Source organism: Apteryx rowi, unplaced genomic scaffold, assembly GCF_003343035.1.
Source record: "Apteryx rowi isolate R43461 unplaced genomic scaffold, aptRow1 scaffold_105, whole genome shotgun sequence".
Lineage (NCBI taxonomy): Eukaryota > Metazoa > Chordata > Aves > Apterygiformes > Apterygidae > Apteryx > Apteryx rowi.
This window is the reverse complement of record NW_020447253.1, coordinates 994,278-1,101,557: the sequence shown is the minus strand read 5'-3', so window position 1 is coordinate 1,101,557 and position 107,280 is coordinate 994,278. Positions and strand designations below refer to the sequence as shown.

The 107,280-nt window shown below is 41.5% G+C and overlaps 4 protein-coding genes across 6 annotated transcripts; 2 read left to right on the top strand and 2 right to left on the bottom strand.

The window, feature by feature from the left end:
• Window positions 1–23,499: 23,499 nt before the first annotated feature.
• On the top strand, window positions 23,500–51,884 carry ABAT (4-aminobutyrate aminotransferase). Its single transcript, XM_026068507.1, has 15 exons — window positions 23,500–23,630; window positions 24,182–24,299; window positions 25,110–25,139; window positions 26,059–26,176; window positions 36,027–36,076; window positions 39,719–39,799; window positions 40,310–40,402; window positions 41,550–41,612; window positions 43,483–43,546; window positions 44,268–44,416; window positions 46,027–46,164; window positions 47,569–47,736; window positions 48,509–48,655; window positions 49,965–50,076; window positions 51,483–51,884. Exons 1-15 carry the CDS (start codon window positions 23,500–23,502, stop codon window positions 51,602–51,604), a joined length of 1,584 nt encoding a protein of 527 aa, XP_025924292.1. The 3' UTR covers window positions 51,605–51,884.
• A 1,534-nt stretch (window positions 51,885–53,418) lies between these two features.
• Window positions 53,419–57,116, bottom strand: TMEM186 (transmembrane protein 186). 3 transcript variants are annotated; one of them, XM_026068679.1, is made up of 2 exons: window positions 57,082–57,116; window positions 53,419–56,201 (listed from the first exon to the last, which is right to left on the bottom strand). In XM_026068679.1, the coding sequence occupies exons 1-2, from the start codon at window positions 57,088–57,090 to the stop codon at window positions 55,464–55,466; spliced, it is 747 nt and encodes a 248-aa protein (XP_025924464.1). In that variant the 5' UTR covers window positions 57,091–57,116; the 3' UTR covers window positions 53,419–55,463. The 3 variants fall into 3 exon arrangements, with proteins under 3 accessions (XP_025924464.1, XP_025924472.1, XP_025924480.1); XM_026068687.1 differs by having other exon boundaries at window positions 53,419–56,527; window positions 57,082–57,102; XM_026068695.1 differs by lacking the exon at window positions 57,082–57,116 and adding an exon at window positions 56,449–56,728.
• A 63-nt stretch (window positions 57,117–57,179) lies between these two features.
• On the top strand, window positions 57,180–66,312 carry PMM2 (phosphomannomutase 2). The gene is made up of 8 exons (XM_026068666.1): window positions 57,180–57,277; window positions 57,547–57,658; window positions 58,600–58,676; window positions 59,590–59,681; window positions 60,469–60,568; window positions 61,569–61,644; window positions 62,763–62,878; window positions 64,785–66,312. Exons 1-8 carry the CDS (start codon window positions 57,209–57,211, stop codon window positions 64,887–64,889), a joined length of 747 nt encoding a protein of 248 aa, XP_025924451.1. The 5' UTR covers window positions 57,180–57,208; the 3' UTR covers window positions 64,890–66,312.
• A 1,878-nt stretch (window positions 66,313–68,190) lies between these two features.
• Window positions 68,191–104,203, bottom strand: CARHSP1 (calcium regulated heat stable protein 1). Its single transcript, XM_026068539.1, has 4 exons — window positions 104,186–104,203; window positions 85,600–85,792; window positions 82,451–82,573; window positions 68,191–69,677 (listed from the first exon to the last, which is right to left on the bottom strand). Exons 2-4 carry the CDS (start codon window positions 85,770–85,772, stop codon window positions 69,515–69,517), a joined length of 459 nt encoding a protein of 152 aa, XP_025924324.1. The 5' UTR covers window positions 85,773–85,792; window positions 104,186–104,203; the 3' UTR covers window positions 68,191–69,514.
• Between the last annotated feature and the right edge of the window lie 3,077 nt (window positions 104,204–107,280).

Here is a 107,280-nt window from a genome sequence, read left to right as displayed (position 1 = left end):
TCGCAGCGAGCATGAGCCCCCCTCTTGTCTCGCGTCCCCGGCAGCGCTCCGTGCGAGGCGATGCCGCGGTGCGTGCTGCTTTTTGTGCTCCCTCTGTCTGCGCAGAAGGTGAAGGAAACGGAGAGAACCCTGATTGTCTTGTAATACCTGTGTGCCCCGGTGTTACCCTCGTGCTATTTGCAAAAATAGAATGAAGGGTTTTAAAGGCAAAACCTGTCTATTCAGTTTCCACAGTTCCTGAAAACTAAGCCATTCTGGCTCTGTATCTCAGCAGTTTATTTTTAGAAACCTGTTGAGAAGGCCTTCAGACGAACTCAGATGAGCACGAGTGAATGGGCCACGTCTGCGTGGTAGGAAGCAGAGAAGTGTTGACCGGTGTGAAGTGAGCTGGGCACGCTTCGCCTCCGGATTTGCGTGAGTGCAAGGCAGTTTGCTGGAGCTGGTTTCCTAAACGAGGTGGCATTCTTCCCTCCCTCCCTCCCTCCTCCCCTCCCTCCCCCGGCCGAACTGCGGGATACCGCTAGGATTTTCCTCCCGATGATCCCTGTTCTTGCTGCTAGCCATCACGAGCAGTCGCTGAAGGGAGCAGACGGCAGTGATGTTTCTGAGGAACGCGGCCGGCAGCAGCCCGCTCTGAAGCGAAGGGCAGAGTGGTGTTTTAGGCTGGCAGCGGAGCACCGGGAATTCCCGTCCAGCTAATGTGAGTGTCTTTGGCTTCTGCGCGTGTGTTTTAGGGGCTGACACGGCTGTCGCGACGAGTCTTTCGGGGGTGTCTTCTGATGCGTCCTGCATGACGACAAACAGTCTAATTCCTGGAGGGGGATGGTTTTCTTTGTCTGTTTAGGGATGAACGCGTGTCTCTGTGTATGTGTAGGCATGCGAACATAGCATACACATGTTTAGAAACGTCCCTGTCGCGAGTATGTGTGCGCAGCTGCTGGTTTGCCGGACCGCTTGCAGCAGAAATCCCCCTCGTGCGTCTGCGTTTCTGTGTCTTCAGATGAAAAGCGGGTCACCTTGAGAAGCCAGAGCACTCTCAGATTTACAATGTTTGCCTTGTTTTGATGGTTTGGTACAGCCTAACTCAGAGTGAGCTATTTTACATTTTGGGGAAAGAAAAGAATAAATTATGCTTTTAAAATACATTTTATTTAGTGCTATTTATCTAGCCATTTTCATGACCTCTTAGGAGGCTATGGTGGGATGCTGAAGGAGTAAAATTTTAGAAGGAATAAAATCGAATTTCCTTGGAGGAAGCTTCACTTAAAGGTATTTAGTAATACTTTAATTCTTACAAAACTACAGAATGTTTGTGGAGCAGCTAATCTAAAAAGCACATCTGTATCATGACTTCTGTTGTTTAACCCTTTGAAAGCTGGCCTGTTTGGATATGGGAAATATCAGGAAAGTAGCAGTCAGGTTTTGGATGTATTGTTGCCATCTTCATTTAGAAAAAAAATGAATTAAAAATACGCAGGCTTAGAGAGAGAGATTCTTATGCATAGCTCAGTAGCAAAAATGGTATACTGAAATATCATACAAATGTAATTTTACTATGTGAACTATTAAAGAATGAAAAGTTATTTTTTTAATTTCATATAGCAGATTAATTTAGTTGTGCTTGGGTTTTTTTTGTTTTTTTTTTTTTACAAACGCATTTATACACACACTTTTAACATACAGCTTATGCCAATAAGATAGGTATTTCTAGTTACGGCTCTGGAATTTGTCTAATTTCTAGCAGATGCTTTCAAGACCACATTTTTCTTAGCAGTCCCAGTAGTTCTTAAATGAAAGATGAGTTGCTGAAAAGTTTTGGTGTCATCTGAATCCTGGTGTGCCATAACTGCGTCATTCCCATCTATTTATGCTCATTGGAGTATGGACCAGGAGTCAGTTGTTTGTTGGAGGGATGGAAAACAGAGGGAGGAGGAGATGCATCCATATCCCACCGCCAAACCCACCTTACAAAACATCTAAGGAGGAGGACCTGGAACCATGATTGTAATGACACTTCTAACTACAGATGATTTTTTTTAAACTTGATGGAGGGTCTGAAGGCATTGGTACAAAGCAAAGGGGAAGACGTATGAAGTCATCTTTGCTGTTCTAGCTCTGCTGCTGATTCAGCTTTGACCTAATTGTTTGTCTGGTTAGTCAGGTAGGTGTTGCCACGCCATGGTGGGTAATGTACAGTACGGATTTCCAAAACGGGAAGAGCTGTATAGACGCGGGTATTGTCTTGTGCATTGTGTCTTGCTTTGGGCTTTTACTGCTGTTTTCAAAACTGAGACTGATTTGAATGCCAGATGAATGTAGAAGGATAGAAGGTAGCTTTGTAAAAAGCCAGTTTATTGGAGAAGACGTATACTATCCTGTAATATTCACTGTTCTGTTGAGACGTGAAAGACAAAACCAGTCTCCCCATTTCTGTCCTTCTGAACAGTAGTGGGAGTGTTTGATCCTATTGGTGTCAATAAATAAATAAGCAACCATGAATAACAGAAACTTGAGCTTTACTTGTAGCTATGACAACTGTGTCCTTGACAACTTCAGTACAATTATGGAGATTCCAGTTACATCCTGTTCCAGAAAGCTTGTAAGGTTATTAGATGCATAAATGGGCAAAACCAACTGCCAACTTTTGAAATGTCATTGTCTTCTAAAAATCCATTTTAGTGACAGATACCTGTTTCCATTTGCAGATAGCCATCACTTGCTACGTTCTCAGTGTTGCTTAGTGATAAATGCTTTGGTGAACTGTACTCTCCAAGGACAAACTTGCCATTCGCTGGTAATAGGCAATTTTTGCTCTTTTTTTTTTTTATTGTTTTCTGTGGAATTTCTAAATGTTTGAGGAGTCTCAAGGAGTCTCTTTTCTATATGTGGGTTGTCTTGTAGGAGTCCAGCAGGCCTCCTCTGCAGAGAATGTCTCAGTTGTAGCAATCCTGATATGTAGATTTGACTTTGTGGGCTGTTTGTGACCACCTTTGCTTTTGAAGTACAAGGCTGTGATCTTTGGTTGGCCAAGTTGGGTGAGGAACAGCTTCCTTCTCTTTTCTGGGTTGTCCCATGAGGGTGGTGCTAGATACTGTCCTTCTAGAAGTAAAGGATTTTGGCTCAGGTTTGTGCTGGGCATGTATAAGCACTGGATGGAAAGTCTAATGCTAGGCTTACGTGAATACTAGATGGAAGGTTTCATGCAGTTATCACTGAACAGGACTCTCCTACTCCCACTATGATTTCAGATAGCCTTATCTCTAGTTATCACTAGATGTTCTTGGTGATATTCTGAAAAACTTTTCCTGCAAATGCTGTCCTAAACTAATCCAAAATTTTTTCAGTGAAATGTGGTAGTAAAATATGTCCTTAAAAAAGCCTGTTGAAGTAGAAAGACCTATTGTATTTCATTGTGTGTACTCAGACTTTGATAACTACGTAGGCTTTACTGAACTCTTAACTCTTCTTCTGGGATCAAGTGAATTGCAGTTGAATATATCAATGTGCTGTTAGGGAGTTGGGGGTTTTGGTTACTTTTTTTTAAGTGGCTAAAGCAGTAAATTGAGATTTCTAGTGTCACCCCAAACTCTAACGCTGATATTTGGTTAAGTCATTCAACTTTTCCCTGATTTGAGATATAGGAAATGGATATTCCCTGCCTTTCCAAAGGAGGGAGGGATGGTACTTAATGATTGTGGTGCATTTTTCAAACAGCATGTGTTATATAATGAATCTTTTTATGTAAATATTGTTATAAAAAGAATCTTTTTATGTAGATACAGGGATGCTGTTAGGTTGGTCCATTCTTCCTCAGATGCAGACTAAGGAAGGACATGATTATGTTTAAAGTATGACAAGCTAGACTGTCTTCTCCCTCATCCATCCTCATAATTTTTTTGTGAAATTATAGGGCTTTTCCAGCCTCTGGGATGTCCTTGAGCTATTTTTCTGAGTAAAATACTTGTGGGGTTTTTTTTGTTTGTTTTAAGATGAGACCCTTCAACTCTGCCTTTGTGAGCCACAGCTACAGAGCAGTATCTGCCGGAAGATGGTGAAAATAATAGAAAATGAGTAACAAGGGTTTTTCAGGAGTTTATGGGGTGCAGCATGTAAATTAAGCTAGTTAAGATTTTTCATTTTAGCTTGTCACACTGTCACTGAGTAAGGGATGTTAGGGCTTTGACAACATGAATGAGGCTGGAAAACATGCATCTCTTCTGTTCAGAAGCTGCAGTCCCATCTACTCCTTTTTTGTCAGCCTTTCTACCTTTTTCCTCTCTTTCAGAACTACTTATCTGCATTGCCTTATAGCACGTGACTGCGTCTGAGGTAGTTGCTGCTCATGTGGCTTAATCTGTGAGTCCCTTTTACTAGTTCCTTTATTCTGGTCCCATTATCCAAATGCTCTCCAGGCTTCCTCTTATATATTCCCTAATATATTCTAGTCTGATCCCCTTTCAGAAAAGGGGCTGTTTGAAGAGACCTGATCTACAGTTCTGGGAGCATTGAGGCGGTTAGAAAAGGAGGAACAAGAGCTACCAGGAGATAAACAGAACACAAAAGATTGGACCACTAACGCTTTATCAAGTGGTCTGTCTTTGTAACAGTGATTTTTGCCTTAACATATGAATACAATTGGACTTACTATCCTAGGATATTCACTTTTGATGCGAAAGAAAATTGGCTCTGCAGTATTTGTCCACTTACAGCACAGCTACCTGAGCACTGCCGTGCTTGTCAGCATTGCTCTCCGGTTCAGTAACGGGAACCATAGCTGACTTGGTCTCTCAGTCTGCAGTTTCTTCCACTGTTTAAAAAAAAAAAAAAAAAAAAAAGTGGAAAATACACTATCAAAGTGTGATGAGCTGTGAACTGAAGAGCTTTCTCACCTTTATGATAAATGTCCTCCTTATAAGCCTACACCAGCTTGCTGCCAGGAGGCCAGTCGCTGGGCAGCCTGGGGTACGAGGTGGTTCTTTGGTTTCGGGAGTGTTTATTTCTGGTGCTGCCCTCCGGCTGGCTGCTGGAGAGGCGGAGGGGAAGCAGGCGGCCGCCCGCCGTGTGCGTAATGACAGACCTCCAGGCCCTCGCGCTGCCGCCCTGGCGCCTGCCCCCAGCCCCAGTGCAGCACAGGGAGCGAATAAGCCCCGGGCTGTTCTCCCACCATGATGAATCCAAGCAAACAGGATTAGCAGAGAGCTTGATGTTTTACATTTCGCAGCAATGAACGTACAGCCCGATGATACCATTTCTGCTCTACGTCCTAGCAAAGTCAAGCAGGTGGAAACAGCAGAGAGAATTCATTTGCCTTTACCTCTCCACCCCCTCACCCTAAATACATATTGTGAAGATTTGTGGAGTAATTGCAGCGTACAGCTTGTGCTGCTGTTTCTAAACCACTTAATTGTTCCTGGTTAAATGGATTTGGAGCAGCTGAGAGACAGATGAATGTGCCCCCATGAATTTAAAACAGGCTTCTGTGTCTTTGGCATAAGCGGGAAGAATGAGACAAATCTGCAGTGCTGACTTCTCGTCCCTGTCTTGCAATGTGCACGTTCTGCTTCCCAGCTTTGCCTGATCCTGGGGACGTTTGCAGAGGCAGGTTCGTGCAAACTCCAGCCTGAAGCATGGGCATCGTGCTGAATTAGCCTCTCTGCCAGCAAGCGAGAATGGATTATACGAGCTAACTAGTTTGTATGTTTTAGCTCTCAGGTGAAGTACCTGGATCAAGCCCCCCTGAATGTTGGGGTCCCTCACTAATTATTTGATTTTTCCAGGGGTTCCCCCTACATCTTGTTAGCTCAGAGAAACAGTGCCTCGTTCTATGTTTGCAATAGGCCACAGCTACTAGTACTGAATAACTGCTGTCAGCCCTAGAAACTAATACTGCCTGTCAGAAATAATCACTCAGAACATAATTTTAAGAGCTGCTGGTTTTTTTTTTAATCTGATTTTCTATTCTTTGTGCATTAAAAAATCCACATATCTTCACATTTCATATACTTTGTAAATTATTCTGAACTTCCTTCTTGAAAATAATTTTCCGTACCAAAGGAATGGCAAATACAGTTTAAGTCACAAAATAGCAATGTATGTGTGCTCGCAAAACAAACAATATCTGCAAAATTAATGTATTCAGCATTCACTTCAGACTAGCTGTTTTGTACAGTCATCCGTAGCGACGGCCCTGCGTGGCTCAGACAATTGCTGTTAGAGGAAAGATATTTAGAGAAGACTTTTGTGAATCTTTTTCTGCAGAAGTCTCACTTCTTTGAGGCCCAAGGTGGCTAGCATTTAATCCCAAATCAAAGAAGTGTATTTCAACACACATTTTACAGTCTGATATCTCAAACTGGTGGAGATATTTTGCTTAACAAATCTGAAACTGGAAGCAGTGGCAGCTAAGGAGCCGTGGTGAGAGCGTGTCGTTGTTTCCTGCGGTTTTGACACGTGCACTGGAAATGATTTCTGTTGGTTTCCAAGCTCTGCTGCTGCTGATGGCAACAAGAAGGCCAGTGGGAATTAGTCAAGAAATGGATACTGAAGTCAAAATTCAATTGGTTTATTATGATAACGAAATAACGAATATACCGATCATGCCAGCTGATCTTCTATGAGAAGTTATGTGCTCAATGGAGATAGAAATGAAGTTGAATTTAGTTATGCTCAAATGTGATACTACATGATTTATTCTGACTGCAGGCTAGAAACTTTTTATATAACAAATACGAAGGAAAATTAGGGCTAAGCTATTTTATTGTTTAAACCCCTTGCAATAATTTATTTTCTAGGAGTATTTCAGAAAGCCAGTGCCGTATCAAAATATAATGTTGAGCCTTTTATAAATATTATATTTTAACTCCTAAAGGACTTTAGATAAGCGTTAAATATCAGTAAGAGATAAAATAGCATTCTGGGAGCAAAAATGTAGGAGCTGATTCACCTAGGAAAGGATTAGTAAGTGCTGCTGAAAGAGACCTGGGTAATAAGGGGTTTGACCATGCAGCGTGACTTGAAAGCATGTTTGATGTGGTTGTGCAGAGGCATCTCATCATCGCGGGGAAGGCAGATTAGCCGATTTACAGCAAAATACCCAAGGGAAGTGACTGTGAAGGGCACTAGACCGATAAAGTGAATCATGGTGGGATAAGTTTAAGCCTTTTGTGGAGAGTACGTTTTCACTGCCCCTTCTGTTAGTTTCTACAAAGCTATGTTCAAATTAACTTTTAACAGGTTCCTAGAAACTTTTAAAAGGTAATATCTTGCAGAGCAAACTTAAGGAGGGAATTGCAGTCCAGCTAAATAGTTTTGAGCAGAGGACATGAAGGTGGTTAATCATTGTGAGAGGTGCTGGGTGGATTCACTGTGTAGCAGCTCGTTACCGCAGTGGTGGTCTCACTGACTTAGGCTCACGTTTATTTTTGCTAGAGAATGATCATGCGATAAGAATGTTTTGGGATGTTTCTTCACACACTGATTATGCAAAGGTTAGCACAACTCAAGAGAGGAGCTGAGAGTGAAAATATTAATAAATTAATTAACTGAATCTTGATTTATAAGTGAAGCTTCTATTTTCTACAAAGAGTAACTCTAGTTCCCTCTGTGCTTCTGACCCAAAACTTACAAAGCTAATATAACGTTCTCCAGAGTGCGCACGAATGTTGCGCAAGTGTTTGTTCACCTTGGCAGATTTCAAAATACATTGAATTTTAAACTGAACTCAGAGCAAACTAAGTGAAACCAAGTGTAGGTTGATTTGTCTGGGAAGGCACAGGGAGTATTTTTGTACCCAAGTAATGCAGTCAGAGAATTAATAGGTGTCCACTGTCAAAGAGTTTTTTATTTTGCCAATTCTGAAAAAACTCAAGCATGAAGAAAAGTAACTGCTATATTGGCTAAAGATAATACAGAAGTTAAATGTCTGAACTATTAATGTTGGGTAAGAAATACTTTCTATCATGGCAGTAATAGATCAGCTGCTTTCTAGCATCTAGTCATCAACATCTGTTTGCATATTTTATTGGTGGAATAAGAATGATGTAAGCAGTAAATGATCTTTTTATGGTAGAAGAGCAGCTATATTCTCAGGGCATATTTATGATATAGTGTTGTTTGCCAGGAGGTTTATGGGTAATAGCGATGTTTCATTTGAACTGCAGGCTGTTATTACTGAATAGCCGATACGCTCTGGGGGAAGGAAAATCAAATGAGGAGGAAAGTGCCAGCTTAGTCTATGTATAGACAAACAGAACCTCTAGTGTCCGAAGCAGAATGCAGGAGACCAGATTTTTAAGTATAAGATTTGAATTTAACCTGCATGCTCTATATTTCAGTGACCTGTTTTGTCTGTGCATGACTTCCAGCCAGGCTTTCTGTGCAGGTGACCCAGAGCAAAAAGAGTCGTATTATCATTCATGAGCCTGAACTTTACAAGGTTGTTTAGATTTAATTGGCTGAGGTAGAGTCGCAGCATCACGGAACAGTTGGCATTGGAAGGTGCCTCTGGAGACGGGTTAGGCTAGTCCAACCCCCTCCTCCAACAGAGCAGGCTGCCCAGCACTGTGTCCAGTCGGGTTTTGAATATATCCATGGATGGAGATTCTGCGACCTCTCTGGGCAACTCCTCCCATGTTCGGTCACCCTGGCACTAAAAAAGCTTTTGGTTATGTTTAAACAGAACTTCTTGCATTTCAGCTTGTGCCCATTCCCTCTTGTCCTGTCACTGGGTACCACTGAAAAGAGTCTGCCTCGGTGGTCTTTACTTCTCCCATCAAGTATTTATACGTACTAATTAGATCTGCCCCTCGAGCCCTCTCTTCTTCAGGCTAAACAATCCCAGCTCTTTCCGTCTCTATTCATAGAGTTGTGGATTACTTGGTAGAAAATGTTAAGTTTTTTTCAGAGCGTCTGTTTCCTCTTATTTCCTAATGTTTGCCCCACAGTCCTTTTACCTTGGATGAGATTTTTCATGTAAACTGTTTGAATCTAAAGGACACATTGATGCAAGAGATTGACTGGAAACAATTTTTAAATCTTAAATTTTTATTACAGTTACTCCAACACACAGAGAGCAAAGCAGAAAAGCAAGGGGAAGTGGAAGATGATCTTTACCTCTTGACCTCACTAGGGCTGGGAGATACAGATTTAGCCCAGAAGTCACTCACCTCAACAGGACTTAGCTTCAGACTGGTATCTTAATCCTGAGACTCCTTTGAACATCAGCAGTAATCCATCAGACCATCTTTTCAATTTCTTTGGATTTGAGTTGGTGAAAAGGGAAATTGGAATCAATAGCATAGTGATAGTAGCTGCATCCATAGGCACATTAAATGTTTTCTTTTGTTTGTTTTTTCCAGAACATCAGCTGGAAAGAAAACACTGAAGACTCAATATTGTTGAGTAAAGAAAGGACAAAATGGCATCAATGTTGCTTAGTCGGCAGCTGACCTGTTGTCTGCAGCAAAACTCCCGGCTGTTTGCAGTTGGTAAGTGTTCACTCTGTGGTAGTGGAGAAGATTTCAGTGTGATTATTGCTCAGTTTTGCCTGGTAGCACGGAGTCTTTCAAATTTTGAAGACTGCTGTGTTCTGCGTCTTGGGTAATGAGGCATTGATAGTCCAGAACTGACCCACAAGGACGGATTTTTCTTTTTCTTTTTCTCTTCAACTCTGCAAACTATGGAAAAATCCTCATTTAGGGGCTAATTTATGCTGTAAATGTTCTAAATGAAACAAAGCTCTTCAACCCTTGGAGCTTGGCTTTTACACGGCTATTTTCTGATGCTGCATGGTGCTGAGATCAAAAAATCATCCATCAAAATCAGCCTTATTATTCTTTGTGCTATATAGTGTGACCCTGCCCATCTCCATGTGGAAATCCTGAGAGGTTTTATATAACGCAGTGGAAGAGGTGGCCCTTATTGCGGGTGTCCGTTTCTGCCTGCAGGTTGCTCTAGTTTGAAATAAAAATAAAATACCACAGAATGTCAAGCTACTTTCTCCTAAGTGTATAATGACAAGTTCTTGCTTGGCCCCGGCTTGTAATTTTGCATGTATGTGTGTATATGTTAAACCTTCAGTCTCTGTGAAACAGATACTAAAAATTTTTGCTTGTGCTCTAAACGTGTAAATTTATGGCTTGCGTGTTTTTTTGTTTGTTTGTTTTGTTTTGTTTTCTTTGCCAAAGCAGTGTAAAACTTAAGCTCTAGCAGCTGTTTTATGTGGTGTTATACTGAATACAATATGGCTGAATGACTTTTTCTGTGACCTGGTAGATGGTAATGTTTCTTCTTTCCTCCAGCCGTCCTTCCGTTATGCCGCTGTGCTGCTCCTGCCACTGCCAGACAAACAAAGAACTCTTCCACTTGCTCAGAAACTTAAATATCATTGATTTCCTTTTAAAGTACTTCGGGGAGCAGCTGACCTTTTAGACTGAAGTACACCAAATCTAGTCTTGTAACTATTGGAAAAGTGTGAAGTCAATGTTTCAGTGCAGGATGCAGCTCTGTTTCTGGTAGTGACGCACTAATTTTCTGAGCTGTGCAAGTGCAGCGATCAGGCGGTCAGTAGTGGACAGTGGAAAGTGCTTGCAGCAACCAGGCCTTGATTAGTTGTCAGGCCTTTGAACTAATCTGGCATCTCGGTATCACTTGCGTGTTCCCACTCCCTCCCAGTGTCTTGCACGCCTCTATGCTGCTTCCCCACCAGAAAGGCAAATATACTAAAGTTGTGAAAGACGCTTGAGATGACTGGAGTGAAAGGCAGATCCTCTAACTACTCTAACCCACCCTTCTTTTCTCACCATTAAAATGAAGGGGTGTAAATCTTCAATGGGAGATGAAGGCAACTTGAGGCTCTGTTAATCCGTCCTTGCATCCAGGAATTTGTAAGTGGGAAAGCCTGCTAAAATACTGAAGAAGAGAATAGAGGGCCCTGGCTGCAGGTTATATAGCAGACCTGTGACCCTTGGGGCTGACTGGCTGCAGAGATTAGAGGAAGTGGGCGCAACTGGAACCCATCACTAGTAGGAACTGTCTCCTGGCAGATTTTTAGCCTGCAAAGTTCTCATCTGACAGAACAGGCAGCAGAATTTTTGACACTTGTAGCAAAGATCTGAACTTCACTTATTTTCCTGATGAGTCCCAGACAAAGTCGAAGTGTCACTAGTCTGTGCTCATTTTTAGGGAAATGCTGAGAGGAACATGCTGGCATTTTCTGCCCCAGAATGCACGCCACTAAGATAATTTTTTGAGCACTCAAACTCAGAGCTATACAGACTAAAAAATAGACTCATACCTTATTCCCGCAAAACTCCCGCAGTACTATTTCATCAGCTGATGTTTAAATATTGAAATGACAGGATTTGCTAAGGAGAGTCGGGGGTGGGAAGAGTAGACTGTTTTGTGAGAGAGGTCTCTACATTTACGGGCTGTCATGCTTCAGTCGTGTGTGTGCATTAAGCACAATAATTCTGTGCACCTTGAATCTATGATAAATTTATTCACAGAAATAGATTCTTCATCCTTATTTCTGAGTTCTTCTGATTTTTTTTTTTTCTGAAAGCAAATGTTTGGGAATTGGCATTGTGCTGGCTCTGGGCATGAAATAAACTGGTTTGCGACAAAGGGTTGCATGTGAAAAGGAAGGATGTTGACAAGTTCACATTCACTGCAGCAGACAGCTAGACCTACGCTCACTATTGTAAAACGTGGGAACAAATGTAACAAAACTTGATATTAATCAAAATATTTCTAGGAACTTTTTGTTTGGTTATGTGTCAGATGGTGTTTAATTAAGATGGATTTCAAGTCCTCAGAGCTTTTAAGGAACATGAGATGACCTGGAGAATCTTTTTTACTTGACCATTGCTTGTGGTATTCTTATTCCAAATATAATCTTAGTCTATGATAAACTAGCTAGAAAGGGAAAGTTGAAAATATTTTACTGTTCAAGTAGATTAAAATGCAAAAGCTAAGCAAAACATATCAATGTAAAATGCAAATTAAATCTTGCCAAAAAATGTGAAGTCTTGTAAGTATTTTGAGTCCTTATGCCTTACTTAAAGATAAGCCTTAATCAAGTGTCTGTTTGGGGTTTTTTTTCTGTATTTGATTAACTTCATAGTTCGGCCTCAAAGGTATAGTTAACTAGAATTTGAGCAATTGTAGAAGAACAATGATAGACTGAGTAGCCAGCCTAATTGGCATTATATCAAATATACGGAATCTTGCTTAGTGCTCTGAGCACGGTAACATACAGGCAAATCTCAGAGCTTGCTGATGTTAGAGAAATAATGGCAAATCTAGGGTTACTTTTCATCCAAACTGAGTTCTGCAGGCCCAGTTCTATTGCTATTATCAGTAGAGTGTGCTGCAAATTGATCACAATTGATAGTTCTAAATCTAAATATTTATTCCGCTTTGTGCTAACTCTGGTATTATCAGTTGTGTCACTACAGTAGGAAAGTTGTTCCATTTTCATACTTCTAAGGTAGACGTAGGACAAGCTGGACTCTAGAGATCTGGGTTCAGTTTCCTGTGGATTACCCGAGGGGCTTGAACTCGTCTTTGAATCTTGATCTGGAAAGAATGCCAAAAGGTCTGTCTTCTGCCTTTAGGTAGCATCCTTTCATGTAACTGCATACGCATGCCCTTCTAAGGTGCTGGCCTGTTCTTAAAGGCCTCCAGTGGAGCAGTCTCTAGAGCCCCCACAGGCAATTTGTTCTATTGCTGAACTGACCTTACCTTTAAAGCTTTTTCCTAATGCTTAATGCAAGTTTCTTAAGGGGGAAAAATCAAGTCCTTACTACTTGTCCTACCCTCCATGGTCCTGGACATTGGATTTCCCCCCCCCGCCCCCAGCAGCCTTTTACGTATTTGAAAACTATTACCTCTGCCAGGTCCTTGTACTCTTGTCTGAACTGGTCTAAATAACATTTCAGTCTTTCCTCTTAGGTCCAGTTGTTCTCTTCCAGATTCTCTGCCTTTTTATGTTCATATTAATTATTCGCTTGTCCTCATTACAATTATCTGAAAGAAGTTGGAAAGCCATCAAAATTGCATATTCTCAAGCCTACTTCTGTGTGTAGTATTGCCAAGACTTTTTACTTTTAATCAGTTTCTACGTTAGGAGCTTCCCTAGAAAATCAGGACAAAAGGCAGAGTGATCTGGGCTCTTGCCCTGCCTCATGCAGGCCTTATTCTCCTCTTGGATAATATTTCTTTGCTTTGATAGAGACAATGATGTGGATATGTGAGAGGGACATGTGGGAGAAGCAAGATTCATCTCCCTTCTCTGAATTGTAGATATCAAAGACTTAAAGTCAGCTTCAGCTGATGCCTTGGGAACTGGACCGTTGGTTATTCTGGAGGAGGCAACCCCACTCACGAGACCCAGAAACTTTTCCCTTTCAGTCTGACCGCAGAAAGTTTAGATATACAGAAATGCTCATCTAAAAACCTGTGTGGGAAGCCTACTGGCCCCGAAGCTGAGCTGTCTTACTCTTTTTTTATGGGAGCTTTTGCTTATGTACAGTCTGTATGGTATCAAATTTTTTCTTGATCATGGGGGAATCCTGCTCCTGTTCCCATAAAACCTCCAGTGTGTGTGTAGGAGTACTGCAATACGGACAATCTCATGTGGAACAGCTTCTAATCTTACAGTATAAGCACTCTGTAAATAGCAGTCTCAGTTTTCACAATATTATGCAATAGCAATGTTCGCTTTCCAAACAACTCTAGCTAGCCTGGCCTTTTGCCATTCCCCGTCAAGATCTGTTAGTAACAGATTCTACTTGCAGCACCTAAAAAGAGGATTTGGGGAAAATCACAGTCCTCCTCCTTTTGGCTGTCAGAGCCTCCACACTCCTAAACTTCTGTCTGGAAGGTTGTTTAATAGACTCCATGGAGTAGGGATGTTTATGTGAAGCTCTAGACGTGCACGGGAGATTGCCTTTCTGCACTTGCTCAAGTAGCGATACTATGGCACATGGGACTGGGCATCTTTCAGTTTGAGAGATCCAGTGTGCCAGCATTTATTTGTACCCTTCCTTTCTTCTCTTTTATCCTCTTGATTACACTGATCCTATTTCAGTGCCTCCATTGGAACTTCTCCCAAATAATATCCAATTGTACAGTCAGAAACCATCTTTATCTGAGTGTTATTTTTTGTCAAACTTATCGGGGGTTTAAGCACTTTCTTTCTAGGCCTGTACTGAACCTGGCTCTTGTTAGCATAGATCACTACTTGCCATAGAGACCTGCTAACAGTAGTGCTTTTTGTGACTACTAATAGGGCAAAATGTTAAGAGGATGCACTTATGTTAGCTGTGTTGCTATAGCAATGTGGAAATTTGTTTAAAAATTGCTGAGTGAGATATCTGATAAACGATGAGGGTAGCTTAGAAAACATAAGTTGGAAAATCTGCTTTTCTCCATACTAGGAAATGATGGCATCCTGTTATATGAAGCAGAAGGAAGCACTAATTTGCTAACATTAGTTAAGTGTTTAGAAAGATCATGTGTGTTGCGCAGAGCTTTGAAAAATCTGCAACAAGCAAGACAAGTAGAATTTAACTTAATAATGTACCCAACTCCGTTAGATAAGATGGCTAGAAAGGAGATGGCTTCTCTGCGGGTTGTTCAGCCAATGTGCTCTCTGATAATTAGGTTCGTCAATAGTTCAAGTGTTTGTTTTCTAACTTTTGATATGACATCGCAAGACAACTTTGTCTACCAGGGAAAAGAGGGTGTTGTTCTCAGTCGTATTAGCTAGATGTAATTTAAAAGCTTTCCTAATGCATTTTCAGAGACTGACATCCTGCTGTAGGCCATTACCTTCTCACACTTTTAAGATGAGAACTGAAGTTGCATCATCTGGTCCTGTAAGCTAATGCTGAGCTAATACAACCCAGGAGACCCTTTTTCCACTGCAGTTTGAGCATAGACCTCCACAGAAAGTCAGTGGTTTGGCTTGGTCCATTGTCTCAAGAGTTTAACTTTAGTTAAATGTCTTGGTACTGATTTTCATACAAGTCATAGTGTAATATGAATGTAAGAATATTAATAGTAAATTATATTGATTTTTTTAAAATGTCTGTGAAAATATTTAGGCTGATAATATATTTTTGTTGAGATTTCAATTTTCCTTTTGAAGGAATGTAAAATAAAAAAAACCTACCAAGCTATCAAGCTGTCTGGTCAGAGCAAGTTAGACAAGTATAAATACATCAGTATCAACAGTGAGAGGTTATTATGTCAATAAGCTGTCAGTCCGTTACTGACAGTCATAATAAACATACAAACTGTGAAGATTTGTTAGAGAGCTTCAGCTACTAAGTATTTTCCATTTGAGGAAATAAGTCTCTCATCAGACCCTTGCGGCATTTTTTGTTTTCTAGATCTTTTATTACAAAGGCAACGCTGTTAGTTCTCCAAAGGACCACACAGCATGCGTTCTTAATTCTAGAGAGTGCCTGTTGCTTCAAGTACTGATGGGGCAGGGGAAAAGAGCATTTGCTTGGTCATGATAACAATCTCAGTTTTTCAGCTGTCCCATCACTAGCATCTTTTACAGAGGCAAAGCACAGTGTTCAACACAGAGTACTGAAGTGCAGACTTCTAAATTCATAGTATCAAATTGGACTAGCCTGATTTTCAGGGTGACTTCAGGGTTTCCATTACAGGCTGCAGTAACCATGAGATGGTGGATTTCAGGATCCTGAGAGGAAGCAGCAGGGCAAATCCTAGACTTAAGGAGAACAGACTTTGGCCTCTTCAGGGACCTGCTTGGAAGAATCCTGTGAGATACAGCCCTAGAGGGAAGAGGAGTCCAAGAAAGCTGGTTGATATTCAAGGATCACCTCCTCTAAGCTCAGGAGTGGTCCATCCCAGTGGGCAGGAAGTTGAGCACAGGGGGCAGGAGGCCTGCATGGATGAACAAGGAGCTCCTGGCAGAACTCAAACAGAAGAAGGAAGTGTACAGAAGATGGAAGCAGGGACAAGTAATCTGGGAGGAAGATAAGGACATTGTCCAAGCACGCAGGGATGGGGCTGGGAAAGCCAAAGGCCGTCTGAAGTTTAATCTGGGGCAGGATGTCAAGGACAATGAGAAGGACTTCTATAAGTACATCAGTAGCAAAGACTAGGGGAAATGTGGGCCTGCTGCTGAATGAGGCAGGGATCCTGGTGACAAAGGACACAGAAAGAGGCTGAGGAACTGAATGCCTTCCGTGCTTCAGTCTTACCCGGTAAGACTTACCCTCAGGAATCCCAGGCCGTGGAGACCAGGGAGAAAGTCTGGAGAAAGGAAGACTTTCTCTTTGTGGAGGAGGATTGGGTTAGGGATCACTTAAACTGGACATACCTAAGTCCATCGGCCCCGATGGGATGCATCCACGAGTGCTGAGGGAGCTGGCCTCATTGTGAGGCCACACTCAATCATCTTTGGAAGGTCATGGTGATTGGTAGAGGTGCCTGGAAGAAAGCAAAGTCACCCAATCTTCAAGAAGGGCAAGAAGGAGGACCCAGGGAACTACAGGCTAGTCTGCCTCACCTTGATCCCTGGGAAGGTGATGGAGCAACTAATGCTGGATACCAGACTAGATGATCTCCAGAGGTCCCTCTCAACCTCAGCCATTCTGTGATTTTTGTGGGAGTCCTTGGCTAGTATAAACACCTGTGGTTCCTTTCATTTCGTTAGAGGTGCAACTGTTTTCTTGAGCATGTGACTAGGTTCCCGAACTTTGATGTAGGATTAGACTTCAAAAGTCTTGTTTTGAGCTATGTTGCAATAAGAAAATTTGTTTTCTGTTTGTCAAGGTGCTCCTAGATGAGGAGAGGTCTTTACCTGTGTGTTTGCCAATGACTTGCACAACTTGTGTGTGCCAATACATGTCAAACCAGCAACTGAGCTCTTCACAGGGACTAACCTTTTAATGTTTCTATCCAGAGTCCAAATTTACTTGAATGAGAGTTGGAGAAGAAAAAAAAGAATAAAAATGTGGGGGGGAAGGAAAACAGAAAAATAGAAAGAGAGGGGGCCTAGTTCTGTGTTCTTGAAGTTTGGGTTCTTTGGGTTTTTGGTTCTTTTGTTTGTTTGTCTTAGCCAGCCCTTTGAACAAGTATGTGTATCTGATGAGTAGAGTACTTGGAATAAATCTATCTTGACCTTGCTAGAAATTGTGTGAGTTTGTGCCCTTCATTTACGTTATACTTCCTCAAAGGGAAAAGGAGCTTTTCTTTAAAAAATAAAAAATAAAAATAAAAATAACTGCACTTTGATTTTTAGCTTCTGACTATCAAAGGCTTTGTTAGTATCTTGAGGTTTTGTTTTTTGAGGATTTTTTCCCTAGCCAGTCTTCTTTATCTTCTAGCTAGGGGGAAGAAAAAGTTGTGTCTCAAGATCCTTTGATGTGGTAACACAGGCCATTTTCATTTTGCTTATGGCAAGCAGTTTCAGAGAGGGTAAAAGGTAAATTCAAACCATAGCATTTTCCTGAGCTACAAGGTAGAACAACTCCTTGAGAAATGTAAGAACCAATAAATCTGTAAAACTGCCAATATTGTGGTGTTAATAAAATAAAATACTCTGTGGGCTTCTGAAAACAAGTATGAAATTAAATTTGTATCAGTGAATCAGCCTAGAAATCCCTTTCTGTAGGGAATAATGAAATGTAGCATGCTTTAGAAGATAACAAGCGAATGAGGGGGAGCATGACATTAGCATTGCTCATTTTTTAAATGGTTCTGGGTCACTGGCTTATTGAAAATGATTGTGGTTTGGATAAGCTGCTCCTGGAACTGTTGTTTAAAAGAATAATCTGTCTCACAAATTGACCAACATTACCATTTTGATTAAAAAAAAAAAGATCTTTAAAGCAACTCTTTTCTTCTGAGATATTTGCATGTTTAGTTTCACTTGACCAACCTTTGCTGTGTATGAAAACCTGTCTATTCAGATATCTATGAGCTGTGCCAGTGTGAACTGTTGCAGCACTGCACAGCAAAGTTCTGTTTGTTTTTAAATCACGCATATGTGCCCTTAGCAAATATCTAGTGCAAAGAGGCTTTTGCATAAACAGTAACAAGGTGATGATGATGGCGGCTTATATGGTCTTTGCTGCTCTACTGAGCATTTCTGTGAGGTTGATCTCCTCCCTCCTCCCTCACCTCCAGTGTTTCTTCTTTAAAATTCTCGAAAGTTTCCTGTTCTGAATCCCTCCAGTCGGAGGGAGAGTGTGGGTGGATGTGAATGTGCATACATGTTACTGATAGACTGTTGTTTTTAGGATGTAAGTGTTCTTGAAATGGATCCTTAATGCACACCTGGTCCTTAGCTGTTGCATTGAGATGAGTGTTTGTGCGTTCTTTAGTAATACACAAATGCATTACTTCAGTTAAAATGCAGGCTTTAGGAAAGCCTGATTTCTAGAGCTGTAGTTCCTTCTCCAAAGAAGGTGGCTGTTCAGTATTGATTTTGCTTTCTTATTTATTTATTTTTTATTACAAAGTCTGGTGACTGATAGAAGCAACCCCTTCTTGACTTGTGCTGTTAAAATAAAAAAGCTGGAGAGCAGTAAAATATTCTCCAGATGACTTCCCTACTGTGTGGCTCTGTGAATGTGTGCGCTTTCAGATGAGAAGCTGCTCCTTTTGCAGTATCCACAGCAGAATTTTCTCAGGAAAAAAACCCAGATATTTAAGATTTTGTTTATTTTAGAGTTCTCATCTGTTTAAAATATTTCACAGATTGCCATTTAAGGAAGAAGAAGAGGGAAAATGTTATACACGCTTCACAGGTGGCAGTCAGGAAACCTTCATCTGACCATTGGTCCAATAGTGTTACAGCCTAGCGGTCAGGCATCTAGATGTTTGCAGGTATGGTTTCACTGTTAACAGAACAGGAAATCCTTAATTACTATCCAAACAAGTGTATTTTTATGAGAACTTGGGTAAAAAGAATAGAGAGGGACCAAATCATTGTGTATGAGAAGGGCCAGCCTGCAGCACTTACGGCATTAGGTGTACTTCTCTTTGAGCAGTCATATTAAAATCAGTAGGAACACCCATGGCTCTGACTTTTTATTTTTTTTAAGGTGCTGGCCCTCTTCTCTCCAGCAGAAAGCCAATACTAAGCTTTTTCCGTTTCAAAAATATTGCCCACAGTCCAGCTCCTCAGATTAAAATTTCACCTAGGTGACTGCACGTATTGATGATAGTGTAGTCTTAGGAAAGCATTTTATTTATTTAAAAAATGGTGTTCTGTTGGTTTCAGCAGTGTGCCTTTGGCTTTGATAAGCTGCTGATTGGAGTCGGACAGACAGACCTGGGAGATGGATGGAAGGGAAGTACAGCAGCAGTCTCTTGGCAGGCAGAGCATGTGGTAGGGGTTAGGAAGGACCATGAATGTGGACCATAATTCACCAGTCTTAAATCTGCAACTGTGTCAACCTGTTCTAAGGATATTGCTGGTTTTCAGGAACTATGGAATTGCTTAGACATGAAAATCTTGTCAGAGTAAGTTCTGGAGGAGAAGGGAAGAACTGTAGCTTTGCAGAGCCAGTAATTAAGGTCCCCCCTGAGCAGCCCAGACATGTAGTGCCTGCTGACTTGTAAAAACTCCCTGCCGAGGCCCTGATACTGCAATGAGGGTCTAGAACTCTTAGAACAGAAACACCCTGAATTACATATTTCTATTAACTTTCTTTCCTCAGAGAAAAGAACTAGTCCACAGGGGAGCATAGCATAATATAGGCACATGGTTTCTTTTAAATGAATCATCAAAAAAACAAAGCTATGTGACCACAGAATTAGTAGCAATGAAATAAAGATTTTGGTTTATTAAAACAACAAAAAAGTTCACTTTTTTCACTTTGGGAAAGTAGTTCTTTACAAATATGCTTAAATCTAACTATTTTTCCTCATCATATCAAAAATAGTGATAGAGCTTTAAACCTGACAAAATTTAAAAGCTAAAATGAATTTCATTGTGTCTGTTGTGGGAGATGGCAGTTGGGATATGACTGGATAGGAGCAGGATTTCAATGTGTGGCTTTTTTGAGAGTCCAGGGTGGGTGCGTTGTATACACCCTGCATCTGTTTGGTTCAAAACCATGAAGTGCAAGACCATGTACGTGCTTCCACACCTGTGACATCAAATATCAGCAGAGGCCATATCAGACTACAGTAAATCAGTTGTGCCATTACTGTAAAGCTACTTCCCCTGCACCCCTCTGCTTTTTAGCATGTTACTGGGCAACACAATAAATCTTTGCTAAGTATTTGTTATGAAGTAATTTCAGAATATTTAGAGCACAAAAACCGAAAACATCTGCCCTGAACATCAACAGAAAGGTTATCTGTGTTATTTTATGAAAGCTCATTAGATTTTTATTATCTATTACTTAATAAGGTTTATAAAATAAGATACAACAGAAAATAGGTGTTTGTTTATTGAAGCAGATTAAAACTTAAATAATTGCTGTAGGTTAAAGACCTGAAGTAGTCCAGAAAAAGACTCAGAATAAATGCCTATACTATTAAACACGTTGCGTAGGCTTGGGTTTCTTCCATATCTTTTATGTTGCTGCTGACTCCCGATGCATTACGTGCTCTGTGTCCCTTTCTGCTTTACCATGTGGTAGTGTCCAGAGCCTGGCGGGGGGAGAGAGGAGAGGGCGAAGGAGCAGAGACCCGAGTGTCTTGCTGTGCGTCTCTGCCATACGGTGGAGCAGAGGTGCCCAGGTCAGCGCTGTGCAAGTGCTCTTGGCAACCAAAAGCGACGTAGCCGGCATAGCATGGTGTTGAGCCCAGTCCAGCAAGCTCTGCTGAGAGGCCAAACTTCTCCCGAGTGCAAGTCACTAATGTGGCTAAGCCGCTTCCAGGTCCTGAGCTGGGTTGTCTGCACAGCGCTGTGCTTTGTCAAGCAGATGTGACCTTTGGGATCTTGTACAGATGTACTAGAGCGTATCAAGTAAACTGCTATAAAAAGTGAATGGCCATATAATGAAGTATTTGTTGTACAGTATAGACTTTATATAAAATCACCAGCTTTTACAGCTTGCTGAATGCAGGCAATAAAAGGCAGTGCTGGAGTCCGTAGCATTTAGGAGATAGCTACAGTGATGAGGTGGTAGAAAGGAGCAAAAAGGAATTGAGAGGGGGATTGTAGTGCCCTGGAGCTTAAAGGAAGACAGTAAAATTTTCCACAGGGGGGAGAGCGAGCAGTAGGGGTTGAGGGAGGAAGATGAAGAGCACAGGCAAGTGTTTGGTTACTGAGGAGAAGCAGAAGTGTTTGCCATTGAAAACGGGAGGGCTGGAGAAGGCAAATAGGGCCTGTGTTATGGGGGTTGTTGTGATCTCCCTCCGGGGAAAAGAGGGGGGCACAAAAGGGTTAGTTTGGTCTCTTTTTCACCTTTTAATCTCTAGACTTAATAGTGCATCTACTAAATCTGCAGCTTTATTGGCTATGAATTATGGACCTTTTGATGAGTTTTTATATGCAGTAGTGTTTTGTTTTGTTTTAATAGTGGACCATTTGTCATGCAGTCCCCAATTTATATGAACACTAAACAGAATGGCGCAAAAATGAAGTGGCTTTGCTTTAGCAGAGCCTATTAATAGCCTTGCAGAGAGGCAGTGATGCATCTCAGATGTAACACTTCAGTTAAAACTGAGGAGAATAATAATCTTTGCAGACCAAATTTCCCAAATTGAGCAGTCAATTTAAGTGCTTAGCTAGATACTTTTAAAGGGCTGTGATTTCCAGATAAAGACTCAGCGCTTTCTGCAAATCAAGCTTGCTTTAGACATCTCAAACTGGGTGCTCAGAAACTGAGGCCAATATCTGTGGTCTCTGTTAGAAATTTTGGCCAAATGGCTGGATTCAAAGTGCTACTCTGCTGAGAAGTATCGTAGTAGAACTTCTCTTGTTTTCTTTGATAAATATTTGTTTTCTTTGGCTGTTGCCTCAAAAAAGTGTTTCTATAAAGTTTCTGAAATTACACTGTGGATGCGAGAGCTCATTCTGGGTGGAAGTACCAAGAGCCGGTGTTGTTTGGGCCTCGGCAGAGTCGGTGCGTGCTGAAGTCGGAGCCGGTGCTGTCGAGGATTCTTGACTGGAAACGCTGCGCCCTGGTGCTTTCCATGTACTTGGATGCTTGCCGGCCTTCCCATCTGTCTCCCTTTCTGGAGCGCTGATGAATTCTGCCGTGTGGTATCACTTTAGCGTTTGGCAGTGCCGCACGGGCGCTCAGCGTGGTGTTGGGGGTGGTAACTTCAGGCTGTGCTGCTGTGCTGCGCCGAACCCCCCCGGGCAAGTGCTCGCACTGCCTAACTTTCGGCGGTAAAGTAGGCACTCTTAAATGGCATCTGAAGATACTCAGCTTTCTGTTGGCGATGAAGGGAGCTAAGGATCTCAGTTTTGGGTGTTGCGCCTCACAAAAATGCCTATTGCAGACTAAAACAAATTATGACCTCGTCTTTCAGGTGTTGATCTGTGTAAGCATGATGCCCCTGAACGTGGAGATAGGCGTGTTAAGATTAATTTGTCTGTGATATCATGCTGGGTAAGGGTTTGCAGGTGCTTCATGACAAAATTGAATGGTTAATTTAGTTAATTTAGTTAATTTAGTTCTACCCTTAATTGTATTGTATAGAGCAAGCTCATATTCTCTTGCTGGCACCTTATGGAGCTCTTGAGTTTAGTACTTCCCGTGTTGCAAATGTACAATTCTCATATTATCTTGTAATGCCCGTAATGGAACATATAAATATTAAGAATTTATGCTTACCAAAACTAGAATGGTTTTTAATCGCACCTATTAATCTTGTCTGCTTGATGTCCCTGGTGGGCCGTAATCCCAACCTCCATTTTGCCTGGCGTTGTACTAAAAGCGTGTTCCTTCTCATCCGCTGAAAGCGCATCCTCGAAAGACTTTCCCTCTTTCTGCCACCGGTGTGTTTCAGGAGCCTCGAGCTCGCGGAGGTCAGGCGTGCCCCTGCAGTACGGTCGTGCCGCGGCTCCGGCGTGGCCTCCCGGGCCTGAGCCGAGCGCCGGTCGGTGGGGACGGTGTCGCGTGCGCCTGCCGGCACAGCTAGCTCTGCGCTGTGATTGGCGTCCCTCTCTGTTTTGCAGATCCAGCACTTCTTCTCTGAGCTAAGGGCTGTTTGTGCCCTAGCCGTTCTTGTCAGCACGACGTGCTCCGTTCTGGCCTCCCAACACACCTTAATTTGGGTGGAGAGAACGGGCTCGTTGCCGTGACCTTGTCGCCAAACAGTGACGCGCGGTTGGGGCGTGGGTTTGTAGGTGTGTAGCTCTTGGAAACCGCAGTCAGGCGAGATGAATCCCACTTTTCATACCTTGCTGGCTAAGCCTCGCAGACATCGTGTCACGGTCTCTTTTTACTCTAAATCTTGCTGTGTTTGTGAAGACACATATAAAGCTGCTTTCTCTGCCTTATGAACCACAGATAGACCCTATATTTTGGAGCAGTTACCTCAAAAATGAGAACAGAGGTTGTTATTGATGAAGCATGGGAGATCTCTGCCCTTGGGTTTCGTTACAGATGTCAAGTTTATTATCCTTCCTCCGTTACAAGCACGGATGAAGAGCAGCAGCCCAGTCGCAAGTCAGAGTAAAAACTGTCACTATTTCTGACCCAGCTTTCAGAGCTGCAGTGCAAGCTGCCAGATTCGTGTGAGACTTTTTTAAATTTAGTTTAAACACAGCCATTTTCCTTTCTGAGGCACAGATCTTTTTCTCCCAAACAGAATTCCTTTAGCTGTCACAGAATATTGTAATGCTTTTTACCTGCAAACTCCCTCAGGCTTTTCTGCTATTACTGATAGGGAACCATCTCTGCACATGAATGGGGAATTTAAGGCGAAGACTTGCTCAGGGTGTAATGCACAGAATCAGCAACAGAGATGGAAACAGATGTGCTCTTAGTCTTCCTGTTCCCAACAGCAGGTTTTGCCTCCTTTGCTCCAGGGTTGTGCTATTACTTCACCTGAACTTTTTTTTTTTTTAATCCATCTCACTGACATTAGCTTGCCTAAGATTATATATTTAGTTCACTTCAGAAAGTACAGTGTAACTGGTCTCACCTGGCAAGCATTCTCAGTCAGGTCAAGTCCGGATATTTACTCCGAGAGGAGAACCCAGGAAATACAGCCTGTAACTCAGAGTTTCACTGCTTCCCACAGGGCACAGATGTATCAGTCAAGCTGCAGCTAAAATTGATGTGGACTTTGATTACGATGGACCTCTAATGAAGACAGAAGTTCCTGGGCCACGATCTAGAGTAAGTTTTTGAAGTATAGTGGCTTGTATATTTTTCTCTAGCTGTATTTGACTTGGTAGAAAATAAAATTTTACTTCAGACCTTAAATCTGATACCAGTATGAATAAACATCATTTCATGACAGTCTATGTCAACTTCTATCAAGACTCTGAGAATGAAAATCTAGAAAGGAGGGAAAATGTTTCTGTCTGTCTGTCTCATTTTTTATTTATTTTCTCTTTTTTTATGATGTGAAACAATGCTTTGGTTTTGAAATGAGGCAAACGTTTCAATTTGCTGGACAACGTTTTACTCTGGCAGAGTCCATAGCTGTTAAATCAGCTGAGGGAAACTAACAAACTTCAGAGCGAAGGCGCTGAAAACTCCTTTCAGTGCCAGCGTAGCTGTGCCTGAGCAGCTGCCGTGGTGCCGCCTCTTGCAGGTCAGAGCTGGCTCTCCGCTGGCGCTCCGTCTTTGCAGAGCCAGGGTGCGAGCGTCCCTTGCGCAGGCCTCTGCTTTCTCTTCTCTTCTGTTTTGTCGCTTGTTCTCTCGATTTGATTGATCAGTTTAGCAGAGGTAGCTTTACCTTTTGAAGATTTACAGTTAGACTGTATAGGTAATCCATGCAGCTCTATATGCCACAGAAACAATTTTTGACTGTCGGGTTTGCAGGATGCATTATGAAATTTCACGTGGCAGGTAGTTTCCTGGAAAGCACAAAGGACTGCAAGTTTTGCACACAGTTTATGTGGTCATATAAAATAAACATATATATTCTTCAGTATGTGGCAATTACAAACCTGAGGCTCTTGATCTTTTGTTTTTCTACAGGAATTAATGAAACAACTGAATGGAATTCAGGTAATTTGTCAAGTTCTCTGAGTTTGGGGAGGTGTTACTACTGTGATTTCAGACCTTGTTTTAAAATCCTCTTTTGTATATTTAATTTCATACAAAAAAAGAGGCAGAAAATATTTGAATTTGGGTTTGAATGCCGAGTATATTATGTGTGCTGTGTGTGTGCATTTGAATAAAATCTTTTATAGTCTGTTTTAAATACTGCAGAATTATTTTGCCAGGATCAGTCACTTCTCTTTAATTACTACAGGATTCTGCTATATGTGTCATTTTGGATTGTTATGAAGTGACCAGTAAGAACATAGGTATATTTGAACTTAAAAGTATGTCAGCCTAAGTGTATGTTGCCTTCCCAAGAAGAGCAATTCCTCAGGTGTGTGCTTGACTTTATGTAGAAAAAGGTGCATGCTTGCATTTAAATTTCTTCACAAACTACTGTGTATCAACCTCCATAAAGAAAAAAGCCTCTCAGGCTGATATGAGCGCATTTTTTTGGTAACTGTAAACATCATTATGAGTTCATTGTATGGAGAAGACTCTGAATTCTATTCTGAGATCTGGAACTATGTAATTACTGGGATTGGCAGACTTACTTAATTCACTGTCATTGAATGTGTTTAATACACATTCATTGCCATATGTTATTCAAAATCATATTTTTTTTTAAACTGACAGGTGTTGAAAGTGTGCATTTTTCTGCCTCTTTTTTCCCTTAGGACAGATGATTCTTAGCAGTCCCTCTTTATAAAAATTGCTCTACAGTGAATTCCCTAAAATACATATAATGTGTCTTTATATTTTTTATTTAGATATTTTTATCAGATTTTGCTGTATATCCACATATATGTTGGGCCTTCCTCCACACTGCAAGGACTATTCTACTTCTTAAAATATTCATTTGGTTGCTTTTTTTTCCTTTAAGAATGCGGAAGCTGTACACTTTTTTTGCAATTACGAAGAGAGCCGAGGGAACTACCTAGTAGATGTAGATGGCAATCGCATGCTGGATCTCTACTCTCAGATTTCATCAATCCCAATAGGTAAGAAACAGATGCACCAATACTTTGTTCTCAAGCTGTTGTTTTCCGCTCTCAGCTGCTACCAGAGAAATAGCTGACATAATATATGCCTCACCGCAATCAGGTTTTGCTGACCTCGCTGGCAGGTACCTTGCTGCTGTGTATTATCTAGTGGTATTTTTCAGTAGCTGGGGAAGCTAGGTTAAAATTAAATGCTTACAGCTTACTTGAAGCACATAGTGGTACCTGGAAGGAGCTATAATATTAATCTTAATTTGAATATTCAAGTTCCGCAGTTTAGGTTGTGTTTGTTTGCTTGGACTTGCATACTTCATTCTGTAAGAGTATGTGTAGCTTTTTTTCTACATTAAAAGCATGTACTCCTTCTGCATTTAGTTAATACTTCCATCTGAAAAGAACTGAAAAAAGGAGCTGGCCATGCGGACTCCAACAGGATGAAACAAGACCAAACGCTGAACTGTGGTGCTGAATTAAAGCGAAGGTGGCAGGCCAGCTGGGCTGAGGGACTAAAAGATGGAGTTGTCAGTGCTTGGAAAACTCAGTTGACTTCTGAGAAGCGTTTCAATAAGAAAAAGAAACCAGCAGAGATGTAGACCTCAACTGCAAGGAATATGGGTTTCAGTAGATGTTCAGTTTGATTGTTGCTGCCCCATGGTTCCTCTTAAAACTATGTTTCTGTAGAAGAAAAAATGGCAGAAGTACCGGGTAGTTTAAAAGGTAGATGTTGTACTATGTATAGAAACAGTGACGACTCAAAATCATCCCTGCAAGCCTCCTTTATTGAAAAATAAAATTTAGGGATGTTCGGGTCATTCGCAAATTTCTAGGACTTAAGACCTTGTGGCTGTAAAGTGTTTGCAGTTACCTGTCATCTTTGCAGATGGTTAATATTTTTGCTCTCTTGTAGCATCTTAATAAACATGAAAGCATTCCAGAACTGTATGCTGGTTGCAGCTTACTTTCATCAACAAAATAGCCAGATATTCTTTCTCTTTTAGAGGCTGCACTGAAATAATTTTGTTAGCCCTAATATGGAAACAGGGGTGAGATAAAGGAGCACAATGTCTGTGTGCTAATCTTCCTCTAATTTAAATGGAATTGGATTTTGAGTTTCTAGAAAAGTAAGTGTATTTAGTATTGAAGACCTCCCATACTTCACACAAGAAATTCTATTTTGGAGAAACTAGTGGAAACTAGTGTGTAATCCTGTAATTAGAGGCAAGTCAGTGCATGTTCCAAAGGAATTAAGTTAAGGTTGTAAAGGCAACGTACTGAGATTTTTCTAACTTTCTAGTTTTTGATGGTACAAGTGCTCCTCTTTAATACAATTTTGTGTATAAAATTTGTAAGTATTAATACTAGTTTTTAGGTGACCTTTGTTTTTCCTGTCATTCACTAGTGTGCTCAGAGCATACCTGCTGATGTATAAAGGCATCTGTGTAATGGCTGGCAAGAAGGGAGAGTCGAGGTGTGTTACGGGCAGTTCTGCTAAAGGAGCTGGTTTATAGTAGGCAATCTCGGGAGTCAGTAACTCCAGAAACCCTCCTCTCACCCACCCAGGTCTTCTGGCTGTCCAGTTTTTACCGAATCCAGTAAAGCTCACAGAGTATTGGGAACATTGGGATTAGCTAAAGGAGAAGATGAGCTGTCTGAAACATTATTTCGGTTAAAAAAAGAAGTAGCTAGGTGCACATAAAAACTCTCAGATTCCCTTAGTTTAATAGTGAAAAATTCTTGGGAATTCGTAGTCCTTTTTCATGGACTGTGTAAGATCCACTTATAAGGTTAAAAACTGGGTCAGCAATGCTTATCATCTTCTGTCCATGGGAGGGAGGGGAAAGCTTTCTTAGTGGGCAGAACTTCTTAAAAATATGTAAATAAATAGCTGAACAACTTCAGTGTTTATGCATCCTAAATGACACATAGCTTTTTCTGACATAATCCAAGTGGCTGGATTTATTTATTTATTTATAGCCTGGCGTTAACTTAAATCAGCTGATGGCTAACACCCCCCCTTTTTTTTCCTCCCCTCCTCTTGTCTAAACTATAGCTAACATACTGCAGTTGTCTATTGACAGGATCTGTGCTATGATCAGAATCGGAGTGAGACCCTTCGACTCTTGGAAGCCACCTCTCTTTCATTTGGCCTTTTCATCCCTTCTCTTGCTCCTGTTCACCCATGTGCCAAAGGTCTGCAGATTTTACAGGTGGCCGTGAGATCGTCTGCTAGGGGGGTTTTGATGTGCTTGAATCACCTTTCTGGGGCCCCTTGCATCGTTGTTTTGGCTCTGGTTGCGACCATAAAATGATTTTTCTGGATATTTCTGATAGCTCATCGTAGCGCTCTAATGATGGAAAATGAGCATAAAAGGAGATTGACTGAATGGATGCCAGCCACAAATATGAACTATAGCCAACTTTTACTAACAGTCTTGGTCAGAAAAAGGAATAGAATTTATTATCTGTTCCTTCAGACTAAGGGGGGAGGCTGTTTGAGACGTTCACTCTAACACTTACATATTAAGGCATTTGACAGTGGTGAGTTTCAGTGATTGAAAGGAGCAGAAAATTCAGTAAACAAAAATCATGTCTTTTGAAGTAAAATTTTCCAGGCTATTTAGCAAGGTGAGTGTGAATTACTTCTCCTTCAATCCTGTTGATTTAAAATAGAATTTTGACAGTTCTCATTTAGTTTGATTTCTCCCCCCCCATGATGACTAACCTTTTGTCGAAGCACAGTATTCAAGAAATAAAATGCAAAGTGCAGTTGGACAGCTACTGGAGATACATTCTGGATGCTGGCAGGTAGGAAGTGAAATTCTCAGGAATACAATACACAGTCTTCTTGTTAGCTGATGGGGATAATATAATGTAAGTGAATTTAGTATTGGAGAAAAAATGGTGGATAGACTGTTGAGAGATGAGTACAGCATAGGCAGCAAAAATACAGCTCCTGCTAACATTAGATTCAGCTGTGAATACTTCCATTCCCAGACACTTCTCCCCAAGCCATGGAAATGGGAATGCAGTTAGTTTATAATGCAGAATTCAGTCAGAGTAAATTTCAAAAGCAGATGAATATATTGCCCGAGAGATGGTTAATCATTTAAATTAAACTTTCAATCAATTGTAATGAGTCCAGAAGATCAGTTCATTTCTTGGAATAATGCCTGATTTGGTTAGAATTGTCTAAAAACCTGACTGTTCGTATCTATATTACTATTAGAGGTGCACATAATATAGTATGTGACCAGAACTGGATAGAGATCTATTAACTCACCCGAGATGCATATTCCAGTCATGCTATGTAATAGCAGGGGCTTCTAAGTTCCCTTTTCTATGCTGATTGAAAATGCTGATGTAGATGTAAAAGATTTCAGTACCTGTAACTGATCCTCAGCAAAGCCATCTAGTTCTCCGCTGGTATACAGCAATGCCATTGCGAGGATGAGCGTTTTCCCCTAGAGAACATGCTCCTCATCCAGGAACTGTAGTACAGTACATACAGCCTCTCAGGGCAGGGATCCATAATGTGCAGCAACAACAAGGAAAGGGGAATTTAATACTTACAGGCTAACCTCAATCTAACTGAACACATAGTATTAATCTTTTTTTTTTTATGTTGAACTGAATGACAAGATTAACTATTTGAAACTGCAGATATTGCTAATAGTGTCTTTCCTGGTGGTAGAGTTAGGTTCTAGATTGGACACCAGGACAAAATCATGGTGAGAATTTTAGGTGAACTGATGTTTTTAGGTCAAGGTGTTGGTCGTCTGTGCTTATCGCTTTGCAAGCAAATCCAATAACATCTTTTATGAATCTGGCAGGACTGCACAAGATGTGATAATGATCTGCTACACTAGAATTCATTTATCAGTAGAGGCTGAGAGGTAACAAGTGCCTGTGCAGAGAGATAAGGAATGAAGTTTAAAAGACCTTTAGGCAAGAATGTTCTGGACTTTTCTTGGTGAGAACCAAAAACTAAAACAGGTTTTGTCTCATGGTTTTTGGAGAATTGTAACATGTTCCTTTTAACCTATATCTAATTATCTAGTAGAATTAAAAACCCTATGGAGCCAAATGTAATGAGGGATTCTGCTGAGATGTTTACTAGAACACTACCTGGAAAACCAAGCGAAATAGTCTGTTTTACAGTGTTGGCAATGTCTATTTTTGGGGGGGGAGATTTAGATAGCTGTGGTTTGCCAGCGTGGACCTCAGCCTGGTGCTCAGTTCAAATGGATTCTTAGGACTTTCTCTATCTGATTATTTTAGCAGCTTTCTTCTTCCTGTTGCAAATGGGGACGTTCATGAGACTGGAGGACAAGTACTTCCCTGTCGCATTGGCACACAGCAAGAGTGATGAACAAGCTAGAGGTTTTTGACTGGTTTACAATAGTTGCATAATGGTTATTTAACCGTATAGTTCCTCCTGCTGTTAGTTTTATGGATATAAACCCACCTACCAGTTCAGCACCTTTCTACATGGGACCTGCTCTTTCAGAAAGAGTCACGCTTTAAGGATTGTGTGTTATTTTACTGGGGTCTATGTGAGGATATACCAGCAGAATAGGTAGTGTTAGGGAGAGGACCAAGCCCCTTGGCTTGAAACGAAGAGAAGGGAAGATGAGGTGTCTTGTATGGATGGAAAAGGGCAAGTTAGGGGTAGCAGAAGCCTTGAATTTGCATTACATAAGAGAAGATGCAAGTCCCTGCATTCTTCATGCTATTTTAATACCGTAAACAGAATTGCACGTTTTTACAAGCAGTACCAGAGTTAATGGTTAAGCTTCCTAGGCAATGGTAGTTGTTTATGACAAACTTCCGTAATGCTTAATTTGGAGATTTCTCAGACAGCACGTAGGCCCTCAGAGGCGCTCTCAACAGTAGCCACTAGCTGTGTCGTTCCCTCCAACCTACCCACGATTCTTCCTGTGACAAGGAGATGCAATGCAGATTTAATTGTCTGTGTCCAAATAACTGCTTGTATTATCTTCATAGTAATCTTGACAGATTCTTTGCAGCACGACATGTGCAGAAAACGATCTGGAGACTTTTCTTGTTTTCAACTAAATACTTTAAATGGAATTTATAATTGATTTGTTAACCTAGTAGCCTGATGCTCCATCGCTCGGACAGAATAAGAAGGGTGGTTGTCATTCAGCTAGAATGAGGAATTCAGTGGCATGACATGCTTTTGTAACAAAATTAGAGCCGTCTGACTTCTTGAATAGCAGGGAAGATGACGTTTCCAACTGTATCTGCATGGGATATAAAAGATGATCTTAGTCTCTAGCTTTGGTGTTTCATACATTAAAAATCAGGGTTTAAATCAGGGTTTAAAAATTTTCTGGGTTCCATTGGTGAATACATTGGTTTACATTGGATACATTGGTTTACCTGTAAATAAGCAAGTTATCTCATCAAATGTCAATAGGTGTAGATTAAGTATCTTTGATCATGTTAACCTTAAAGCATCCTTAATATCTTAATGTTTCTAGGTGAAAAGGACAAACTGTTGCATCTTTCTCTAATTAAAAGTTTGTTAAAGTAATGAAAACGGGGAAAAAAATAAGCTGGACATGAGAGGAAGTGAGTAACGCAGGATCTCCTTCTGTACAGACTCTCCTTCTGTAATCGATTATCAAACAGAATTATTTCTGCAGTGAGACACAGCCTAGGTGTGTAAATCTATGACTGAGAGGGGAAGGTTTGCAGAGGGATGTTCTGGAGTAACACCTGGTGCTGGTACGAGGGATTCCTCCCTCCTCCTTGCGGGCCTGCGTTCTGTGCGTACCTCTGCTTGCCAGGACGCGTGCCGGTCTGCAGCAGTGACATACAGGTCTCCATCTCTTTCTGCGTGGTTTGTGTGGCGGGAAGAGACATTATCAGACACAAATGAGAGCAAGCTGACATATGCAAACTGGCAGGGGCTCAGCTGAGTCCAGATGAAATGATACTAAATAATAGGAAAAGCGACAATTGGCCAGAGCGTTGACTGTACCCCTTACCAAACATGTTTGTCTGGGCTTTGCTGATACACAGCAGTTGCTTTTCTGTTTTTGATTTCACTGCTTGGAAACAGCTACCACAGCTGGTTTTTTCGTGCGTGGCTGGTCCAGAGACTGCGGTTGCATCTCTCTAAAGCAAATGATGCGACGCTGACCCGTGTTTTCTACCAGTGAATTATTGAGCGTATGTTGTAGTGAGCTACTCGGCAAGAACTCTGAGCCCTCTAACACTGAAGGCAGCTGCTCTCGTCTCGAGCCTGGTGAGCCGAAGAGCAGAGCGGCCGTGCTCGTCTCTGCGGTGCTCCTGTACTCGCCGCCTTTTGGGAGAGGAGCATGTGCAGGTGATCTGCACTTTTGGGAGAGGAGCATGTGCAGGTGATCTGCACAGCCTTGTGCTAACGCTGCAGTTGCTGGGACATGTTGGCATTGACAAAGTCATGTATTTGAAAATGCCAGGGCAGACCTGCAAGTCTGACAGAATTTGAACAAACTTGGTGGTCTGACTGGGGTTAGGACACAGCGGTTTGCAGTGGGGGTGGGCAGCACTTTTTGCAGGTAAGAAAGTCTCTGGTGTATGTCTGGCTGGTTTTATATTTGAATTAATATGTGTAATCCCTTGGTAATAGCAAAATCTCCTGGTAATATGCTCACTTTTGATGATCTTATCCAACAGCTAATGAATAATCACAAATAAACCCTAATGGCTGTGAAAGTGTATTTTGGTCTAATACCTTCATAGCCAAATTTACACATTTTTCACAGTATCCTCTTTATTTCCACTGTCTTCCCCAAATTATATTTGTAATCAGCTAGCTGTGCTTTCCAGACTGTTAAATTGCATCTAAAGTCTACTTCATGTTTTGATTCATGAGTCTGTAAATTCACATGGGATCTCATACATAAAATACTTTAATGTCAAGATATGACCTTTGACCAGAGTTTACATGTGTTTTTGTGTGTGATCCTCCTGGGAGGGCCAGCAGATACAACAACTCATAACATTGTATTTAATGTTTTCCTTTTAAGAACTCACTAGACTTTTTAGAGGACAAATCTAATAGCTATAGATAAAAACAAAAATATAAAACATCATAAATAAAGCAGCAGCTCAGTTTCATTTTTAATGAATTAAAAAAGCTGCAACTTCTACCTAGGAATACTGTTACCAGCTGTGGTTATGGTGTTTTTCTCTACAGATAGTTGCCTGCATGTTTTCATTCTTATGTGCTTTATCTGTCTTTTACTATTGCTAATTTCTTTTTCTTATCTTTCAGCAGCTTGAGAAATTCATGGTAATAGCTTAAACATTCAGAATTCAGAATGAAGTACTGAAAATGTAAAAAGAGATTAGTAGAAAGTTGTGGGACTTTTTTCTTCCTTTATATAACATCTGAGTTTAAAGATATTTTTTCTTCATAAATAATCATTGGCTGTACAATCAGTGACAAATGCAGGATGTTGGAATAGCAATAAGGAGAAATGAGCTTAAGAGGCACAGAGGTAAACAATAGACATGTACTGTTTCTGAATTGCACTAGATACCAAAATGTGTGTTTATAATGCTGGCGTCAGGCAAGCGCCATGGAACGAAAGGTCTCACCCTCAGCTACGCTGGTATCAGCCCGCTGTCATTCTTCAGTGGAGGTGCTTTGGCTAAATCCTGGAGAAAATGGATCTGATATTGATTGTCAAGATTAAAAATGAGATACCTGGGTATTAGGAATCAGACCGTTTTAGGGTCACATAACAAAGGGAGAATGATTTTAAAAAAGAAAAAAAGCCACAAGAGAAGGGCAACAGAGAAGTAACGAATGACAGCTCAAGGGGGGGTTCGGTTTGGAGAGAAAGCAGTTACGAAATGGCAGCAATTTTGAAATCTCTTTGTCTAACCTGGCCTGACATTTGACGGAGCAGCTGAGAAATGAGAATCGAATTTGATCTCTCCGAGGTCTGTGACTTAGTAAAAACTCCCTGTGGAAGAGACAGGCGCTCTGAAACGGAAGGTCTGTTCTTTCATTTGGAAAGAAAACTTGAACATGTTTTCTTTCCCACCTTGGAGCGCTTTCTGCAGCCTGAACCACGGCAATTAGCACTGCCTGCCATCTGTCTCCTGCTACGCTCAGCTTGTCATTTGGTAACAAATAGTGCCTGCGTGAACACCTAAATACGTTCATATTTAGCACACATTCAGGTTTTAAGAGTTGGCTCTTAACATTTTAATATATTCTCTTGAGGAATTTGCAGTATAGAAAATGACGCAGACCTTTAGGTATTGATGTTTGAAAAAGATAATCCAACATAAAACCTTGATGAAAGCTGTTATTAAAATATGAATTTCTGAAGAGGCCCAGTGTACAGAGGCCCTGTCTTTTCATTACAATTTTATTGCTGGTAATTTAGAGAAAATTTTGTCTTAGAGTCATTGTTCCCAGATATGAAATAATTAATTGAGTTTCAAATGGTTTGAAGAAAAAAAGGCTGTCTTGTTGTTTTATTTCTGCTTCTGAATACTACTTGTGTAGTGATCATGTAGCCTGCGCTTAGCGTTTACGGGAAGTGTGAGATGGTAGCGTGATGCTGGTATTGAGCAGATCACAACAGCACCAGGCATTCCTTTCATTAATGTTCTAAAGATACTTCTAAGAAACTCTAGAATGCAAATTAAATCAGATTTCATAGACTTTGTAATATTTCCAGCTGTACTGGAAATGCCCAAGAATAGTATTTCTTAACGTGTTGTCTCTACAGCCAGGAAGCAGTAAGATGTGTGAGAATAGGAATATGATTTTTTTGTTTCAGGCACATGTTCGAGTTAAATAGTTCCACCTAACTGTCTGGTTGTCCTAGTACATAAACCCCTTTTTTCCATAAAACTTTGCAAAATCTGATCCTACTGGAGCATTATTAGGAAAGGTGAAAACTGAAGCCGTATAGAGGAAGATGCTAACTGCTTTGTGCTGGTATTGCTTGCCGTTGGTACTGCTGTGCCAGCAGGATTAACCTGCACTGTCCAGCTATATCTGTTGAGGAACAAAAAGCCCTAACTGATATTTTATTCCTAATTTTGTGCTTGGGTACATTATAATGCATTGAAATTAGAATAGCTAAATGAGCTTTCTTTGGGAAATCAGTACATATATAGACTTTTGTTTGTCCCTTTCCTATGGCTGCCAAAGCCTGGGGAGCTGCGTGGCCTAAGAGCATAAAGAAGGGGAATATGTGTTTCTAAATTGATTTTACAATGAGGAAAAATCCAAACAGTTAAAAATCACAGCGGAACAAAAAGCTCTGTTATTGTGCTAGGAATGATCAGTCTGATATTCAAGGAAGGTAAAAAATTGGTATGAGACTAGAGGTGTAGCAGACACAGGCAGAAAGTGATTTCTACTCTTAACTGAGAAATGGGAGAGATTTGCGTGTTGTGCAATAGAGAAATCAAACACTTTTACATGGGAAACCTAGAATGAAGAGTAAGCAAAGTCTAATAATTTCAGACCCACCATACTTGGTATTAACTGTGCTTGAGGTTCTTTCAGGCAAATGATCCATGTCATGTTCACTTCATTTTGGTGTTCCATTTTTAATTTTCAGTACTAAAATATGTTTTGCTATTGCCTGACACTAAATTTGTTGCAAAGTCAGAGATGATAATATATTTTGTAAAAGACGAGGGTTGTCCTGCTTTGAAAGGACGTCAATTATTAATACTTAAAACATGCATGAGTTAAATAGAAATTGAGTTAAACATCTGAATAAAGTTATTCTCTACATCGGGTGCTTTATTGAAAACACATAGAAAGAACTGTTTTGGTTTGGTTTGTTTCTTTTCTAAATAGGTTACAGCCATCCCTCTCTGATAAAGCTTCTACAGCAGCCACAGAACTTGGTAAGTGATTTATGACTTTAAGCATTTGCAAGAATCCTCTGCCTGCTTGTGGCTGTCTTTCTTATTTTCTCTTAAACTGATAAAATGGCTCAATGAATCAATTCGAAGTATGGTTGGATCTGCTTTCTTTATTTCTCAGTAGGTGAAAAAAGCTTGGTAGTGCTTAAGAAAACATTAAAAAAATCTGTGAAGATCTACAAGAAGTAAATATTTGGGTGATGGAAGCACTTTATATATTAGCAGCCAGTTTTAAATCATGCTTCCTTCAAGCGCAGTTTTTCCAATTAATTATTTTAGCTATGTTCTTGAATGAAGATTTTTTTGAGTCTGAAAGGAAGCCTTTGTTTTGTTGGAATCTAACACAAGTCCTTGAGAGATAATGTAGTATTCAGAATATGAAAATAGTGATTTAAATCCAGAATGCTGTAAATTTGGGTGGGAGAGGGGGTTGTTTTGTTTTGGTGGCCGGTTCACATCTGCTTGAGTACTAATGGTGCTAACGAATCCACTGACATGTCCTGGAAAAATTAAATTAATTAGACTAGAGCTACATGATTATTTCAAAACAAAGTAACAACTTCTTGAATGCTTAAATAAAGTATCTGCCTATTTTCTGTAATAGTCTACTAACAGTCATTGGAAACAACCTGGTTTAAGTTATGGAAACGTTTAAAATAAAGTTGCCTTATAACTCAAGCTTCATTTTCCCACTGGACAAAATTTGTGGATTCCATAATCATCTCGGGCATTTTTCTTAAATCTCTAACATTGACAATAGCTTATGTGTATGGCACATGGATATGTGGGCACAGAGATTTAACTGAAAATCCGGACTAGAGCTGTGTGGACCTGAGCCGCGCTGGCTTGCGACCACCGATCAGTTTATCCCTGCTGGCTGTGCTGTCTGTAGTGGCTTGAGCCACTGGTTCTGCAAACCAGTACTCGGTGCCCACGCCGCCGGGAGGGCGAGCCGCGTCCCCGCGCACCTGCGCTGTCCTTCCTCAGAGCCCGCTGGCTCGCTGCGGGAGAGCGCGAAGCCAGACCGGCATGTGAAAGAGTGCCGACATTTGCGTTCCCCCAGCTGATTTGCTTGCAGAGTTCTCTTTTCTTCAGGAATGAGAAACTCTGCCTTCCCCTGAACTAAAATACTTCAGACTTTTTAAAAACCACCATGGAGGCTAGAGATGCCAGAGCTGTCAAAGGCAGCTCCAGACATCATGGAAACGCCAGTATTTCTAAATATGTGCATTACCTCAGACAAATTATTTCTGAGGAGATAATATCTGTATTGCAATGTAGCGGTAGGCAAAATCAGATTTAAAAAAGCTCTGCTGTCTGGTGGCAGCTTTTAATTTGTGAGCTGGAAAAGGGAAGTTAATAGGCTGCCAACTGGAAGGCTGGAGCAAAAGGAGCTACCTCCAAATCCAAAATAAGCAGTGCAACCAGGACACATCTCCCCCATACCAGCATCAAAGCTGCATGAGCTCAGGGGAGGGGCTGCACTAAGCCTGTGGTCCGTACCCGGCTGCACACTTAGGGTTTCTGGCAGTTTAGTCTGGGCACAGTGTCGGCAGGACGTCGTCTTTGCAGTGCCATAAGCGGACGGGTGCAGGGGAAGCGTGCGGCTCCGAGGCCGGAGAGCCGTGAAGAGGCAGAACCAGCGGAGACCTCCGCTGCAGGCAGCGTAGGGGTGGCGGTCTGCCTGCAGACAGTGCCAGCCGTGGTGTGAAAACGCAAAACTTCTTTTGGAGTAATTCACACTGAGGTAGGGCCCTAGGGCCCTTGTTTGCCCTTATCAATGGGATCAGCGTTTTCTTGTAGGGATTATTTCTTTGGTTTGTTTTTAATGCTCCATGTAACCTCTTTATAGCCAACTAATAAAAACCAGGATATGCATCCATTCATTTGAGACCACAGCAGCTTGATATTAGTGTTCTGTTTTTCTCAGTACTGAATAAGTCATTAACAACAAAAGAAAAAATATATTTTTCTACTTAATGGCAAATGTTGTCAATTGGCTGTGAAAGCCAATAATCAAATTCACAACAGATTTATGCTCTCATATCTCTAATTCTATATGAAAATTTCCTTCTAAGCTGAGATAAAAAGCCAAGTCAGAGTTCTCATATGTACTAAACAAAAACTTAGTGTTAATCTGCAACATCCTTGTTTAGACTTATTTTTAAGTCTGAATCTGTTGAAATAAACATTGTTTTGGAAATAACACACTTTTACAGTGTGTTATCCAGTACAATCTCTCTGGGCAACCTGTTCTGCCACTTCACTGTCCTCGTGGTGAAAAACTTTTTCCTTATATCCAGTTGATACCTCTCATTCTGATTTATGCCTGTTGCCTCTCATCCCCCCACCGTGCGCCACTGAAGAGCCTGGCTCCATCTTCTCGATAACCTCCTCCCAGGTCCTGGAAGGCTGCCTTCCTGCAGTCACTGCGGTGGTGACTAAGGCTCTGGCAGCGACACAGGTTTAGTTCTGCCGACTGACAGGGAGATGGGTTGGTTTGGAGAAAACCGTTCTGGGAATCAGACGTGAGTTCAATAGATAGCTTCCCCGTAGCCTGTGAAAATCCACTGGTTGGAGAGATTGCATTAGAAGCATGGAGACTATTCCAGCATTAATGACTCCTGGTCCAGGTCAGACCTAAATCAAGAAATGGAAAGGAGAAAAGGAGAGGAAAGAATACTATTAAACTGAGGTGCTAGAAATCTACTGTTGTAATGCAAAGTAAGAATGTACCTATAATTCGGGCTGAGGCACTGAGAAAACTGACTGTGCAAACTAAAGGCACTAGAACAGGAAACACTTAATTGGAGACATTTCCAACACAAACCACGAGCTTCATAAAAGCAGTACATGGTTGTAAAGAATCTTCACCGATGTGTGTCAATGCATCATAGTCAGTGCTCTTGAGCTTGATTAAATGCACACTGCTGCTTACTGAGGACGTGCAGGGTAGCCTCTCTCCGATCTCCTTCGTACACTGCCCGCTACTGTACATGCCAGAGCAGTCCAGGAGGGAGACAGCCTGCCGGTGTGCATAAACTTTTTGACGGAGATCTATTTTACTGCAGTGCTGTGTTGCTGATCCTTGCCTGTGGGTTATCTTTCTCAGAGGTAGACCCGATCCTTTGAGTCTACCTGTGTGTTGTTCCCCCAGATCCCATATCTTAATAGTATCTGGAGGATGTTTATAACCACAGTGTTCTGAAATGGTCTCACTTGAAGCTCAGTAAGGAAGAAAGTGGTGCTATCTTAATTGAATTTAGTTTTAGCTACTCAAACTGAAGGCAAGTAATTAAGATTTTACAGTGTATTTCCTGTGTATGAGGAAAACTGAGATTGAGTGAAGGAATAAAGTAGCAATATTGAAGAGGAAACATGTCATTAAGCACTTTGCATGCACCTTTTTTAAGGTGCTCTGCAAGAGTAAAATATTAAGGTTTAGATAGAAAAATGCATTCAAAGACATGAATATCTTCCCCTGTTTTTAAAAGTCCTTGTGCCATGACTGCAAATGTTTGGGCTGGTGTTTGTAATTATAATTAAATGAAACTGTCTTGATATCAACATGGTGATATTCTTCATGTGATACTAAAAACAATTTTTCTTCCTATGTTTTTTTAGAGTACCTTTATCAACAGACCTGCCCTAGGGATTTTACCTCCAGAGAACTTTGCAGAAAGACTGAAGGAATCTTTGTTATCAGTAAGTTAAGATAACAGTGATGAGTTACCATATTCTGTGTTTAGGGACACAGGCATGTCAAAGGATGTTACAGATTTTAATAGGTAACATTATGGATTAGCTGCCCCATTAGTCCACCTGCCTTCCCCCCTCCTAGAGACTGGAACCAGCAAGCAATGAAGTCAACCCTTTTTCCCCCAACTTGACAGCTGAATGTGAGAGGGTGAGGCAAGTGCTCTGCACAGATACCACCTCTTTCATTCCTGATTCAAGACCTGATGACAAAACATATTTTCTCTAACTTCTACTTGCTGTGATTTCCTAAGAAATGTAATAAGTAGCTTCTGTTTGTCCTGATTTAAGCTTGGACATCCTTGGGGCTGAAACTGAGTTGGAATCAGTTTTTCTTTTTCTAAGCTCAGTTGGTCTCCCATTATATTTAAGTTGATGATGTTAAAGACTGACAGTATTATGTTCACCTTGTGCTACAGTTGTGCTTAATATTTTGGAATAATTTTCTCTCTTTCACAGGTGGCTCCTAAGGGTCTGTCACAGGTTGTCACCATGTCCTGTGGATCCTGCTCTAATGAAAATGCCTTTAAAGCAATATTTATGTGGTACAGAGTGAGTAAAAATACTAAAAGATGTTTATATGTTGGTATGTAGAAATCAGTATTTGTTCATAATCAGAACTGTTATTGTACAACAAAGTAAGGCAGGGAGGTTCTTGTGGTCATGATATCATTTATTTATGCTTCAACCTGATATGAAATCCCTGTTAAAAATTCTTCATCCAAGCTTTTGATTTCTGTTGACACAAATGTAGAAATAAAAAAGGAAACAAAGAAAATACATATAGCAATGCTGGTTCTTCTCTCCTTTCCATTCACCATGTGATCACCAGTGGTGACACGGTGGTGTGTAGTATGATCTCTTTCCTGTTCTTGTGCTAAGTGCTGGTCCTGATAATGTCCACAGATGGGCAGGAGGGGAGGGCCGCTCTCTCTCAGCTCACTCCTACACTACAGGAGAAAGAGAACTCCTCTCAGGGAGGCAATTTCCAAGGTGTAGGTGGTTTTCTCTGAGTTTTAATTTAAACCATAGTTGATGGGATACAGAGCAAAAAACTATTTGGAAGGTCCATCCTTGGGGAGAGAGATCTGAGTATTATTTTGTTTTCTGAACTTAAAGGCAGGTATATAATAGAATGGCAAAAGGGCTTTGGAAGCAGTCAGATGATAAAATATACAAGTAAGGCTGATTTGGGTCTAAGTACTTCTTTAAAAAAAAAAAAAAAGTTTGTGCCATTTTTGTGTATTTGTAAACTCCTGGGTTTATTTCAGCCAGAACTGCAGGGGTTTCAAAGAACTGTGCTTCTACAAGCTTTGTAAAGAGGTGTTTGGGAGAGAAACCCCTAAACTGTCTTACCTAATAGGTGACCTTGTTCTGAATCTCTCTTACTAAAATATCTGATGATCTGCCAGGCAGAGAGACCTTGCTAATGTGTTGAGTGCAGGGAAACATCATTTAGAGCTCAAAACACAAGACCCAAATCTGCAGAAAACCTTTAGTAGTCTTTTCACTAGTCCTAATGCTCATGGAATTATGCATCTTTAATTAGTTTGTCTTCTGCAATGCAGATTACAGTCAGTATCTAAAGGCCAAGCTCCACATTTTCATTGCCTGTAGTTTGGAAATATCAGCATTATTAATACTGGTACTCAGCCACTTGGTCACAACTGAGGGAAAACTATTTGTTATTTTTTTGCAGAACAAGGAGAGGGGCCATAATAATGTCACAAAAGAGGAACTGGAATCTTGCATGATTAACCAGGTAACGCTTTTAAACACATCTACAGATGTAGTGCTGGCTTGATTTATATGGGAAGCTTGGAGGAAAAATTGGTTTTCCTATCTCCGAAGTGAAATCTCAGTTTTGTAAAATTTAGGAAAAGGTTAAATACAAGCTGCTTCCAACAGATGTCAAGCTTTGCTGCTCATATTCTCCTGCATCCTTCCCAGCTGTGAATCTTGGAAAAATCATCTTTTTGTCATGAGATACCATCTGCTAGAGAAGGGTCCAGGTGATGGAAAGGTCCATGGAGATCTTTAATACATGCAGACTTTTACAAATAAAATAATGTTAAGATCTTTTAATTTTTCCAGAAGCTGTGATTTTATGGCTTAAAACTAATCAAGGGGTTGGTTAAAATTTGACTGACTAAATGTTAACAGTGTAATCCTGCAGGATCAGGAAATTAAGATGCAGCTGAAAAGCCTCTAAAGTCCCATTCAGCTTTGACCAAAGTAGCCATGCTCTTGCCAGTCACAAAACTTTATATGCAGCAGTGTATTTAATCTCCTTTATGAGATAAATATCTTAGAAATGAATAACCTGCTGGTTCTAGCCTGATCTTGGCATTTCTGTAGTGACACAGCATTCAATTCATTCACACTGCATTAGGGAACTCATTTGGCTTTAAAAATGTGGAGGATGTTTTGGTTTGTTGTTTTGGGGTTGCTTTTTTTTCCCAGGATTATTTGTTAAAGCTGATCAGTTCTTTCATCTTGCTCACAGCATGGTCACACACATGCTTGTGCCAATACAAGTAAGAGGATGGCACATCATGACCTGAAAGAACAGGAATTTTGTAAGCTGACATCAGCACCAAAGACTTCTGTAATATGATGATCGCTTTTTATCCAAGTTTAACTATCTAATCATTGAGTTTCTAGTTTGAGCTAATTGTCTGAGTTTTCTTTGTAATTGGGGGGGGGGAATTCAGAGGGCAGTTCGTTCCCCTTTCTGAGATGAATCCAATTACAAATATTGGAGCCATGGGCTTGTACCGTGAGGGTGGGTGCAAGATTAAAGGGTCTAAACAGTGTGTAAATGCTGAAGTGAAGTGAAAATCCTTCCACTCTTAGGATAAGATATAGACCATAAAGAAAGGGAATTTTTATTTTTAAAAGGGGGGGGGAGGAAGGTGTTCATCCAAGGATATCCTTTTAATAAATTTCAGATAGTACAATGTTTCCACGTATTTTGTCATGGTCCTTTTTCAGTCTTTGTATAGAAAGCCAACAAGAATGCAAAGAAGTTTCGTGCTGGTCTGAGTGGGCCCTGAGTGCAAGCACTCGGACATACACTTGCAAATCATACGCTTACTTACACTCTCACTACTTTGCTCTCTCTCAGTCCTGAAGGGGGTTATCCAGGAGGTCTGCAACATACTTAAGTAATCCCAGGGAAGTTGCTTATCAGCTTTTAGGGAATTTACTATGTGTCCATAGTTTGTACAAAAAGAGGCTGATTGTACTGAACTTTCTGCTTTTATGCAAGTTCATGGGTAAAGCAATTTTATGACACAATATAAATTGCCAAGTATTCTTTGATGTGCTTTACAATATCAGGCAAATTTTGAGGGATGACAAATTTACTTGAGTAAATGGGTAAATATAGCATTTTACGGTACCAGATGGTTTGAAGAGGAAGCTTACTGGCATGCTGTGTGGGGCAGCAGCTTGGATCAAAGCATCCTGCTCTTCTCCATCGCTGGGCAGCCAGGCTGCGGCTGGTGGGTGGGTTTGGAGCAGAAGGGGTGTTGTGGGTTATGCAAGGCTGTCTGCAGCGGCTCTGCTGTGAGCTGCACCGCCACCTGTCTGCGGGCACCGCGCCGTGACGTGTCTGGGTTTGCTTTCAGCCGCCCGGCTGCCCCGACTACGCGATGCTCTCCTTCATGGGTGGATTCCATGGAAGAACCATGGGTAAGAAAAGCACTGCCAGCCACATTTGCCTTTCTCTTGCTTCTTCTCAGCTGGTATTAGCCACTGCAGTAAGTTGTTATCTCACTGTAGTTTTTGAAAAGTAGTTATTTTCTTAGATAGTATCAGTGGAAGCTCTAGGTTTATTGAAGGCTCGCCTTAGAAGCTCCATCAGTACTGAAACAGAATATTTATTTTGAATGACAGTGATTTAATTTTGGATCTTTTAAATACCTGTTTTCAGAAGATCCCTTACTTTCATTCTGGATCCAAGGTTTCCTATCTGTACTAGTAAAAATCTAAATCATAAGGTAAAATTACTGCAGTATACAAACAACATCAGTTGTTTTTACCATTTTAGATAGGATCAGTCCCTGTTCTACACATGTTACCTAACACTGCTGTAACTGAGCTTTGCAACCAGTTGTCTTTGGAAAGGTGAAATTTATCTAGTCTGAGCATTGCTGTTCTGTAAATCAGATTCACAGAGATTCTGTTCTTTTGGAACAGTGTACGTGGGACCTGATGCTTAAAAGCTGGAGCAATTCACTTAAGCTTGACTCAGTCCAATTACACAGTGTTTCAGAAAATCAAATAAAAACATAGAGCAATTAAGAGAGAATTCTTCAATCTTGGTGTCAGGCAGTTTTTCACCTCTTAGTAACTTTCTTTCTGTATTATTCCTAGTCAGATATTGTTTTAATTCTTGTTTTTCTGGCTTTAGGTTGCTTAGCTACAACTCACTCTAAAGCAATTCACAAATTAGACATCCCATCGTTGGACTGGCCTATTGCTCCATTTCCAAGACTAAAGTATCCTTTGGAAGACTTTGTGAAAGAGAATCAGCAGGAAGAAGCCCGTTGTTTAGAAGAGGTAAAAAATTCACTGGCAGTCTTCTGTTGATTTCTTTTTGAAATAATGAATAGCGTTAGCAGGATTAGCTGCTTTCACTGAAAGAGTGTTTTCAGGGATTGGAACAGCATGTGATTAAAAGAGCATTTACTGTTGTTTACGGTTAGAAGTTTGTCCTTGCCTTTCAAAAGAACGGTCAGTTTACTGTGAATAACAGAAGTCTACATAAATGATACCAAAGTGAAATTTCACGTGCAGGAGTAGTTTTTTATATCACAGTGAACTTGTCTGCCGCATTTTGGAGAGGGACGTGGACTAAGACACAGCTCAGTGTGTGCAATCATCTGAAAACAGAACCTGTGACAGTTTTTCAGGTTTTTCAGCTTTCCTAAAAGTCTTCTAGACTAGTTTAGACTTCTAGATAGTCTTCTAGAGTAAAGTCTGATCCTACAGGTACAGGAGCTGACTGGGTAGCTGAAGATGAGCCAGAGAGTATTGCAGGGGCTCTGTGCCCTTCCTGGCCCAGGAAAAAGGAAAGCTGGGCAGAACAGAGTTTAACCCAAACTGTGTCCAGGTACCAGAACTGGAAGATTCCCTGTCGGGCTCAGTGGGATCCAGGCTCTGTCACTTGCAAGGGCTCGCTCTTAAGAGACTGCTGAGAGGAACAAGGCATAACGCGCCCTGTGACTGGAACAAAAATAATGCTAAATCTGGAACATCATAACTAGCTACCCAAGAATGGGCCGTGATGGCCTGAATGGAGCACTGCATGGCTGAGTGCACAGAGTTGGACTGCAGGGAGTTCTTATTCAAACCTGTGTAACTTCAGGGAAAATCAAGGCATAGCAAATTGCTTCCCTGTGTTTGCCCCAACAGCTTATTGGGGGGAGGGGGCGGGGAAGTGGGATGCAAAAAATCAATCTGCAAACTGTTATTTAAAAAAAAGTTGAACACTTGCTTGAAAGACTTCAAATTGACTTATTGATGCCCCTTGGGAAACATTGCTTTATACAGCCTGCACAGGCTGTGAGCCTTGAAAGCTGGAAGTGGTATTTCAAGCACAAATGGCATTACTAATCTCAGCAGCTGGCACTACAGGGTTAATTAAAACTTCTCTTTAAGCCCCGATCAGCAACCGGATTTCTGTACTATTATTTCATCTGATTGAAGTGTCTGCATTGGGTGACTAGAAAAAGCAAACTTGTCAGATTGCCTTCTTAATACATTAGGTGAGTTTTGTGTTCTGACACAAAGTCTGCTTTTTCTTCCATGTTACTTGGGTGGAATGACAACAATGGCTTAGTAAACTACAGTAGTTTCCATGATACATTCAGCTGAAATTTGATAGCTCTTCCAAACCAATGTTCATGTAGATTAGCGTGCGAGCTAAACTGCTTTCTAGTTACAATGTGGTTTTCAGTATGGTTCAAACTTTAGCATAATTCAGGAACAAGAGGACAATGTTAAATCCTGGAGCAACTACTTAATTCCTTGTGGTTCCTGATGCCTTCAGAGCCAGGAATGGCTTTTGCATCAAGAAAGTTGAAATTCTGGTGTTGAGGTCTAATCTTTCTGGGAAGAAATGTGCTAGCGTCCTGAAAGGAAAATGTAACGTAAGTGTTGATTTTTAGGTGGAAGATCTGATCGTGAAGTACAGGAAAAAGAAGAAGATTGTGGCTGGAATCATTGTAGAACCAATACAGTCAGAGGGTGGGGACAACCATGCTTCAGACGACTTCTTCAGAAAGTTACGAGATATTGCCAGAAAGGTAACCAAATATTTCACTGTTCACTCAGAGGTAGCTGAACATGCAGGTATTTGTTCCTGTCTCCAAAGGACTCTCTTCCCCCGCTCCCAGGCATTTTTAGAGCTTTCTCACAGGCCTCCTCAGTAGCTGTTGGGATAGTTACATATACGTATTCAGATATAAGCAATCCTTACAGTCAGCAGAGTATTTTCTCTTCTATTATTTGATGCGCACTAAGTGGTTTCCTCAGTCAAATAAATTTTATTCTGGGACAGAGAAACTAATTCTGATTCATTAACTATGGGTTTCACAGTAGTGATCTTTAAATGGTACTGCTGATTTGCTGAGTGGTTTTGAGCAATTCCAGAAGAGATGGATATAGATAAGGGTAACTTTTTGTTGAAATATTTGTTTCTAATTACAAAAAGAGCTGAGACAGAAACACAAGCTGAGTCTGCCTGTAAGTGCTGATGTTCCAGTAAGCCAGCAATGAAAAAAGGCAGATGTCTTGATACTTGGAATGTAAAGTTATCTGTTTAGAAGTGATGGCCCTCAGTAAGACCTACTTCATGCTTTTTTTTTTTTTTTCTCCCCTCAAACATTTGTGGGAGAAACTAATGTGTGCTTGTAAAGAAGACCATACGTGACATTTGGAAAATCCTGTTCTTCCATGAGAAGCAGCAGCTTTTCCTTTTGTTAACAACTGCTTATAACAGCGGGGATATGAAAGTAAACAAGGTGAACTGATTTGTCTTGTCTAAAAGTTGCCAAAAGTACTTAGCAATAGGTTCAAATTTAAACCTCAAGGTCTGGCTTGAGATCTCCCTGTCCCCCAGTCTCTATGAAATAGTCCTTTACATAAAAAAGCACTTTGCCAGCTAAAATGACTGGTTCTTACACCAGACTCATCTGAAAAGGCAGGTCTTCTAGGATGATTTTAGGCCCCTAGACTGTGCTGCTGGTAGTGCCTTTATGCCACAAGTGCCTGGCTCAGATTGGAGGCAGAGACTTCTTATTTAAAAGCAAACTAGAATATAAGGTTCTTAATGCTCTACTTCTGTCTGAGGCTTTGAAAATTGCACCCAGACTCCTCCCAGATGTTTTCAGGCATCCTCTAGAAATGCTTAAGGCTAGACTACATAAAAACATATATTGCATTTGTGGACTTATGCAGAAAATATTTCTGGTGCCATTCTGAAAAATAGCCAAATTTCTGACTGTGAAATCTAATGCAAAATGAGTTGAAAGCCCGATTAGGAAATCTGGTGGCAGTGGTTTTGGGTTGGGGAGATTTGGGAGGGGCAAAGGCAGAGGAAGGGATGAATGTTACATATACTTGGCTTGTCTTTATCTGTTCACTGGCAAAGTACTTTTGGTTTGGAAATGTGGACTCAGGTTCCCTGCACTTTCAATCTATCTCCACAGCACGGCTGTGCATTCTTAGTGGATGAAGTGCAGACAGGAGGTGGCTGCACAGGAAAATTCTGGGCGCATGAACATTGGGGCCTGGATGATCCAGCTGATGTGGTAACGTTTAGTAAGAAGATGATGACAGGAGGATTTTTCCACAAAGAGGAGTTCAGGCCAAATGCTGTAAGATTTTTTCAATTATGTTTGGACTTTGTGGTGGTTCTGGTGGTTCATTCTTGAGTAACTGTAATGTACTAGGCCATGGGAGAGGCAAGCTTTCCTTCAGTAATGCGAGTTCAGCTAGATGGAGCTGCTCCTTGATAGATATTTGCTATGTGCTTACACACAAGTGGATAGCAGGCTTGCTTCTTTAACTTTAGCCCAGTCTCTCTCAGTCACCAAGGTCACAAGACTGGTGGGAAAGAGTGGAGAACTAGGAATATATAGCCTCATCTAATAAACTGACCTTCAGTACCAAATCTGGCCACAAATTGACACCTTGTTTTGGCAGGGCAACTTAGTATCTTCAGAGCTTGCATGTAAGCACATTCTGTCAGTAAGGTTTCTTCTTGAATGTAACATCATTTTAGATGTAATAAATGAAAAAAATGAACTAATGGGGGAAGAGGAGAGGGGGAGATAAAGCTTGAATGCAAAACCCGTATAGATGATGCTGATTCGCATGTTATCTATAGCAGTGTTTCAATGAGATGCCAGTTGCAAGAGAAAATGCACTAAATCCATAGCATACAGTAGTCCATCTTTGTTTCTGCTGAGCAAGGCAGGCATTGTCTTTTGCTCTTACAACAAAAAAAAAGGCATCGGAGATGAGCAAGTTTTTTGATATACCAGGTGTTTGTATTATCAGTTTGATGACTTGCTTTTCTAAGTGGAGAGCATTATGGTGATTTGCCTGTTAACATGTTCCACAACTCTCTTTCCACCATTTCTTAAGCCATATCGGATTTTTAACACCTGGCTTGGAGATCCATCCAAGAACCTTATGCTTGCTGAAGTTATTAAGGTTATTAAAAGAGAAGACCTTCTAAACAATGCAACCCATGCAGGGAAAGCACTACTGACTGGGCTGCTGGATTTACAGGTAAACATTTGGAAGGCTTACTATCTATTTAAAGGAGAAAAGTGGATTAGGAACAGCTTGCTGATCAGTTAGTTAGGATCTGACCTTATACAACTTAAACACTCTAGACTAAGGCATCTCCAGCTGGCAACTAGACCAGTGAATTTGATCATAACTTACTGGTTTAGGTACTTCAGTGCAAGGCTGAATAAATGTGAAGTAAACTTTCTTTTACTGACTTAAGAATGCTGGTTTTATATGGCTGTTTTTATATAATGCTGTTTTCTATAATGTTTTATAATTTTTTGTTATATGCTGGTTTTTATATAATGCTATTTTTTATAATAAAGAGCCACCCGCAAAATACCTGAAGGTATGAACTGCAGCTAGTGCAGTTATTCTGCTAGAAGTCTCTATCATTGCAAGCAGCTAGCATTTCACTGTCCCCCAAAATTTTTTCTACAGCAAAGTACCTTCATATTCTGTTACAATTCAGTTGGGCCTTTGGGCAAGAAAATTATAGTCTTCCCTCCTCAACTAAGTAAGGGAAATTCCTTTGCAGCTTCAACTGTGGAGCCCCACATGAGCAAGGCAAAGCAGCCAGACATCTCAGGGCAGGTTTGTGCATGCTGGCCTCAAAGGCACCTGTGCACCAAGAGTAAGTGAAGGGATATGCCCAAATACAGCCCCGGCTTTCTCTCTAACTTAAGGACATTTGCAGGGAGGAGAATGTAAAAAAAAAAAAAAAAAAACCGACTTATCTTCATGCTTTGGAAGGCCAGAATACAACTTCCACTATCCAAACCAAACTTCTGCTATCCAAACCAAAAAAGGTTACTCTTAAATAAAACAAGAGGATTGTAATTCACTTATTAGTGGGGCAGAGTATACTAGTAAGCGTGTCTTACTGCAGCATAAGGATGAGCTAGTTTCTAGCCCCATTCCAGATTGTTCAGATTTGCCCAGAGTATGTTTTTAGATGCAAGTTGCATTTGCTCAATTCATGAAGCTCAAAGAAAGATTCTCTTTGACTCAGCTCAGGGGTGCAAATTCATTCTCACTTCCTGCTTCAGACATTTAGCTCCTTTGTAAAGGGAGAACATGAGATCTGCGTGCTCTATGGCTCTAAGTCTATGGCTATCCAGATTGTTGTCAGAAATGGGTGAACAGGACACAAGGTTGTCAGAAAATCAGACTGTGAATAGTTTCACTCCACTAAAACCGAGGAGGAAGCAGCTTTTCCATGTGGCATGATGCCTGTGCAGAGCTTGCCACCAGGTGCCCTCTGTTTCAGCAGCTGCCATACATATTTCCTTACCTCTCATTGCAGGCTCGTTACCCCCATCTAATCAGCAGAGCGAGAGGAAGAGGAACATTCTGTTCATTTGACACTCCAAATGATGCAACTAGAAACAAGTTAATTACAATAGCCAGAAACAAAGGTAAGAATGTCTGTGTGTAAATTAACTGTGTGTAAATGATAAACAGTGGGATATGTAATGCTTTAAATTTTCCTTTTCTGTATGGCCTATGTGCACTACAATATTAGTGGACAAAAGCAAGTTCTGAGCAAAACTGTAATTAGATTTTTCTGGAAATAACAGTGTTATTCTCATAAATATCCCAACTAGTCACTTGCATGGAGTGTGTACAGCCACACACACACCCATGCACAATGTCTGCCTTCCTCTTTATGGCTAACCTGATGGGAAGAGACTCTGCAGGGCCCGTCTTATTTCCGAGATCTCTTTCATATTCCTCTGCGGTGAACTGAGGTGAAGCTCTGCATGGCTTGCTTACTTCTAGAAACAGATCAGGATAATTACGAGAAAGTTAATACAACTGTCAGACAGGAAAACACAGGGAGAACTAAGAATTTTATGGAGTACCTAATAATGAAATACAAAGATTTGCCTAAAATGGGCACAGCTCTGCAACTGCATCCCTCCTTTACTATAGAACTTTTACCTGGCTATAGAGAGGATCTCTTCCAGACTAACAGGTCTCAAGCTTCGGAAGGGGAACCTGGCCTCAGGATCTGAAGCCTTACATTCTCTTTGAATATAAGTCTGGGCCCTGGGTTTACTGCTGCTGCAGTTCTTAATGTTACTGATATCTGCCTTGTCTCTTGGAAGGAAGCAGGCATGATGCATCTGAGCTATTGCCAAACCAAAATTTTAAGAGTGTAAAAGACATCAATATTTTTTGTTCTTAGAAAGTAAGCTAGCAGGGAGAAAAGGTGACAGTTTCATGGTACACAAAGGTAAGGTAGCTTAGAGGCAAGGTAAGCTGACACAGCTCAACAGTATGGATTTTCATAGTAGAGAAACCTTTCAAAAAATTAACTGATTTCTGAATCAAGGGAATACTGTGCATTTTTAGGTACTGCAAGAAAAATTTGTCATCACTGAGATGTCTTAACTTTTTGCATTTAATAATGAAGAAGTATTCATTTAACGATAAAGTGTATTTAAAAAAAAAAGGCAGAGAAACCTATTGTGTCTTGTTCTGGGATTGAGGTGCTCAACTTGTAGAGTATTGTAGCATTGAAGTCTTAGTTGCTGCTTGAGCTGTGTTCTGGATGGAGTCTTGCCTTTGACACTGGGACCAGTTCCACCATTTCAAGCATTTATAGAGCAGCTACAGGCCCCTGCAGGGTGCTTCTGAGTTGCTGTAAAGCTTGAGGGCCCTTTGCACCACTGATGATGTGCTGTATCTTTATATCATTAGCAGTGAGGTGGGAAACTTAAGTGGGCCCTCCACAGCGAGGTTAATTTCACTCAGAGAACAGTATGTTCTGAGTATCTGGCAAAAATGGAAATGACTAAAATAGCTGTTTTTGTCCTAGGTGTTGTGCTGGGAGGCTGCGGTGACAGATCAATTCGTTTTCGTCCAACACTGATCTTCAAGGATCATCATGCACACCTCTTTCTGAACATTTTCAGTGACATCTTAGCAAACTTCAAGTAAAAAGCAGCTCCCTCACATTGAACAGCTCAGATTATGAAATCAGTTTGCATTAATTCATGTCTCTTCACTTACAAGATAAGTGTAAAGTCATCAACTGAAGTTTGTGTTCTGTCTGTAATCCTGCCCAAGGCAAGCTGCTCCATGCAAACTCTGGACACAGGCAGAGCATTGGTAGTGGTCACCAGCAGCTGTCCTGCACCCTACCTTTGTAGAAGCTGTGGCCCTCCATCTTCAGGCCTGGGTCATATTAATTGCAGCATCCTCCCTACATTCATGGCCCTGACTCTTTGATAGTCTAAATATGACCTAGTACGATCTGTTTTCACAGATAACCACAGTAGCTTTACTCATGTCCAGAAGCAGCAACAAGCCTTCAAGCGTGGCAGAAAAGTTAAGGCCACATGCCTGCCACACAGAAAGTGCCATTCTCTAATGGTAGCTGGGATAAAGTAGGTGTTTCAAGGAAAGCTCTGCTTTCCACCACTGCCAAGTACAGTATTTTACAGAATAATTGCCAGCTTTATTCCCCTGAACACAGAAGTCTGCCATAGCCAGCTGGATCAGGATGCCATCAACTACTGTACCCAGCCTTCAGCCTACACATAATGCTTCAGAGACATTAATGCACTCAGCCACATGAGCAGTGTTGTAGGTGGAACTGAAGTATTTATACTTCTTTCTTCATCCTAGATTTTAAAACTTTTGACTTGTCTCTTACAATCAAACTTGTACAGAGAAAGTTATATGCAGAAGTACGTTATTTACTAAAGCTTAGAGTATCAGGTGAAGCACATACTTCCACCTCTGTCAGCAATCTAGAATGATCTGGGATTATTTTATTATTTTCTGCCCATAATACACCATAATAGCCATTCATTTAGATATTACAAGTTCTACATGAATACCTTAAGGTATTTTGTAAAACTACAGCAGAATTGAATTGCTTTATCTTAGCCATTTATTGACATCAGAGCCACTACGCTCGAGGCCTAGTGCTAAATGCACATCTAAAATGCAAAGTATTTCTGTTGCTTTAATAGTTTATTCTAAGGCAGGCATACTTCAGGGGTCTCCTAGAAAGCCACAGGATCAAAAATTGTCAACAATTCATTAATCTGTTTATTTTCAGATAATTGTTTTGGACACCTCTTTGATACTTACTCTTTGCTATTTGCTTAAGGCTTACTTGAACTGTCTGGTGCCTTTTTTTCTTTTTCTTAGCTAACAAGCATCTGAATTTTGATTATTAAGTTTAACTTTTTTATGTTATGCACCAACAAACAAGGACCACATCTGACTTTACAGTTGCCCTATCAGCATTTTAACCACAATTTTTAAGTATGTAATAAGACACAAGGCAGTTAAGGGATTTATAAATCTTTTAATAAAGCTACTAAAATGTGCAAGGTTTCTTATCTGCTTTAATAAGTGTTAATTGTGGTCTTCCCCTTATAGTTTTTGAGTACTGGTATAGGGCAACTCAAGAAATCTCACTTCTGCTAGCTTAAAAATAATGGGATTTCTGTAATACTCTCTACAGAACCCAGACTTCTGGTGCCCGCTGGTCAGAATCTGAGCAAGTTTTTGAACAAATACTGTGGAAATCTTGAGATTTCCACAAAGGATTGGTGAACAGGTGTTCAACACAACCGCATTGCCATCACTGTCCTAGTAAGCACATTATCATCAAGAGGAAAGTCAAACAATATATTTCACTGCATATTGGAAATTAGTTTGTCCAACATATCAGTGCAGTAGTTTTAGTAAATGTCTCTAGCAAGTCTTGTACTTTTACAGAAACAAGGGTCCAGTAATTTGAAGTCTTACCACATCTTCACTTTTATTATGAATACTCTAGGTGTTTTTATAATTTTTACTGACACTCAGTAACTGTATAATTGTGTACAACATGTTGATGAAATCATGTTAGAGAATACATAAAGCACTGCAGCTGAAGCATAATAAAGTTAATATTGTTTACAGCGTACTGTGGACAGTGCCAAATAAATGTTTAAACAAATACTTAACTACACTTCATGGTGTAACTCGTAACTATGTACACAGATCCATAAAATGACATCTCATGTGTAATCAATATTCTTAAATAAAATATTTATAAATGAACTTCTCTACAGCCCTTTATTTTACACTTGGTGCATACTAAATATATTCTAACAAAGATGAGTATCCAGAACATGTAGTATACATACAGCCCACTTCAGTCAGCTGGTATCTTGCTGCCATCGTGTTTAAGTCAAGAGCAATTTCTCTTTTCCTTTTGATATTGCTGTATCACTCTATCAGTCAAAATTTAAAATAACTTGGAAGCCGTTATGAAAAGTTCAACACTAATAAATATGAAATCATGGTCAGGCTGCACATTTTAATGGCAGTTTTACTTATCCACATCTACTGATGTGCCCCACCAAGAGACAGAGGTTTGAATAGGCCTGAGGGAGAAACAGGAAAAATGAACACTCCAAACTTCCTTGTTGCTGAGGGTTACGTTTATTTGCCATTGTTTCAAATGAATTAACAGCTAGAAGAGCAGTGTAAGTAGTAAACTTGCATCTGACAATTTAAAAAAAAATTTACATGTTAAAAGTGATCAGGCTCGATTCTTTCTTGGGGTTAAACCCTGCCTCTCATTTCTAGCCGGGTCTTGATTTTAGTGAAGGAAGACTCCTACTGCCACCACAGAATAAAGCCACTGTCCTTCATGGACACAGGTGCTGAGGTGATCAACTCTACAATTTGACAGAACACAAGCCACACCTATTATACTTTCAGCCCTAATACAACATAGCTCTTAGTTGTTCTACCTTTCATCTTTCTTTTTATCCAAATCCAGTAAGTAGAAGGGTATTTTGCAATATTTACTCCACTTTGTGCAACTCAAGAGTTACAGCATTGATTAAATGTACCATTCATGTCTATAGCCTAAAACAAACACAACATGAACACATGCAGTGAAGAGCAGATACTTCCCAGTTTTCAGAAAATGATGATTAGGATACAAACAAAAAACACTGATTGAGGGATCATACACTGTCCCTCTAACTGACAGGTTCAGGTGTATTTTTTTGCCTCCATTTCAGTAGGAAAGCAATTTCTGTTAGAGGCTTCTGGAATGCTGTCCCAGTCTTTAACTTGCCCTTACAACTAACTGTCAATTTATCTTGCAGCATGCACCCCCTGCATTGCCAAGTTAGTTCACCTCCCTGAAGAGCTTGCCAGGAGACCCCTTCACCCATCATGAGCGCTCACAAGAAGCTGGTCAAAGTATTGTTTCTTTAACACTGACTTTCTCTGCTAGAAAAACTGCTACAGCATTATATATCAGTCTTTCCAGTTATCCCATAATTTCATTAATGCATGACTGTATATCTCTGTGACATCTAGCACTACTTATTACATGCTTATACGAGAAAAATTTTAATTTCAAGAGACTTCCCCGTTAGCCCAAAGTTTCCTAAAAACGAACAATCGATTAAAAGTGAGGATGCTCTGACATGGTACTGCATTTCCCTTCAACAGTTTTTAACATTCAAAACACTCAGTCTAAGAAGCAAGCTGAAAGAGTCGGCATCAGTAATTGCACCCGCTACTGCACATTCCAAGCAAGGTGATTTAGACTTAGAGCTGCTGGTGACTGCACACTTACTGTATCCAAAACAGAAGAGATCCTACTTAAACTAACTATAAGGGGATCATTCTTTACCACTTCTACTTTCACTTACAAGCAGACTTTGCATAGGAGAACAATGGAATTGTGTCAGTTTGGTTTAATCATTAAACTTCACAGAAGAATAAGCACAATGACCATGTAAAAATCACTCACTTGAAATTAGCTGCTGCATCACTCAAAGTCTCCAAATATTTGAATAAACTTCTCTCTATCTACAATCTGACCAAACTTAAGCGTAAAATATAAGATATCTGTACTATTGTACCGTTTGAACTGGAGAAGTAACTCCTCTTTGCCATCTCCAACATCACCCAAAGTCATCACTGTCTCTACTGGGCACAGAATGTCTTTCCGTCTTCCCCAAAAGGTCAAGTGGGCCACTTTGACAGTACTGCCAGTTTCATTTAAGTAGATTAGTCCAATGATTCGTCTGAAAAAATAGCTCATACCATACAACATCCCACCAGCAAAGCAAGCAATGCCAGTTGCATACAACAGGATAGTCTGGGAAACCTGGTCGTGCAGATACAGGTAACAGACAGGAGGCAACGTGACTGTGGTGATGGCAGTCTGTAGCAGCTTCATTCTCGACAACACTCTACAGTACTTAATCCCTGGAAACCTGTAGACCAGCCTGAACTCTTCAGTTTTCTCATCCACAGCCTTAGGTTGGACCACATCAGCGGAGGCTGAACTGCACAAACACTCAGACCACGCTTGCTGTGTCCCAAGGTAAGTATTAACACCGTTAACTCGCCAGTTCTGTGGCTGTAAACACACCCATGTACCAAAAAAGCAGGATGGGCGAATATCTTCTTTTTTCCACAAGGTTGTCCAGAACTCATTTTGTAGACATCTCCCCAAAGATGGTGTCATGCAGGCTTTACTCCTAATTATGCAGAGTCTAGCCTACAAGAAAATATTCCCACAGTATAATATTTAAGTCTTCCTCGACTGTTTTTATAAGCAAATAAATAGCTCAGAACCTGTTTCTGAGGCAGCTTGAAGACAGCCAACATAAGCCCCCCAGCTCACTGTAACTGTATACTTAACATGAGTTTTATGTTGGGAAGCTGATATTCACACTTGTGTCTCTGCAGATGAAGACAGACAGAAAGCACTTTTCATACCAGAACTGATACCGAAATTAGCTTACTGAGCAAAGCCTTATGGCACCCCCGGCTCTCCACTTTTTCAGCAGACTCGAAGGAAAAGGACCGGTACTGCAGGTTCCCCTAAGCAAAGAGGGAAGAGACCCTGGGGCTGCTGGCCACCAGCGCAACGTTCAGCAAGCACTTAGAGGACGAGCTGAGGGAAACCGTGGGAAGCGGCAGCACCAGGAGGCGCTGGCCCGCGGCGCCGCGCAGGACGGCAGCGCGGTACACGGAGCCCGAGAGCGCTGCCGCGGGCCGCACTACGCGCTCGGGGGCGGCCACGGCCACGGCTGCAGGTCGCGGGCTCCTTCCCCTCGCACCGCCGGCCGCCCGCGCTGCCAGGCCGCGAGGGGCCCCGGCGCCTCCCCGCCCCGCTGCCCCCCCGGCCGTTAGCGGCAGCGCGCGGCGGGGCCGCCCCTCCCCCCGGCCGTTAGCGCAAACGGCCCCCGGACAAACCGCCGGCGCCTCAGGGGCGGCCCCGCTCAGCCCGCGCCCCCCCGGCGCAGGGCCCCGGGCCGGGGCCGGTCCTTCCCCGGCTGGGGACGCCTCGCCCCCAGCAGTGCAGTGCCGCGCCGCGCCGCCCTCCCGTCCCGTCTCGTCCCGCCACCCGGGGCTCAGGCCGCGGCTCCGCTTACCGCCGCCATGGCGCTGCGCTCCGCCGCCCCGCGCCGCCGCGCTGCACGCCGGGACGGGCCGGGAGGGCAGGGGAGGGGAGGGGAGGGGCCGGCGGCGCCGCGCCCTTCCCGCCGTGCCCCGGGCGCCATGGCGGCGTCGCGGACCGTCGCGCTCTGCCTCTTCGACGTGGACGGCACCCTCACGGCGCCGCGGCAGGCGAGTGCGGCGGCGGCGGCGGCGGCGGGAGCACCCGCCTCTCCCCTCCCCTCCCCTCCCCAGCGGCCGCGGGGGCTGGGCGCGGCGGGGCGGCTCCCCCCGGCTCCCCCCAGCCCGGGCGCGGGGGAGCTGCGGGAGGCGCCGGCCCCCTCGCGTCGCGGGCGGGCGGTGTCGTCGCGGTTGAAGCCCGCGCGTTTCGCCCCCGTCGCGGCGCCTCGCTGTAACCGCGCGGGGGCTGATCGACCTGCCTCTTCTCTCTTGGGAACCAGAAAATCACGGCGGAAATGGCGGAATTCCTGCAGAAGTTGCGCCAGAAGGTGAGAGTGGGCGTCGTGGGTGGCTCCGATTTCGAAAAGATCAAGGAGCAGCTGGGTGACGACGGTAAGGAGGGGCCGGACGCGCCGAGAGGTTTCACAGGCGCTTCCCTGTTCGCTCTGCTCCGCCCTTGCTTTGAACTGGCCTTGCCCTGGCTTTGCTGCGTCCCGCTCAGTTCCTGGAAGTTATTTATAGTCGTTTAGAAACTGCATCTGCATTTTACAGATCTTTAGGTGTCCCTTTAAAGGATTGTTACTAACGGTGCAATTCAGGCTTTGCAGTAGCGCCTTAGAAAGGCATTTGAACATTGGGCTCTTAAAACTGAATTATGTACGTAAATTATAACGCGAACACGTACCGGCTGCTCAGTTGTCTGGCTTATCCCCGAGGGAGCTGATTTTGTTAGCTCCCGTCTGGGAGGCATTCCTCCTTCTGCCTGAGAGACCTAACGGTAGTGTGACGGTCTGTACGTAAGTGAGGCCCCGATAGCCTCCGTGATGCACGAGCCAGAACTCGTCTGGCCTCACGGCGGTCTCCAGCAAGCCTCTTGCTGCACGCTGTAGCAAGATTCTCACAGCTCCCGGTCATCTAATGTGGTCGGTCATCTGACTTACTGTCGAAAAAACAACTCTAAAATGGTAGTATTTTATTTGCTCTCTAGCCAGGCTGTGTGCCAGGTTTTTGCAATATTTAAGGTATTCAGTAGTCCTTACATTTAAGTGCAAAAAAACACATTTGTGGGAGAGGAAGAGCCTCTAAACAAAGTACAAGCAACTTAACTGAAAGACCTCAATATGATTTGAGATGCATGCTAATCTCAGTGAGAGAAATGAGTGCAGAAATGAGTGGTTTTGATCTTGAGCTCAATGTGATGCTGCTAAATCTTTCATGCTTTATGATCTAATGTTTGCTGTATTTTAACCTATTTAATATATAAGAAGATTCTCCATAAAAATACAGTGTTTTAGGGAAAAATTATAAATCACTGCCTTTTTGTTTTGTTTTAGTGGTTGAAAAATTTGACTATGTTTTTCCAGAAAACGGTCTTGTAGCATACAAAGATGGGAAATTCTTGAGCAAGCAGGTATGTTTAAAATTTTCAGTAAAGTGAAATTTTCTAACCAAGATTTTGCTTTCTTGCCACAGTGCAGTCTTCTGTAATCACCTTCCTAATTAAGGCTGGCATTGCTGCTATTGTTATATGTTATTTCTGTAACAGATCATTCATTTGGCTCTCTGATTTGTGCAATGATGATCTTCACCTTAAGCTTTCTTCTCTGGGATGTTCTCAAAACCAAAAGCTGTTGGGAGCCTAGATTGTCTGGCCAAATGAGAACAGTGAAAATCCTGGAGCAACATTTCTGTCAACTTATCCATAGGCCTCTGCTCCCAGAGTTCCTATGGAAGATAGCATGTCATAGCTGATGCCCATTGGCCTGAGGGTTCAGCAAATTCGTTTTATCACTTGTAGCCGCTCTTTAGGATTAATTCAAGACTGTATGTTCTGATACACTGTGTAAGCTTAAGTAAATGCTCTAAGTGAATAAAAGTGTACAAGTGATTCTAGATACCCTCATCACCTTCATTGCGTCTACATAACTAATGGAGAATTAAAAAAAAAAATTAAAATGGACCCTGACTGGTGCAGTGGTTTCCAGTTTATTGAGGTAATGATCTCCATTTCTTCATGCTTGGCTACAGTAGACTTTAACTGTGACTTTTCATTTAGGTCTTCTGTCTCTGGCCCACACTGTTTACTTTTAAAGCAGGTGCCTGTATGCAACATGTTAAATGAGGGTTTGTTGTTACAGTTTAAAAAGTAAAAGAATGGGAGCCTTTAGTCAGTATCGCATGTGCCTCAGCTGAATTATTTCTTGAAGGCTTGTTTCTTCCTGGTATTAACCATATCTGAGTATCCAGTATCTGTGTTCTCCACATGACCTGTTTTTAGAATCTCAAATTCTGAACCTTCGGTTAAAAGGTCTTTCTTCTGTTAGAACATTCAGGGTCACTTGGGTGAGGACATACTTCAAGATGTAATCAACTACTGCCTGAGTTATATTGCAAAGATTAAACTGCCAAAGAAAAGGTATGTGCATCTCAATGTCACCATATTCTCCTGAGTTAGTGTTGAGCATCAATACATAAAGCAAACTGTTAGTTCAGCAGAAAATAAATAATTTGTGTTTTAGGAACACTATATTTGAAACAGAGACAGAGAACAATCCACGCATACAAAGACAAGCTCCCATCTGGAGCAGGTGAAAAAGGATTACAAGATGTGTTTTTATTCAAAGGTACTCCCAGAACTGTTTATTTTCTGTCTTTCTGGATTTTGATGGGCAAGACTTTCTATAGGATTTGAAATCCTGATCATTCTCACTTAAGAAGGAAGGAAATTAAACTTTTATAGGAAAAATATTCCCTTGGTATGTTTGGAATTCAGCAGTACAGTGGTTTCCAGAGAATAGAAGTTTGCAGTAAGATCTGTTCTATATGATACTTGAGGATGCAGCTGCTCAAGACATTAATTCATACTTCATGTGAGGCTAGCTAGAAGCTCTGAATTTTGTCCTTTCACCCAAGAGCTAAAAGACTGGCCTCTCAGGTATGAAAGTCAGATTGACAGGATGCTCCAGTTTACTTTTAAAACCAGAAGTCAGTAAGGCAATGTTGAGGCTGCTAGATTCACATAAAAGTCTGAAAGACTCCTCGGTGGTAGAGGTATTGATGTTTTTTCATGCATACAGTGAGAGGCTGAAGGAGACCTCTGATTCCCATTGTCTTTAGAATTAAATGAAACCTCATTGTGATACTCAGTATTTCAAGCTATTTTTCATCTATTTTCTGTCCTACTAATCAATTCTTTTTTTTAGGGGTACTTTTATTGAGTTCCGAAATGGGATGTTAAATGTGTCCCCCATTGGAAGAAGCTGCAGCCAGGAAGAACGCATTGAGTTCTATGAACTTGATAAGGTGAGTTATAACTCTTGAAAATATATGACTCTTCTGAGAGAGGCAGTTATGGTCAGGTTATGATTTTAAAAAAGCATTTGCACTTTGTCCAGTTTTTCATTTTAATTCTTTCCATGTGGTTGAACAAACTTCTAGGTCAGGCTTCAGGAAATGTATACAATAGCTAGCTTTTTGAAGCAATAGTACGGTGATTTATTTATTGAATAAGGGAGGGTAGCTTTGCTTTATTTGTTTCTTCAGTACTCTATGCAGAGTACTGAATGTCCACTTCTACACAAATGTTCCTGCAAAGCCCTGTCAGAGAGGAAACCCTCCTGATCTGGAGTGCCCTTTGCTATACCAGCTTTTGTATTTGTTCGCACCAATAAAACTATTCCTTTTCTTGTCAAATCTTTTAAGCCTTTTAAAGCAAAATTTAAAAGCCTTGACTAAACTATTCATCTTTTATCCCCCTTGCACATAGCTAACTATGCAAGGCTGAAATGAATCTGAGCCACGCTACCTGCGTTCTGGTCCCTCCTACACCATAATAAGTTTTCTTGACCTGATACAAAAACTGAACTCTAACTCCTCAAAAGTGATCTTTGACTGTGACTCAGTTAATGGATGCCTAAACACATCTAAGCCCAAGGCATTCTGAAAATACCATTTTTGGAGTATATGGCACTTTTAAGACTCCTCCTGTGCCTCAGTTTCCCCCGCTGTAAAATTGAATTTTAACAGGAGATAGGCATACTTCATTAGTATTTTAAGATTTTCAGATAGAAATGTGAATATCACAGTATGTATGTCAAGTTTTGCTCTCACTTTTTACAAGTTGTTAACAGATTAATGTAGAAATATTCTCAACATACTTTAAGTATTAATAGATTATAGCTATATCACACTTTCCTGGTACTTGGACCTTTGCAAATTTTTTGGATGTTTTCTTTTTTTTTTCCCTTCAAATCATTGAAATAACACAGCTCATAACTGATGCATTCTTTTTTTTTCTTAACAGAAGGAACATATAAGAGAGAAATTTGTAGCTGATTTACAAAGAGAATTTGCAGGAAAAGGCCTCACGTTTTCTATAGGTAACATATTTAAAAGATTTTCATTTAAAACAAGTCATTTCATTTAAATTACATTTAAAACAAATCATATCCTCTCATAGATATGACATAACCTCTCATTTGTATGACAGTTCTCACTATGGGGGTGGTTGCAAGCATTGCCTGCAAGATTAAGCTTTTTTTCCTTTTAGGCTTTCAGTTAGTACATTTTAATTGAAATCCACCAACAAAGAGAACTTCATTGCTTGTCATTAGTTGATTGTCTTTTAAATGTCAGTTATGTGACTGATTCTGCTCATTTTCAAAACATACTGATTAGTCAGAATTGTTTCTGCTAATCAATTCGGATCAGAAATACTTACTACATCAGTACAGTTCCAGTAGCCCTTAGTTCTTCAGTTCTGTAGCTGCATTGTGTGGGAGGAAGGAGAGGAAAGAAAATCTAAAAGCAAATGCAAGTTTAAAGAAAAACTGACATTTTTTCACAGTCTTTGATATTTAAAAAAATCTTTTAGGAAACAGATTTAATGTCAAGTCAGGGTTGGTAATAATGAAGTTGAAATTGTTGTTTGTTAGGCTTTGTTTAAAAGGCTGGTTTTCTCCTTTTCCTATTTTGAAAGCCTTAAAAAGTCTTTATACTAAAGACAAAAAAAAATCAATATGAAATAACCTCAACTATAGTAAAAAAGAACCAGTGGTAAAGGTAGTTCTTGTCTGATCCAGACAGAACATGTAGATTCATTTCTCAGTATTTAGAAGGTGAGAACACTATGATACAGCACTGGCTGCATTCGGTCATGTAGTTTCTTCTCAAAAATCAAAAGTTTAAGTACAATATAATTTTTTAAAGAAGATTCAGTTGGTTTGAGAGTTTTGATAGATTTGCAGGCAATACTATTTGGGTTCCCAAACTGAACATGCTAAAATTCCTTTTACATTTATTTAATGGGTTAATAAATAATCTGTAAATCACAACTGTAGTAACTGATGCCCTATAAAATACTTTCTATAATTCTAAGACTTAACTGCAGTTTCTCATAACATTTTTGTGACTTCAGCAAAGCTCTTCCTCACTTGTTCTCTTCTTCACAAATGTGTTCTTATAATAAAACAATTTGCTTGGTTCATATTTATCTTAGGAGGCCAGATAAGCTTTGATGTGTTTCCAGATGGCTGGGATAAGAGGTACTGCTTAGGAATTGTTGCCAAAGATGAATACAAGACTATTTATTTCTTTGGAGATAAGACTATGCCAGTGAGTATATTGTTTTGTATATACATTTCAGAGCTTCCATTTTAAACCACAAGCCACATAGGTTCTAATCAGGTGCCTTACGAATTAAAGGCAGAGCGTAAGTGTGGCTCTCTTTCACTGGCTGTGCAGTATTGCTCAACGTAATGCTGAGGGATTGCCATAAGCATAGATTTCTGTTCTCTTCTCTGAAGTGAACACAATGTTCTTCACAGGGTTAATACTGGAATATATTTTAAAATTCTGTAATTATGTTAAAAACCTAGGTGGCTTGACTTTATAAAACTGATTATCCTGTGTGGTAGGTTGATGGTAGTTTGGTAGAAGATAGATGTTTCTTGTTGGCTGGTAATTAAACATATTCATTTTTCCATTTAATTTGATACCATTTCTTTGCTAACCACTGCACCTGTCTCTACATTCAGGAACTGAAACTATCCCTGTCCCTAGTCAGTGGAGAGAACTAGACACCTCAGAAGGCTTCTGCAGGGTGATTCAGAGGCTTTCAAACACTGAGCAGAGAACTGACTAGAGCTAGCCAAAGGGAACAGCAGGCACAAGGCCTTGGTTGGAATTCAGGCTGTTTGAACACAGCCAAGGGACTGCAGCAGTCGCTTTGAGAACAGGCTAAGTTTTATAAGAAAAAGAAACACTTAAATTTTTTTTTTTTCCCCTTGACACTGGCTGCAAAAGCAATTACTTGGCCCTGTGGCAATGAGTTTATGGACAGCTGGTTTTAAACCCTGTCATTGGCAGTGCAGCATTTTCAGTGTTTTGAGGTAGCAAGAGTTGCTGTTGACTCACTGGAAAGTAGGGTGGCAAGTGACACAAAAAGTAGGTACCCTGTTCCCTGTAGTGCATGAACTTCTTTCAGGGATCTCTGCTCTTGCAGGTGGCTCCTTTGCTCACTGAGCCAGCTGTGAAAGAACCTTTCGTCACTCTCCTGTGATGAGTAACCAATTACAAATGTCAGGTCAAACTCAGAGCTAGCAAGGACAAAACAGGAACAACAATGTTAACACTGGTTTAGCTGAAAAGAAAGGAAACAAACTGGAAGGAAGAGGATAATGCAAATGAGTTACAAATATCATGTGCTGGTATCATTTTCTGCAACAAGTTTTACACCTTAATATTAACAAGTAAACAATTAAAAATCAATACTGCGTTGCTATATGAAAGTAGTAACATAGCTAAACTTCTACTGCAAACTCTTTGCTTTTACTACCAATTCTAGCATCCAGGTCAGGAAGTTACCTTATGGTAGTGTTTGTGGTGTTCTGCAGAAGTTTCAGCACAGGTGTGTTACAAACACATTATGCAAAATCTCAGAACTATATTAACTTGGCGGTTTGCAGTTTTTAGCTTTCTGGAAGACAGCATCTCAGATGTGACGATACATTATCTCCTGCGGTTTGCAAGAGTTACTGTCTCTCTCAGTAACTAACCTGAAGTTCTGAAACTTTTAGAATAAGACTTGCTCCAGCCCTGCAAATTCTGTTTAGTTACGCTAGCTACTCTACTGCTTGCTAAAAGGAACATAGGATGCTGCTGCTTGCGTATCCTATTATAAAGACAGGAAAGACTCTTTCATCAATATCCTCTGACTAGTAACCAGTTCCAACTGTAATATCCAAACGTTAGCCAGCAAGATAACAGTATTGTTAGCTGGCAGCAATGACCTAAGTACTGTACTAACAAGCACTAGCTAAATTGAACCTATGTTTCAGTTTGACTAAGGAGGCTGCTTTAAAGGTGTCCTCATGGTAGTTCATTAGCAACCCTTTAAGTCTGAGGTCAATTCAGATTCTTTTTAGAATTTCCTTTGTGCCTTTGCCCCCTCTCCCAACCGACTGTATGCTGAGCTAAATAACATTAAATCCTTTTCTGCTTTTTTCTCTTCTGTTTACAGGGAGGGAATGACTATGAAATTTTCACAGACTCCAGAACAGAAGGCCACAGTGTCACATCACCACAAGATACAAGAAGAATCTGTGAAGAGCTGTTTTTTAAATGAAAGACTTTTTTTCTTTTAGACGTCACACTTACAAAACAGTTAAAAGTAACTCAAAACATCTTGCTTCATTCTGTATTATCTTTCATAATTGGTCATAAATAGCAAGTACTTTGTGGATCAGTCATTACTAAAGGGAAGTGTTTTAAGTGAGTAGAACCTTCCTGACCCGTAGAGGACAGCAGAGCTTGTTTGGGACCATCCTTTCAGAGTTTCCATTGGCACAAGTACTTTGTTTTCTTTTGGGCAGGTTGTTATTTGAGTCACCAGTCCAAAAGACTTTATTGTGTCTCATCTGTTTTCCTGTGAAGTGTTACTTTGGGAACAGTAATCCACATTTCTCAGAAAACTAGATGTTTCTGGTTAATTAACCCCTTCCTCCTCTACTGTCAGCACAAGTTCCTTGAGTGTAGACTAACTACTAGCTTGGGCTAAAACTGAGGATATATTGTGCTTAAGAGTAACACAGTTTGACTGCTTGCGTTTGTGTTTAAATGTACAGAAGCCCAGGAAATGAAAAAGTGATTGATTGATACCTTTAATAATGCATAGTCTAAGATACACTTGACAGCATAAATGCTTTACAAATCTGTATATGACAAGATGGAGAACTGTGGCTTTCAATTCTGATGTCCTTGTTTTTTTCTTTTTTTTGAAAAGTAACTAGTAAACTTCCTTAGCTAACTAATTGCTTGGGTGGGGGGGAGGATTCTGTCTGTATGTGATTTATGGCTGTCTTACAATAGCCTGCAAAGTTTTATGCCTAGTTTTGATTTTGAAGCTGCTATTTAAAGATGATGAAAATTTTAGAGTATTTTTTTTTAATACTACTTTGTGCTAAAAAACATGAATTATCTGTCATCTGGGATTTTCTTCTTGAGAAGTAGAAGAGAGAGATTTTCTTTCCTTCTGGGGGTAGGAAAGCAGAACTGAGCCTCACGCATGTTGCAGTGCATGGTCAGGTGGTGTGTTGAGTCCACCGCCAGTGGAAAGGTTAGACCAACCGGTGCTAGAGTTACCTCTCAAAATAACTGTGGTGCCAATGCACAGTACAATTAACGGTACCTTTACTGTTTGCAGACTCTTTTTAATCAACAATAAAAAGCTATCATTAAGCAAACTTAAGCATAGTAGCAAAATATATTTTTGTCACTAATTTCATTTCTGATTTTCCTGGTAAGACTTTAAGGGTAGGTAAAATTTTAGTGCTAAGATAAACAAAAAAAAATACATTTCAATTAAGATACAAGTTAAAGCATGACATTCACTGTAACTGTTAATATTACTTTTCTTATCTGACACTAGGAAAGTATCTTGTGTGTGAACAACTTACTTTAGAAAAGGAAAATAAAAATCTCATTTTATTATGAAAAATTTACTGTTTCAAACAACTTGTCATTTTGGCAAATAAAATATGCAAACCAGATCTGGTTGTTCTGTGTTGCCCATCTGTACACTGAAATGATTGACTTGAATCTTTCCAATACTTGCATAATACTTACTTATACAGTTAAAGTCTGGTTTATTTGTTTTTTTTTTATACACAAAACAAAATCCCCAAAGGGCTCCCAAAAAAGGAGAGGAATGCTCTGATGTCCTTGTGTATCTAGCCATCTAACACTTCTCATGTGCCTATTTCCAGAGGGTGATTTGGCCTCAGCAGTGCGTATCCTTGCTGAATTGAAAGTACAGGCAATGAAGGCAAACTTTGGACCAGGAAAGATCTTTAAAGATGGCCATATTTTAGTAGCTCGGCATGTGTGTGCGTGTGTATGTGCACATGCATATGTGATGCATCTCATTATTCAGTTACTTGCTGTACGGGTGTTTCCTGTATTTGCAGGAACTTACCCATGCAAAGCATCCAGATTTGTTCTCAGATACAACAGTGTATGTGCAAATGCTCACGCCTGCGTGCATTGAAATCTTAAAATTTAGCCTGCTATTCATTCTTGAATAGCCATTGCTAATAGCTACGGTTTATCTTCTGCCTCTCGTGCAAGTTGCTGACAGGTGAGAAGCAAACAACCTGCCTCTTAAAAAAATAAAAATTAAATAAATAAATAAATCAATGCACAGTTCCTTGTTTCCATCTTACTGCTCCCTCCCAAAACCAAGTGCTGCTGCAAAATAAACTCATTTGTGCTAAAAATCATAGAAGACACTGCATTATGCTCTTCAGCTTGGTTCAGCTTTTTTCTTTTTTTTGGTGACTGTCAATGCTTCCAATCTATTTTCGCTAGTGTGATTTTAAAAAAAACACAGCAGGCACAATCCTTCCTGCCTTCAGCAGCCCCCACCGGGGTCCCCCCCCCGGCAGCCTGGCTGAAGCTTTGCTGCCGCACTGTTAAGCACTGCCTGGTCTGTCCTGTGAGCCCCCTCCAAGCGATTGTTCTGGCCTTCCTGCCCCAGGTTTTAGTTAAAACAACCAGGCTATCCTCCCTGGTCCCCCCTACTATAATATGTTTATATAAATAATATCTAATACATAATAATATCCAATGGAAATAAACGTATTTACATATATAGTAATAGTATATAGTATATATACTATATTACTATATATAAATATCTAAATATAAATAATACAAATTATATACTTCATATATATAAAATATATAAATAATAAATATATACTATAAATCTATTTACATTATTTATATTATTTAGGTATATTATATATTATTATTACTATATATTCTACTATATTACTATAATAGTATATATTCTACATTAATATATTAAGCAGCTAGAAAACTCGTAAAATTACCCCCTAATTGTTCTGGTAATGTCAATCAGTTGAAATTGCAAAGCTTTTTTTATACTTCTGGATATCATACAGGTGTGCATGTGCAGGTACCTACTGCCTCCTCCACCTTTAATGCTAATCATCTTCAATGCAGAGTTTGTGGAGAGCAGACTGAAGACACATATCTTAGAGCATTATAATGTTAGCATTTATTGTAAAGGAAGCAGTGTGTGATTCTCCACAAGCTAGGTAGTGTTAAACCCACCACTAGAAAGTCTTATGGTGTAAAAAAATAAAATAAAAAAAATCCCCAAATCCTATAATATAATACCGACACACCTTAAGGTAAAATAAACTATGACAGTAATTACTAACCTTCATACATATGTGCTCTCTGCAAGCCAGACCTTCTTGGAACAGATGATAGTCTTCTGCTGTGAAAGAGTCTTAAGATATTTCATGACATTGCAAGGGCTGACTGTTAATATTGCAAACAGGCAGCTGAAATTATACTGTTCCATGCAACTAACAGAAGAGTTTCATGCCAAGTTTTTTAAAATTTTTTTATTTGCAAAGTCAATAAAAATCCACTGTTAGGAACATAATAGAGAAAAATGCTTCATTTGGAAAAATGTATGGAAGCCAAGTAGGGACAGCACTAATATAGCTGCACTAGTTTGACTACATGGAATCTTGCAGGCGGAGAAGAGAGCCACGGCAAGGGTGAGCATATCACATCCTACCAAACAAGCTTTTCAGGGAAACACAGCTGCAGAATCTACTTCAACAGGACAGCTGAACCTACTAAATAACTCGCACAGCTTTTACATATGGTGATTTGAACAGCATATAACTTGCTTTTCAGAAATACACTTTTTTTGCCCCCCCCCCTTTTCCAAGTGAAAATATAGTGGCAGACATGCATCAGCTATATGCAATCAATGGTAATCTTCAGATTTGTTAAGTTCCAACACAGTCAGAGGCTATTAAGTATTCACCACTCTACTGCTTTCTACTGCTTAGCTCGAAGCAAACAAACAAGGTTTTTTTTTTAATCATTATTTTTAAGTACTGGCCTATAAAATCTGTTGCTAATCAACCATCAAGGCACCAAAGTAAATTCACAAACAATCCAGGTTTAAAAAAAAAACCCACAATATTCCACACATATGCAGACATGTAATTTGAAAACATTGCACCTGAAAGGCAACCAGTTGTTGCTGTCAGAACTGTCAGAGCATAACGCCTAGATAGAGATTTTCTGTCGTGCGGCAGTTACTCGGATTGTGAACGTCCTTCCATGAAGGAAACAAATTGCAGCAATGAATCTCTCTCTCTCTCAAGCCAACGTATTCAGGCACTGTTATCAGCAATAAGGCTGCACGTTCTAGCGCTCCCAGAAATGCCGCTCGAGGGAACGCAGCACTCAAACGCTCATGCACCTACAGCGCCTCGGGGCCATGTCTCTCACTACTGCCGTTGCTCTAGAAAAGCTTTCATTCAGATCTCTCCCTAATTCGCTTAGGCATTTACTGGAATCGTTTCACAAGATTAAAAAAAACAAAAGAGAACAAAAACACCCCAGCCTTCCCTCCTGTCCCCCCAAAAAGCACACAAACTAGGTCACTTTAAAATACAGTTTTGTAAACACGTTTATATATATATAGATTTTTTTCATTAACATTTGAACTGTTTTCTTTTTTAAGTAGCAAGCCAGCCGTAAAAACAGCAATTCTGGCCTACTTCTGCCTCATTGACAATCTAGCATTTCTTCCTACACGATATGTAGAATATTCATAGGTCAGGTTCACTGAGAGTCAGCTGTCGAGCAGTTCCCCACACGCGTAGTGTCCGCAGTGGCAGCTCCATACCGAATACCTTAGGAACTGATGACGTGCCCCGACCAGGTCTCGTGTTTGGTTCCAGGAGCTAGATGGGTAATGACCACTTCGACAGCCTGAAGCTTCTCATTCTTAGGGGGAATGGTGCACATCTTGTAGGTGACTTCATCGCCTGCCACGGGAACATACTCGCCTTCAATGCTGTGGAGGGGGAGCTTTAGTTACTCATAAGTCACATGAACACTCTTACTATTTCACAACTTATTCTGCATTTTTATCATAATGAATATCATACGTGCTCAAGACACTTCAGTTTTTATTAGAGCAGATCAGCTGCCCAAAGCTGAGGTTGCTTTTGGCTATCTCGCAGCAAATCATATGCCCTCACTATAAACAGCACCACCATACAACCCTCCCCCTGCCCAAGCTCTTATATACCTTAAAAAATTAATGAGCTTAACCTGATCTCCGGCGACACTTTGAAGCATACAAAGCCTTCTGGCACAGCAGTATTACATTCCTACAACCTTTTACTCCCTGGCAGCACTAGAGGGCAGAGTTTATGCTGTTTGGCAGCTTGGTACCTAGGGATGGGACAGGGCAAGCAGGCGTGCGCAGGGGAAGCTAAAAGAGACCAGAAATTGTAACTGTCCCATGGGAAATTCAGAAGAAAAGTTATTGTTTACTAACTGATTGTATCAACGTTATATTGAAAATCCTACCGTATCTAAATACAGATCTAAGATCTGCTATGAGGAGTTAAAAGCATTCCCACAGCCTGTGGCTTGAAACATGCTCTTCAGACCCTGTTTCCCTGAGCTGGACTCCTGCGCCAGGGCTGCTGGGGCTGCAGGGCTCAGAGATCCAGCAGAGCCCGTCCTAAGCCAAACTCCTCAGAGCGGTGCCTGGGAAGTGGAAATATAAATTGAAGGTAGAAAAGATATGTACAGAAAAGCCAAGATAAAGCCTCCTTCATCAGATCTGTCAGCCTTTTCCTCGCCCCACCGAGGCTGCCCTGACTGACCTTTATTTACCTCCAAGGCCTCCAGGCCAACCTGTCAACCCCGTCCTGCATCGCACTGGGCTTGCTGCATTCAACCTCCCCATCTCTAGACTCCTGCTGTGGCTGCCCTCTTCCATTATTGCCTTTTTTTATAGCCCTTCCCCCATTTCTAACAGGTCTACGATTCCTTCAGATGTGAAGGGGTTGCACACCCAATAGCTACCGTCCCTCTAGAGGCAGAGACTCATTTACCTTTCTCACTGCCAAAGGACTTTGCCACCATGCTCTGCAGCTCAAGCTCTGACTTGGAAACAGCATTTCAAGCAAGTATGAGAAGATGCTAGCTGTACAGCCACAGAGCCTGACAAGTGGGCATGGAGCCCCAACAGGAGACACAGGAGAGGGTCAAACCACAAGTGAAAGTGGGAATACCACACGGAAAAATGACATCCCTTCTCCCACTTCAATCTCCTGAATGCCAAACACACCAATGAATTTGATCCTGGTAAAGCAACGCCCTCATTGCCACATGGGCCTTCTATTCTTTCTCAAGTATTGATCACTGCAAACCACTAAGAGAGTAATAAAAGCCAGGGGCTGCTCTCCAGCAGAAGACAGATGGGTGGGCCTTCCTCCCGGCTGGCCTCTGAGCCCTGGCAGGGCACTGGAGGGAGTTTCAGCCACAGACAAGTCAAGGGTTTTGCTAGGCCAAAGCCTGAGCACACATCTCATGCTGCTGCGTGATACAGCTCTGTTAGCAAAGCTGACATGCAGGCGAAGTTAAGAGACAGTCCTGAGGGGAAGCACTCGTTCGTTGTTCATGACACTTGCGTTAGCTGGTACCTGAAAACCTAGCGTTGAAGTCAGCAGACCTGGAGACTTGTAAGAACCATGGGAATATTCTGAGAACTGACGGCCAACACAATGCAGCCAAGCCTCCACAGCCATCCTTGGTCTCTGTGATATAAACCCGCTACGAATCAGCCCTCCGCAAAGAGAGGAATCAGGTACCACCCACTTGGAGACCACAACAAAAAATAAGCACTAGAGATAAAAGTGTAAATGAGCACTTCTTCATTCTGCTGACCAGATGCCATCATGGATGTCAGCTACGATTGTGCGCAATGCTGCTGCAGTGCACTGAACTGTGACGACTTCATTCAGCTGAACGAGCCATCAGTCCCAAAAACCAAGATTGTTGCTATTTGCGCTAAAAACACATTGCCATTAGCAGTGACTTGCAACACAACCTTTGCATGACTGCGGTAACACCTAACAATCCTAACGCCTTTCAGTGGAAGGTACTAATTCACAGACATTTGATATATACACAGGAGCACAGGACTAGCAAAACACAGTGACCAGAAACACTATTTCACAAGTCAGATCTAGTGAAAAGTCTATGTTGACTCAAGTACAGCTGAGCAGCCGGAACAAAATGTAATGAAACATTTTTCTTCATATGGCTTTGAGCGCTCAGACCAGCTGCAGACAATGTTTTAGAGAACAGCGGCAGATCAGTTACGCAGAGCTGGAACTAAAGCAGTGTCTGTTCCTGAAATTATGGCTGCCCACTCTACAGCCCAAAGTATTGCCTTTTGATTCCTACGCAGAGGATGAACACACACAGTGCGCAGTGAACTCAAAGTCACTGCTTCACAGGCATCAAACAAAACGGATGCCCTACTCAGGAAGCTGTCGTACGTCGGGCTGAAAGGTCTTTTTCATGAACAGGAATCTTATGCATTCTGTAAAAGGTTCTGTAAAACAGGATGAGATGCATTTAGTGATGTGAACATTTGAAATCTGCAGAAGACATCAGTAAGTAACATTAATGTAGAAGGAAAGTGGCTTCTCACTGTCTCTTGAAGTACAAAAGCCATGCCAATAAACAAAGGTAGTGTTTTAAGTTCCTGAAAAAACAAAAAAAAATGAGGTACCACTTGAATCTTCATATTCAAGCATGGAACAAGTATGGTTTGAGTGCTAAAAATGATGGGGGTTTTTGTTGTGGTGATGTTTATTTAAAATTGAAATATAAATATATATCAGGATGAGTCCAGTAAGAAAGGGCTCGTAAGTGTACTAGTAACCAAAATGGTCCTGCTTTTCCAAGGAATCAGGAAGTGAACTGGTATACACCCAGAAATGGTATGCCTAATGTACGATAGGCTGTGTGTCAGGGCAAGGAGAAGCAAAGGAGCCAACACAGACTGAAGGACATGTTCTCAGTTATCACTGTCTAGCCACTGCATCCCCGGGCAATCATCAGACCACTGGTTGTGGTATCATCTACAGTCCCTGGTCTGCACAGAAAATAAAAAACTGCATTAACTCATTAAAAAGTCATTTGCTGACCCAAACCTCTTAAGTTTGAATTACCAGGTTAATTACTCCTGTTCCTTCTGCCAAAAAGGTCAAATTAGCCCTAAAATCTGCACAACACAAAAGGTGTATTTTTCTCCACCAGAAAGCACTTATTTCAGGACTGAGCATTATGCTGATGGGATTGTATCCCTTCTTGTTTTCTCACCTTATACAAACTGACACTGCAAGAGACTGAAGCTTGTGATAAAGCTTCGTTCATCCCCAGCAAGGCTTCTTCTCTTATCCCCTAGTTTGTCTTACTTCTTTCCTGCTTGTTGACATGAACTTAACTGAGCAAAACCAGGACTATTCTTTAAACAGCTGTGAGAAAAGGTTCTGGACACACAAATATCTCTAATTTCATACCCTGTGGTCAGCATTCAGACTTGTCTCCCACAGACCCAATATTCTTTTCTTTCGTGCAGCTTTCTGACTACCACTCTTGGTGCCTACCAAATATGAGATTATTAACTCATTGCCTTCAGTGTTTATGAAGAACAAGCGGACAAAGGTCTTAGTTTGCAGCCTGATTAAACTTGCTTGTGAACAATGTTCTTATCACAGTGTTTGCCCACCAAACAGCAGCTGCTTCTGTTGGTTCTGGAAACAGCGACACTGGATAGATACACATTTGTTCCAGCACTGCTATCAGTAAATGATGTTTAGAAGCAGGAACACCCAGCTTGCACAGTATTTTTGGTGGTGCCAAGACAGAAGAATATAATGACACTTGGAAGGTGCTGAAGCTGCTGCTGAGGAGGGGTAAGATACGGCACTGGGTGATGGAGCCCTGCACAAGCTGTAGGAAGATCCTCCAGGAGGAAGAAACTACCTTAAGCACTAGGAGGCAAATGACCTGTAAGAGATCAGAGAAGGTAAGCAGGGATCTCAGAAGGGGTTCACTCTGCAACAGTCACATTATATACAGTACAGGTTACCTGCATCATTTGGTAGAGGAAGTTAAACATGGAAATCTTTTCTGACATTATATACTAATTAAATATTTTTAGATCATTAAGATCACAGATAATTATATCATTTAGATCATCTAAGTATACATTAAATGTTGATCTAAAAATGAAGGTGGAGATTTTCACTGCTGTTTAAGAGATTAGTATGCATAATCCCATTCAATGTAATGGATATCTATGCATCTAAGAACTTCAAGACATTTCAACAAATTAAACTAAAAATAGGAAATGTTTTCCTGATGTCAGTGTCACAGCGAGACACAATAGAACTTGCTTTAGATTATGCAGCAGCTCCCATTTCCCAGCTCAGTGCCAATTCGGTACAGTGGAGCATTTTATCCTGCACTATTTTTAGGGAACTGGGAGGTTATTAGGAAATTACCTAAATAAGGAATGTTCTAGTTCTTTCTTCTCACAGCTGCTATTCATATTCCAAAGCTCTAGTTAAGCCTCTTGGGACAAAGATCAAGTCAAATGGAAACATTTTAGAAGGAGAGTTTTTCGTGAATTCAGAGCCTATCTGGTCAACAAGCCCACAACGGATTGCGCTGCGCAGCTGCTTCTCCGGGTTCAATGAGCTATATTATCTTGTGGACTTCCAAACACTCATTTAACACTTCAACATGCCTCCCAAGACACTTGCCTTTTTTTTTTTCTTTTTTTTTTTTTTTTAAACAGCAGGGCATGACAGAGGAATGAACTATTCTGAGTTACTAATCCTAAATGTCACATGCAGTCTGAGAGGTAAGGAGACATTTTTGGTTTCATAATCAGCCAAACCTTACAGAGACAGCTGGCAGGCAAACCAAGAGCACCGCTGCCTCTCACTCACCAGCGTTGGGGCTACTCACATTAATAGCTGGGAAAGACAAGTGCAAAAGAGGTCCAAACACTGAGGAAACTCCAGCTATAAATATCCGAGGTCTCTGCTACATGATTGCCCTGGTCTCTGAGGGCTCTGGCCTGTTCCAAGAGACCTTCACTGCGTGCCACCTCATCTAGGACGGAAGCTGCACCTCCCTCCCAGTGCCACAGATACATCTCCCTCTTGTGCAGCCCTCCAGTGAGATCTCTAGTCACCTTTTTTGCTTCTGTGTTCATGGATAGCTATGGTTCCACATTTACTCTCCAGTAGCTAATTCAACCCAAAGCAGTGCACCGTGCCCCAAGAGAAAGACACCAGTGAGCACAAGAGACAAAACTTTTCAAGGATCTGGACTTCAGAGCAAAATCCCCTCTTGCATGAATGGATAAGTTAGAGAAACAGAAGCTTCTTGTTTCTGCAAGTATCCAACTTGGATTCGGTCATGTTAATGTTGACTGTTACGCATCTGGAAACCAAAATCAAGGGCAGTTATGTTCTGTGCTCATTAACCACAAAGAACCTTCATGCTCAGGCATCTACAGTATTCTGCACTGCCCACTGACTGGTCTGCAGATAGAGTATAAATCTTGGCAGTGACCTGTTATGGTTTAAATCATTTAGGTGGAGAGTACCAGAGACCTTCCCTGAGAAATCACTGTAGTTGCTGTTCTATCACAAAAACAAAACATATAGCATGCTGCAAATCCGAGCTCTTCTCATGGCATGCAGGGATGTAGATTCTGGGGAGGTTTTGTTATAAGGCAATCATGAATTCAGCAAGCTGGCATTCCTGCATGCATTGATACAAAATACGAGTTTTCTGAGCCAACTGAGAAAGCGGGGGAAAAAAAAACCTTCGGAAAACACTATCCATGATTTAAACCCCTCCCAAATAAGATCTGATATTCTTCTACCTCTCCTCCCTCCACAGATATTATCTCAAACACTTCAACAGACACAGCAGTGCATCAGAACAGGAGCATGTCAGGAAGGGGAATGTGCAGCCTCAAAGCAGACAAGTCATCCAATGCCTGAAGTATTCTGAAGGAAATCAGAAAGCTCGGATTTGGCTTCCCAACAGCCCCAAAGCAGTAGGCTGAGGCCAGCAGTAGCTGTCTGGCTGCTTGTTCACAGAACCAGGCGGAGAGGACAGAAAGGTTCTTTCCCTCAGCTCAGATTCAGCTCTCTGTTTGTTTCCAATCGTGTATTAATATCTAATCCACGTTGTTATGCCCCACTAGGAGAACAGCAGCACAGAAAAGCCGGAAGATGAGATGTCTGCATCTGTGCTTTGTATTGAACATAGTGATCTGGCAGAAAACCAGAGGAAAGAGAGGAGTGTGAAAACAAGCTCTCTCTATGGACATGAAGAGTCCAGACAGACAGTCTCCTTGATGAAGTGGGACAGTGGCCCGGCCATAGCTAGGTTCCTCCCTACGGGAAGAGCTGGCTCACAGCAAGTCTCCAGCACGGCCAGAAACCCAAGTGCAACAGATGGGACTGCACCCCACTGGGACTCCCACTCAGAGATCACTTCTATCTCGTTCACTAGTCCTAAATTACAGACATTATAAGCATAATCCCTCGTGAGATCACAACACAATGTGCAAGGAAATTACAGCAAACTCGGGATCTCTCCAGGGACCCAAAGGTATTGTGGGTCAAAGCAGAGAAAAAAAATGTATAGTGCCAGTTCTACGACACCACTGTTAAATATGGGGTCAGAAAACTTCAGCCTGAAGGACAGTCTGAAAGTCTCTCTGCAATGCAGCATTTTCCCCTTCAGAGCCAAGCACAAGCAAACTGCAGAAAACCCACAAGCACTGCACATGCTTTTTCTGTTCCATGAAATCAGCTGCTTTTGCAAAAGAAATCTCTTAAATGAATGACTTTTTTTTTTTTTTTTTGGTCATTGCTCTCTGGTGAACTATCTCCTTGTCTTGCCTTTGCAGGTAGACAGGCTTCAGGCCAAATCCCAGTTTGCAATGCAAAGGCTTGGAGGGTAAAGGAGTCTTCTATGTGTGCTCACTCCCAAATACGTTGGCAAAGCAGAGGAGAGGGATTCATACCTAGTGCTCAGAAGCACATCCTAATCTACCACCACCATTGCAGACCCCCCCAAACCTTTCCTTCACCCCACGACCCATGCTCTGAGGGTTCCCCTCTGGAAGGGGTAAGAATATATACCATTCCCCAGCACCAAGGTTTGAGGAACCTCTGAACAGTCAGCACTGCAAGCATTTCCTCTCGTCCCCACTATCCCGAGACCACCAGCTACCAGGAAATATGACACTTTTACAGGAAGAACAGACAGAGAATGAAGAATTAAACTGAAGCCACAGGAGCTGTTCCATTTCAGTACCAGCCAAAATGCCTAGTATTTTAAGAGTTGACTGCTATTCCAGCGATGAAACACCAGCAGCGGAGATATTGAGGAGGAGACAAAGTTTGTTCTAAGCATCGATGCTACAATAGCACCATCAATTCTGTGACAGTGGATCAGGACAAAGGATGGCGGAAATGAAAGCCTTAACAGTACATGTCATTATTAATGAAGTAATTAGAGAATTTTAAAATGTTACTTTAGGCAAATTCATTTTCCTGTGCTTCCAGCTTCCCAAGCACATCAGCTTGAATTAAAATCTCAGAGACTCTTTCATCTCCATGCTTGCCAGCTGGGGTTTTATATTCTCTACTAGCAAGAACATTTTATTTTCAGTTCTGGAGAAGGGCAAAGCATTAAAGTCTCACAACACTCAGTGAGCCATAACATCTTCCTAGTACAACTGTTTGTACCAACTAGAAAAATACTTCCAATAAACACAAGAAAGCAGGACTCAACATTGCACACACAAGTGCAGCAAGAAGAGCAGTAACCGCCGTCCTGTGGATCAGGCCTTTGGCTTGGCTACAGAGAAGTGACGGTTTTCTCCCTAGACTGGACCAAGTCTGTCCACCCTGTAGCCTGCAGCTACGAAGCGCAGCTCAGGCGGAGGTGTGGGAGCTAGCTTTAATCTGTGCATGGGAAGCGCTGACAGCGCTGCAGTTGTGGTGGCAGGTTTTCAGCCCCAGATGCTTTACGCAGAGTCCCAAGAAGCCTCCCATGAAGCATGCCAGGAAACTGCCACTGCCAGCGGGATCTGTCACCAGAGCTGCCACCACCCCTCCGACTGCTGCAGACGGCACCAGGGCGCCTCACGAACAGAAGCACCACCACCTGCCCGCGCCACTGCTTCAGATAACCTCCACGGACCGCTCTGGCCGGGCTGGACAATTTTGCTCATTAGCATCTAATCAGCCGGACAGGGGAAACAAGAAACTGATTCCACCCAAATGTCATCAAAACCAAACTGAAACAACTCTTCCCTGTAGCCCTAAGAGCTGCTTGTTAAAACGAACGAGGCACCACAGACAAAAAGTGTTCCAGAGAGCCCCTTAATCTGTATTTCAAACAGAAGTTTTTTAGACTGTGTATTTACCCACACCTGACAAGTCCAACTTAATAATGCAACTTTTCTGAAAATTCTGTTCATAAGCCATGTCCACACAACAGAAGAACTGCATTTGGTTTAAACTCTAGTTCAGATGCTAAAACTGAAAATTTTGCAGATAAGTGCAGGAGCGTTTAGACGCCACATATATTTCACATTATTTTTAGACTAATGCTTACTTATGGAAATGAAACCCCCATATTAAGTGTTATTAGCTTTCCATTTATTTTTGTAAGATATATGAAAGAAACATTCCATTTTCTGAATTTATGAAAAATATTTTCATTGAAATGTAGCCTTACCATTCCCCAAAGCTTAGGGGAAAAGAAGTTAATTTTTTATATTAAAATTTTATGTATAAAACTATATTAATCTGCAAGATAAGCAGGCTGGTCACTGATGCTCAAAACATTCACTGGCCATCAGAGTTTAGATTGTTCCTCTCTTTATTCACCACTATCTTACAAAAATCCAAACTGGAATACTGTTTTATCTAAGTTCCTGAAATTCTAGGTTTCAGAAAGAACTGATACAGCTGAAACAATCCCCTTTCATTTTGCAAGTTGAGGTCTGTACTGCACAGAGCCACTGAACACATTGATGGCTCGCTCTCACATCCAGGTTTACCTGAGTAAAGAAATTGAACAAATATGTAGAAAAGGATCTCATGAAAAACATAGGCAACATCTTAAAAATCACCGTACGCAGACCGGAGTCATTAGAGTCCTCCTGAGCCACAATGATTTGGTTACAGGATGCTGCTGTAATATGCAGTTCCCATTAATAGAGATCAGTTTCTAATTCACAGAGAAATAAACTGAAATGTAAGATATGATTAATTCATCTTTTCAATGCTGCCTTGCATCAGAATTAAGACAATGATATCATCACTCTGTAGGACTAAAAGCTATTTCCAACTACTTCAAATACACTCAAAGTAATTAAAGAACACAATGTGCTGAAATCTTCAGTACTTTAATAACAGCACTTCTTACTAACAGGTTGAGGCAGAAACATCATCTATTTTTTAATTTAAGCTCTGCAAATGTACCTACACAGGAAGCATTTAAAATAATGGCCCAGTCCTAGTTCAATAGAAAAAAATCCTGTTGACTTCAAAAGGAGCAGAATTGAGCCTAAAATAATTGTCTTACTAAAGCACATCCTTCACTCCTACAAATTCATGAGCTCAACTTGTTAAAATATTTCTGAAAGAGCAAGGAAAATGGTCTTCAAACATATAAATGATAGGCTATAAAGAGGAAAGGTATCATTTTTCTGCTATGGAGATGGAAAGAGTAGTAGTGAAGGGCTTAAGTGAAAGCAAGGGAAATGTAGGCTAAACATCAGAAAAGACTTTCTAAGAGCAAGGACTGTCAATCGTGGGAAGAGACTGCCTAGGCAGGCAGTGGCTCTCCATCACGAGAACTTGTTGGGTAAAACATCTGCCAGGAATGACGCAGGCACTGCTGATCCCACCACCCGCAGGGGATGGAGCAGAAGAGGTTCCCTCCAATCTTTTCTGTGGTAAATTTAAGAGGGCTGCTCTACCTAACCGAGAGCAGCCCTACTGCAGAGAAAGCACAGCGCACTCCACCCCATACAGCACAATACACTGAGACGGTTGGATTCCCAGTTGTGGGAGCCTTAGATTGAAATGGAATCATTAAAAATGAAGAGAGGCAGCATGGCCCAATGGACAGGACACCAAACAGACTTGGGAAGCAGGAGCTCAGCCTGGGTTTGCGCCTGGCCTGCTCTGCGGGCTGGAGCATGCCATCCTCTCCCTGTGAGCGGCTCTGTTCCCCCTTGCATCCTTTGCCTATTCCAGCTTTCCAGGGCAGGGACAGGCCCCTACAAAGCGGCAGAGCGCATGCAGCACCCTGCTCCCTGAAGCTGCAGTCTCAGTTGCGTAGGCACTACTGAAGCGTCAAATGGCGGCTTCAGGTCCAGCAGGATCTGAACCAACGAGGAATCACTGCCAGGGTCAGGGGGCTGCGTCAGGGCGCAGTCCCAGGGTGGTAAAACACTCCAGCTAGTGATGGGCATGTGCAGGAGAACAGGCCAGGTCTGCAAGCCTGGCATGGCTGAGCACGGGTGAAAGTAAACACACAACTTATCATGTGTTAGCAAAATAAATGTGATGAAACTGTGGTTACCCCATAAACTTCTACCACCATACATGTTCTTGAAAACATGGAGGGGAGAGGAGCAATCAAAGCAGTTAGCGTACTCAGCATGAAGTACCGCGGTTCGGGCCCTTTTAGGGGGGAGAAAGACGTATTGAGTCATTGGACAGAAACTGGTGAATGCCTAAAAGATTAGTTTGCATTTTGTATAAACAAACAGAGGGCAGTCCAACCAAAAAAAGAAAAAGAAAGAAGATATTTCTAGGGGTTTAAAAGTGTTAATTTCATAAAACTGAAGAAAATTTTTAGATAAACTAATTGAAAAGGAAAATGTAGAGGGGAAAAATAGTATTGAAAATAGACAGTTCTTTAGGAGGCTGAGAAGTCAAGTTTCTGTAAGAGGGCAGTTTTAACTAAACCTTTGCTGATCAGTAATGGTACAAGCCAGATTAGATTTTCACAGTAAAATTTTTAAATTGTGATACAGAAATGTTATTTAAAGTTATTCCAGAAACAGAGACTGTATATTTGTATTAGACAAAAGAAAAAGAGGATATTAAATAACTTTTCTTAGTGTTGAACATTTAAATCAGACCACTCCACCCAAATGCCCCTAGGAGTCCTAAAAAGCTTTGGCTTGCCAATGTTCATCATGGAGTAACATTTTAGAAGACTGGAAGAAGGCCAATGTGCTACTTCTCAAAGAGCAAGGAGAGAGAAGTCAGGTACCAACTGGCTAGTTGCTCTGAAAGCACTTGCAAGGGAAAAAAAAGATGAGAGATTCAATTAACAAAGAAGTAAAATACAATTAATGTCAGTCAACGTATAAATTGTCAGAATTACTGGAGGAAGCTATACACATGAGTAATTAGGGCAACATGAATAACTTTGGTAAGGCTTTTGTTGACTTACCACTGATTAACACTCCAAAACCAAATTAGGATTATACAGCTTCAAAACTGTATAAAATAAATGGACTAAAAACTGATCAAGTGATAGATCTAAAGAGGTCACTCTAGGATAAACATTGAGCAATCTTAACAGAGGTCTACAGAAGTCAGTTCCAGGATTCCTGGTGGTCAACACCTCATCAATCTGGAAACAAATATAAAATTGTCTGTAAAACTTTGCAGCTTGGCAGAGCAATAAATAATGCAGACAGTGCAGTCATTGAGAGCGACCTGCACCCCTCGCCAAGCCAGGCCTATTCAAGTAAAACGTGCTGTAATGCAACCAAGTATGAAGTCATATATCTCAGAACAAGGAATGCAAACACTGCTGCCAGAGGATGACAGACTGCATCTGGGACTACACCAGTACACTGACACTGCAAAGGATACAGAGGTCAGAGCAGATAAGCAACTCAGCAAAAGACATGGGACGAGAAGGGCTAATGTGATTATGCGATGTACAGAAGGAGAAACAGAGCAGGAATATGAAGGAGATTTTATCTCTATATACTGAAAGAAAGTGTACTGCTGTGCTTTTTAATATTAAAATACTGCAACACACTTGGAAAAAGAGACTGGAAAAATTGTTTAAGACTGAGGGAAAAAAATTCTCAGTGAGGCACTTGAAAAACTCAATCTGTTTAGTTTATCAAAAGGTAGATTCAGAGGTGACAGATCTCTGTATGTTGAAGGGAGAAAGTGTCAGGTACTAACGAACCTTTTAACAGAGAAAGCCTAATGACAACAAACTGATGCAAACTGAAACTAGACAACTTCAAGGAAGTAATAAAGCCTGACTTTTCTTAACAGTAAAGGTAATTAACCTTTAGTTTAATAGTGGTATAAGTTGTGCAAGGTAAAAGTAGTGAATGTTCAGTGTTCAAGTCTTTTAATTAAAACTGGATACTGCCTGAATGATTTGCTTTTGTTAAATACAAGTTTCTGGGCCTGGGTGAAACTCTACGTTTTATTGTAAGATATCCAACAGGACGATCTACTAGTTTTTAACTCAACAAATTTGTAGTAATACAGAAAAAGAACAGCATAATCTATGTCTGCCGGTAACATCTGCGTAACTCCTCTGTGCCAAGATAAGGGTGGCACAGTACAAACCATTCTCCTACCTGATATGACAAAATCATTCAGTTATTAAGGCAAACTGAAGTTACAGCTTTCCTTTCCAACCTAGATGACTTACTCAGAAATGTGTACAAAGATGTCCGGCCCTCCGTCTGCGGGGGTAATGAAGCCATGGCCTTTGGAGCGACAGAAGCATTTACAGACTCCTTTATAGATGGGACCCTCAGAAGCTCTCACGGTTCTGCAAAAGAGAGTGCACACAAAGCAGAAGTTCATTGTTGGGCACTGATGTGAGAACTTCCACCTACATGAGCCAGGGAATGCCAGGAAAAAGAGTACAACAGTCCAATACTCACTCAGTTCCCAGTGAGTATATTCCCCTGTAACAATTATTTAATATTTAGTGCCACACACTGCACACATTTTGTCCGTAGCCTTTTTTAAGCGAGAAAAAGACGATTAAGATGTTTTGCTAGCACTACAATCCATCAGTTGCCATCTCAAATCCATCTGCCACGATTATCCTGCCAAATTTTCTAGTAGACACTACACCTAAATTTTAAAGGACTTTATATATGCTAGGAATTCAGGAGCACCAAATATGCACTTTCATAAATTTAATAATGTGTGTGTGCATAGTATTGAGAGAATGCAGTGTATAAATATATATATATATATATACATACACACACATCTATCGCATATTCACATATATGTACATATCTAACTGCTATCCCTGCCAGACTACAACCCAGTGAAGTCAGTATCACATCTCCCAATGACTCCAGTAGGCAACAAGGTCTAACTGGTATGGATAACATCCATTTTAGCTTAGAGGCTGATCCCCTTCTCCATTGTCATGGGACCTGTAGTTTAAAATGAGACTGCTTTGAAGACAAATCCTTAGGATGATTTACTGCCTTCAAGAAAAGTGACTTACATGAACTATGACCCATTATGAAAGTTGTGTGATTAAATCCTTTTCCCCCATCAAATATGCTGAGTTGATTCTCTAGGGATCCAAACTCTCTTAATACCTTTATGAATGAAGCACACTGTTTTAAACAGCTTATGAGGTTTACACAGAGGAGTTACTAGATCAGGACCTTCTCATCCCATGAGTAAGTAGGTTGCTTCTGTGTTAGAAGAGGATTTTATTACGACTCTTCAAACCAAACCTTCAGTAAGTGATTATGTTGCCACTTGGTTATATGCATCATGGCAATTTTGACATCATTTTCATAATGTTAAACTCTGGTAAAGTCATCAAAAAAAATCAGAAAGAGCTCTGCTCCTGAAGTCATACAAATGTTAAAAAAATATACTGTTGAAAGGGAGAAAAAAAGAACGAGAGAAGAATCTCCATTAAATCGCTTCATTTTTAGCTCTATGAAGCTATCAGTGCACCTGACCCCACCAGGGTGTGTTCGATACACAGAAAAGCACTCACTGCCCTAAATAAGCCATTAAAGTTCAACTGCATCTTTCAAGAAGATAAAGCACAGTGGGGGACTAGACCCCATATTTGCAGTGAACTAAAATTAAACAATCCCACTGAATAATAAGCCACTGCCTGGCACATTCATCTCTTCCATAAAACTGGGGCCAGAACTGACTTAGAGCTCATTTTGTTTAAAGAGAGCACAAAAAAAATTTAGAGCGCTTTTAATTTTCAGGGTTAGCAAATACAACAAGATTTCTACACTAATTATCAGTGATTAAAGAACTGTGGGAGCCAAAAACCAAATATTTTAGTTTTGTAAGAGCCAGACTAGAATTAATAGCTGAGAAGAATTACAGAGTTCATTATTAACATAACAGTGAGGCAAGTTAGCCCGGAACTGGTTTTCAAGGTCAGCCCCAATTATCAAGTCAATTATGCTCTTTTTAGCAATATACTTCCATTACAAAGTTTAGAGCATTTGTGATCTTTTGTACCTGACAACATACAAAATTTTCTGCTACTTCTGTTCTTTTTCATCTCATTTTGTACAGAAAGTACAAATATAAATAGCATCAAATTAATGAAGCCTCAAATATGTATGGATAACTTTTGAAGAAAAGAGCTCGATAATATTGAAAGAAGACAAAAGAAACAAATATGCCAACCAAATTAAGCAGCACTTAAAATAGGCTAGCTGCAGGTTCGAGGTCTTACTTCCGCAGTGTTTCACTCAGTGCTGCCAGACCTCTCTTCCACAGAAGTATTTGCAAGATCGTGTCAGAAAAGTGCAAAGGACTGACTAGAGCTTTATGCTATACCCTTAGACCCTGATTCAGAGGCCACTGAGGAGGTTCATGGAAAGATCCACATTGCTTTCTACAGGTCAGCACCTCACTGGGGCGACCTGTCCCAGGCACTGGGAGWTTTTTGCATTGACAGAACCAGGTAATAACATCCTCTGCGCTCCAAGAGGGAAAGAATTGCTGCACTACAAAGGAATTCCCTTTGGGTGGGGGAAATCCTCAACAGCCTGCACTGCACCACTGGGCCACAGAGAAAGACCAGGAAAAGAAGGCTCTGCTATAGGATCACTACCTCAAATAATTAAAAACGGCAGCAAATCTCATGCTTGTTTTATATGAAAATTTCACATACTTTAACAGAATCAGAGAGATCCAGGTTATACCTTGAAAACCAATACATTATTTTAGAGATCTATTTGAGCAAAGTCAGAAATCTTAAGATAGGGATATTAAAGGTGATTAGGAAGAAAAAAAAATCCTCTGAGAAGTAACAGGGTCATGGATTATCCCTGAAATGTGATCTGGCCTATGGTAGCACAAGTATCAGGAGTAAAAGAACTAAAAACTCCGGTAAGCAAGTTCTAGTCCAATCCTTACGGGGTGGCAAGAAGAGAGGCCATGTCAAAGACGACAACAGTGCTGATGAAGAAACACCAAAAAGAACAGGTCCAGAGAGCCACAGGTCATTGTCTGAGGTGAAGCACCGCCTCAGAAAAGAGGAAACTCCATTTGAAAAAATCTCAGTGTGTTTTCCCCTCCCTATAAAACTCCAGTCTTAAAGAGTGGAAAAGACTTTGAACACCCCTTATGCAAACAGGTCATGTAAAAACTAAAGGCAACTGGGACTAAAAGTCTAATGTGATCAAAATTTACTGGGGAAGAGATAACAGTAAAACACTGAAGCACCTTCCAGATATGATAAACTGTCTGACCCCCTTTAGCTCTGTGATGGGCCAGTCCTTCTGCCCAGAAGGCAACAGTTTGGCTATGTCTGTGAAATTCAGTTTTCCTAATACTCACGCTGAAAAAGTCCTGGTCCGCCGGGTAGGAAGAGGACTAGGGATGAGGTACCCTCTCATGGGAGATGGGGAGCGATCTCTTGTCCTGCGGCTTTCTGGCAGATGGAGAGAACTTGGTGAGGGTAGAGAACAGGGGGACTGCTCAGAAGCAGATGAAGTGGGCTCAGAAGACATTCCTGACACCTGAGAAAAACCTAGAGAGAGGAGAAGATCTGATTTAGCCCAAGATGGAAAACTGCATATAAAAGGCACACGTTTTTCAGCTTATGATTTTGTAAAAGCATGACTCATTTCCGGCAGCCGTGCATGCAGACACAGTTCACCAGAAGCTACCGCTCTGTGTCCACGAGTTCATTTTTTAACTCTCTTCATAGCTCCTGTGAGCTGTACTAGGAAGCTCCACTGAAAGCATATTACTTCACAACTAACGTGGGGCATCTTATGTGTTTATTGCTGCCTCACTCTTAGGCAACGGCTCCCAAAGGGGAACACTCAGCTCTGAATTCAGGCATCCACATGCCCCATGCACCTCCCAGCAGGCGCTGGACTGGGCCATTGGCAGCACACCGACAGAGGAGACCCCTGCACTGGGAAACACTACAAGAAGAAATGCTGAAATAAAGGATACATCTTCATCGCTGGAGGTTAGTTTCACCATACAATCAAGTATGCTAACTGCATTCACTGCTGCCGCTGCTCAGTTATTATCACACTTCTGTTAAGAGGTTATAACACCTACAGCTTTACTGGAAGAAGAAAATCATATGAGTGCTCCTTAATTCACTTCAGGCAAAGTCAGACAGTTAATTTACACTGGCAGGGAAGGGAAAGTATGCTAACCAGCAGAGCTGTGGAGGCAGAACTGACTACTAGTAGATGACACCTTCAAACTGCACAGAGATCTAGAAGAAACATGGATACGCTTTTGTAGGTCTGAGCCTTTGTCACAATCTGCCAGCACCTAGGAAGCAATACTCCGCATTTGAATTCAGACTCCCAGCAGCCCTCCTCAGCTTTGATCTTACTCATTTCTTCCAATAGAAAAGGGAAAAGGTCTCATTGCTCAACATTCGCGCAGCAATATGTCCCTAATCACAAACAATCAAAACTTCCAAAGAATCTGTTAACAGAGAATGACTGATAAGAAACTGCAGCACTTCCACATACACGAATGCATAGTTCACAGGTGCAGCAATGATAGACAGAAGAGAAATAAAGCAGCACTGCTCTGGTATTACTGCACAAGTCCCTTTCCACACTGGAAGGGGAATATATGAAAAAAATAAGTCCCACCACACTTTTATTTTAAAAAACTATATATATGTTATATATGAAATATTATATCCATAAGTGGATAAGTTAGAAAGCAAAAGGTGTGGAGATCAGGGCCAAGAAAACATTCAGAAGGCAAGAAGAGCTGGCTTTAACACCAACAGTCTCATTAAACTTAAATCTCTCACATTCATTTTGCACCCTCCTTTAGACTCCCACATTCCCCAGCCCATGAATTATGGAGTGGATCCTTTACATGACATTTGAGAGATGCATTCATCTTGTCAATGACAAATTACCATTATGTCTTCATGAAATTAAAGACTAAAATTAAAAATGCCTCTTAAGAATGAAGTCACTGGGGAACAAAATCTTTTGTATTTAATTGTTCAGGGTGTTGAGAAGGCAGAGAAGTGGATAGTCATGTTCCCTTGAGTGTCAGCATGAACTTTTTACACTGCATTCTCAAGAGCAACAGCTCACAGGTGGAAACGAAAAATTGCTTTAAACTGTTCAAATATGAATGGTATTTTAGACTCACTAGCCAATGTCATGCCCAGTGCAGTGGGCACAATTTTCAGCAGAGACTGAGATGATAACACCAAAGGGATAGGATTTTCCAAACTCCCCCTAAAGAGATCTGCTGTGCAGGCTTGTGCTGAGGAAGTGTCCTTGGATTTTGAAAGAACTCTGCGCTTTAGGCTCCTTGCTTTCATTGAATGTATATTTGATATGGCAGGACTGTAACTAATAAGTCACAGGAAAAATAAAATGAATTAAAATCTCTTTCTGATTAATGAGGCAGCACAATCTGGGCCTTTGCACTAGTGAAAATGCAGCTTTCACAGAATCACATGGTTTCTCTCCTAATTTAAATATAAATCTGCTTGTCAGGGGACAAGCAAAATGCTGAACTCTTCATCTATCCACTGTAGTATATTCAAGCAAACCACAAAGCACTGTTCTTCCCTTTTCTAAATCAAAGGTGGAGAGGCAGGAGAGGCAGGACAGATGAACCACAAAAATATTTACAAACAAAGAAGGCTAAGTGGCTTTAGAAGTGTGCTAACTTGTGTTATTGCATCAATTAATGTTATTTTTGTGCCCACTGCTCTATAAACATAAAATAAATTGTGATGGAGAACATTCAGCACAATTTTACTATACAAATATCCTCTTTGTTCTCTGCCTGCGACCAAAGTAGATGAATGCCCTTGACTCTCATTACTTCTATTACAGAAGTCCCAGTCATGAGCAGAGCATCACTAGCTTGCTGAGAGCTGATACCTAAAACCATGCAGCTGGAGGCATCCATGAATGTTTCTGGCTTCACACCTGCCACAGCAAGCGGATGTAACACGCAAAGGGGAAGGAGACACAACAGCAGCAATAGGAAGTCTGTGGCTAGACTATGGCTCAGAAAATGTCTTTACTGGCAAGTTTGTGTGTCTGCGCATGCAGTAATACACCAAACGCATCCATCTGCCTCATGGGCTTCTCCGACAATTGTAAAATTGGATGCAATGACAAGGAGTAGATACTGAATTACCGCAAGTGTGTTAAGTTTCAAAGTTTACACTGAATACAGTAGGACTGACAACAGTTCACACCGCCTGTAAATCTCGGTTCAGTTTGTTCATCGCAGACATCACTTTATCTGATCCTTTTGGAAGAAAAATGTGGGGTCTGTCTGTTTTTCTGTTTGTTTGTTCTAATCTGGCCATTATCACAACATTGTTTAAACACTGGTTAAGTAATTTCCATTGATCGAATTCTTGAAATAACAGAAATACTTTCCCCATTATTACACACAGCACTGAAGAAATTCAGAGGCTAGACAATGTTTACACAGGAAGTCTGCAGCAAACATTAAAATCAAACCCCGGCATCCTGAGCCTGCCTAGCATTCCTCAGTCATACATCAAAATTTGCCTTCCAAATGCAAATGCTTGGTCATTTAAAGACACTTTTCTAATGTTATCCTGGGATCTGAACTGACTCCTCGGTAAAGCAAGAGCCATCCTCCAGACTAACAAACTCAGCAGGGACTACGTGTCCTGTAGAGATTGCTGTCTCGCACAAACTCGACCTAGCCATCACCTGCAGGCTCCAGGAATGCTGTGAAATCAGCATGCAGCTGCACTTGGAGCCAGCGAACTTTAAGTTACATATGTAGGAAACATATTTCTGAGCGTTAGCAGCTCACCTAAGCACACAGCTCCAAGATGGAAGGACCTCTTGGATCCTGTCCTGCCATTTGAGGCACTGCACGTTACCTAAGCCCCTTCCCAAACTCGACTTGCTCTATGAATACCTCTCCTCCGAGCAGCACTAGGTATCTGCAACGTTCTTCGCAGGTACCTGAATATGTCAGTAATTGCAATTACCAACATGTTACAGATGATGCATTATTTCACCTAAGTCAAGAAGAAAAAAGGTTAGGCTCTTGGTCACGACACACAGCTCCCATCCAGGCAGTCTAGATTATCTATTTGTCTTGAAGGCAATCGCAGAATATTACCTCGACCAAATCACAGAATCTGTTTTGTAAAGGAAGTTAGTGATTTTCCCCTGCTTCGCAAGAGCACTGTAAGACTTAACTCACACTGGTATGATCCCAGATATTAAGGCCATGCATGCAAAAGGCTTGCCAATTACTATACAAAAAGAGAGGGCAAAGATGATTTATTTTTTAACTGAAAACCAAACCAGTTTTAAAAGCCCACAGCTCTCTACAGGCACTTCTTCAGCATCCATGAACTATTTCCCCTCTTCATGATTAGCTGAACAAACTCATTTTCACACATCTCTTATCAGCCCACCCTCTTCCACACAGTTTCTATTAATTTTCCTCTGTCTCCCCAATTCAACCACCACTTTCCCCTCTTCACAACACGAACCCAGAATAGACAGCTAACACAGTACCTCACCCTGATCGCTCTGCTTACATCTTGTTTCCCCTCGCAAAGACAGCGAGGACTTTGCAGCAGCATCCTGTATCTACAAAAAGTCCAGCAAAGTGAATCCCAGCTGTGACAGGGATGAGGGACATTAAAACAATGCCTCTTCTACTTGAGCCAGCAAAATATTTACCTTCTGCTATTTACACAATGAATGTAACATTATGCAAGGTGGTGAGCCTTAATTCTGCCTGTACCTCAGCATGCGTTGTTTATCTTCCACCACCACAGAGGGTATTTTTTTATATGACTGCAGGAAGGCATCAAACTAAAATATAAATAACATACACCTAATCACAGAAGTTACGGACTAATTTGACACTTCAAAGGAAAAAATATGTGCTTGCCATAGTTTTTTCAGAACAAATGGCCAATGTGCACACACAAAGGACATTTTGAGGTCTCTAACAGGTGACCTACAGAGCACAGATGTCAACAGATGCAGCAGGTGAAATTTCTGAAATTCTTAGCGAAGTACTACCAAAATCTATAGAAATAATTAAAAGGGAGAAGTATGTAAATGACACCATCATTTCTACATATACAATCATTTCATTGTTCTTCTCTAAGACTATTCCATACCTCTAAAAATACACTTAAAATAGCAGTTTTTCTGAAGTTATTCATCCTTACCAGCACCACAACACACTTCTAAGGAAATCTAGTTGCACTTTTGATTAAAGGAAATACCTGGAAAAAAGCCAAAACGGATATAGCATGGTGACAGACTCCAGGAAATCTCTCAGTCTATAAATGGTTTACTTTTCACACAGAAGACACAAGAACATCTCCAGCTAGCACAGAGATCATCAGTTGCAAAGGTCCTTGTGTGCACTTCAGTGTTTCAGCCTGTAGGAAAAGCTCTTTCTAGCCTTCTTCGCTTGGAAACAGCACTGTCTGGAGGGGCTGCTTTCAGAGGGTAACACGATGGTCTATGAAACCATGCAGCACTGCACGTGTGCACGCCTAGAAAGCCAGGCCTTGCCTCCTAGGGAGAGCGTAAGAGTCTCTACAGCACCCGCAACCATTCTCAACTCAGTCTTGCAAGTTTGCTCTTCCATTTCAACCTGTAAGAGGAACTTGGAAACTTGATAATTTGTTCGCTTTCTTGGGAGCCTTCCCTGGATTTAGAAATGTCAGCAATGTTTTTTTTAACTAATTTTTAAATGTCCTGGTTTCCAAATGTAAACTAAACAGCTACATTCCTACTCTTCTCTAAGAAAGTCTTGTAGACAAACCCCTCTGAGCTTTGCCTGCTCCTCTGCTAATGTTTACAAGCTCTTCTCAGCAAGAGAAAAACATGGCTAGATGGCACACTGCAATCCTAGACTGAATCTATTCCAGCGTGCCTTTCCCCAAGCACTATGTCCCTTCCCCTAATCTGATGAAGGAGTGGAGGTACATGGACCCTCTATTCGCCCCCCATTACCTTGCTCTGCTCCCAGCAGTGCCCCCGATCTTCTGAAGAACCGGCCAGTCCCCCGCACCTCTCCCTGAGGCAGCTGAGCACCAGCTCACCCTAAGCACCAGGCCAGAGTACTCTTCCACCCTGCAATTACCCTCCGAAGCACCTTCCGGCACTCAGATTGTCAGCACACGCGAGGGTCCCACTGCCACAGAGCATCAGAGTGCTAATCCCACGTCACGGCCAAGTACTTGCAAAACACACAGAATTATGAAACGGTTCAGAAAGCTTCCCCTTTCAGCTGGTTTGCATATGAGTAACTTTCAATAATTAGTACTGGTATTTCAATTAACACTGAAACTCAGAGTAGTTGCAACACACATTTGTGTCAACACAAAGGATTATGGTACAAACATTATGCTCTTAAACAGACGCAGAAGAGTGACTGCTGCCTCTCAGCCCACTACTGTAATGATTCTGCAGTTAATGGAGATCAGGACATTGCCCAACTGTCCCCATGTCCTGTTGAAAGCCTAATTATAAGGCAGGCAGGATAAAACAATGAAAATTCCTAGTGCTTGTCTATGCATGGAAATTAATTTGGACTGAGGTCTGGACAGGGTTAAATTTAAACGGCAACAGATAACCCCGAGTAGTTCCAACAGCGAAACCTCTCCCCAGCACAGTGGCTAACCTCGTGCTCCTTTAGCCTACTGTGTTTGAAAGCAACCTTGAAAGAGGACAAACCAGGGCATTCTGCGCTGTGCTTTTAAACAAATAAAGGAAGCCATAGCACAGAACTGGCGTGTCAGCTGGCTTCGGCAATAAATTCACTAGACTTTGCCTAAAGGGAGAGTGCACAACAGTATGAAAAAGACCATATTTCATCCTACATCTTCTCAAAAGATGCTTTAACAGAAGGCTGCGTTTCATAGTTTTGCTCCTTCATCTGTCCGTATTTTACAAGCAGGGAAAAAAAGCCTTCAGCAGTAAGGAACTTCCTCAGGACGATGCTGGAGAGCAGTAGCTGGGGCAAGAATGGAACAGAGCTGTCCTGAGACCAGCAGACCTCCATCTACACTGTCTCCTAAGCTACCACTTACACAGACCTGAAATTTCAGTCCAAAACTTCAATCTACTCTCAAAAATTGGTCTGAATATCACTTAATATTTCTTTAAAAAGCAGGAATAAACTAAACAAACTGAGGTAAGAATGACCTACGTTCAACTTCGCACTGATCTTTTTGTTTAAAGAACAGTTGAAATAGAGGGAGAGGGGAAAAAGGAACACTCTCCCCAGTGGCTAACTTGGAAGAGCAATGACAGGTCCTGGAGGAGCATCCTCCTCTGAGAGCTCTCTCCAGTGCAGCTTGGTGGCAGGGACGAAGATGATTTTGGCCATGCTTTTCCCCTGGTACTGCACACTTGTCCTTGGGACCTGCTCAAACACCCTACTGGTTGTTCCCATTTACGATGCTATTAGTGCTGATTGGTGCATGCCAATTAGGTGCAAGTGCTGCCCACCAATTTGTTTTTAAGTGTCTCTGTACGTATATTATGGGACAATATTTATCAAGTATTTAAATGACTGTTAGCTACAGTAGTGAGCATTTTGCCTTGGTTATCTCTAATACAAGACAAAATCTACAAGCCAAAAGGCTGGGCCGGGGGCAAGAGAGGCGATTCTCACGGCAGTGGGAGCCGCATCCCACGAGAACCCGCCATACCCACACTACCAGGGTTGCAGGGGCCGGGCTGCAAGAACAACAATACAAGAACAGCGTGACAATGGTAAGGGAAGATTGCTGCCACTGAGGCTCCGGGAAACACTGCTTTAGCAGCCGGGGGAAAAGGCTGCAGCGCTGCAAACAGCAGGCCCTTAGCGTTATTAAAGCTAAGGCAGGAAGGTACCAGAGGGAGCGAGCAGCTCTCTGGACCTGAGCTACCACCTGCACAGCGTGAGCCTGTATTGTGCACATGGGAGTGGGGTGAGCGTGGGATCTCCAGCACCATGCTGCATTGTACTGTGGAGACGTAACCTCACTTGAAAAGGCATCTGAGCCCAGAACTAGTCTAAAGTTTCTGTAAACAGCTTCATTTCTTTGCTTGTGCAAATCCTTCCTATACACAAGTTACAGAGCACTATCCTTGAAGTAAGTCTGAGAGCAAGAACGGCCCATTAGCACTTGCAAATGCTGGAGTCTGACTGTACCAGGGCAGAACACAGCAACCTCTCACCAAACATGGTGGGACCTGCCAGTCCTTTCTGGGAGTCACCACAGTGAGGATGAGCTGTTACGCCCCATCCGCACACTGCTGGGGCAGCTAATGGAACAGACCGAAACCTGTCCGAGACGGCACAGTTAGAGGCAGATCATGAAGCATCACTACTGCATTAGCAAGATCACAAGATCATGATGTTGAGCCAGCATAAGCCTTGTGTGTGATGCCCGGTGTCCTGCCTTGCCTTGTATTCAGCCTGCCAACTACTTTCTGCCACAGTTTACAAATCTGATGGTTTCTGCAGCAGCATGGTGACGCTGCCTCTCAGCACTTCCCAGCTGCTTGCTAAATCGCTGCCAATTACACGAGCAATGACAGAGCTAGCATCAGAAGCACATATGCCAACTCCCAAAGCTCGGCTCTGCCAGCTCTTTTCCTGGAGCTGAGTACACAACATGTCATTTCTAATAGGAAGGACTGGTTTCCCTAGATAGACGTTAGTCTTTACATGTCCCAGACAGGCTGTAATAAAGGGACAGGGAAATGTGAAGGGAGACCAAAAAGTGAAGAAAGAAAAGGGACATCTGCAGTGAAATGGGGGAACATCAGGATGACTTCACCCAATCTGATTCTGCTGGCCAGATGTGGTTACCTAGGTCAGAGTTAAGTACAAAGTGAGCACATAGTGGTACTTACCTCAACATCTTTCCTGCATCTGCAGCTTAAACAATAAGCTTAAGCTAAAGATGGCATAGTGGTATTTCATAATGTTCTACAATTTTTCCAGTCCCTTCCTGAGCTCACACAACCTTTTAGCACCCACTGTATCCTGTGGCAAGGAGCACCCCAGCTTAATTGTCATGTGAAAAAACATCCCCTTTTATTGGACTGCGAGAAGTAGCTCCTTTTACAAGGACATTAAGAAAGGATAGAGAGATCAGAAGACAGAGCATAGTAAATATGGTAAGAAAAGGAAAGGGAAGGAGGTAATATGCAAGGGATGAAAGGAAACAGAGGCACTAGCTCAGAGGAGCACATGGGGAAGGGCACAGGCTTATTCATAAATCAAGCCTCAATTTTCCACCATAAGTGACATAAATGGAAGAGAGAGAGAAGAGCTACAAGCTTCTATTTGTTGTTTTTTTCCCTTTAGATTTCTGAATACAAAAACAACTGTATGACTTTTTTTTTTAAATAATCTCAGGATTTTTAAATCATCCCTTGATTTTTGATACCTGAATGGTTGCTGTTACTCTTTCTTAGACAATAAAGCCCACTACTATCAAATATTTCTAAAGATTCAGCTTGCTGACAAGTTAGCTGGTTCTGTGTGGGCCAGAAACCAGGTAGTAGCTATTCAATGTTTGGGGAAAGGCACACTGCAGATCTCTGCATCCTCATCAAGCCTCCATTAACCAAGGCAGGGAACCTTGTTCTTCAATACCAGAAGCAATGTTTAATACATCTCATCCTATTCTTGCTAAACAGAGTTCAATTATAGTGTGTTAATCTAGCTCCCAGATGAAGTTCAATACATGGCTGAAAAGGGAACAAGCTGTCCCTCCCAGCACTTGCTCTTGAGCAGTGGCTGTTGTATAACTTAGCTCTTCTTTCAGTGCTTTTACAAGTCTGAAGCTCCATCCCTGCTATTACTTCCATGTTGACAACATTCCAGGTGAATTTATTCCTGGATTCAGTTCATTTCCACAGAAAATATTTATAACCAAACATAAGTAATATTTTTTAAACCATCTAAGCAACTTAGGACTCATCTACAAGGCAACTGGACTTACATAATGTCATACCATTATAAGGAAAGTTATTATACATATGTAAATCTTTTTGCACTTTTGAAAAGTTTTTCCTTCTTCAACCTCCTCTCACACTGCAAAATATCAACCATGATTATGGGTAAGTTTGTTCATGTCCAACTTTGAGCCTTTCAAGGCTACTGAAATCCCCTGAAATATTTATGTGGCTCAAGTGTTACTTAGAACAATTAGTTCACTATATTTCCTCCCTAATCAACATTTTCAATAGAGGAAAACAGATCACATTAGAAAGATCTATAACCACAGTAAATTATGAGGCATACAAGTACTGGCAAAGGAAACGAACCCTCTGAGGACATTTCATCTGCCAGCAGTACAGCAAGAGGCAAACGCTGTGGTGCAGAGTCAGAAACCACTCACAAATGAGCTGATCCTCTCACCAGTACTGTGAAGTACTCACAGACCCTAGGCTCTTTTTTGCCTGTCTTTACTCTAATTTCTGGCTGCTCCAATGCACTGGCCATCCCTGATTCTCCCTGCCTTGAGCACCCTCCATCAAGCATTCTAAACATGCCAGTCTTGTAATCGGAGCATATCCCAATTAGATCAGGAACCAATTAAACAAAGGTTTGTGATTAAGATCTCATTAGGAACCTGCTTCAATATCAATTCATGACTGACAGACATACGATTTACTGAAATACTTTAGAAAATAGCAAATCCTCTGTACCTATGACACAGGAGTGAAGAAAATTCTGTTTTTATTGAGGAAGAAAGAAACACTCTTGAGGTCCACTGAAGTCTTTCTGTCCTATCCTGTGTCCCAGGCTCCAGAAGGACAACTGTTCCCTAGACAAATGGCTCATTCAGGATAGATCTTTCTACTACAGCAAAGTTTATAAACTACATTCCACCTGCATTAAAGCTTGCCATCTCCCTTTATCACTCTGACAAAGACCATTTAATGAAATATGTATTTAACCTGTGTTAAATGACAGAGCACTCAGACTTGTGGAAATGCATGTTCCATTAAAATCAAACAAAAAGGAACATTTTTTTCCCACACGCTCTTTGAAAACAGGAGATGGAATGGCAGACCTATATTTTAATGGGAGAAATTAATACATTTAAGCTTTTAGATCACTGTCCCACTTAACAGTTGCATTTCTGTTTTTCTTCTTCCCTCTACCACATTTCTCAATCTGCTTTTTTGTATATCTCACTGTACTTTATGCCAGTTTCTGGTCACCTCAAAACCTCTTGCCAGGAAGGCCTGCAGCAGCATATAATGTTCAGCTCTTGTAACCCAGCACAACTGTGACAATAACAAGAGCCCAGGAATTTTATCAGGCCACTGCCAAAGAGAACTAACTGCAAGTACAGGCCTGCTATTCAAGCATAATTTATAAAGAAAGGTAAAATAAATAAGTAGTTTAAAAGAGTGTTCAGCCTTATCAATTCTAGAGCTCTTCTCCCAGTACTTTTAGGCTGCTGAATAATTTAACTATTGCATGCTCATTTCCTGCAGTTTATAATGAAAACATTCTCCCAAGCAACAGAAAACAACATTGGAATTTGTGCTTCTCAGGAAAAAGTTTTGAAACCTAACCAGTTTCTGAACACACAGACAAAAGGACATGTTAATAAACTTCAAAGTCAATTGCTGTTTTTTAAATAGTTGATAAGTTAAAAGAGCAAGCTTGTTGAGAAAACAGAGGAATCCTGCTCCCCTTCTGAACAACAGTGGTATTTCACACTAACTTGTTGTCAGTCAACTACCAGTTGTGTGAACACCAAACAGAGCACAAAAAGAAAGAATGATATTAGAAGTTCAGAAAATGGCACAAAAGAATTTAAAAAGTTCAATGTGCAAGAGAAAAGCATGATCAAATGCATCAAGTGTGGAACAGGAGCATGGAATAGCTGTTCTAAATCTCATGCCAGATCAGACAATGCTTTGCAATATGACCCTGAGTCATACCTCTGTGTCCTCATTTCCTCAGCTCTAAAGCTGAAATAACAACCTCCTTCACAGTGGCGTCGTGAGGCCTAGCAGGTGTCTGTGTAGATCTTTGGATGAAAAAACCTGAATGAGCCTATGTGGTTCAAAAGGCTGATGATACTCAACCTTGCTTCCATCCTCAAATCAGGATTCAGGTCTCAATACCCTCCAGCTGCACGATCCAGAACGGAATGAGACTGAAAACAAGACTTCTTGCAAACCAGCTTAATTGATAGATGTAATGCTCCCTTGCTTTCCTCTGCCAGTGGGCATCTGTGCTATCCCTCCTCCGCCAGCTTCCTGGCTGCAGCAAGAACATGTTACTGCTGAGCCCTTTCCAGTTACTGCGTCAGTACCTGTGGCTCTGGAGGCTGGCGTCTTTGCCAAGCAGCAGCAAGCAAAACTCAGCACACCTGCTGGGAACCGGAGGTGTTTGTCCCATGCCAGAAAACTTCACGTGAGAAGTCCTATTCAGATTCTTCTTTTGGTGAAAAGAAGAAAGAGACAGTAGGTCTTCAAGCTCTGAATAGCAAACACTATTCGCAAGCAAAAGTTATACTTACACTCCATTAGGAGGTAAGTGCTTAATCAAGATTATTATAAGAATAATGTTTAGTTCTTCACTCTCAAGCTGAAATTGTCTTAGTTCATTTCACTAAACTCTACAGGATAAGCACTACATAAACCACACATTCTAAAAATCTGTTTTTTTTCTTTAAACATACATAACCAAACTACTTGCAAAACTGAAAATGTTGCCATTTTACCTTCTGTCTAGTGAGAACTCCACTCAAACCAGTCTTGATAGTACAACTAATTCTAGTGAGTTGCTTCTTTAAATACATTTGCCTGGTTTACTGTATTGGCAAACAAGTAGTCCCTATATGGTGTAATCAAACTCTGCGATTGCGCTAACTAGTAATATAGTCAAAGTGACACACCCATAACTCACAACCTCTAAAACTGCTCAAGGGACAGTAGTCATTTCAATAAACACCTTAAACCTTCTGGAAACTACAGGTTATACAAATCCTCTGACATATCCCCTTGGCCGGCAGTTTGGAAAACACCACTGTTACTACTATTTAGATTTCTAGAGAGCATTCTCTATAGTCTCAAAAATGGCTTACAATTCTAATAGTCCCGAAAGTCTACTGTAAGTAACGTATACTTTTATTTGGCTAGTGAGCAAATAGATACATGGAGAGTTTGATTGCTTTTACTAATTCCCATGTGTACAAAACCTAGATTTTCTTGCTCAGCATATCTACTCTCTGCATTCAGAGCCAGTTAAATGACAAAACACATTGTACTGTGCTTTACTGCTAGCAAAACTGCAGTGCCAGCAGAGCCACTGGCGTGAGACTGGATTGCATGTCTACTTATGCATCAAAAAAAGTATTTACTAAGTTCTGATTTTGAGACCGATGGTTCCAATCATGTGCTGGAAATGTACGGAAAAGAAAGGACCTGTCTAGAATCACAGATACTACTACTTATGGCTATTGTGTTAATGCCCAAAAGCCAACATACACCAAAGCAAGAGAATAGGCAACATAAGGTTTTTAGAGAGGGTAAAATCAATTGATGTAGTTGAAGAAAGCAGGTGAGTCTTTAAGTATGTAAGTCCTTCAGGTATGAAGCTAATAATGTGAACAAACATATACATTTAATAAAATATTGTACTAGGCACTGTATTACAACAATCACTGTTCCAAAGAGTTGTATCTGCTTCGATTACAAACACAGCGGGAATGGGAGAAGGCACACAAGCGGAGTGAGCAGTGCATGTGGCAGCGGTGGGGATGCCTTTCTGAAAGAATACCTTTGATCCAATTTACCTGTTTCACCCTGTGCCAGCACTCAGGAGGTTCACTTTTTTCCAGATTCATTCACTGGGCATAGATTAGGAGTCTCCCAAGTGCATGTAGCCACACACCAGCAACACACATTGAGTAACGACACCCACTAACTAGCCCACATGGCTGCTATGCCCAATCCGACAGAAGGAGCCAAGAAAACGGCCAAACTAGGAAAACTGCATGTGCCAGGTAGGCTTGTAAACAGCCCGCAGAGCACCGGGGGCGAGGCTCTGACTACCCGATGAGGCCGTTTAGGGTCACCTGACAACAGGCCTAACAGGTTACAGAAGAAGGGTCCCCCCCCACCCCTGTGCCTGCTGGAACCACGGGCAGATTGGCCAGCAAGCAGAGAGGCGCTGGCAGCAGGCTGGCAGCCTTGACACAGAGGGCTGCAATCCAAAAAAGAGCTGAACTCCTTGTCTGCCAAGTAAAGCCAGACAGTGAGGGCGAGACAGCTCAGCAGGCTCAGCAGGGTGCTGCCCGCAGCTCACCCACAGGAAATGCTGACGACGGAGGTGTCTTGAATATTCTCTCAGATGGGACTCCAGGGAGACGTCTGCATACATCCAAGACCCGCAGTCCAACATGCGATCCTGTGAGCAGGAACGGACAGCCTTTCCTTCAGAGAGCAGACTGGAGTGACACTTCTACCTTGCACCCGGGGGGGGGGGGGGTTGCAGGGCGCCCTTTTCTACAGTAGCCTCGCTAACCAAATACTGGTGCACAGCTCGTTCCTTCTCTGAGCGGTAAATGGAAAATGCATAAAGAACCTGTACGGAAGGGATATGAACCCATAACAGAACAGCATCCAAAAGATGTTCAAGATCAGTCAGAGAAATTGTAACAGTGCCTTTGCTATTGTTGGCTAGACCAACGTTTTGCATGGAACCTACTGCAACTTGTGTCTAAGAAACCTTAGGGAGGATTGCATGTCTGCTCGCCTCAAGAGCAAACTGTAGATCCAGAACAAGCCATGTCACAGCACTGGGAAATCGGGTGTGTGCAAGTCTGGTGGGTTACCCCGGTCTTGGTGGCCAAGAGATCCTTGGCTGCACAGCTCCCCGCCTGTGGGATGACGGAGAGAGTTCATCCTCAGGCTGGGTGCCAAGGAGGCCAAGGGAAGAGGCACTTCTGCAGCCCACCCACACAACAATTTTAAGAACAAATTTGGCTACGATCCTGAGACCCAATTAAAGGGAGTGTCCAGCAAAAACATTTCTCTCCACCAGGCTGTAATAAATGCTATGATAGCTCTGTACTACCTTTGCTTCTTGTTTTACTTCTTTGAGAGGATTTTCAGGAGAGTTATGGTGACACTGAAAGCCAGAGGGATGGAAGGGTGGGAAAGGTCAGTGTGTGAAAAACTGCAAAGCAGCAGACGATGGTATTACGACACCAGTGACCCTGGACCTCTGCTGGAACTGCCTGTGCAACTGCTGCACCCGACTCAGCCCCTGGCTGAGACCAGCATGACGTTTCCTTCCCAAAGTCTCTGCAACTCTGGGTAAGAGTCACTGCACCACATCTTATGTCTCAGAGGGGCTTCTTGCTGAATTCTAGCACTAGGAAAAAACAACAAACAAACAAAAGAACGCACATAAAAGAAGATTAAACAAACGTTCTAGAGGGTAAATTTTAAGTATCTATGAGGGTAATTTTCAGAACCCCGCCAGAGTTCTTGGGATAAGGGAAAGAGGCCACTCTGCATGGAAACAAAGTGCATGTTCCTTCAGAAACTGAAACCTCCATAAGGATCACTTTTCAGACACACTTTCCCTAATGCTGTATAACAAAAAGCTCATTCAGATATCATTCTATCCCCTACTGTAAAAAGTATTTTATGCTTTTTTCTTTTTAAGTCATCTTTGTACCACTCTCCATCATGAAGAGGTCTTATGGAAAGACTATCAACATATTTCATAATCCCTGTTGTTAGATTTGCTCCAAATATCAGAGAAAACAAAGACACAGCCTACGAAGCAGAACAAATTTTACCCTTCCTGGCTGCTATCACAGCAGGGCTTTTGGGCTGGATATGTTGTTGCACTGTACAGACAGGCACTGCCAGGCTGGGCTTGGTGAAAAAAGGTTGTAATAAACCTTGTGGTTTACTTTTATCAAGTAACTGATGTAACTGAAAACATGCAACCCCCTTTTACCAGCCTCTCGAAATCGCATCACCAAAAGCAAGTCACCAAACAATAACCACTAAGAAGGCAGGAGCCCATAAAACAATATAGTCCCTATTGCTAGAGTGCCCTGGCCAACTTGACTGGCTGTGAGGTGTAAAGAAACTAAACATTAAACAAATACTAACATTAAAAAAAAATTCCTCCCCAACTGGAAAGTCAAGAATTCATGTTTGTTTCCTGGACACAGACTACTGTTTGTCTGGACAGCCTTTGATATAGCAAATGGCCACAAATTTGCAAGCTTGGAAAAAGCAACACTCCTGGAAAGGTTTTAAGATAAGGAGTTGGGCTTTAGGAAGGCAGTGTGACTTCCAAAGACACAGAGCTTCCGCTAAGTAATACATGCCTCCCACCTGCTCTGCCCAAAACAAGCAGCCAGAAGGCAAGGTGAGCACCGGAGACACTAGGCTGGTTATAAACCTCCCTATGCCAGCTGTGGGTCCTTATCCCAACAGTCCCTTTGCCACTGCAGTATCTGGGCAAACAGCTGCTGCCTTTTGAGAGCAAAGGTTCACACTCGGATCCTCTAAATCATTTTTAACTTTTTACTTTTAGTCATCAAAAAGCTCCAGATATAACAGGCAGCTGTGTCCCCGCAGTGCCTGGCAGCCTGTTCTCCACCACAGGAAGCATTCACCAGCTCCGACGTGGCACGCGGGACCGCACGCAGCTCAGCTAGATAGTGACCCACCGCCGCGGCCCCACTCCGCAGCACGGCATGGGAGCACTCGTCATCATGCTGCCCATGTTGCACCAGCATTTCATGAAAAGCGCAACACCAGCGCTCCAACCCAATTCTGCTTCCCGCTGCAGTTAACCCAGCAGTGCCCAGGTTTTATCAGCCCATGAGCTCCAATTCTAAATAGCCCCCACACGTACTTTTTTTCCTTCCTGGGATCAGCCTTAACTCCCTGTCACTTCAGACAACGCCAGAGGCCATAAGCTGCCCATGAGGCACAGCGATGGTTTAATATTCAGAGAAAATATTTGGTCAAGGCTCTCTGTTTTCCTTCGTCCAGCACAAGGCACTCTGTAATCAGATAGGCACAGAGCCATCAGGGTAAAGACCAGGGTCGTGTAACACAGCACGTGGAGGCCTCCGTGCTTTTCCAGAAGACTGTAAACGGAGCCCTCCCAGGCAGCACTGTTCTCCGTGGAAAGCCACCCAGGGATTTAACTGTAGGGTTATTTTGTTTTCTCGTGGCTTGTATCCCTCCACTATTTGATCACCTTTCAAAGTGACGCTGCAGCTCAACACCCAAGCGCATCTTCCCAGAGCAGTTGCTAGGTGAAATGTGCATTCAGAGAGAGGGCACTGAACAGAATTATCACCCAAACCGCCTGAGACGAACCCAAAGGCCAAATTCACATTTACTATCCTTGAAATACCCTAGTATTTAAACATCCTTTGAGACCTTCACTATATCACAAAGTTCTCCCCACAGAAATGCAGAATTCGGGGCAAAAGTTAGATTAGCCTAAGAATTTCAACATTCACACAATGGACAGTATGTCAAAAATTTAATGTAATTTCCCTTTGACTACTATTTAGTTTCCAAATTGCATTAATAATGAAGCAATCTCCTTATGCTAGTGTCATTATCCCCAAGATACTCAATCATTATTTAAAATGGATTTCTTCAGTTATGTCATTATTTATCTGTATTTTAAATCATCCCAATGGAAAAAGAAGCTGTAGAACAGCCACAAATAAAAGGCAAATAAAGAACTAGCAAAACTCTGCAATCAGAGAAAAAGACTGTTGCATCAGAGGAACTATTCAGCTGAAATGGGATGGGATTTTCTAGGCTGTTTGATCCCTGTCCATCAGGGTGAGGTCAGCTTCTAAGAGCCGAATCCACACCTCATTTACCAGTAAGCCCTGCAGCCAAATCAGAGAAGATGCAACTCAACTTGCATGGTATTTTATGGCTTCTTGAGGGGAGAGAAGGAAGAGCAAACAACAGAAGCATAATTTTAATGCATTCCACATGTCCCACAAATGGCAAAAATAAAGGCAAAGTAAGTGTCTTTCTACACTGTGAAGAGACAAAGAAAGCATCAGTTCAGTTCATGTTCTCTCCCCAACATACCTTACAGCTGACATTAAAGCGGAGATGGTGGTCTGAGAAGCTGCCCCTGTGATCGAATGGATTCCCCATCTCTATACCCTCTTCTGTTTCTTAATGTCTTTTTTCAGTCAGTTGAGGAAAAAAAAAAGCAAAGTTTTCCTCTAAAGTGATCTGGCTTGTGCTTGTTTAGAAAACTCTTGCTCTGCAGTAAAAGGCAGCTGTTTGTTCTCAGACGGGAGACAGTACGAGGAGAAGCAATATTACAACAGAGAGAGCTCAACACAGTTTTATGGAGCACCATCTTTTTAGCTGCATCTGAGCTAAAGAGCCTGGGCAAAACAGGCAGACTGTTTATTGACTCATTTAGTGCTATTCCTGATGGCAGGGGTTCTATCAAACAAGATATATCCACATGCATGTTATGAAAAATGAAAACAGGCACCAAGAGAAAAATTCCAATTCCACTGCCTAGCTAACAGAGGCTGGCTTAGAGGAACAAAATTACAGCTCTGACAGAGAAGAAAGCAGTCCATGCCTACTACTGCTTCACCCAGGCTCTGAATTATCCACTACAACCCTCAAGAGACAGCCCCGACAGACAGTAATAAACAGAAATGAACAAAGAACAGTTCAGGAGGAAGAGGAAATTAAGATTACTGATCTGTCCAGAGGGCTGCCTTAGACGTGCTGAAAAGACAATATTAGACTGAGATATAAAGAAGCAAAACAACTGTTTCTACCCTGCTCTGGAAGAGCAGAGAAAGCAGTTAGTCAGATGAATGCTTTCTGTTTTTCATTTTATCTGTACTGTGCTGGGGGGTACCAACCATGCAAACTCAAGTCACCACTCTCCGCCTTTACTTTCTCTGCATAGTGTTTCATCTGTTTCACTTTGTTTTGTTCTCTGCAACAACCTGTTGAGACAAGCAGGATATTTGAGTTTCGTTTTTCAAAACTGTGGTGCAAAAAATACATGGCATTTCATTCCTTTTTTCGTACTGAAAGATGGTCAACTTTCTGCTGTCCAGCTAACCTCTCCGTTATCAGCTCTGCTGCCCAACAACCATGTGCTGATTAAGAAGGCTGCTTCTAACACCGAAAAAGGGAAGTAATCAGCATTCGTACTAACCAGCTCCCCTGCCCCTGGGTTGCAGAGGAAGTTGATTCAAATTCAATTTCTCTCCTTACTCTCTGGCAGGAATCTTCCAGACGAGTGGCAGATTAATCATCAACTCTTGCCGCTAATATTCAGAATATTTATCAATGTAGCTTTGAAAGGTCACAATGTCATTAAATTTTGCCAGTGATGATCCTCAATAATATTCCTTCATGTTTTGACCAGTTTCTATCACTTCCCTGCTGAGTCTATTCCATAGGCATTGATGCAGAAATGGTTCCTGATAAATTAAGACTTAAACATAGAAGAAAAGATGAAAGAAATCAATAACAATTTTCATCCTGAAGCTATCCCAGCCATGACTAGGCCATTGACTAGTTTCTCCTTTCTTGATCTTGCTTTTATTCCCAAACACATATACTGCTGTACCCTCACTTTCACACACACGCATAATCATGCTTTAACGGTAACTTGACCACCCTAGTTTAGTCCTTTCAATCCCCCCTTAGAACTTATGCCCTTCCAGTGCTAATGTACGTGTGCTTCCTCTTCCCTCCAGCCTATCTACACTTCCCTTGCAGCCACGCTCATAAATCAATGCAATATGTCAGGGAGAGTTCAGTAGTCGGCAGCAGGCGCAGTCCCCTCTCACCCTCCGCTTGCTTACTGCTAACAGCCGGGGCAGCAGTCAGGTCCAAACCTAAGGACATCCCTTCCTTTTCACAAGACAGTGAAGGCCTTGAGTACTTCTCAACCGCACAGCCCATCTACCATGAAACAGAGTTGGGGGAAAGAAGGCTTTCTTTACTTCTACCATTACTCTATTTAAGCACAAAAAAAAGGAGAGCAATCTTGGCTGTTGCCTGTTTGTGCTATCACCTATAAACAAATCCCTCACACCAAACGTCATTCAAGGAACCGCATTTCATGTGGTGTAATACCAACATGGTCTTGGTGTTAAAAGACAAGCAGAGCAGGAAGGAAGAAGGAAGGAGAGGCAGTTAGCAAACTTGTATCAAAAAAGGAGGGATTTACTAGTATTCAATACATTCATATGTATGATGCATTTAACTCTTCAAGTATGTATAAAGATTTGCTTTACCAAAAGTACAACACTAGCTGAACACCAAGGTGTCATATAAGGAGGAAGAAAGAAGTCAGCATTACATAGCTTTTTTTTTGGCTACTTTCAAATTATTTGTACCCAACCTAAGGATTTCTGTGTATACATGCATGCAAGTAAATAAGGTGCTGATCAAGACACATCCACCATGAGCAAACCGCAGTGATGCAGAGCCTCAGGGGGCTGGAAAGGGTCCTCGTGGCAGGACTGGGAGCAGCACCTCTGGGAGGAGAGAGAAGCCGTGCCACGGCGCGACCATTCGTGCCACATGCGGGCACCCGATGTGCTACCAGGGGCAGCTGGACGAGCACTCTCCCCCAAAGGGCCACTCACTGAAGCCGTGGTTTTGTTTCCTTTTGCACATCACACACGGCAAGTGAACATGCATTCACCACCAGGGAACAGGAACCCCTTCCTGAGTTCTTTGGTGCACTGATCAACTTGTTTATAAACACAAAAAATCTTCATCTATGCATACATTAAAAAATTGGTTTTAATCCTTGCTACATGTTAGTAAAACTGCTTTAGAATTAACAATATGTTAAGAGATATTTCCACAAATGCAGTTGTAGAGGACTTGCACTTAAACTGATACACAATACTAGCCATCTTACATTACTGATAATCAATAAAAGGAAAAGAAATATGTTTGCCAAACAGAACGGTATAAAAATCAGAAGGTGAAGCTTAAGAATAATAGTCGCAAAAACCCACTAAGCCTCATGAAAAATAATAATCAGGAGCATCATGTCAAAGCAGCCTTTAAAATCCCTCAGATTGTCTTAAAGAAATCACAGCTGGCACTAGAGGTTTTGCAAACAACATTTCTCAGCAGTAGCTCTGTAGTTCCAGTAAAAACAACATCAGAAAGGAACTTGAAATTCCCTCCCTAAATTACTTGCAATCCAAATTTGAAGGCACAAATCCAAAAATTAAACTTGGTGACTTCTCCACCAAAGTGAGAAATGTGATGTACAGACGTACTACACAAAAAAACAGTAGAAGAAATAGGATTTTTTTCAGATTTAGTGACTAGAGGTGCTAACTGTAACAGCTAACTGTTCACCTAACAGCAAAAGACCCTCCATCAAGACCTGGTAAAAAGTTTTGCAGCACGCATCTAAGCAACCAACAGAGTTAGAAGCTGCTGCTTCCTGGTGGAAGGAGGCTGTTATTCAGCATGCTTTGCCTTTGCTTGCGCTTGAGAAAACAATGTTGAGTGTAACGACGACACATCCCCAGGTCACAAGTGCAAAACAGCACTCATGAGAAACACTAGGCTTAGTAGCTTAAGTTAAATAAATCCACTGAAATGAGAGAAGATCTAAGCACGATTCACCCTGCAGCAGGCACATCAACCTGAGTGTTTTGTCCCCGCCCCCTCCCCCAGCGAGTTACTTCAAGTCCTTCTGCCCCAGCCGAGGCGGCTGCTCATGCTGCCCACAATGCGCTCGCACAGGGGGAAGTGAAAGGGTCCTTTCACTGCGCTACACCCCGGGTCCGCTGCTGTGTATTCGGGGAGGGGGGGGGAGGGAGGGAGGGGAAAAAAGAGGGGGAAAAAAAGAAGAAAAAGAAAAGAAGAAAAAAAAGAAGGAAAAACAAGAAAAAAGAGGAAGAAAAAGAAGAAGGAAAAAAGAAGAAGGAAAAAAGAAGAAGGAAAAAATAAGTAGAAGAAAAGACGC

Coding starts and splice junctions, on each gene's coding strand:
- PMM2 (XM_026068666.1), top strand. CDS start 57,209: ATGGCGGCGTCGCGGACCGTCGCGCTCTGCCTCTTCGACGTGGACGGC. Junction 58,677..59,589: donor GGAAATTCTTGAGCAAGCAG/GTATGTTTAAAA, acceptor TTCTTCTGTTAG/AACATTCAGGGTCACTTGGG. Junction 60,569..61,568: donor AGTTCTATGAACTTGATAAG/GTGAGTTATAAC, acceptor TTTTCTTAACAG/AAGGAACATATAAGAGAGAA.
- ABAT (XM_026068507.1), top strand. CDS start 23,500: ATGAGAACAGAGGTTGTTATTGATGAAGCATGGGAGATCTCTGCCCTT. Junction 24,300..25,109: donor TTCCTGGGCCACGATCTAGA/GTAAGTTTTTGA, acceptor GTTTTTCTACAG/GAATTAATGAAACAACTGAA. Junction 46,165..47,568: donor TACGAGATATTGCCAGAAAG/GTAACCAAATAT, acceptor CTATCTCCACAG/CACGGCTGTGCATTCTTAGT.
- CARHSP1 (XM_026068539.1), bottom strand. CDS start 85,772: ATGTCTTCTGAGCCCACTTCATCTGCTTCTGAGCAGTCCCCCTGTTCT. Junction 82,574..85,599: donor CGGACCAGGACTTTTTCAGC/GTGAGTATTAGG, acceptor TCTCTTTTGCAG/AACCGTGAGAGCTTCTGAGG. Junction 69,678..82,450: donor ATCTTTGTACACATTTCTGA/GTAAGTCATCTA, acceptor CCCCCTCCACAG/CATTGAAGGCGAGTATGTTC.